Consider the following 110,223-nt stretch of genomic DNA (forward strand, 5'->3'; position numbering starts at 1 on the left):
TTTATACCCTGCCCATCTGGCTGGGCTTCCCCAGCCACTCTGGGCGGCTTCCAGCAAAATATCAAAATACCGTCATGCATCAAACATTAAAAGCTTCCCTAAACAGGGCTGCCTTCAGATGTCTTCTAAAAGTCTGGTAGTTGTTGTTCTCTTTGACATCTGATGGGAGGGCAGGTGGAGAGGTTCTTGGGTGATGCCATCCCACTCATTGCTCTCCCTTAAGGATGGGAGGGAATAGCAATGCACAAATGATATGAAATAGGCTCTAATTGCTTTAGTGTGATAGGCATTCTTTATTGAAATTCAGTGACGATACATATTCCACTACTGATGAGAAAAAGATTTGCAGACCCTTTCTGATTTTCATGAGGACCACCCAGCAATTTGATATGCTCTCCCATTTGAAAATTAAGCAGTATTTTTAAGACAAGGCAGCGTCAAAATAACTTTGGGGGCCGATCACCAGGGAATTCTTCTGCACTGTCCCCATTGAAGTGAGCAGGATCTGTGCATTGGTGAGCTGGTCTCTGCAGTGGCTGAGCCTGTTTGAAACGGCAAGCAAAGTACAGGATGGCAGGATTGTCTTCCTCTGACAGCTTTGATGTTAAGCACAAAGTTCCGTTTCATCATATAAAGGATTAATGTAATAGAGCTCGCTATTTTTGCTCGCCATCTCCTTCGGTGCCTCCTCCTCCTCCTCCACGGAGCACGCACCAGCTAAAGCCTAGAAGAGAGAGAGACCAGAGTGTTTAATGCGGCTGGTGCAAAATATAACTCTGGAGCTTAAATCCTTTGAAGAGAAAGTCGATCTTATGGGTTGAGATGAATCCATATTGTCAACGCAGCACTTACGTTTCACAAAGCAATGCTCAAGGCTGTTCGTTTGCTGTGCACATGATAACCCACTTCTGCACTTAGAAAAGCTGGATATCTGGGGATATATATATATATATATGCAAAGTTGCTTATACTGCACAAAACCTTTTCCCTATCTTTGCTTTATTCTAAGGACCAAACTGCATGCTGTGTTAAGCATGCTGTTCACAATTGCACTCTTTCTTGGCTTGGGAGGGTTCAATCCAGAAAGCAACTGTGGTGCATGTAAATGGTTAAATCAAAGCTACCTCCTGATCCTGATTGCTGCTTTTTAACAAATGGGGGTATGCTGATGATGTGCTCAATGTTACATGTGGTTTAGTCCTAAATCTACAGCTTGGTGGGTTTTGGAATATTCCATCCTGGACTGCTGGAACGAAGAATGTGGAGGGGTGATGAATTCCAAGATATTTAATATATCGTGGACAGATCTGAAAGCCTGTCTTCTCTCTTAATTCATCATGTAAATCAACTGGTACATTCAGATGCAACCATTCCGATTTTGTTTTATTATTTCCCAATCCAGTCAAATCTAACAAACGTTTTAATTTCCCCGATGGCCTCCATTAGCGACACTTCTGGATCAGAGACCACCAGAGCTATATCATCAGCAAGCAAATTGAGTGGATAGGATTGACCGTTACATATAACGTCGTTGATTTTATTATTATTTTGAACAGCGTTTGCAAGTGGTTCCATTGCAAACATGAAAGGTAGCATTGACAGAGGCAGCCTTGCTTTGTACCTCTCTGTACATCTACAGAGTGGAAGAGTCGTGTACATTAACCCTAACTACTGCCTTGCTATTAGTATATAAAGGTTGTGGTGCTAATATAAAACCATCATCAAAGTTCTTTTGAGAGACAAGTAGGTACAAATAATTCCCATGCATTTTATCAAAAGCTTTATGAGCATCTAATGAAGCGATTGCACATGGATTTCTATACAGTTTTCCGTAATATACTGCGTTCGGCATCTTACATACAGGAACTGCTATATGCCTATGCTTAATGAAACCTGCTTGACCAGCACAGATTATACTAGGTACCTGGCTGTGACGGGCTGCCCTTCTCCCTCCTCCGGGAAAAGCCTGCAAGCGCCGCACACATGCTCCACACGGCTCGTGAAAGGGAGCGCTGAGCAGAGCCTGGGATGCATACAGGCTCTGCTCAGCGCTCACTTTCACGAGCCGCATGGAGTGTGTGTGTGGCTCTTGGGGGCTTTTCCCGGAGGAGGGAGAGGGGACTGACGGGCTCCCCTTCTCCCTCCTTGGGGAAAAGCCCCCAAGAGCTCCATGCGGCTCTTTAAAGGGAGCGCTGAGCAGAGCCTCCCGCCTGCATTCGCTCCATAAGATGCACACACATTTCCCCATACTTTTTAGGAGGGAAAAAGTGCATCTTATGGAATGAAAAATACGGTAATATATTTGCCAATCTATTAGCTAAAATACCTTAAAATATTTTAGCATCTTGCCCAATGACTGAAATGGGTCTATAGGATTCTGGAGTCTCTGAATCAGGAGAAAGGGAGGAAGCCTCCAGGTGCACAGAAGGACCTTTGTTGAGCACTTGGAATATAAATCCTCCTTTCTTCTCCTGCCTTAACAATTTCATTATTTATTTCTACAGTGCCATGAAATGTGCACTGCACCAATCAAGGGGGCTGACCCCTGCCCTGGGGGGAGGGCTACTATCTAACCACCCCCCGCCCCGCTGCCATTTAAAAGAATCCCTTGGCTTTGCTGCAAGCTACCCTATGAACATAAGCTGCAATCGGACATTTGTGCAACTTCATAGCCGTTCATTTTGGGATCCATTGACTTGTGCAGCAGCCTTCTCTCTGTGCTAAAATGATGCAGAAGGAACTACCAATGATTTACATAAAGGTGGAATTATTACCGCTGGGTCACATGGTGTGTCGAAAATGGGATTATCAAACCCCTTGTCGGCTGTTTCTCCTGAAAGATCCTGGTCCCTTTTTCGGCTCCACAAGGAGGTAAAACGAACGGACGCAAGAGATCTGTAGAAGGAGAAATGACTGGAAATCAGCACAAACAACCGCCATGAAATTCTATGATTCTGTGTTGATCTATAAGAGGTTTCATTTGGAGGCCCTGAACTCAGGGAATGGTCAGAGATTTAAGCTATGCACCATCACTGAACACTGGCCGAAGGAGGGTGGACAGCCAGATACAAGAGAGGCTTCTTGAGGCCGGCGGTTTGAATCCCCACAACAGAGTGAGTTCCTGTTGCTCTGTTCCAGCTCCTGCCAACCTTGCAGTTCGAAAGCATGCCAGTGCAAGTAGATGAATAGGTACCACTGTGGCAGGAAAGTAAACGGCATTTCCGTGTGCTCTGGTTTCTGTCACGGTGTTCCGTTGTGCCAGAAGCGGTTTAGTCCTGCTGGCTACATGACCCAGAAAGCTGTCTGTGGACAAACTCCCTCAGCCTGAAAGTGAGATGAATGCCACAACCCCATAGTCACCTCTGACTGGACTTAACTGTCTAGGGGTCCTTTACCTTACCTCTTGATCACCAGTAGGCCAACAGAGGTCATGTGAGAAGTCTTGACCCTTCCACTTCCCCTACAAAATAACTTCTTCCCTGGCAAGCTTCTCCTGTCCTAACCCCTGCCTCTTGCATCTGCTTCACCTTTACTGCACCTGATCATGCTACCCTCATGTCAAGTTGCTTCTTGGCTATTGCTCCCCCCCCCTCCCCAAGGCTCTGTAGACCTGACGATTCACAGTGCTAGAGAAGAAACTAAAAAAAAATATTTTTTTTAGATTCTTCTCCCGTTAGATTCACAAAATGTTTAGGGGTATGCGTACCCTTGCGCAACCCCCTCCCCCCAAAAAGCACTGGGTGTATATATAGTGTGTATGTTTGAACAAGTGACCATGAAACTGAAACACCATTGATGACGACAGTCGCATAACTTACATGATTGCTTAACCTGGGATAAGGAGAAATGAGTCAAGAGACCTTTGTCTCCTCTCGAGTTGTTGACCATTTCAAACTCTATTCACTCTCTTACTCACCACCTGATTATAGTCACAAACCAACAGGCTGTAGTGACTTCAAAGAACATTTTCCCAGGACAACCGATAATGCAAATAGGCACAGAACAGGAAGGTTCCTTGCCTGGTTGCTCTGATCCTCTATTTACAAAAAGATTTCCTCCAACACCTCCTGCCTTTAAAAAAAAGGAGGGAGAGGGAGAGAGAGAGAGGACATTTTGTCTCAATAGAAAACCCAGTTTCCAAATCCACACCACAGGGAAATGCATGCTATATTCTCAGCAACGGAAGTTTGGAGTTTTATTTAGAAATTAAACAAAGCTCCTGTTTTATTGCTGGGAAATGCTAATCAGCTTGACACTAGCAAGGAAAACAAGCAAGGCCCAGGAGCTTTGCTGCCTGGTGTGTGTGTGTGTGGGGGGGGCGAACGGCTAGCACTAATGAACAGGAACAGCCCAAGCGCACAGAGCATGGCGCATTGGTTTGCCAGCTGGTGGAGCACACCGAGAACGGAGATTACCCCTGAGAGCGCATAGAAGGAGCATTTGGGACTTCAGCTGGAAGCTTGCCAGGGGCACGCACGCACCGTGACCAAGCACTACGCCCACTGGATATCTGCAGCATGTGTTTATATAGTCTACTGAAACGGCAGAATGGCGATGAGCAAGCAGGTCAGTCTAGAGCAGAGGAAAGGGCTGCCTGTCAAGCTCTCTCCACCCACCCGCCTCCTGCCTATAGCATAGGCATAGGAAGATCTGGGGTCTGTCAATGGTTAGCACGTCTACTCTACATGCAGGAGGTCCCAGGTTCAATCTAAGTTATCTCCAGGGAAGGGGGAGGTCCCTATCTGAGATCCTGGAGAGCCACTGCCCATGTAGACAATACTGAGTTGTGCAGAAGCTGTGAAAAGGGGTCCAATTCCATGCTAGAGAAGGTTAGGAAAGGGCTGAAAGCAAAACTGCCTGGAAAACGAACGAGGTCCCAAGCAAAGAAGAATGGCAACATAAACTGATGGAATACACAGAGCTTGCAGATTTAACATATAGAATAAGAGAACAAGAAAAATGTATGTTCAAAGAAGACTGGAAAATGTTTACTGAATGCATGGGTGAAAATTGTGTTCATTTAAAAACGCTGGCAGCATTAAGACAAATTCAACAGTGTAAATAAGTTTTCATGGATGTAACAATGGATTACTGAATGGTTTAATTAATGCAAAATATGCAGGGATGTATGGTATGCAATTAAGCCGGAATTAAGATTGCCGGAAGAAATATCAACAACCTCAGATATGCAGATGACACAACTTTGATGGCAGAAAGTGAGGAGGAATTAAAGAACCTCTTAATGAGGGTGAAAGAGGAGAACGCAAAATATTGCCTGAAGCTCAACATCAAAAAACTAAGATCATGGCCACTGGGCCCATCACCTCTTGGCAAATAGAAGGGGAAGAAGTGGAGGCAGTGAGAGATTTTACTTTCTTGGGTTTCATGATCACTGCAGATGGTGACAGCAGTCACAAAATTAAAAGATCCCTGCTTCTTGGGAGAAAAGCAATGACAAACCTAGACAGCATCTTAAAAAGCAGAGACATCACCTTGCCGACAAAGGTCTGTATAGTTAAAGCTATGGTTTTCCCGGAGTGATGTATGGAAGTAAGAGCTGGATCACAAAGAAGGCTGATCGCCAAAGAATTGATGGTTTTGAATTATGGTGCTGGAGGAGACTCTGGAGAGTCCCATGGACTGCAAGAAGATCAAACCTATCCATTCTGAAGGAAATCAGCCCTGAGTGCTCACTGGAAGGACAGATCCTGAAGCTGAGGCTCCAATACTTTGGCCACCTCATGAGAAGAGAAGACTCCCTGGAAAAGACCCTGATGTTGGGAAAGATGGAGGGCACAAGGAGAAGGGGACGACAGAGGATGACATGGTTGGACAGTGTTCTCGAAGCTACCAGCATGAGTTTGACCAAATTGTGGGAGGCAATGGAAGACAGGAGTGCCTGGCATGCTCTGGTCCACGGGGTCATGAAAAGTCGGACACAACTAAACGACTATATATGCATGCAAAACTGCCAATGCCAGAATACCATTATAGAGATCCATGTGTGATCACACTTGGAATACTGTGTACAGTTCTGGTCAACTCAACAAGGATATTGTAGCGCTGGAAGAGGTTCACAAAAGAGCAACAACAACAACACCACCACCAACAACAACGTTTATTATTTGTACCCTACCCATTTGACTGGGTTGCCCCAGCCACTCTGGGGTTGGAGTAACTTCCCTATGTGGAATGTTATACCATTTGGGAATTTTTAGTTTAGAAGGCTCCCCTCTCCCCTGGTCTCCCAGGACCAGGAGAAGTATGAAGAGGGAGAAGCAGAGACAGGCGCGCTGGTATAGTCTCAGATGACTTGGAAAGGACTCAGGGGAAGAAGAGACTTCGGCAGCTCAGGGAAGGCAGGGATCTTCAGCCTCCACAACTGCCTCATAGGGGCAAGACCTACGAAGAAGAGTTGCTGTGCTCATTAGGCCTGACACTCCTGAGCAGGCCTTGTTTCTTTTAATAGTGAGTTAACTTCACTTACTCCTTGTGATTTATTGCTGGCTCGCTCCTGACAGAAGGCCAGCTCCATGGGAGTTTTTGTTTTCATACTGAATGATGAACTTTCGTACCAAACGGGAGAGCAACAGATCTGATGATTGCTGGAGAATGCTGGACACTACTTTGCATTGTGTGTCTGGGTGGGTCTGAGAACCTATCAAAACCTAGCATGCCAAGGGGCAAAATTCCAACCTTGCCTTCTTCCTGACATGCTTGTTTTCTGCATGCAAGAATTTTTTTAAAAAATAAAAAATTGCAGGGGGGTATTTATATGTGCTCTCCCATGGTACATACGGTTCCTGAAATACCATACCACATACTGAATATGTAGCCCAGTCCTGTTACCTTAAAGTCCCTTTTCTGTAGAGTAGCAGAACAGCTCCCAAGAGCAGCAAGACAAGGAACAGAACAACGACTGTCCCAGCAATTGTAGCACCAGCCTCTTGAGTACTCCGGTTACTGCCAGTGGCTGCATGCAGGGTCCTCACTGCAATGCCAAACGACACTCCTGCAAAAGCCAAACAAAATGTTACGGCCCTGATGAGGTGTCCAATTAGTTTGCATGGAGTAAATGATCCATTTTCTGCTAGACAGCAAATGACTCTATTCTACCTGTTGCCTCCATCATTATTCTATTGCTGATTTGCTTATACCAGACAGAATTGGTGCTGCCACTGCAATGTTATTTCCAAGGGCACATTAGCACTGTACAGTGGTACCTTTGTTTTTGAAACACCTTAGTTCACGAACAACTTGGAACCTGAACGCTGCAAAACCAGAAGTAGGTGTTCTGGTTTTCAAACTTTCTTTCAAAAGCCGAACATGCTCCATTTTGAGTCCCCCTGTGTTTCCTGTTGCGCTGCTAATTTGCATCCCCCCATTGTAATTCTGAGGTGATATTTGGAGATTATATTTGGCGCTTTTGTTTTTGCTATTTATTTTGCGTTTTTTGTTTTGAGGCTTTTTCAGTTAATTTGTTTTTGTGACTGTGTGGATCCCAGTTCAGCTACTGATTGATTGATTGATTGATTGATGATTGTGTGACTGCAAAATGAATAAAAGCCCCCCATCCAAACAATGACTATCATCAGTGCAGGTAAGAAAGTTTTTTAATTCTAATTTTTATCATCTACAATACTGTTTTGTTTATTGTATAGTACAGTACATTGATTATTGCTTTCATTTTATGGATCAATGGTCTTGTAAGGTAGTAAAATTCATGTTAAATTGCTGTTTTAGGGGTTGTTTTTAAAAGTCTGGAATGGATTAATCCGTTTTGCATTACTTTCTATGGGAAAGCGCGCCTTGGTTTTGGAACGCTTTGGTTTTGGAATAGACTTCCAGAACGGATTAAGTTTGAGAACCAAGGTACCATTGTACACCCAAAGCACTATAATACCATTTTCTCAGTGATGGCCTCTCCTAAAGATTCTTGGGCATGGTAGAATAATAGAATTATAGAACAGGAAGGGACCACAGGGTCATCTAGTCCAAACTGCTGCTATGCAGGTATCTTCTGTCCAAAGTGGGACTTGAACACACAACCCTGAGATTAAGAATCTCATACTCTACTGACAGAGCTATAGTTAGTTAAGGGTGCTGAGAGTTGTTAAGAACCATAGAATTGTAGAGTTGGAAGAGACCTCAAGGTTCATTTAGTCCAACCCTGTGCAATGCAGGGATCTTTTTGCCCAATGCAGGACTTGAACCCATGGCCCTGAGTTTGAACCCATTGCCTCCCAGAGCTACAATTCCCACAGTTCCCTGGGAAGAGGGATTGTTAAACCCCTCTGGGAACTGAAGCTCTGTGAGAGGAATAAGGGTCTCCTAACAACTCTCCGCACCAGAATTGTGGTCCCAGAATTGGAAAGAATATTTTGTTCATCACACCTAGTATTGCTCAGATGAAGAGCACTGGGCTAGATTTGACCTGCTACATGGCAGCCACTCAGATCTTTGGCAAAAGGACTTTCCCATCACCTGTTACCTGATGCTTTAACCTGGAGACACCAGGGATTGATCCTGAGGCCTCCTGCTGTGGCCCCTCCACAGCTATGGGGGATAAACCCAATTTGGTTAGCATTTTACCTAATTCACACTTCCTGTAACAATATGTCTGAACTGAAACACAGCCATGCTTCAAGATTCACAAATCTCTGAATGTCATGATGCAGTTCCCTGATCAAATAATGTGTACAGTGGTACCTCAGGTCAAGTACTTAATTCATTCCGGAGGTCCGTTCTTAACCTGAAACTGTTCTTACCTGATGCACCACTTCAGCTAATGGGGCCTCCTGCTGCCGCCGCGCAATTTCTGTTCTCATCCTGAAGCAAAGTTCTTAACCTGAAGCACTATTTCTGGGTTAGCGGAGTCTGTAACCTGAAGCGTATGTAATCTGAGGTACCACTGTGCTAAAATGTGTATATTAGGGGACAGTGTGCCAACCCCCCCAAACCCCAAACATAGATTAGCTAAAAAAAATCACACACACAATGCATTATTTTAGGGGAAACTGCTTGCAAAAATGGTTATGCAACCAAAACGATATTCCAAAGGAGAAATTCACACCTGGTGGGTTTTCATGAGGAAACAAAGGTTCTTTTGTGAAGTGCAGCCTGTGTTTTAATAGAGAGACATGAAGGGACAGAAACATGATAATAGCATGGAACCATTTTCCTGCAGTGAGTTCTCTCTCCTGGCTTGTAACACTTGTAAAGGGTCACTGCTGTTTTGCTCATTTCATACCTCGGCCCAGTATACTTGAAGGAGCATCTCCACCCCCATCACTCAGCCTGGACACTGAGGTCTTCCTCTGAGGGTCTTCTGGTGGTTCCCTCATGGTGAAAAGTGAGGTTACAGGGAACGAGGCAGAGGGCCTTCTCGGCAGTGATGCCCTCCCTGTGAAATGCCCTCCCAGCAGAGGCCAAGGAGATAAAGAACTACACAACTTCTAGAAGACATCTGAAGGCAGTCCTGTATCAGGAATTTTTTAATGTTTTACATTTTACAGTGGTACCTCGGGTTACACACGCTTCAGGTTACAGACTCCGCTAACCTAGAAATAGTGCTTCAGGTTAAGAACTTTGCTTCAGGATAAGAACAGAAATCGGGCTCTGGCAGCGCGGCGGCAGCAGGAGGCCCCATTAGCTAAAGTGGTGCTTCAGGTTAAGAACAGTTTCAGGTTAAGTACGGACCTCCGGAACGAATTAAGTACTTAACCCGAGGTACCACTGTACTATGTTTTTATATGTACTGTAAGCCAGCCAGAGTGGCTGAGGAAACCCAGCCAGATTGGCGGGGTATAAATAAAAAAATTATTATTGTAAGTCATGCAGAAATGTAGAGAACTGAACTCGAGAGAAACTGAAAGCCACAAATCCGCACATCCCTGCCACACCATCAAGGCACACATTGCTGCCCAGGGCAAAATGCTTTACCCTAGCATTGGAGGCTTCACACGAGACCAACAGAACCAGGACCTGAAGCAGCAAGGGGCTGGCAAGCCTTACCATGCTCTGCTATATCCTTCACGATGTCCTGGGCCAGTTGCTCGGCTTGAGTCCCCGTCTCAGATCCGGTCCTGTTGTCGACCAGTACAATCTGGATGAACGAGGCTGAGCTACGCGGTATCGTTCCCAGGAAAGTCTGCCGCTCACGCACCTTTGACACAGCTGCCTGAATTCCTGCATTCTTGGCCTTTGCAAAACACAAACAACACACGGAACACAGTCACCATGTCTGCTGTGGTGTGCCCAGTAGAATCTCTATACAGTGAGACCTCAGTTTTCAAGCAGCTTGGTTCACAAACAACTTGGAACCTGAACACTGCAAAACCGGAAGTAGATGTTCCGGTTTTCGAACCCTTTCTTGGAAGTCAAATGTGCTCTGTTTTGAGTCCCCCTTTGTTGCGCTGCTAATTTGCCCCCCCCCCCGCATTGTAATTCAAGCCTTCTGTTTCCGATTGCAGTGTTCTGAGGTGATATTTGGAGATTATATTTGGTGCTTTTGTTTTTGCTATTTATTTTGCATTTTTTGTTTTGAGACTTTTTCAGTTATTTTGATTTTGTGACTGTGTGGATCCATGTTCAGCTACTGATTGATTGATTGATTGATTGATTGACTGATTGTGTGACTGTGGAAATGGATAAAAGCCCTCTATCCAAGCAATGACTATCATCAGTGCAGGTAAGAATTTTTTTTAATTTTAATTTGTATCATCTAAAATACTGTTTTATTTTATAGTATAGTACATTGATTATTGCTTTCATTTTATGGATCAATTATTCTCGATGTTTGCTAATTGCTTATCTTTAGCTATATTTTGAAGCTGTTATAGGATGACAATGTGACTTAGAATCATAGAATCATAGAATCATAGAGTTGGAAGAGACCACAAGGGCCATCGAGTCCAACCCCCTGCCAAGCAGGAAACACCATCAGAGCACTCCTGACATATGGTTGTCAAGCCTCTGCTTAAAGACCTCCAAAGAAGGAGACTCCACCACACTCCTTGGCAGCAAATTCCACTGTCGAACAGCTCTTACTGTCAGGAAGTTCTTCCTAATGTTTAGGTGGAATCTTCTTTCTTGTAGTTTGGATCCATTGCTCCGTGTCCGCTTCTCTGGAGCAGCAGAAAACAACCTTTCTCCCTCCTCTATGTGACATCCTTTTATATATTTGAACATGGCTATCATATCACCCCTTAACCTCCTCTTCTCCAGGCTAAACATGCCCAGCTCCCTTAGCCGTTCCTTATAAGGCATCGTTTCCAGGCCTTTGACCATTTTGGTTGCCCTCCTCTGGACACGTTCCAGTTTGTCAGTGTCCTTCTTGAACTGTGGTGCCCAGAACTGGACACAGTACTCCAGGTGAGGTCTGACCAGAGCAGAATACAGTGGAACTATTACTTCCCTTGATCTAGATGCTATGCTCCTATTGATGCAGCCCAGAATTGCATTGGCTTTTTTAGCTGCCGCGTCACACTGTTGGCTCATGTCAAGTTTACAACTTCCGTTGTATGTTTTGTCATTTCTGTGTCCTGAGGGTACTGTTGACGGGTAATATACAAAGTCAGTCAGAACCAACAATTGTGGGTCAGCTGGGGCAGTTAGCTGGACGCATATCAGTCAGGTGCATATGACTCTGGCCTCCAAACTGTCTCTTCCCATTCTCAAGTTGTTGTTCTGTAGTGTCAATACTGATTTCTCCCAGGTGGACTGAGGGCCTCCAGCCCCACTTAAACCATGTGCAGCTCTAAGAACAGGAGCAACATACCAAACTGAGAAATGTGTGGAGTATTCTGTTCTGATACACCTCGATCTCAAAACCAGCAGAATATTCCAAGGAAATGATGGCTCCTGCAGTTTTTTACATAAAAAAGAAAGAAGGCAAGAAAACATAACCATTGGTTTAGCAACTGCTATGAACCGCCTACCTATAGGTGGCCATTCATAGCTCTAGCAGCTGAGTTGGTTGCTACAGGGTGGTGTGTGTTTTTAGATGACCCTGTGAATCCCAGAGCAATCCTACAATCCTAATTGGCACTTCTAGATCGTTGGATACAGTAAGCCAGCAACTTACACAGGGGTTATGTTCCGGGGATTGCACCTAAAGCCCAAATTGTGTACAAAGTGGTACCTCCGGTTACGAACTCAATCTGTTTGTAACCCGAAACCGCTCGTAACATGAGGTGCGCTTTCGGTAATGGAGCCTCCCGCTGCTGCCACGCTGCTGGCACGCGACTTCCGCTCGCATCCTGGGGCGAAAGTCGCAACCGGGAGCATCTACTTCTGGGTTAGCAGAGCTCGTAACCCGTAGTGTTTGCAAGGGGGATGGTACATAACACAAGGTTCCACTGTAGTCAAGACACATTGGGTTCAGTGGCAGGTGGGATTGCCAAAGCCTTCCCTCCCCCCCAGATGTGTGCCCCTTTCAGCACCATTTTTAATTGTATTTCCCCCAAACGCATAAAACTGAATGTGCACAAGTTAAATATGTGTAAGCTGCAAGCTTAAGCCCAGCAGAGGGCAGGGTTGAGGCTAACAGACAGTCAGGGAAAATGCACATTCTGGCCAAATTCCCCCTCTCCCTACCCTCTCTCTTTCTCACGATGCAGCCATGATTAACCAACTCCCACCTTGTAGACTTAGAATCCAATTCCATCCTTGTAATGTTGAAGAAACTGCAAGAACCTTTTCTTCGTTACCAATTGGACTTCTGTGTGTTTGACGTGTGAATGTGGCAGAACAGGGGCTGGTGGGACTGGTAGCTCCACCTCTCTAGCTTTTAACTCTGCTATATACACCAATCTTATTTTTAAAACCCAAGGTAGACTTCCTGGGGCCTGGAGTACCCTTGGCCCTGTAGCAGGTAGCATATCTCGCTGAAGTTCTTAGCTCTTCTGCCATTCTCCTCTATAGTCTACCTGATCTCTTGCAGGTGACACATTAGAAGCTGTAGCTGTGAGGAGTGGCTGGATAAATCACCCTACATCATGCCAGTTGGTTGACTAGATACCCTTTTGCTTTCTCCAGAGCTCTCCACCTAATCATAATATAATAATAATAATTTATTATTTATACCCTGCCCATCTGGCTGGGTTTCCCCAGCCACTCTGGGCAGCTTCCAACAGAATATTAAAATACAATAGTCTATTAAACATGAAAAGCTTTCCTAAAGAGGGCTGCCTTCAGATGTCTTCTAAAAGTCTGGTAGTTGTTCTTCTCTTTGACATCTGGTGGGAGGGTGTTCCACAGGGCGGGTGCCACTACCAAGAAGGCCCTCTGCCTGGTTCCCTGTAACTTGACGAGGGAACCGCCAGAAGGCCCTCGGTGCTGGATCTCAGTGTCTGGGCAGAATGATGGGGGTGGAGACGCTCCTTCAGGTATACTGGACCGAGGCCATTTAGGGCTTTAAAGGTCAGCACCAACACTTTGAATTGTGCTCGGAAATGTACTGGCTCTGTGCACTTGAGATCCATGCACGCATACTCTTCAGTCTCACACGTACCCCACATTTGTAGGGGTGGCCCTTCTTATACTAGCTATTTCTGCAAAACCATCCAAACGAATTGCCTACAAGGCCACTGTCTTAGAAGCTATGCAGAAGCCGAGGACTCCGTAGCTCATATGTGATGAACATGCTTTGAAGGTCCCAGGTGCGCTTCCACTGCATCTGCAGGTAAATGGATCAGGTGGGAGGTATTGGCAAAGTCCTGTGCCCAGGACAGATGGTCACAGGATGGAAAAGAAGGAAGGGACAGCCCAAGCTTCAGGCAGCTTCATGTGAGATGAATTAATGTGCATGCACACCTGGCAGGCAAAAGATCAACCCCTGGCATCTCCTGCTGAAGTTGGGAGGGAGAGACCCCTGCTTGAAAACTGGAGAGCCCCAGTCAATCAGGGCAGACAATTCTGAGCTAGATGGACTCTGTATCGGCCATCTTCCTATTGTAATAAAATTTTAAGGTCTTATATATATAATAAATGTTCATAAATGTACCATGCAAACACGTACATAAATATATAAACCACATATATGTCTGAAGCAGCACAGGAAGACAGTCCTGAAACCATTTTGACTCCCAATCTGACCAAATGTTTCTCTGCCAGGAGGGAGGGGGTGAGGGAACCTTCCCATTGTCTCAGGAATTAAGTGATTACCATCTCAAAGGAATGGCCAGACTCCCAGAAAATGCAATCAGGTAAGGCAATCAGGTAACTTGCCAGACAGGAGATAAACAGCGCACTCAGATTTCTGTTGCAGACCGCCTTTTCTGTGATGTAGGTATGATGTTTGTGGGGTGGTGGTCTTGGGTTACACCCCTTCTGTGATGTATTTATGATGTATGGAGGGGTGGTCTTGAGCTCCAGGGCAGGGAATTTAAAATGTCTATATAAGGGCGGGCACACCTTTGTTCTGGGTCCTCCTCTGCTCCTCCGCTGTGTGTGAGGAGAGCACCCTGTTGCAACAGCTTTAATAAAGATCAGGCTTACTAGCTGCTTTGCTTCTCAATATTCTCTGGTTGGCCTCTGTTATTTTCTGCTACTGATGGAGAACCTACAAAGGACTCTAAGGGCTCTTGTGTACCCCATAAGGGAATAAGGGGAGATTTTGTTTACAACACTATGTCTCAATGTCTTCTGCTCCCACCCAATGCAAAGTGCGAGACAGCTATAATGTGCCACTTTCATGGAAAGAGTCGATGTGGCTGCATCCGTTCTACAGGGACTCTGATCCATTTAATTTGCTGCTCTATCAATGCTAATGGGACTTGGCTTCCTCTCTGCAAGGGGCACCGTTTTACAGACAGCTGGAGCAACTCACATCGGCTTATTCTTTCCCCTTCACCACTCCACACTACTACTTCTCAGATTAGACCTGTCTTCCTACCACATCGTTGCTCCCGCTCCCAAATGCTAAATTCTGCCCAGACTGAATCTCCACGCTTAGATCGCTTAAACCAAGGGTGCGGAAACTCAAACTCGGGGGGTGGGGGGGTCAAATGTGCCCCTCCAAGACCACTGGGGCTCCAAACCACAACCCTTCTCTCTAGGCTGTGGCTCTCACAAACCCGACTTTGCACCTTCAATGTTTTCCCCTGGGTGGAATATATCCTTGAACTCTGATAATGCCTCCTTCTTGCCTGCACAAAGAAGAGAGAAGGGTGTGTTGCAGAAACTAGCCTGCTGTACTATGTGCAGTGGTACCTTGGTACTGAAACGGTTTGGTTCCAGAACAAATCGGCTCCCGAATGCCACAAACCCGGAAGTGAGTGTTCCGGTTTCCCAACATTTTTCGGAAGCTGAATGACTGATGCAGCTTCCGATTGAGTGCAGGAAGCTCCTGCGGCCAATCGGAAGCTGCACCTTGGTTTTGGAACCGTCTCAGGAGTCGAACGGGCTCCTGGAACGGATTACGTTTGAGAACCAAGGTACCACTGTATATTCATTACTCCATTTTGCTTCTGGCCCCATCCATCACTTGAACGTGGCCACCAAACGTTACATATGGCTCTCTGGCGGAAAAAGATTCCCTGTCCATGGCTTAGAGTCAGTGCTTCTTCTTTTTCAGCTAGAGAACGCCAGGGTGTAGTTCTGGCGCCTCTCAAGTGGGTGCCATTGTGGGCCAATGCTCCCTCTGCCTGCGTCTTACTTTTAAGTACTTCCGAGAAGCCCAAAACAAACATTTCAAGTCAAAACAGAAGCTGGTCAGCATGTGCGAGTCTAGACTTGTTGTTTTTTGAGATCTGTGAGTCCACCTAGCTCCTAACTGCTCCTAGCCCTGATTGGTCAAGCTGCGAGGTGCAGTCAATTCATATTTCCTTTTCTTCAATCCATATCTCGTGTAGCAGCGGCTGGCTATAAGCTTTGCAGCAAGGCCTCTATCGTTGCACACACACAGGTTTCTGCAAGGGGCCTTCCGAGCTGCTCTAGCCATCCTCCTGAATCTCAGAGGTGGCAGAGGTGCATTTATTTGACCTGCACCAGAACCAGGGGTGCACCCCCCAAAACCAGCTAGAGAGACAGCATGCCGTGGTTTTTTTCTTGGAAAAAAAGCACTGCTTATAGTCATGCAAAATCACCTCTTTTTATGATTTTAGCCGCTCTGAGCCTGGCTTTGGCTGGGGTAAAAATAAAAATGTATTATTATAATTAAAAACATGGTGCAAACTTAGCACAAAAAAGCCTGCTTGCCAGCCACTTAGAGGTTTGAGTAAACCTGGATTTTCCTGACACAGAACTGGTGGTTGTGGGTGTTTCAAGAGGTGCAGCCAGCCCTGTCTTTACCCAGGAGGAACTACAGTGGCAGGCCACTGAACTTCATGTTCTCCATGGCTCTGTATTAGTTTATTGGTTTTTCCCTGGTGAAGAAAAAAGCGGCTTCTGAAAAAAAATGTTATTTTAATTCCTTTAAAAGACTCGCCTAAGCAGCATATGGTGGCCCCCTAAAGCATTCAGTTTTCATATGGTAATTAGGAACACTGTACAGAAAACCTCCACGTTTGCCTCCCAGGTAAACTAACAGACAAAAACCATGAGGAAGAAGAACGAGAAATGGAACTAACCTGTTGGATATATATGTCTCATTTTTAAATTGCATTTCAATTTAGGTCCAGCACAGTTGTCTTTAGTTGGCCTCATTTCCAGCTGTAGGCTGGAATGGGTTCCTAGCAATACATAGGGGATGAAATAATTTGGTAATTCGCGACCTTTTGCTTTTGTGTTCAGGGCTGATATAATTACGGTATAGACAATGAGATATAGACAACGCACCAGGCCCCTTGGGTGATCTTGTCTGATCTCCACGCTGTGATAAACTTCCACCTGCTGATTTCAGGCTTGTTGCTGATAGCGCTAAAGCAGCCCAAGTTCGGTTTCCCCCTGGCCACTTAGCAACTCTAGGTTTAAGATGAAGCACTGTCTGTCGTGACCCAGCCTACCAGACTTGGGACTCCGCTACATTAGCCAAGAAAAAACACTTTATATGCATTGTTTATACATTCTAACACTGTGGCACCAGGTGGCGCTGCAGAGTCCCGTTTTTGCTTACCCGATTTCTCATACAAAGTTTGCAACGCTTTTAACCGAAACACTTCTTTCATGTGTCTAGCTCCAGCCTTGGACTACCAGGAGCTGGGCACTGCCTCAGCAGGAGGGAGGACAGGCAGATCTATGATAAAATCCTCAACCTGGTTTTGGACTACAACTCCCATCAGCCCCGGCCAATGGTCAGGAGTGATGGGAGTTGTAGTCTAAAACCAAGTTGAGGATTTTATCATAGACATGGGGCAAAGTCACTGTTTCCTCGTTTCCTGGACTTGAAGGGTTTTTTTTGTCAGATTTCTCTACATTAAACTCACTTGAGAAGTACTGGAGAGAATTGAGTTTGAAACCTCACTCAGCTACAGAGCTGACTGACAGGGTGATTTGGGGTAAGTCATCATATCTCAACCGAATGTACCCCACAGACTTGTTGCTGAAAGGGAAAGAGGGAAAGAACCATGTGTGATGCCCAGAATTCTTTGGAGAAAGAGTAGGATATTGATAAATGTGGAGAAATAGCCTTTATCTCTCACCCTTGCCTAGATCACAAAATTATTCCTTAGGAAAAATGAGATAATCCTGTGGATGTCAGGCTGGGGCTTTTAAGAAGAAGGATAAGATAGGACTGCATCTGGCAAATAAACTGACTCCCCATGCAGTCTGAGCTCCCATTGGAGAAATTTAAAGAAGCTACCATATGATGGATGGTTGTCTAATGTGAAAAGAGCAGAGTGTTATGTAATGGATTGAGTATCAGAATGGGGAAAATCTAGGATCACATCTCCATTAAAAGCTGATAAATTCACGGTGTTAGGGGCTGCCAGGAGAATAAACTTGTGTGTGTTTAAAATATGCCATTCTGTCATGACATCTTGGGAGGGTGGCAAAGATGCAAAGCTACTTAACCATTTTTTATTGCAAGATGTTTGCTGGAATTTCAAATTCAGGATGCAATGCTATCCACACTTAGTTGGGTGTAAGCCCCCCTGCATACAGTGGGTCTTACTTCTGAGTAAACATGGATAGGATTGCATTATTAACTAATCCCTCCCCCAATATTTTCACTTATAAGTCCTCCTGAGTTAACTGTTGATGAGACCCCAGGTATGTACATAGATGGGGATGCAGGAAAGATGCTGAAAAGGAGGGAGGGTACCAACTGGGTAGCCATCTATGAAATGTGCCTGCCCATATTCTGAAGTGGGGGTGGAGAACCTGTAGCCTGCCAGATGTTGCTGGACTACAAAGCCAACTTTTTATTTTGTTTTTCTCATCAATGTCCTGTAATGTGTTTTTTACTGCTTTTGGTGCAGTACACATATTGCCATGAAGGGCTAATCCACACTTAGCTTCCCTCTGCTTTTCCCAGGCACAGTCTGAAGTTTAAAGCTCTGTGTCCAAACACCATCCCATCCCCCCGCCCTTTTTCTCCAAAGCTTTCCCTGCACAAATCCGCTCTTTAAACCTCAATTGGAGCAAACGTCAATCTGCAGAAAACCCCAACTAGCGTTTGTTCCGATTCAGCTTAGAAGAGCAGATTTGCATGGGGAAAGCTTGGGATGGGAAAACAAACAAACTCAGACACGGAGTGTTAAAGCACAGACCTCTGTCTAGAAAGAGTGGGGCAATAAGTAAATGTAGATAAGTCCTAAGATAGGAACAAGGGAATCTGCCTTATATCATAGAATCATAGAATTGGAAGGCACCCTGAATATCTAGTCCAGACATGCTCAACCGGTCGACAGCCATTGACAGGTAGATCCCCGGCGTGATCCTGGTCGATCGTGGGTGATCCTGGTCGATCACAGTATTAAATGAAGAGGGCTAGGAATGTTGCCACCCAACACCCCAAAAGAAGCTTAACAACTCTTGGTAATTTCCCCCCACTTCCAGTTAGCCGCCACCTTCCACCCACCCCACGCACGCTCCTCCTCCCTCCAATGGGTAGATCACAGTCAGTTTTTTAAAAACTGGGAGTACCGTATTTTTCGCTCGATAAGATGCACCAGACCATAAGGCGCACCTAGTTTTGGGAGGAGGAAAACAAGAAAAAATTATTCTGAATCCCAGAAGCCAGAACAGCAAGAGGGATCTGGCTTCTGAGATACTGTGTGGCTGTTCTGGCTTCTGGGATAACCGCGCCAAGCCTCTTCAGGGCAGCGAGATGAAGGCTCCCCCTGCCAGAGGCTGCGTACGGCTAAGGCAGAAGCCAGGACAGGCGCGTCGCTGAAGGGGTGCTGCGCAGTTCTCCCTCTCTGAGAGGGAGAACTGTGCAGCGCCCCTTCAGCGAAGCTGGAGAAGGAACAGAAGGGTCTCCGTTCCTCCTCCCGCTTTGCTGAAGGGGCGCTGCGCAGCTCTACCTCTCTAAGCAGCGCCATTCGCTCCATAAGACGCACTCACATTTCGCTGGACAGGCGCTGCGCAGAGAGGGAGAGTTGCGCAGCGCCCCTTCAGCGAAGCGGGAGGAGGACAGAAGGGTCTCCGTTCCTCCTCCCGCTTTGCTGAAGGGGCGCTGCGCAGCTCTACCTCTCTGCGCAGTGCCATTCGCTCCATAAGACGCACTCACATTTCCCCTTACTTTTTAGGAGGAAAAAAGTGTGTCTTATGGAGTAAAAAATACGGTAGATTGCAGTCTCTTGGGAGCTGGATATGCAAGAATATGCAGCTGTCCCATATGGGGTTCGAACCTGCAACCTTGGCATTATCACCACCGTGCTCTAACCAACTGAGCTATCCAGGCTGACCTCAATATTGAGTCAGACCACTGGCTTGTCTAACTTAGAGTTATTGACTGGCAGTGACTCTCTCGGAGTCTCAGGCAGGAGATGTCAAGGATTGAACCCAGGGCCTTTTACATTCAAAATACAATATATGCTGTATTTCCCAAATCCTTGCAATTGCACCTGTTGGCAGAGCGAATTGCAGGAGAACTGATTTGCTCCTCTGTCCTGTAAACTGCTATAACAAAGCTGGTCTTCACTTACCGCACATTTCACAGCAATGGCCAATGGGCTTTAGGGGGTCCTTGCACATCACCTGTGGACATTGATTCCCAGACTTCTGGAGCAAGGCAGCGCAGATTCTGTCGTGGTCCTTCAACAAGAGCAGGTAGATTACTCAGGGAAGAAAAAGGTTTCCTCCTGCACAAATGAACTGGTTTCCAGAGATCTCCAATGCAGATACCTAGGTGCTGCAGACAAAGACCACTATACCCAGTGATTTTCTTCCTGGGGGGACGCAGGGGTACGCACCCCCCCCCATAACATTTAATCTAAATTTGGTCTTATTGAGGGGCAGGATTTCAATAGAGGAAGGAAAATGAGAGTACCCCTAATCATTTTTTAAGAAAAAAAAAGCACTGACTATACCTATTGCCTGCCTGCTTGTAAGAAGAATGTAAGAAGAGTCTGCTGGATCCGGCCAAGGGCCCTTCTAGTCCAGCATCCTGTTCTCACAGTGGCCAACCAGATGCCTGTGTGAAGCCCACAAGCAAGATTTGAGTGAAGGGACAGGGAAGGTATTCCCTGTATTTTATATTTAAGTAAATTGTTCTGCTCTGATAAATTCTTTTCTAAATTGCTCTGTTAAAATTGCATATTATCCTGCTTTGCTGAATTGGGAAGAGGCCCACTTCCTCTTTCTGCCGGCTAGCAGACAGCGAGCAGCGGCTTTGCAAGCTGGGAGCTACTTCCTCTTTCTGCTGGCTAGCAGGGAAGCCCATTTCCTGTTTTTTCTCTCAGCTAAGTAGAAACTGCAGTACTCTCTGCACATGCTCTCTGATGCAGTAATGCAAGAGAAGAACACACGAACAAGGGAAGGAGGGGCGTTTAGATAGCCATATGCCATATAAGGAAGTAAGCTAAAACTTGCCAGCTGATTGGAGAAGGTTTTGGGGAAGCTTGGGGAGGGAAGGGTGTTTTCAAGGTATAAGAAAGTTTGCAAATGTGAAATTGGGCGTAGCCAGTCTTTGGAGAGGACTCCACTGGCTGCCTCTGCGCAGATCTCAATAAATCTCTTTTCTCTGACCAAGAAATCTCTGGAATTGTTTTTCCCCTCTGGCCACGGGGTTGGCGGACCGCTGGACCTCCGGGTGCTGCTAATCTAAGGCTTCATTTTGGGGGCTCGTCCGGGATGGGTCCCCACCCCACGAAAGGTGGACCGAGGGGCCAGACTCGACCGGGTGAGCAACCGGGACCAGCGCTCGCAATCTCCAGCGCGCACCCTGCCAGTTCGTAGGGGGAGATCGCCACGCTGTGCCTGAGCCGAGACACCCAGTCGGGAGAGAAAAGAGGACGGCCGAAGGAGGGGTCCGCAGCGGAACAGGTAAGCCCAAGGGAAAGGGCGTGGTAGGAAGCCTGATCAGCTTCCCCTGGCCGTGAGCAGTAGAGTGCCGCCAGGAAAGGGTCTGGCTGTGAGCAGTAGAGTGCCGCCAGTAAGGTTGGGGAAAGGGGAAACAGAGGGAAAATTATTTTGGTGTGTTTTGTGTGTTGCATGTTGGAATTATATTGGGGTGTGTTTTGTATGTTGCATGTCAGATACTCCAGTGGTTGAATTGTCAAGTGTGGGCCGGGGCTTAGCGTCCCCTTGGCCGAGCGATTGCAGGGCTGTGCATTTCTTGGCAACGAGAGTTCGCCAAGTCACAGTCTGTAGTAGTTGGTGTGTGAAAGGATCTTAAGCCCGGTTAGGAGCGGAGTATCTGAAAAAAAATGGGGTCTGGGGCAAGCTAACGTAGTCCTCTGAAATGTTTTTTAACCAACTGGAAAGCAGCTACGAAGCATGATGATTGGGTTCAAATTGAGAAGAGAGAGGATGTGAGGTTGATTGGCCCACCCAAGGAACTAATTGGCCCTTGGAGGGCAGATTTAATTTGCAATTAATCAACCCACTATATCAAAATATCTTGAAGGTCCACCCAGACCAGATCCCTTATATTTCTACCTGGAAAATCAATGTAGAAAAGAATCCACCGTGGCTGAAAGCCTGCCGAGGCGACGCCCCACAAAATACAATATGTGCAGTCCAACCGGCAGGGAAGTCAGAAAAGCCTCCGGTGATATCAGAGCCGGAAGGAGAGGAAGGAGAAGAGGGGGAAGTCATTAAACCGCCGCCACCCTATGCTCCACCAGCTGCCCCTCTAGCGAATCCCCCAGGCCCAGGGCCCCAGGACCAGGGAGGAGCCGGCCCTCAGCCTGAACCCTCCAAGGTTGATGAATTAGAGAGCAAAGAGGAAGAGGATGATGAGGAGTTTATGAAGGGACTAATTGAGTTAGCAAAGAAAGGAAAAAATGTGGACACAGTATCAGACAATTGAGATTGCAACAGTATGTACAACCCTATGTGAAAGAAGTGGATGTTAGTTCCCATTTGTTAGCAGCAACCAGGGTGTCCCTCTATAAGTCCCATAAGGCACAGAAAAAGGGTGGGACTGCAATGATGCCTCTATGCAGAGTGTATGACCCACCAGCCCCCCAGGACAGGGTGGGGAAGCACCACCATGCACTTATACAGTCCAACATGTGCCTTTTTCAAGTGCTGATGTGTGCAATTGGAGAAATTAGAACCCTACCTTTGAGGAGAACCCAGATGATATTGCCAACGCCCCATTATAAAGGCTGCCTTTGTAGCTCAGGCAGCGTCCAATATTCGCCAAAAGAAAAAATCCAGAAGCATGAGGGGTGCATCGGCCATGGGCTGGAATAGATGTTGAAGTTAGCTCAAACCACTTACAATCAGAGAGATGAGGAAGCCCAGAGGAAAAAAAAAAAAAAGGAGAAGTATCAAACAAGGAAGTTGACGGCATTACAGGCTACCACACCCACCCCTCAGGAAAGAGGAAGTGCCCGGGGAGGAGGGCGAAGCCGTCTCGGACGGAATCAGTGCGCCATCTGCCGACAGGAAGGGCACTGGAAGAGAGAATGCCCTATTCTATTATTAGGAAGAGATTTGTTGGTAAAGTTGCAAGCCCAAATTACTTTTAAAGCCATCGGGAGAAGCCACAATGTCCATTATGTCACTTGGGGAACTGGTTGTGGAGGCACCCCTGAGGGAGTACTGGCACCTCATGATGGTAAAAGAAGAGGAGGGACCCATCCCCGCCAGTATTCTGGAACAAGTGAACCCCCCAGGAATGGCAAAGAATATCCCACCAATAATCGTGAAGCCCAAGCCATTTGTCAATCCTGTTGCAGTAAATAAGTATCCCATCCCACGAAGGGCGACTGAAGGAGTGTAGGTGCATCTAGAGCGACTGCTCCAACATAGGATCTTGAGGCAATGCCAATCACAGTGGAACACCCTTTTGTTACCAGTGAAGAAAGGAAGCAGGCTATTATCCTGATACCAGAGGCAAAGAACTGCAGAGAACTCTGTGGCTTTCTGGGGTCTGCAGGATTTTGTAGGATATGGATATTTAATTACAGCATCATTGCCAAGCCTCTACATGAGTCAACCAGAGGAACTGAGAGAGACCCCTTTGTTTGAAGCACAGAACAACAGCAAGCCTTCGTGGATTTGAAGAGGGCACTACAGCAAGCCCCAGCGCTTGGCATCCCAAACCCTGAGAAACCCTTTACTCTATTCGTGGATGAGGACCAAGGGACAGCGAAAAGGGTTTTGTGCCAAAATTGGGAAGCTGGCAACAGCCAGTGGCATACCTAGAGCCCTGACCCTAGCAAAGGGACAGAAGATAAACATTTATACTCTAAGTATGCCTTTCTGACTTTACATGCCCATGGAGCCTTATGGAAGGAAAGAGGTTTGCTTACCTCCAGAGGAAACCAGGTGGCCCACCCACAAGCCTTATTGAACCTTCTGGATGTTGTATGGGAGCCCAAGGCAGTGGCAGTTATCCATTGTTATGGACACAAAACTGGACTAGGAGAAGTGGCCAGAGGAAACCGACTAGCAGACAGAGTGGCCAAGGAAGCAGCCAGGGAACCAGCTCCCGCGTCAGTTATTGGAGCACTGGTCCCTGGAAGGATCTTGAACACCGCTGATAAGCCAATATACACCAAAAGGAGAGGGACACTGCAGATGCCCAGGGGCTGACTATGTCCAAAGAAGGATGGTACCTTACTCATGATGACAGAATATGGATTCCAGAGTCCCTTTCTCGGCAGATTATTCAGAGATACCATGAGTCCACCCACATGGGACCAGATGCCACAACCAGACAGCTGAAGCAGTGCTTCTACATAGCCCACCTTTATCAACTGGCAGCCCAGATTTCCAGGAAGTGCCCGCTATGTCAAAAGAATAATCCCAGAACCGGACCCTTGGCTCCCCCGGGGATTCAGCATAGTGGAACTGCACCCATGGAAGACCTTGTTGTGGATTTCACTGAATTGCCCCGCTGTGGACTATACCGCTACCTGTTCGTGGCGATCTGCACGTATATAGAATGGGTTGAAGCCTGGCCCACCAGAACTGAAAAGGCATTTGAAGTAACCAGGTGCCTGCTTAGGGAGATCATTCCCCGCTATGGACTACCTAGGTCAATAGGATCTGACAATGGACCAGCTTTTGTCCACTCAGTTTTGCAATAACCCCCCATGCTAGTCAAAATGTGCAGTTTGATAATTATGTGCAGTAATTCTCCCGAGATTTTCTCTCTTTCTAACAGGTGGACCCAGGCCCACTGCTGTTACCTCACCCCTTGGGTCCACCACACTTAAGTGAAGAAGGCTATTTTAGATTGGACAGTTACACCAAATCCTGATGATCCTCTGAAGCTAACCATCTCCAGAAGAGCGCCAGACGGCTGGACAAGTGGATGGGAGGGACGCCCGCGGGCAGCGTCCCCAACGTAGAGACTTTTTTTCCCCAGCAAATTTTAAGGCACCGCCAGGACTTTTGATATTGGGGCCAGAACTCTTTGATATGGTCACTCCGTGTGTCAGGCCTCTGCAAGGGTGGATATATATATTCCTGTGGGTATATGTTAATATATGTAGAGGGAGAAGCCCCTTTCGGATACAGTATGTTGGGAGGAAATCATGAGAGTATTAAGCATCCACAAGGACAGGTGGGAAAATTGGTTAAGATAATAGGCTCCTCCTCAGAGAGGTGGGACACAACCTCCCAAAAAGCAAGGCAGCTGATAGAGCACGAGTATCAGTGGGCCCTTCAGCAATAAAATAGATATGTCCTAGATAATATTTCAGTCACCATTGATCACATGGAAACAATGATAGCCAGGAACCCGCTGAAAACTACAGGAGGTGATCTATGGGGTTGGTTATATTCCTGGCTGCCTCATGGCAGTTGGCTCAGGCATATTGTGGTATTATTAGCAGGGCCGCTGTTAATCCTTCTGCTTTTTTTTTTTTTGCTTCTGTATATCCTGCTTCGTGCAATGCTTACAAGGTGTGATGCAAAAAGAATCATGGCCCTTATTGCTCTTCCCCAGGATTATAAACCCGAGAGACCAGGACGAACCTAGGAGATAGGTTGTCCCAAAAGAAGAGGAGGGAATGAAGGGACAGGGAAGGTATTCCCTGTATTTTATATTTAAGTAAATTGTTCTGCTCTGATAAATTCTTTTCTAAATTGCTCTGTTAAAATTGCATATTATCCTGCTTTGCTGAATTGGGAAGAGGCCCACTTCCTCTTTCTGCCGGCTAGCAGACAGCGAGCAGCGGCTTTGCAAGCTGGGAGCTACTTCCTCTTTCTGCTGGCTAGCAGGGAAGCCCATTTCCTGTTTTTTCTCTCAGCTAAGTAGAAACTGCAGTACTCTCTGCACATGCTCTCTGATGCAGTAATGCAAGAGAAGAACACACGAACAAGGGAAGGAGGGGCGTTTAGATAGCCATATGCCATATAAGGAAGTAAGCTAAAACTTGCCAGCTGATTGGAGAAGGTTTTGGGGAAGCTTGGGGAGGGAAGGGTGTTTTCAAGGTATAAGAAAGTTTGCAAATGTGAAATTGGGCGTAGCCAGTCTTTGGAGAGGACTCCACTGGCTGCCTCTGCGCAGATCTCAATAAATCTCTTTTCTCTGACCAAGAAATCTCTGGAATTGTTTTTCCCCTCTGGCCACGGGGTTGGCGGACCGCTGGACCTCCGGGTACTGCTAATCTAAGGCTTCATTTGCGCAAGAGCATTCTTTCCTCCTGCGGTTTCCAGCAACTGGTATTCAGAACCATTGCTGCCCCAAACGGTGGAGGCAGAACATAGCCATTATCACTGCCACTCTCCTCTCCTCAGAAAAGAAGAAGAAGAGTTTGGATTTGATATCCCGCCTTTCACTCCCCTTCAGGAGTCTCAAAGCGGCTAACATTCTCCTTTCCCTTCCTCCCCCACAACAAACACTCTGTGAGGTGAGTGGGGCTGAGAGACTTCAAAGAGGTGTGACTAGCCCAAGGTCACCCAGCAGCTGCATGTGGAGGAGCAGAGACGCGAACCCGGTTCACCAGATTGCAAGTCCACTGCTCTTAACCACTACACTACACTGGCTCTCTCTCCTCAGCTGCAACTGTCCTGAAATCACCCCTACAGAGCAGTTAGGCCGGGGGAAGGGAGAGCCTTTCTTTCAATTTCTTTGTCTGATGTACTGTTATTGTATATTCTGTTGGAAGCCGCCCAGAGGGGCTGGGGCAACCCGTTCAAATGGGCAGGGCAAAAGCTGTTGCTGTTGTCTAATTCCAGCAAGGAACATCTCTGCAGGCACACCTGTCCCCACAGGTGCCATGTTGGTGATCCATGTGTTGGGCTAGCAGTCTTGCACCCTCATGCACATGTTTGTCCACCTAATGCCTCCCATTTCTGTCAGAAGTCTCCAATATCCCTACTCCTTTCTTTACTGAATTTATTGTTATTCACGTTTTATACTGTATTTTATGCTGTTTTTTGTTGCATCAATTAAGTGTTTTAAATTTCTTGTTAGCCACCCTGAGCCCAATTTTTTGAACTGGGAAGGGCGGGGTATAAATAAAATTTATTATTATTTATTATTACTGGTTATGCAGCAAAAGAGCCCCAGAAAGCTTCACTGGCTGCACTGATCCTTATATCTCTGCGAAGTATTCTCAGTGAATCAGCTTCAATTGTCTAGCAGTATATGTGCTCATGTGGGTTTTCAACTGGCCAGACTCCTTCAAATTCCTCTCTTGAAGTCTCTTGATAACAGAACCTAGTGCCTCAGAGAATGCCAGTGGCCAAGAACTTACCGCAGCATTTCCACATTCGCAGCCCGATTTGTCTGGGCACCTGGTGTTTGACAGCTGGAATGCCCCTTGTCCATGGAACTGTAGCTTTGCAGAGGAACTTTGCATATACTCTGCCAGGGTGTTGTCACTGGTGAACTTCTAATTCCCGTTCAGGAGAAAGTGGTGGCAATGGGGAGGCAGGGGGAAAACAAAACTCAGAAATCAACAGTTCCCTCAAGAAAAACCACCAACAAGATGATCAGATAAAAAGTACAGCTGTTTTTATGTCTCACCAACAACATGATCAGATAAAAAGTGCAGCTGTTTTTATGTCTAAGCAATGTAAACTGCTGTGATTCTGAAATAGCAACCAGCTGCTATTAGAACGGAAGACCCTGTGACCTTGGATAAGCATTGAAACAACAGTGAGGGATAAGGCTTGATTCATGCAAATCAGGCCACTTGAAATTGAGAGTGTGCATGAACAGAGAGAGGCTTTTCATGTGTGAAGGCTGCTTGACATGGTGATGTCGCTTTATCACAGTGCCAGAGAAAAGGATGTTTCAGACCACCAATGCGCTTAATACAGAGGTGGTTAACTCGCTGTTTGAGGTCTCGATCACAAGCAATTTTTTCCTGACCTTCCAAGACCGCACTGGAGGATGTGTATCTCTGTGTGCACATATATGTGTGTCTGCTTGCATGTGTGCATGCAAGAACAGAAGTGGATTTAGGGCATCACGAGGGGTGCGGGGGCACTGGGTACGCAGCTGAAGAATGTTCTTTTCAAATCTGTTAAGTGCTTGCCAGGCTTCAGCAAGGAGGCATGAGGACTCTGACAAGGTCTTAGAGTCTTCCTGCCTCCTCCCCCCAAACCTGGGAAAGAGAAGGGAGGGCTTTAGAAGAGTTTGGATTTGATATCCTGCTTTATCACTACCCAAAGGAGTCTCAAAGCAGCTAGCATTCTCCTTTCCCTTCCTCCCCCACAACAAACACTCTGTGAGGTGAGTGGGGCTAAGAGACTTCAGAGAAGTGTGACTAGCCCAAGGTCACCCAGCAGCCGCATGTGGAGGAGCGGGGAAGCGAACCTGGTTTACCAGATTACGAGTCTACCACTTTTAACCACTACACCACAATGGCTCTCTTCAATAGTGGACACTTCAATAGTGAAGACTGAACCATGCCCTCCCCCAGAGCATTCTAGCTTAGCTGGCATGGGGAGGTGGGCTGTTGCTTTAATCTAGCTAGCAGTAGGGCTATACCTGTTCCCCTCCCCAGGCTATTCACAGTGAATCTGGAAGAAGTTGCCCATCTCCACTTGCAATCTTTTATTTTATTTTTGGAATCGCAAAACAGAAAATGGTGAAGCAGCCACGGTTTCATCTCACAAATGCCCTGTTTTACCTGCCCCATGATTGAAATGCTCCTGAGCCGTATGGCCTGCTCAGACGACTCGATGTTCACACGGAAGGACGTTTCGGGGAGAAAGATAACGTCATCGTACTGGCACGGGACTCTTTCTTCATCCACAGAGAAGATGTGTTTGCCTTGATGGAGGTTGTCCAATGAGGTTGCAGCAAGCCACAGGGTGGGGTCATACCAATGGAAGTTGTCTGCACCGGCAAAGGTGACTTCTGAAGCTAATAGGAGGAGGGAGGGAGAAGCTTGTGGAGTCTGTTCTGCTTCACTGATATTTATTCTTTTTATTTGTTTATAATTAACGCTAAGATTTCTTTTTTAAAGTGTGGCAAGTGCACGAGGGAAACTCACCAATCTGCACTGCCAGCCGCTGCACATGGGTGACTTCCGATTTTCATAATTAAAAATAAATGAGAACAAGGACCCTAGGAATCACCCATGCCATATTGATATAGTAAATTGCAGAACAGAACCTCTAATACCAAAGTTCATAAATCCACTGAAATTCCATCATCTGAGCTTTCGTTAGAAATATAGCGCATTTCTAACTTATTTCAAATGTTCCAGTATTCTTTTTTGTTCTCCATTGAATTCCCCATATATATATATATATATATATATATATATATATATATATATCGCTGAAGAACTGATGCTTTTGAATTATGGTGCTGGAGGAGACTCTTGAGAGTCCCATGGTCCACAAGAAGATCAAACCTATCCATTCTGAAGGAAATCAGCCCTGAGTGCTCACTGGAAGGACAGATCCTGAAGCTGAGACTCCAATACTTTGGCCACCTCATGAGAAGAGAAGACTCCCTGGAAAAGACCCTGATGTTGGGAAAGATGGAGGGCACAAGGAGAAGGGGACGACAGAGGACGAGATGGTTGGACAGTGTTCTCAAAGCTACAAACATGAGCCTGACCAAACTGCGGGAGGCAGTGGAAGACAGGAGTGCCTGGCGTGCTCTGGGATCACGAAGAGTCGGACACGACTAAACGACTAAACAACAACAACATCACCTAGATGATCGACATCACCTGCAGTGATCATGGAGCCCAAGAAAGTAAAATCTCTCACTGCCTCCATTTCTTCCCCTTCTATTTGCCAGGAGGTGATGGGACCAGTGGCCATGATCTTAGTTGATGTTGATGTTGATGTTGAGCTTCTAGGTGATAGCCCACAGCTGATTACTGTGGCTTCATACATATCACCAATCTAAAGCACATGACTACTCCCCCAAAGAATTCTGGGAACTGTAGTTTGTTAAGGGCGCTGGGAATTATAACTCTCAGTGTGGGATAGACACTTCCCAGGGTTCTTTGGAGAAAGTGATGTGCATTGAATGCATGGTGCGCATGCAGCCCGGATTGGCTTGGTGTGATCCAGTAGTTTAGCTCTCAGTTGGCAGAGCATGAGACTCTCAGCCTCAGGGACGTGGTTTCGAGCCCCACCTTGGGCAAAAGATTCCTGCATTGCAGGGGGTTGGACTAGATGACCCTCAAGGTCCCTTCCAACTCTACAGTTCTATGATTCCACGCGGCTATCCTCTGGTTTATTATCCCAGACATATTACAAGAATGCTGCACAGATCTTATGGAAGTCTCTGGGGAGGATCTTCCACAAACATCAAGAGTGAGTAATCCTGGGGAAAGCCGTGGATGACGATAACCGGAACAACTTTATTAGCAATGTATCAGCCACTGGTTCCCCTGCCCCACCCCAGACCCGGCTCTCTGCAAGTGCAATTGTAAACATGCCATGCACGAACTATATCCCATAGTTCCTCTGCTGGGGAATTTAATATGAAAATAAACAATACACAGGGGCAGCTGTACACAGTCTATTTGCCGAGGTTCATATTTAATTCATTAACAACTTTCTTCCCGTTCAATATTAACGAAGCTGTCACAGAATTGCGCATAAGGCAGCACGCCCGTAAGAACGAAGGACGTCAAGGGCCTTGGTGTAGAATTTAGGTCTGACTTCTGGTCTCCTTAGATGGCATGGGGCCATAGACATCCTGCCCACTCATCTACAGATAAAGCCTCAGCCTCTGTCTCCATACAACAGAGCTCCATACATGCACATCTCCCTGTGTGGAGCTCTGCCTGCACCATGCAGTTCCATCTGGATATGACAAGGAGATGCTGGTGAAGGGGATTCCCAGTTCACTTAAGCAGAGGGCTGCTGTTCATGGGCCATCCCATTCCGTGCACCGTGAGCAAGGCCAGATTTAGGTTTGATGAGGCCCTAAGACAGCGGTTCTCAACCTGTGGGTCCCCAGATGTTGTTGGACTACAACTCCCATCATCCCTGAGCTCTGGCCTTGCTAGCTAGGGGTGATGGGAGTTGTAGTTCAACAACATCTGGGGACCCACAGGTTGAGAAAGGCTGCCCTAAGCTACTGAAGGTAATGGAGCCCTTTATACGTCCAGCTGTCCTTTGTCAACAACAAATTGTCACCATTTTTTGTGTTGGATATATGCTATATGGTAATTTATGGACCTAACAGGTATCTAAAACCATTTGCACATGTTGCCATGCAGCCAGTCCATGCAGAATGCAGGCACTATATATATAGAATGCGTATCCAGTAGACGTGCAGTCACACACAGGCGCATTGCACTGAACCTGGAAGTGCATTTAAAAACTGCAAAAGTGGGCTATGGTTATTGGGCATAATATTGGGAATTGCTGAGTGGGGGAAATTATGGAACTCAACAAGGAACTTCTCAGAATGTTACCAAATAGGAGAAAATATGCAGCAACAACAAAATGCAATATGGATTGGCCAAAAAAATTGGCCAAAATGTGCAAAAGAGGTTCAAAATTGTGCTGGAAATGTCTGGTTTGCTTATTCATTTATGATGGAAATGCAAACAGGCAAAGGAGTTCTAGGAGATGGTGTACAACGAGTTAAAGAAAAAATTAAAAATTTACTTTCCCCAAGAAACTGGAAGCATTTCTTCTCGGTGTAGTTGGGAACGAATTACCAAAGAAAGCCCACAACTTGTTTCTATATGGAACGACAGCAGCAAGGATAATATATGCAAGATGCTGGAAACAGAGAGAGATCCCAGGGAAAGAACAATGGCCATATAAATTAACAATATGCAGAACTAGCCAGTATGACATCTAAAATAAGAAATCAAGATGATAAACAGAAGAGGAGTGAGTGGAAATACTTGGGGGAATATTTACAAAAATTCGACCTAAAATATAAATTCCAGGTAGGGGGAACTTTGTGACCAACAGTTGACAATATTAAAGATACGAGAGTGTGGAAAATAAGGTGAATGAACTGGTGTATATGCAGCCAATCACGATCTGAAAAGAACTGTCATGGAATGCTGGGTGGGAAGTCAAACAGAACTACTGTATAAGAATGGAAAACTGGAAAACTTAAAAATAAAATAAAAAAATAAAAGTGGCCCTTGAAGAGACCGAAAAGGATGAAAAAGAGCACAAAAGCAGCACCTGGCGACCCCACAAGTCTTTGCAAGTGCAATGCCAGGAGCCCTTGCACTGACCATTGAAGCCTAGTTTGGCATCTGGTAAGTGCTGCTGGTTTTCCAAAGGATTTTCCAAAGGTTTCCAGATGTTTAGAGGGTATTTGGAGGTTTTTCCCATAGTGTTCCCAATATATGCAATTTCATGTAAACAACACGCAGTGCCTCGGAACTTAACCCCGGTGGAAATGGGGAGTCGCCTGTATCCACAAAAAAATGAAGCGCATCCATAATAGTGTTAGGTTGTGCTAGTCCTTTGGACAGTGCGGGAGATGATCAGAGGGAAGAGAGGCGGGGGGAGTCCCATTGCACAAGCGGAAGTTGTTTTGCTTGCTTGGTTATTTAGTTGGGTACCACCCATAGGTTCCAAGACTTGGCTCCAGATTAAGTTAAGCCCAATGCATCCTTTTTGTAATAGGCCTTGAATCCAGAGAACGTGGATTTCAGTCTCACTATGCTTGTACTAGACGCAATGGAAAGGCAAACAATGAGCGTGATCCCACTGGGAATATTCCCCCATGTAAGCTGCACCGAAATGAATGCAGCTCTCTGGCAAGAGCAAAACAACTCATTTCAATGGGAACCTCTACGGAGACAGTCCTGCAGGAACGCCTGCAACCAATGCTTATCATTTTCTCCACCTCCTCCTCCTCTCTCTCTCTCTCTCTCTCTCTCTCTCTCTTTCCCCCACCCCCAATTATGAAAAGGAAAGCTAGTTTTGAAACTTTGGGGGAGGGGGCTCCAGGGGAAAGTTAATTATGACTGGGAGAATGACTCGTGAGCAGCAGCGTAACGGAGGCATATTCTCTCTGCGCTTAATTTGCATGACTAATGAACGGTAGGTCGAGCACAATACCTGTCTCACATCCTGGATCAAAACTGCCGTCGAAGGCTGCAAACCCAGCACCAGGGGCCAGGATGAATTCTCCATCCAGTGGGATGTACTGAAAAAACAAACAAAAGGAAGAAAGGTTGCATCTTGGGGCTCTGTTCTGCCTGAGCCGGCCTCATAACTGAGCGACGTTAACAACATTCTTACACGGCTCCTCTCCGTAAATCCTTTCCACGCATGATGAGCTTTAATAATATAGGGCTGTACCCAGAATCCTCTGTCCGCTAGCCCAAGGGCTGTTGGGTTAGTGGACGGGTGAATTTGCTTATTGCAGAATGAAGGAATCCAACACAGCCGCTGCGCTAGACGAAAACTATTAGGCAACTGATTGCGCTCTCTAAGGCCGATCGCCGAAGAATTGATGCTTTTGAATTATGGTGCTGGAGGAGACTCTTGAGAGTCCCATGGAGTGCAAGAAGATCAAACCTATCTATTCTTAAGGAAATCAGCCCTGAGTGTTCACTGGAAGGACAGATCCTGAAGCTGAGGCTCCAATACTTTGGCTACCTCATGAGAAGAGAAGACTCCCTGGAAAAGACCCTGATGTTGGGAAAGATGGAGGGCACAAGGAGAAGGAGACGACAGAGGCCGAGATGGTTGGACAGTGTTCTCGAAGCTACCAACATGAGTTTGACCAAACTGTGGGAGGCAGTGGAAGACAGGAGTGCCTGGCATGCTCTGGTCCAGGGGGTCACAAAGAGTCAGACACACCTGAACGACTAAACAACAACAAATTGCACAGCAAAGTTAACCTGCTTGCATTTCTCTTGTGCAATAACGTTCCCTGGAGCAAAACATTTCATGTACTGCTAAGTGACTTCAACTTGGCACTACATTGGGTACAACCCATAGATTCATGGATTGATTCGTTCTCAAAGGCCAGCCCACATAGTCTGAAGTGCAGTAGAGTCCCACGCCAAGCCAGAGGACTCAAAGTTTGCACAAATATGATGTTGACTTTTGCTGTCTGGGTGTCAGAGTGCACATCCACTCTTCTGCTTGCCCCATGCTTAGAAAGCATGGGTCCAAGAGGTTTTCTGCTGGCTCTGTGCTTTCTAGACATGGGTCCAAGAGGATTTTTGTTTGCCCTGCTGCATTCCCCAGGAAAACATACTCTTTACTGCTAAACCAGAGCAACCATCAATTTGCAGAAAACCCGGTGGACGTTTCCTGCGATTCAGCAGTAAAGAACAGGTTTTCCCTGGAGAAAGCAGTAGGACAAGTGCTCCCTCCTCCCCTGTCTCATGCTCTCTCCTTTCCTGTTGGGCTGAGATTCTCTCCTTTCTATTAGGGAGCAAAGGGCAGGTTGTTATTGCTTTGCAAACCAGCTCAGGGATGAAGCACTCTCCGGTGCATGCAGAAGTTCAAGGCTTAGCATCTCCAGTTCAAAGAATAAGATAGCAGGTGGTAGAAAAACCATTTGCCTAAGACCCTGGAGGATCCCTGCCGGTCAGGTTAGACCATGGATAGGCAGCCTAAGGCCTGGGGGCCGGATCTGGCCCAATTGCCTTCTAAATCTGGCCCACAGACGGTCCAGGAATCAGTGTGTTTTTACATGAGTAGAATGTGTGCTTTTATTTAAAAGGCATCTCTGGGTTATTTGTGGGGCATAGGAATTGATTCATATATATTTTTCAAAATATAGTCCAGCCCCCCCCCCAAGGTCTGAGGGACAGTGGACCGGCCCCCTGCTGAAAAAGTTTGCTGGCCCCTGGGGTAGACAATCCCCAACTAGATAGAAAAGCTATCTGCTTTGGTGGAAGGCAGCTTTGGGTCACTGAGGCCCAGGATCATTCATGTGGCACCAAACTGTGATTTGGCACGATGTCTGAATCAAGGCAGTATTTCTCCAAAGGTCAGACTCAGTGCTACCACAACCACACTGTAAAATTTCAAAACCCATAATAGAGCAAGACCTTGATTAGGCCAGCCAAAAGTGTCACAAAACAGCACACCAACTTTTGTATTCTAGATGGCAAAAGCTTGTACACTGTTTGGGGACATTTTAGTTGACCTAATAACCTAATATGGATTTTCGAATTCTCCTCAGGGGCCGAGGTGGCTACTTTTACCATGAAGTTTGCAATAGTTTGTGTCAAATGTCATTGGATGAGGAGTTTGGATTTGATACCCCGCTTTATCATTACCTGAAGGAGTCTCAAAGCAGGTAACATTCTCCTTTCCCTTCCTCCCCCACAACAAACACTCTGTGAGGTGAGTGGGGCTGAGAGACTTCAGAGAAGTGTGACTGGCCCAAGGTCACCCAGCAGCTGCATGTGGAGGAGCGGAGACGCGAACCCGGTTCCCCAGATTACGAGTCTACCGCTCTTAACCACTACACCACACTGGCTCTCGTCTCTGGATGATGACTCCCATCATGGCTGCCTACTGACCATGGGAACTGGAGTCCCAAACATCTGAATGGTGAAAGTTGGCTTGTATATTGAGCACATTTGGCAGGGCAGCATAAATTGGGGAGCGGAGGGAGCCCACTTTGTCCTTGCATAATAACCCAATGTGGCAACAGGCTAATCAGAGAGAGAGAGAGAGGTTGACCCACAGGTCCTGGAGGGTTCAAGCCCAAGTCTTCCCAGTTTCAAAAGTATCCAGGACACCACACCAGAAAAAAGCTGATGGGAAAAGGGCAGGGAAGAATTAAGTTCTTAAAGCTGATACCTCCTGCTATGGAGTCGTTTTAATTTGGTTCCTCCGAGCCAAGAGCTCTCTCTGCTTCGCTCCGCCTGCAGTCGTGCCAGAGCTGTCCTGCTCTCCTGTCACAGACTGCATCATCAGAGCATGCTGTTCTGCAATGCTGGAAGCACTTGGGAGTGCTGCAAAGAGCTCATTTGCAATCAAGCCTCTGTGACGGCGCTGATTGGGCCCCGAGTTCCCTTCTCCCGCCATAAAGCGAGAGCAAGAGCCATTTAGCTAGCCTGGCGCTGATTAAGGTGCCTCTTGGGGGAATGTGGGACTCTTAATATAGAAGCTTCCAGCATGTCTCTTTGCCCTGGACCACATCTCTGGGATTAAAACTGGGGAAGGAAAAGAAGAAGAAATGTAGATTCCGCTGTTACCCAGTTAATTACTTTCGGTCTGTTTCCAGCTGCCTTCGCCTGTCCTCGCCAGCGCTCACCTGCAGGTGGCAGCAGTTGGTCAGAGCTATCTGTACTGTCTAGAATGAGGCGCAATTTCCCTTTCCAGCTGGGGGAGGAAAAAAGGTAATTTAAGGATAAAGAGGCTGGGCCTGTGTCTTCTGGCTACCAATTCAGAAAAACCGTACACCTTTTTCGTACATAGGGGAAATTGGGCATGATCAAAGGGAAGAAAGGAAAGGGGTGCTGAGGCCATAAGCTGCACTCGTGGGCTCTTGCACTAGCCGGCACGTGTGTTTTAATGTTGTGCAACAGAGAAATCCAACGCAACAATTGCGCTAGTGGAAACGGTGTGTTGCTAAGAACCGTCTAGAACAGCAGCATAGCGGACACAGCAGCCTGCAGCTGGGAAAGCAGCAAAGCAGTTGAGTTCCCTGTTGCATCTTCTTTCCTCTGGTTACATTTAATCCTTGCTGTGTGATGAATGTCGGAAATGGAGAACTTGTAGCCCAACAGAAATCGGTGGACCCCAACTCCCATCAGCCTGAGCCAGCATGGCCAATGGTCTGGGATGTGGGAGTTGTTGTTGTTGTTTAGTCGTTCAGTTGTGTCTGACTCTTTGTGACCCCCTGGACCAGAGCATGCCAGGCACTCCTGTCTTCCACTGCCTCCCACAGTTTGGTCAAACTCATGCTGGTAGCTTCGTGAACACTGTCTAAGCATCTCGTCCTCTGTCGTCCCCTTCTCCTTGTGCCCTCCATCTTTCCCAACATCAGGGTCTTTTCCAGGGAGTCTTCTCTTCTCATGAGGTGGCCAAAGTATTGGAGCCTCAGCTTCAGGATCTGTCCTTCCAGTGAGCACTCAGGGCTGATTTCCTTAAGAATGGATCGGTTTGATCTTCTTGCAGTCCATGGGACTCCCAAGAGTCTCCTCCAGCACCAGAATTCAAAAGCATCAATTGCCTCTTGCCCTTTTCTTACACAAGCTTGTGGACTTCCACAGGCAAGACATTGCTGGTAACATCCTCTTCAAGTCCAGAGGACTCCCTATGCGATTTTCATGCTCAATTTTACTTCCTTACCAAGTAGCATTGATTGCAAACAGCATCTCCAAATGGACCTAAATGTGGAAGTTGACGTCTGGAGTCATAATGACGTCAGGTTATTGGCAGGTGAGAGGCTCCTCCCACTTGCCAAAGATGGCCCATGGAGGGTGGAGGTAAGGATTTGACCTGCCAGCCAGCTCCAGCTTCCCATCTTTACTCCAAGACACTATGGGAAATACTTTATTTTATTTTATTTTATTATTTTTAAATTGAATAAAATTGTAACTCCCAGACCCAGCTGCTTGCCATAGGGCTTAGAACCTGGCTGAGCATGACAGAGCCCAAAATCAAGCGCTGGACCCAAGCCTTAACTTTATCCAATTTATCTAAGCCGTTTTTCACGCCATCCTGCTGACTGACTTGAATCACCGCAGCAATGCATTCTGCTCTGTCCTCCTGAGAAGTCTTAAGATACCCTGAGCTGTCAGAATCCTTCTGTTGGCTGTCCATAGCTGTGACCGTGGCAGCGCTCATAAATCTCTGCGCAGGACACCGTAACACTGACCCAGCATTTCAGGAAAAATCTGCCTTCCTGTGATTTATAGCAGGAGCTCCACGGATCAGAGGCAAGGAGAGACTTTGCTGGGTTCTTTACAGCTCCAGAAAGGGGGCTCACCCCACAAGCTGCAGGGAGCCTGTTCTTGCAGAGAACAGAACCGCCTGGAGAGAAATAAGGAGACAGCAGGTTCCGAAGCAAGCAAAACATAAAGTGACCCAGGGGCGCCATTTTGGATTTCTGCAGGGAGGTGGGAAACGATGGGAGTGGAGCAAGATAGGGAGAAAGGTTCAAAGGCTGTAGTGCCTTTGTTCATCAGGGGGGATCTGTGTACCCTGAGAACATTTCTTGCAGCTACTCTTCATACTGCAACATCTTAATTTATTTCATTTACGAATTGCTTCCTACGAAACACCTCACAGGAATTGAACAATAAGAACATCAACCATGAATACATATTTGTACAGCCGTTTCATATATAGTAGAGCATGTTGTTGTTTAGTCGTTCAGTCGTGTCCGACTCTCTGTGACCCCATGGACCAGAGCACGCCAGACACTCCTGTCTTCCACTGCCTCCCACAGTCTGGTCAAACTCATGCTGGTAGCTCTGAGAACACTGTCCAACCATCTTGTCCTCTGTTGTCCCCTTCTCCTTGTGCCCTCCATCTTTCCCAACCTCAGACTCCTTTCCTGGGAGTCTTCTCTGCTCATGAGGTGGCCAAAGTATTGGAGCCTCAGCTTTAGGATCTGTCCTTCCATTTAAAGACTATTTGCAGAAACACTGTAAAATTAATGAATGTTAAAATGATGTTGGTTTGAAAATAAGCGGCATTAGCAACAAAGTTAATATGAATATGCAAAAATGGATTGATAATGGATGAAAATATTGAGTTATAATATGTTAAGATATAGAGTTAAGATAAATGAAAGAGGGTAAGGATTTGTTGATTTAATTATGTAAATGGGAATACAAAAAGGGGAGGTGCGAGGAGGTCAAGGAAACAAGCTAATGAGTTTAAAGATTAAAAAAATGGATTTGTTTTTAATGTTTTCTTATTTATTCGGGTTTTTTTGCATTCTGTATTTTTATTCTTTTTTCTCTCTTTTCTATTTTATGTATTTTTGTATGTTTTTTTATTTCTTTCTTTTTATATGCTTTCTTTCTATTCTGTAAATCTTTGTTTTTTGTAAAATCTCAATAATTTTTTTATTAAAAAAAAAAGGATCTGTCCTTCCAATGAGCACTCAGGGCTGATTTCCTTCAGAATGGATAGGTTTGATCTTCTTGCACTCCATGGGACTCTCAAGAGTCTCCTCCAGCACCATAATTCAAAAGCATCAATTCTTCGGCGATCAGCCTTCTTTATGGTCCAGCTCTCACTTCCATACATCACTACTGGGAAAACCATAGCTTTAACTATACGGACTGTGCTGGTCCTGGTAGTTAATCATAGAATCCTAGAGTTGGAAGAGACCACAAGGGCCATCGAGTCCAACCCCCTGCCAAGCAGGAAACACCATCAGAGCACTCCTGACATATGGTTGTCAAGCCTCTGCTTAAAGACCTCCAAAGAAGGAGACTCCACCACACTCCTTGGCAGCAAATTCCACTGTCGAACAGCTCTTACTGTCAGGAAGTTCTTCCTAATGTTTAGGTGGAATCTTCTTTCTTGTAGTTTGAATCCATTGCTCCGTGTCCGCTTCTCTGGAGCAGCAGAAAACAACCTTTCTCCCTCCTCTATGTGACATCCTTTTATATATTTGAACATGGCTATCATATCACCCCTTAACCTCCTCTTCTCCAGGCTAAACATGCCCAGCTCCCTTAGCCATTCCTCATAAGGCATTGTTTCCAGACCTTTGACCATTTTGGTTGCCCTCCTCTGGACACGTTCCAGTTTGTCAGTGTCCTTCTTGAACTGTGGTGCCCAGAACTGGACACGGACCAGGAGGCAAGGACCAAGTCCAGTCCGTGGTCGATGAAGCAATATGAAGGCAGTCCATAAAAGTTGAAGCTGGGTGCTGGGCAGGGTTCAGGCAGGGGCTGACAACCACCGACGTTGCTCCAAGACTGGGGCTGGCTGGCTTTTATCTGCCCCGAGGCATAGGGTGGTCCCGATCCTCAGGTGACTTGCCTCTCCTGGCCTGGAGGCGAGCACTCCTCCTGTGGGAACTTAGTTCCCTCCGCCTCTCTGCCCTGAGCCTCTGCAGCTCAGGAGAGGCTGAAGGGTTACCGGACCCAGAGGCAACCCCAGCTTCCCCTGATGGGGCTGAGAGTGGAGCACTTGAAGGCAATGGGTCCTCCATCGCCTCAGGAGCCAGAGCAGACTCAGCTGGTGTCTGCACCTGAGGATCCAGCACAGGTGAGGACCCTTCAGGCTCATGCCCCAACCCCAGCTCAGCTGGTTCTGGAGGCAGGGGATCCTGTGCAGGCTGGGATTCCTCAGGTTCAGCATCTGAATCCGAATCCCAGGCCATCACACGGACCTTTGTTGGCAAGGTGATGTCTCTGCTTTTTAAGATGCTGTCTAGGTTTGTCTAGTAGAGCATGGGGCTCTTAATCTCAGGGTTGTGGGTTTGAGCCCCACATTGGGCAAAAGATCCCTGCACAGATGACTGTCATGGACTGGCTGGACGCAGAGGAGTGGTGGCAGGCACCAGCTGGGGAACCAGCAAGGGAAGAAGGCTCAGAGCCAGGGCACTGGTGGTGGGACAACGATGAGTGGTCAGAGGGAGAAGAGGGAGTGGACTGGGAGGAAGAGGTGATGGAAGCTGAAGAGGCAACAGGGTTTAGTGAGCAGGGAGAGGCTGGAGTAGAGTATTGGCAAAACCTATTGGTGTTTCGCAACTTTCTGAATAGTTGCAGGACCTTAGCCAGCCCTAGCAGAGTAAACGCAGAATCCACGGAAGCAACTGGCGACTTGGCTGCAGATAGGATAGATGAAGCAGGAACCAGGAACTTGTAGTTAGGTGTTTATTATATACAGTGGACTATTTACAGGAACAGAACAGAACACGGATCCTTGACTAGCTCTCTCTCACACAACTCTCAACTCCTGAACTCAACCTCATACTAACACATTCCAGTTAGTAGGCCATTAATCATTATTGCCGTGAGAGAGCTTGACCAATCATGGAGCTGTCTCCATGCGTCTGTATTACCAGGCAGACTTACTCCTTCACATTGCCTTGGCTGTCGGCCAAACCCTAATTGACTCTGTGTGCGTAGCTGCACGTATTCAGATTCCCAACATAGAGGACAGTCCAGACTTAGAGGCAGAAGAAGAGAGGGGCCAGGAGACAGAGATGAGGCAGGCTGCTGAAGAAGCCAGGGAGCTTCCCCCTTCTTGCTGTGACCAGTTCCTTTCCTCACTGGTCTCCCAAGAGTAGACCCATAAAATTCACAAGCATTCTGAATTTACACTGTGCAAGTAGAAGTGGATAGCCAAGGAAGACGCTCTATTCCACTGCAAGATTCTGCAGATGCATCTCTATTTTAAAATCATGAATTACAGCCTTGGAAGAACACTAATGAATATTATTAATTGGAGTTAATTGCAATGCAGCAGATATGAATAGTCATAATTGCGGCATATAAATATTCAGCGTGTTTACTTTAAACATATAGATAGTTTTATTGCACACTCTGAATGTTCTACCCAGGATGAATGTGCTATTTTTAGGGATCTCCATATTTTTTTTAAGAATGACAGAATTCTCTCAGTTCTCCCTTCGGCAGTAAATGCAAAGCCCTTCTTCCACTAGCGATGGTGGCTATGCTCTGCCTCCAAGGCTGGCCCAAGACATTTCAGCACCTGAGGCAAACCACAAAATGGTGCCTCCTTTGGCCAGGGAAGAAGGAGCGAGTGAAGGTCTACATCAGGAGGAAGAGGAGAATAAAGACATCGGAAAGGAGGAGGGAGTAAAAATCTACATTGGGAACACAGGGAGGATCAAATCAACCTCACTTGGGGGTTGGAGAGGGAATCAAAGGCTGTTGTGGGCGGCACTCTGAATCATGCCAAGTGGGTGCAGAGCCTAGGAGAAGCCAGAGGGCAGCCCCAGCCATTTCCTATGGTGTGGTGGTTAAGAGAGGTGGACTCGTAATCTGGTGAACCGGGTTCGCTTCCCCGCTCCTCCACATGCAGCTACTGGGTGACCTTGGGCTAGTCACACTTCTCTGAAGTCTCTCAGCTCCACTCACCTCACAGAGTGTTTGTTGTGAGGGAGGAAGGGAAGGGAGAATGTTAGCTGCTTTGAGACTCCTTCAGGTAGCGATAAAGTAGGATATCAAATCCAAACTCCTCCTCCTCCTCCTCCTCTTCTTCTTCTTCTCCTCCTCCTCCTCCTCCTCCTCCCTGGGAGGAGACCAGCAGCACCTCCTATTCACCAAGAGGCAGATCAAGTTTCCAAGGAGCCCAGCGCACCACAGCCATCACTGTTCAGACTTCAAGGCTGAAACAGAATCCCAGGACATCTGCCTCTCCCGTTGTGACAAGCTCCCTCTTTCCCAGGGTCTCCAAGAACACACAGGATAATGAGGAGAGCAGAACAGGGACCAGAAGTGCACAGACACAGTTTGAGACTGCTTGGGAAACATCCAGGATAGGAGGAGTCTTAGAAAGGGTGGAAGGCAACTGGCAAGTCCCCCATAAGGGCTACTGGGAAGGGTTGCTGGGTTGCACGTTCGTTTCCTCGAACAGTTAACTTCAGTGGCAACTGCCTCTGCTTCTTCACGCTGACCTGCATCTGCCTGGCTTGCTTTCCCTGCTCACAACATGTGAACCGCCCTGAGACCTCTGGGTATAGGGCGGTATATAAATTCAATCAACAACAACAACATTGAAGGAACAAAGCAAGAGCACCAGCAATGCGCTCATTCACAGTAAACCACAGTATGGCGGAAAGCCTGGCTTATTGTTGCAGGTCAATGCAGGCTGGAGGAGAAAGAGAGAATTCAGATATGTAAACAGGAGCTGTGATCTGTACACCTCTGCAAATGTGCTTGGGCAGGTTTTAATCTTCCACTAGCAGGAATGTGGCTGATGGCTCTAATGGCATTCCTGTTAGAATCCCACTAGCACAGCTATGTGCCACCAGCCAGCCAGCCCCCCCCCCCCAAACATGGATGAGGCTGGACGCACTGAAAGGCATTAATAAACAGATAAAAAATCCCAGTAATGATGAAGCTTAATGGCTTCTACTGAATGAGCAGAACAGGCGCAGCCTGCCAGATCCCATAAAAATGACCAGGCAATGTGTTGCAGACCGTGGTGGTGCAATAAATGACCGAAGAACCAGCAGGGCAGGCTGAGGAAATTCTGGTGTCACTTGAGATCTGGAAGCGATGAGATGGCCTTCTTCCTAGAAACACTCCTGCCCTCTCTGAGAGCTCAGAGTTCTTTGACGGGGTGTGTCAGTCATGGGATTCCACAGAAGCCACGTGCTCGGCATCAGGAGCGAAGTGCCTGGACCCGGAGGAGCAGGTGGCAATTTGCTGCCCTTTGAGCCACCAGGACTGACTGCCAGAAAAGACAACTGTGGTTAATTTATTGCCAGCTAAGAGCTGGCTGCTGAGAAGTGTCTGCTTCTAGCTACATACTTTATATTCCCTGCCATTAACAGAAATGAGGTGTTTGGATTCTGCAACTCTGTGTCTGTGCCTGAGTGCGAATGGTCACTTGAGAAACGGACCCTTCCAGGAAGAGATGTTGTAGAATTTCAGCGGAAACGGGAGTGGAAACTGCTGGTGTTCACTTACTCCTCCCACGTCCAGAACAGAAATCAATCCAGCAACTACGATCAATAATTGCTGTTGCTGTTTTCAGTCCACAAAGGACTGAATTGCTTACCCACTCCCCATCGCCTGCCCAATTTGCATTGTGTTTCCTTTGCCCTGAAATGGACGGTGTCGAATAGCGTAACGATAACTGCATGAATAATTATGTGGAATTCCACCAGAGTGGACTGCAAGGCAAATAATGTAGTTTTATCAGAAGCTGGACTGCAGCAGGAAAGAAACAGCACTGCTTATGAGGAACATAGGTCAGGATTGAAATCAGTATCATAGCTATGCATGTATATATCCATATATTTCATTCATTTATCCATGCTCTACAGCAGCCTTTGCCAACCAGACCCCCTCCTGGTGCTGTTTGACATTGCATTCAACATGCATCTGTACTCAATATGCCAGAGGATTTCAACCATTTTTGAGTCCACAGCTCCCTTGACCAACTACATTCTTTCTGCAGCACCCTGTGGGGCTCAGGAGTCCACTTATGTCACCCCTTGCCTGCACAGCTGGCAGCCTTGCAATCTTTTTCAACACCCTTGTGGAGTGTTCCCTCAGCCTCCTCTCCTCTCCCCTCTCCTTGGGAGTCCTCTGGGCCCCCTCCCCAAAGAAAGGTGCCTCCTCACACTGCCCCACAGGGGAATCACACATGAGGAGAATGCTTTTTCACTCAGCTCCTGTTTGCGGGCTTCTCACTGATGCATTTGGTTGGCCACTTTGAGAAGAGGATGTTGGGCTAGATCCATCTTACGCTCTTACATTTCATTAAATTTATCCAACAAAACCTGAAGGCCTTGTGTGTACCAGTTGTGCTTTGCTATGGGGACAGTTGGGGTCTTGTGGAGTGGGATTCTGGCTCCACTCTGAAAGGAAATTTCCCCCTCCTTTCTTTTGAAAATCTCTTCATTTGGCTTGGCCCGGCTTGGCCTCTCTTTGAAAGCCTCTGAATTTTTCTTCTTCTTTGCAGTGCCACACAAAAAAAGAGCACATCTGAAAATATAGACCATTAGGCAGCCCAAGCCAGTTTTTGGCTGTCATTTACTCTTACGCAACCTGATGGAGCAATCTTCTCGACACTGGGCCGCTGCCAATCGTGGAATTGATGTTCATTTTGCTGGGAGCACTGCTGCTAAATGATGTATTGATCAAACTCAGGAAGGAAGGGTTTGGAGCAGAAATACCCTATATTTATATGCCCAAATTTTCTGCTGCTCAGAAGCAAATGAAAAAAAGAGGAAAAAAACCCATATACCCTCCTCCTTTCATGCACACCAGCACACCACTGCCTTTGCTAAGCAGCTGGCAGTACGGTTTTTTAAATCGTCCTTTACAAAGCAACAAAAGCAGCACTGTTTATCTCTGATGTGATCTCTGGTGTTGCTGCACATGATGGGAGGGTGAGACAACATGGGCAGATGAACTGCTGGGGGAGGGATGTGTCCTACTTTACAGAGGACCATTCTCTAGTTGATGGGCTGTCTGGCCCAAGACCTCTTGAAAGGTCGAGAAGCTTTGAGAGCAGATGGGCCTTGAAGTGACTCACCAGCAATTAGCACCTGGGCAGGTGACGGACCACCTGGTCATGGCCTTTTCCACTGTGCCAAAATGTGCTGCATTTCTATTGTATGGGAGTAGAACTGATGGGAGTTGTGGCCAAAAACATCTGCAGACTTCGGATTCCTTGAATAATATCTCCTTCTTCCAAGAGGACCTTGTGAACTATAGCTGTTTAACAGGGCTTTTACATATCTCACTGCATTTGTAAAACACCGAGAGGGTCCTTCTAAGTGACTCAGTGGGGCACTAAATATCAGAAAATAAAGTTTGGGGTGTTAGGGGAGGTAGGACCTCCGTTAGGGGGACATATTGTGCCCCTTCTGGGGTAGCTTCTCCATCCTTGGTCCCCAGCACGCATTTAGCTCTCACCTGTGGCTCCTAGAAGCTGTCAGCATGTGACAGCGGCCATACCCTGGGACCGATTTGACTGGCCGGCTAAACCAGGTGAGGGTAGCTGATGGGTCTCAAACCCTCAGTGACTTCCCCTCCATGTGAAGACAGACTTCTGAGGATTGAGCAGACGAGACCAACAGCAGGCCCAACAGTTTGGAAGGCAGTTATACTGGCCTCGGCCCACTATACCTGAAGGAGCGTCTCCACCCCCATTGTTCTGCCCGGACACTGAGGTCCAGCGCCGAGGGCCTTCTGGCGGTTCCCTCGCTGCGAGAAGTCAAGTTACAGAGAACCAGGCAGAGGGCCTTCTTGGTGGTGGCACCCACCCTGTGGAATGCCCTCCCACCAGATGTCAAAGAGAAAAACAACTACCAGACTTTTAGAAGACATCTGAAGGCAGCCCTGTTTAGGGAAGCTTTTAATGTTTAATAGATCATTGTATTTTAATATTCTGTTGGAAGCTGCCCAGAGTGGCTGGGGAAACCCAGCCAGATAGATGGGGTATAAATAAATGATTATTATTATCATCATCATCATCATCATCATCATCATCATCACATTCTGCTCATGCTGTAGAGGGAAGTGAGGGGCAGATGGGGCTTGTCGACCTCAGAATTTAGCCCATCTAAGAGAAGGAAAACTCTGATCCCAAACCACTACCGCCTTGTGGGATATCTTTGGGAGAAGAAAGGTAGGTAAAAGGCAAAGGACCCCTGGACAGTTAAGTCCAGTCAAAGGCAACCATGGGATGCGGCGCTCATCTCCACTTTCAGGTCGAAGGAGCCGGCGTTTGTCCACAGACAGCTTTCTGGGTCATGTGGCCAGCATGACTAAACCGCTTCTGGTGCAACAGGACACCATGATGGAAGCCAGAGGGCACAGAAATGCTGTTTACTTTCCCACTGAAGGGTTACCTATTTATCTACTTGCACTGGCGTGCTTTCAAACTGCTAGGTTGGCAGGAGCTGGAACACAGCAATGGGAGCTCACTCCATTGCAGGGATTCGAACCGCTAACCTTTCGATTGGCAAGCCCAAGAGGCTCAGTGGTTTAGACCTCCTTCCGGCAACTACTGCAGCCAAGCTGTTGTATTGCTTTGCTTTCCTTTGTACCACATCAGCAAGCCCCAGAGAGGGGGGGGGTCTTGTCATCTGGGCAGCCCAGGACCTCCACACACACTGCCCAGGCTTGCACACTTCAGCTTGATTTCTCCCCCAGAGGCGCACTGTGTTGTCTCTCGAGACGGACGGATGCCAGCAACAACAACAACAACAAACTGGTTGCCCAGGTCCCTTGGACAGAAACTGCATCAGTTCAAGTCATATGAAACTAATGGAAGTTTGTAGTGTCGATTCACCCTTTGAGATAAGAGTGGGTCTGTACATGTCTCCAGAGGTAGAAACTAAGAGAGGGGATGTTTGACAGGGTATATTCACAACCTAGATTATTTCCTAGGACATGTCATGGGAAAAGTCAAGGCTGATTTCACCAGCTCTCTGGAGGAGTCACTGATGAAAGTTTCACTTCCAGGTAAGGATGGGTGACTGTCAGTTCAGGGCTCCACATTTCTGCATCAGTTTGTGAGGGATTTTTTTTAAAATAAAAAAATAGTCCTCACGAAAACCCAGCAGCATCTCAGTGCAGACTCCTCCCAGTACACACCTCTACATGCAGTGTTCCCTAAAACACATTTTTGAAAGCAATTTCTCCTTATACAAAGCATTTTTATGCTGTTTTCACTAATAATGTATATTTTGAATGTGCATTTTACCCTTGTATATGTATTTTTATACACCGTGAATAGGATTTATTGCAATCAATACAACTTGTTAATTGAAAGAAATAATTGTTTTGTACACGTTACTTGCCTCGAGAAAGGGGAATGCAAAAGTGTGAATTTTGAGGCATACCTGTGTTTCAATTCGCTTCAGGTTTCAGAAAATGAGAGACAATCAGGTTTGCTTTCAAAGGGAAACGGCATCAAATTCCTTCCCCAACCCTGACCCCCCCACCCCACCCCCCACTGGTAAATAGCCTCTGCCTGAGTTTGGATTCACCAGGTTGATGTGAATTGTCATAATCCCTTTCAGATCTCTGCTTCTTTTTAACCAGTATCCCCACTATTTTAGAGGAAAGTGGAAGGCTGAAAACATTTGAGGCCCTTAAGACTTCAGTGGAACATTTCAGCTGGGTAGGAGCTGCCTCTCTGGAGAGCAGTTGGCATTTCAAGATCAACCTTCCTGCTAGCTGAAGGATGCTGAAGAGAAGTTTGGTACATTCTTCCCATACCAATTAGGAGGCTAAGAATAAACTGCCGGGACCCCAAACTCTTGTTAGACGTTGTCACCTTCTGCCTCTTCCCCGGCAGCCATCTCTTCCCTTTGCTTTCCTCCTCCTTGCCTGCCTAAATAGCAAGGATGCAGTGTGCAATGGACCATTCCCTGAAGATGCTACTCAGAGGCCTTAGGTCTCTGGTTTGGGGTGGAATGGCTGAAAGAGTTGCTGGAGAGATACTCTATGTTTTTGGTCAACAGTTCAGGCCTCGTTATTTGCTCCTTTGTTTTCCTTCTTTGGCCATATCTTGATCCTGAGGGTTAGACGAAGAAATGCCAGACGAGCAGCTGTCAGCAACTCTTTCTTCAGAGGTATGAGCTGGAGCTACACGTACGCTTGCCCTTTATTTATAATGGAAGAGGGGGACGTGATTTGTCAATGCGGCGTTCGTGATCTACAAAAGCAAAGTCCCGAGAATTCGGAACAAGAGCAGGGAATTGTGTGTTGCTCGCCACGACCGCCTCTCACCTCCCCATCTGCCGCACAAAGGCGGAAGCAACTCCAGATATTGGCAGTCGCTGCCCAAGCTTATAAAAGGGGGGCCCCTCCTTGTCCTTACATCTGCAGAGCTTTCTCTTCCATAACGCCCCCATTCAGCAGCCATATGGTGCTTGTTCTATGGAATTGGCTTTTGCCCCTGCTTAAGCGACTTCTGCGCGAGAGTGAAACGAAGCCGTTGTGGGCACCCAAAGAGCCTCTTTGAATTCACAGCCTCAGGGCAGGGCTTAGATCCACGAAGGCTGCCAAGCCCTGGGGCACCAGGCTGCGACCTCTCGTTTGTCACAGGTCGGCTGAGGCAGCTTCACACATGCAGTCTAAGTCCACTGGGTTTCGTGTGCGGCTGATTCGCACGCCACCTTCCCTTGGTGTGCTGCACTTAAGGCTGTGCACCAGAAACTGTGAACGTAACGAACGTGTTGAGGAGTGTAAGACATCAGTAGGTTCATCAATGGGAATCTGAGGGCAGCATTCAGATGCCTTATGCTCTGCATCACTATTAGGAAGCCTCCTTACACTGAGTCAGACCACTGAGTGTTGTCAACCAGGGCCAGATTTAGGTTTGATGAGGCCCTAAGCTCCTGAAGGTCATGGGGCCCTTTATATGTCCAGCTGTCCTTTGTCAACAACAAATTGTCGCCATTTTTTGTGTTGAATATATGCTATATGGTAATTTATGGACCTAATAGGTATCGAAAGCCATTTGCACATGCAGAATGTTGTTGTTGTTGTTTAGTTGTGTCCAACTCTTCGTGACCCCATGGATCAGAGCACGCCAGGCACTCCTGTCTTCCACTGCCTCCCACAGTTTGGTCAAACTCATGCTGGTAGCTTCGAGAACACTGTCCAACCATCTCTCATGAGTTCTTTCATGTCTTTTGCATCTCACTCCAGCTAACAGATCACAAGGAGATGATTTAAAAAAAAACCCCAAAAGATCCCACCAGCCTGAAGTTTGCCTATTGTGGCTCTAAAGAAACAAAAGTCAGACTCTAGCTTTGCTTTGTAGTCTGCTAACAAATATATATGGTGAGCCTATCTTAGGGTGGTTGAATCTGCCAGTCATGGTTTCCCTCGGGTTCTCGTTTTTCCAGTCTTAAATTCAATTACCCACATTTCCACAGCAGGTTGTGATTTTTTTATTTTATTTTTAAAGAAATCCTCATGAAAATTCGTTTGCACAGTCGTTCCCAAACTCCCCTGCCCCCCTGCCCTTTGAAATAATTTGTTGAGGATCTTGGCAACCCATTTCATAATTTTGCTGCCTGTCATAGCAATTGTAATGTGCTGGATGCCGGACGATTTTTAAGCTTATTCTTACAGACATGCTGCAAACCACTTGGATGAAGCTCGCGGACCACAGTTTGGAACCCCTGCATTTGCATTTCTTTCTGGATTTCTGCTCATACGTATACACGTTTTTGTATGCAATTTGGCTTAATATACACCTTTTTCCTCTTTTTTTGCAAAGCAATTCTCTCTAATATAATGCAGTGTTTGTATGCTATTTTCAAGAATATATACCTTATATGCAGACCTTATCCTAGCACGTGCATTTTTGTATGCATTACTTGAGCTGGAGAACTTGCATTGCAAAATTCAGAGAAGGGTTTTCAAGAATGGCTTCTTTCGCTCTCCCCTGCTCCTGGCCTGCCCTATCCCTTTAACGCTTTAAAAAATAAATGGGTTGGGGGTGGCTAATGCTCTCATTGTCTCCTCTGTGCCTGTTTCAGAAATTAGGTTCGATTGGGGAGCTGCAGGTACTTGGAATCCTCGCAGGATTTAAGCTCTAAAAGGAAGCCCTGCAGGAGAGGAAGGAACTACCAGGGCCGTTTAAATGTTTAATGCCAGGCCTCCTCCTTGGAAATGTGAGGGGTGAACCAGTCAGCTGGGAAGCAAGTTCTGGCAGCCTGTTCCTCCATCACAGTTCCTATTAGATTTCCACTTGCAGCTGGTTTATGGGCCACTGTTAAAACGGGAGCGAGATTAATATAGGAAAGCGTGGCAGGCGTACGGAATTATGTGCGTTGCACGAACATGCCGAGATTTTTAAAAGGAGCCTCGGCACTGAGGAGACTTCAAAACAGAGCCCTGATTCTCTCCCCTCCTCCCAAAATCTGACTTTAACCTTGAAAGATTTCCAGTTTGGAGGATTCTAGTGCGATAAATGCAGGTCTCTGTTCCCTTCGTGTGATGGCCTGGGACTCGGGCTCGGACTTGGAACCAGAGGAGTCTCAGTCCGCACCGAATCCTTTGCCTCAGGCGGCATCTGAACCAAGTCTGGGGCCTGATTCTGAAGAGCCCCAGTCTGCACAGGTTCCCCTGCAACAAGCACCAGCTGGGCCGAGTCAGGGGCCTGAGCCTGCCCTGGCTCCAGAAGCGGGGATTACCTCGTTGCCTCCAGCTGAGCAATCACTTACAGCTGCCCCACTATCAGTTGGGTCAGGAGAGGCTGAGGGTCTAGTAACCCACTGACATCTCCCAAGCTGCAGAGACTCAGGTCTGAGAGAAGGAGAGACCTGAGTACTCGCAGGAGGAGTGCTCGCCTTCGGGCGAGACAGGGAGGTGAGTAACCAGGGGATCAGGACCAGCCGCTACCCCGACAGAGGTAAAAGGCTGTCGGACCCCACCCCAGGTTGTGGGAGCAACATTGCTGTTTGCTAGAACCTGCCTGAGACCCTGTGCCTGACCCTCACCCTGCCTTGTGTCCTGCCTTGGCCCTGTCAGACTGACTCCTCGCAGAACACTTGGATTTGGGACCGGACCTGGACCGCATTGCTCGGATTACCCCTGGGCCCAGCACACTTCACCTGACGGCAACTAAATAACCTGGTAGAAGTTGCCTTGGTCTCTTGTTATAGGGACTTGGCATAAGGCCAAGTACAAAACCCTGGAATTGCAAAGTTGGGAGGGTAATCTGGTCCACTGTTTCCCAACCCTGGGTCTCCAGCTGTTTTCGGACTACAATTCCCATCATCCCCAACCACCACTGGTCTTGCTAGCTAGGGATGATGGGAGTTGTAGTCCGAAAATAGCTGGAGACCCCAAGGGTGCTAAACAGCGATCTAGTCCCAACGCCCTGCAATGTTGGAATCTCAGCTAAAGCACCCATGACAGATGAGCAAATGAGAGGGGGAAAATAGCACGAGAAAAGTCACCCAACACACATTCTTGTGGGCTTCATCCAAGCCACCTTTTAACAAAATCATATGCATGGAGGCATTGGAATACAAATGTCCACATTTGATTTTTTTTTAAAAAAATGTATTTTTGACCCTTGGAGCCACTTCCAAGTCTACAATTCTATTCTATGAGTCTATGATATCAGGAGCTGCCCCTGACCACATTGGGTACCAGGATTTTTGAATCAGAGAAACAAAGACTTGTAGGGTTGGGAGGGGCCACAAGAGCCATCTAGTCCAACCCCCGCCATTGAGGAATAACAACTAAGGAACCCCTGACAGATGACCACCCAAATTCCGTTTAAAAACCTCCCTTCTGAGGGAGCTCATTCCACTGCTGAACAGCGCTTACCATAAGAAAGTTTCTCCTAATGTTTAGAATCTCTTTTCTTGCAATTTGAATCCATCAGTTCAGGTCCTACCCCTTTAGCAGCAGAAAACAAGCTTGCTCCATCTTAATGTGACAGCCCTTTGGACAGGGCCAGATTTAGAAGAGGAAGAAGAAGAAGAGTCTGGATTTGATATCCCGCTTTATCACTACCCAAAGGAGTCTCAAAGCGGCTAACAATCTCCTTTCCCTTCCTCCCCCACAACAAACACTCTGTGAGGTGAGTGAGGCTGAGAGACTTCAGAGAGAAGTGTGACTAGCCCAAGGTCACCCAGCAGCTGCATGTGGAGGAGCAAGGAAGCGAACCCGGTTCACCAGATTACAAGTCTACCGCTCTTAACCACTACACCACACTGGCTCTAGGTTTGATGAGGCCCTAAGCTACTGAAGGTAATGGAGCCCTTTATATGTCCAGCTGTCCTTTGTCAACAACCAATTGTCACTGTTTTATTGTGTTGAATATATGCTATATGGTAATTTATGGACCTAATAGGTATCTAAAGCCATTTGCACATAACAAATAGGAGCCTACACAACACAAAACACTGTTGCTGTATGTAGGTTTTATTTTATTTGTTTTTTATCTTATATTTTGGAAATGTACATCCAGTTTTTCTTTTCCTTTAAATTTTTTTGCGCCCCCCAAGAGAGCTTATACGGAAATCCGGCACTGTCTTTGGATATATCTTCTCTCAGTCTTTTCTTCTCCAGGCTAAACCTACTCCAGCTCCCTCAATCGCACCTCATAAGATTTGGTTTCCAGATCATCTTCTAGCTTATAATATCACTCTTAAATTGAATCAATGGTTAGTTTAAACCTAGTGCCCCATGGCAGCGACAGTGCATTGAGGTAGTTTTAGACTCTGGATTTAATCAGCTTTTGGGGGCAGGGTGAGGAGACTGTTTAGACGACCCGCATGGATTATTTTACAAGGTTTGTTAGCTAGCCCTGCTCAATTTGGGGGCACTCCTGTTTGTTCTGCAGAGTGGCCCTCGATTTTGGCAAAGGCCCTCAACTTTGCAGCTCAGAGTGGCCCTCGACTTTGCAGCTCAGTGGCAGAGTTTTCCATGCAGAAGCTCCCAAATTTAATGCAGAACTGGCCAGTTTCTGTTGGAGTGGGAAAGGGTGGAAGCAGTTGGAGCAGATCTGGCTAATTCTCGTTTCATCCCCAGTTTCTTCTCTGCTGAGTTAAACAAGGAGAACACCAAGGCTAAGGAAAAGGAAGCAGACAGGTGGTGCCGCCCTCTGGACTGCGTTCAGGTAAGAAGGTAGGCAGGTGGGGGCTACCTGAGAGTAAACAGAGGCTGATGGGAACAGCACCATACAGCACCCAAATTAACAATCTCAGAAAATTAGAATATTAAATGAAATCAGCAAAACAAGGATTGCAAATAGAGCAACATTGGACCTCTGAGAAGCAAAAGCATGCATATGTACTCAGGATGCTTCAATAGCAGCATGAAGTGCTCCAAATCAACACAGACTGTGGAAACTTCACACTGGACTTCAAGCATCTGGCATTGTGTGCCTCCCCATTCTTCCTCCAGACTCTGGGTCCTTGGTTTCCAAATGAGATACAAAAGCTGCTCTCATCAGAAAAGAGATTTCGGGAGCCATGTCATCAGCTGGTGTTGGTCCACTGTGCTTCATTAAGTCCAGGGTCAACACAGCTGTCTACTAGGAGATTTTGGAGACTTCATGCTTCCTTCTACAGACGAGCTTTATGGGGATGCTGACTTCATTTTCCAGCAGGACTTTGGCACCTGCCCACACTGCCAAAAATACTAAAACCTGGTTCAATGCCCATGGGATTACTGTGGTTGATTGGCCAGCAAACTCACCTGACCTGAACCCCATAGAGAATCTATGGGGCATTGCCAAGAGAAAGATGAGAGACATGAGACCAAGCAATGCAGAAGAGCTGAAGGCTACTATTGAAGCTTCCTGGTCTTCCATAACACCTCAGCAGTGCCACAGGCTGATAGCATCCATGCCACGCTGCATTGAGGCAGTAATTGATGCAAAAGGGGCCCAAACCAAGTACTGAGTACATATGCATGCTTCTACTTCTCAGAGGTCCAATATTGCTCTATTTGCAGTCCTTGTTTTGCTGATTTCATTTAATATTCTAATTTTCTGAGATTGTTAATTTGGGGTTTTCATCAGCTGTACCCCATGATCATCACAATTGTAACAAATAAAGGCTTGACATATCTCGCTTTACATGTCATGAGTCTATCTCATATATTAGTTTCACCTTTTAAGTTGAATTACTGAAATAGTTTTCTGAGTTTCACCTGTATTATGGATAGGCAATGGGTAGGCAAACTAAGGCCCGGGGGCCGGATGCAGCCCAATCGCCTTCTAAATCTGGCCCACGGATGGTCCGGGATAAGTGTGTTTTTACATGAGTAAAATGTGTGATTTTATTTAAAATGCATCTCTGGGTTATTTGTGGGGCATAGGAATTCGTTCATTTATTTGTTTTTCAAAATATAGTCCGGCCCCCCACAAGGTCTGAGGGACAGTGGACCGGCCCCCTGCTGAAAAGGTTTGCTGACCCCTGGTCACTAGCCTCTTCTTCTGGCATTTCCAGATAGGGCTCCTGTCTGACATCTGCCCCAGAGGTGTGCCCTGATGGCTGTGCTTCTCATGGCATCAAGCTTTATGATATCTGCTTTTGCAGCCAGTGTAAGCAGAGGTGAAGCTGAGACCAGTTAATGATCCCTAAATAGAGACTTCTATGCAAAAACACGAAACACTCCCATTATCATGGTCCATGTTTCCTTCTCCTAAGTCTGATAAAAGCACTCGGTTAAAGAAGTCTTTAATTGAATGAGCCTTAGCCAATTATTCTATCTATTATGTCTGCATCAATTTGCATGCGAGCATAAAAACAGTAGTTCGGAAGGAAAAAAAGGATTATTTGCTTTTAGACAAGGTTTGCATGAGCTGCAGCTAGGATCACCTTAGGAAAGGCAGTCTCTGCAGTGGGAAAGGGAAGGGGGGATATTTTCAGATGGCGCTTGCTCTCAGCATGGTTTAAAGATAAAATACAAATCACTTACAATTCAAAATAGTATTATTATTATTATTATTATTATTATTATTATTATTATTATTATTTTTAATGAGGCCTGATTAAGGCTGCAATCCAAGCCACACTTACCCAGACATGGGGGTGAATAAGCATTCTGCTGCTTGCTCCATAGTTGCAGAGTACTAGCAAGAATTCCAATCAAATGCTCACAAAAGCATGAATGTGCATCCGATTCAAATGCTCACAAAAAAGCTCAAAGGGCAAGCACCCTCTGCTGTCACCATAGTAAGGTAAAGGGACCCCTGACCGTTAGGTCCAGTCGTGACCAACTCTGGGGTTGCGGTGCTCATCTCGGGTCATGTGGCCTGCATGACTAAGCCGCTTCTGGCGAACCAGAGCAGCACAAGGAAATGCCGTTTACCTTCCCGCCGGAGCGGTACCCATTTATCTACTTGCACTTTGACGTGCTTTCGAACTGCTAGGTTGGCAGGAGCTGGGACAGAGCAATGGGAGCTCACCCCGTTGCGGGGATTCAAACCGCCGACCTTCTGATCGGCAAGCCCTAGGCTCTGTGGTTTAACCCACAGCGCCACCCGTGTCCTGTTGTCACCATACCAAGGCCTAAAAGCTTATCTTGGAGCAGGGTGCTGGCAGTGGGCACTGCCCACGTCCCACAAGATCATCTTTCCCTTCTGGAGATGGAACTATAAGTGCCAGAATCCCAGGTTGAGAACTGATACTGAAAATTTAGGTTTGTGCATTCTGGCACAACAAATCATCTTTTTTTCTTTTCTTTTTAAGGACTTTATAAGGTTATGGAAATCATGAGGAATTGCACTACAACATATGGGATGACCAGTTAAGAGGAAAATGCACAGCCACTGGGAAAGCAAATCAGGGTGCAGTCAGGGTGAATGCTCATTGTCATATAACCCTCCAGCAAGCAGATCAGAACAGATGTCCAATAAAGGCTGGAGGTTTTCTATTCTCTACGTAAGTGTTGCACAAGCAATTCAGTATGAACCTTGAATAATCAGGTTGTCTGAACGAGCTCACTGGTTCCATCAGGGAGAAAAAACCCTTTCGGAACCCTTGTGAGTATTTGAGTCAGTGCCGGATTTACATATAAGCTAAACAAGCTATAGTTTAGGGCCCCACTTTCTTGGGGGCGCCCAAAAGAATTAAAGGGGAAAAACTGGATGTACATTTCCAAAGTAAAAGATAAAAAACAAATAAAATAAAACCTACATACAGCAACAGGGTTTTGTGTTGTGTAGGCGCCTATGATGTAAGTCATGGGCCCCGCCTGCTAGCCTGCTCCCTAAAATATCACTGGTTTGCTCACTTCTATATATAGGGTGCCGACATTCTGCATGGACTGGTTGCAAATTACCATGTAGCATATATTCAACACAAAAAACAGCGACAATTTGTTGTTGACAAAGGACAGCTGGACATATAAAGCGTAGAACCTTACATTTGTCTCTACTGAATTGCATCTGTTTGGACCCGATTCTCCAAACTGTTAAGATTCACTGGAGGACATACAACACACCCTTACACTGAGTCAGACTATTGCTCCATCTCTCTCAATATTGCCTACACAGGCTGGCAGTGGCTCTCCAGGGCTTCAGGCTGGGTTATTTGGTTCCATGCCTAAAACCCTGAACAGCGGCTGCCAGTCAGTGTTGACAATACAGTGGTACCTCCGGTTATGAACAGGATCCGTTCCAGAGGCCTGGCCGTATCCCAAAGATTTCGTAACCGGAGGACCGCTTCTGTGCACATGCGCAGAGCCACAGAGCGCTTCTGCACATGCATGAGCGGCAAACCCACTTCCGGGTTTGCCGTGTTCACAACCCAAGGGTCCACTGTACTGAGCTAAACAGAGCAGTGGTCTGATTCTGCAAACGGCAGCTCTCTATATTCCCAACCCTTTGTGTCAGGAAATCAGATACTTTGCAGTTCTCTTTGAATGGGAAGTGCTTTGCCAGAAATAACCACAAACCATTAAGCCATAAACCTTCTGCGGGAATTGGAACTGTTCAGCTTTAACGTTATAATAAGGCCAACATTTCCAAACATTCCACCTGTCCATTTCCTGTCTGCTAACATTCCTCATGCTTTTTTTTTTTTAGAGCATACACAGGGAGATACAAAATTCCTCATGTGGGTGTTTATAGACCAGTTAAACACAGCATGCTGTCTTATTAAAACATCCAAGTAATTAGCAGTTTAAGCAGCTTGGATAAATTATGGCACATAAAATTATAGTGGCTATTTGAACAGAGGCACTTGCACACAAACCTTCTTACAACCCACCCACTCCAAACAGTGTAAGAGGCAAAACCACACACACACACACACCCCATAATGACTAAAAGCCAAGTGACCTTCTTCCCCCACACAATTTTCCTGTATTATTTCAGCTTAGTTCTGTCTGCTTCCTGTCAGTGGACATTAGGAAAGGGGAGAAAAACAAAGGGGAGCGTGCACTAATGGTTAGAGTATTTGATGGACTAGGGGGGAGCAGGATTCTCCCGTTAAGCACACTAGGTGAACTTGGGCCAGTCAGCCTAGCCTACAGGGTTCTTGTGAGGAAAAAGTGTGGATCATAGAGTTGGAAGGGATCCTGAGGATCATCTGATCCAAACTGCTGCAATTCAGGAATATGTAGCTATCCCTTATGGGGATCGAACCTGCAACCTTGATGTTACCAGCATCACCCCCTAACCAGCTGAGCTATCCAGCCAATGGCATGGAAGGGACTAAGATTAGTACACCGAACGCCTTGGAGAAACGGTATACAGTCATACCTCGGGTTGAATGTGCTTCAGGTTTAGCACTTTCGGGTTGCGCTCTGCGGCAACCTGGAAGTAACGGAGTGCATTACTCCCGGGTTTCGCTGCTCGCGCATGCGCAGACGCTCAAAATGACATCACACGATGAGCGGAAGCGGCAAAAATGTGACCCACAGACCCGCCATCGCGTCTTACGTTCCATTCAGGATGCGAACGGGGCTCCGGAATGGATCCCGTTTGCATCCCAAGGTACCACTGTATGCAAAAAATTAGGGAAGCGGTGATTTAGGTGTGACCCAGACTTCCAAGAAGGAGACTGAGCAGCCTGCCTCCCCAGAAAGAGAAATCATTTTCAACTTGCGCAAGGCTCTGCTGGAAGATGCAAAGAGGTATTTTGGAGCAGATTTGTGGCAGACACTAGGAAGGAGCTCATCATGTACCACACAATGGATCCTTAGAACTTCCAAACACATCGACAGCCAATCCTGCTGGGCCAGACCGATGGCCCATCCAGCCCAGTCTCCTGTTCTCACAGCGACCAGGCAGATGCCAGTGGGCAACCCACAAGCAAATATTCAGAAGCAAGGCTGCCTCCAGCTACAGAGGCCGGACATAGCCATCAAGAAGAAGAGTTTGGATTTGATATCCCGCTTTATCACTATTCTAAGGAGTCTCAAAGCGACTGACAATCTCCTTTCCCTTCCTCCCCCACAACAAACACTCTGTGAGGTGAGTGGGGCTGAGAGACTTCAGAGAAGTGTGACTGGCCCAAGGTCACCCAGCAGCCGCATGTGGAGGAGTGGGGACGCGAACCCGGTTCACCAGATTACGAGTCTATCGCTCTTAACCACTACACCACACTGGCTCCACAAGGCTTGTAGCCATCGATAGGCAAACAAGTGCAGGGGAGACTGGCTGAGGGCAGGGGGAAGGGACATTATTCACTCCCCACCGACTGACCCTCATTGGCCCTCCATTTTTTTGTCAGTCCCCCCCTCAGCAGAGCATTTCCAATCAGAATATGTTTGTCACTATCACCACACCAATTGGACATGGCACACATACCCTCCACTGTCCTGAGAAATCCTCTTAAGCCTGATTTTATTTTATTTTATTCTTTGGTAGACTTGCAATACTGTCAGACTTCAAGGGAATCCGTTCCCCCTCCCTCATGGCTGGATGCCAGAAATGGGGAAAACAAGACGTTCTTGCCAATGTATTTATTCAAGATTCACAGAGAGAGACGGAAAGGCATCCGATTGGATAATGGCGTTGGACCTACTGAACTCCTCCCGCCTCCCTTCCTAGCAACAACACTTTCCCCCCAGCCACCAGGGGCTATTTCTCTCTGAGTTCTTTGCTCATGCACTTTCAATGCACGCCGGGTTCTGGGAGAAGGGGGATTGAGAATGCTTTCCAGTGACAACGTGTCAGCTGGCTGCTCTCTGTCTCTGTCTCCCCCAACTCTTCTGTTCCCCTGTCTCTGGGCTGTGCCCTTCCTCTAACCACTGCTGTAAATCAAAATTGTCTTCCTCTTCTCTGGAAGGTTCAAGAGGAGGGGGGCCCGGTCTCCACCATCCCTCCTCAGTCCAGTCCCCCTCAGACCAGTCTCTGACAAAGCCACACACCAATAAATAAATTTGAGAAAGGGGCAAGATTAGACATGAATCCACAAAGCATTAATAATAATTATGGCCCCTTGTGCTCTGCTCCATTCCCCCTTTCTTCCTGCCCAGGGCAGCCCTTTGCCGGCACCTCATAGCTGGCACCTCACTCGAGGCTGGGTCTCAGCAGGTACAGCATCTCCTCCTCCTTGCCTACTCTCCAGTAGCCACTACGAGATGCCCAGAGGAGGAGGCTGGGAGCAGCAGTTGTGGAGAGCCAACACGATGCTCCCTTGCAGCTGCCACTAAGGACAAACATCCTCCCCCTGAGCTCAGCAGCGGTAGCACTGGCGGGGGAAACAGGATCAAATCAGAAGCTGGGATGGCTTTCTTAATTTCCAGGACTGTCCTTGGAAAAATCAGGACACTTGGAGGGTACCAGCGATAGACCAGCTTCCACCGCCAACTGGGTCTCCCAGGGTGGAAAGGACGACAGCCTAGTACAGCAGCTGACAAGACCCTGTCATGTGTCCCCAACCAAGTGCTCTTGTAATGGAGGCAGGACCTAGAGCTGGGCCGACGTCCAGGGTGGGTGGGAAGAATCCTGCATGGGCAAGACAGCCCTTTCATTTTGTCCTGTGCCACTGCAGAATACAAACTCTCCCGAATACAGCTGGATAATGGCTGGTAAGTCAGTGGCTGAGAAAAATCAAATCACCGTAGCAACCTCAGTTGCCATTTCCCAGAACAAGCGCTGTTGGAAGCAGAAGGGCGGGGAGAATTAAAAGGCGTATATTTTGACACAATCGTTGTTTACAGCAGCAACAAAGGGCTACTTGCTGCAAAGTAGTTTTGCTTCGTCTCTGTGTGCTCACTTGGCTATTTAAGTGCTTTGAGAACGGCCGAGCATGGGAGTAAAAAATGATATTCTTGGATGGGAAACGGCATCTCAGAGTATAGCTCCATCCTTGCGAGACGCTCTCTTGCTAGGGCACTGGATGAAGCAACAAAATACGGAAGAGAGGAGGGGAAAACCACTCAGTCATGTAGCAATTCACAAACGTGGAATTGTTCCCTCCAGAACATGCCCGAAAACAGGCTCTGCTCAGTCAGTGGCATCCAGGGTTGCCATATTTCAAACAGTGAAAATCTGGACAGAAAAGCTGGTGAGCTTTTTTGGCCAAAGTTGTTGAGCTTTTTGGGCAAAATAACAAAAAAAAATGCTGTTTTTGAGCTATTTTTTTATGGAAAAGCAGCAAAAAACAGCACTGCTGCCATGGGCTGCCATACACCTGTATTTTCCTGGACATTGTCCGAATTTCTGCTGCCGACTGCAGTATTCCGGATATGACAACCCTAGTTGCATCATTGCAATTGGATGCTTTGGGCTCCTGCAGAGATAGCATAGACTGAAAAGAAAGACAAGAGAGGGAAGCTATAATGTTATGGCTGCTGAGTGGCCTTTCTTGGCTGGACTGCTGGCTAGCAGTCTGGGAGGTTTGTTGTTGTTTATCAGTGGGAGCTCATGGTTAGGCAATGGTCTCTGGTAGCAGGGAGTCTCTCTTGTGTTTTGAATGAGAGGCCCATCAGAGCTTGGAAAGGGCCATGGCTTTCTCCGGCTAAGGTTTGAGTGTCTGAGAAAGAGCTGGCAGTTTAGGAGAAACAAAGGACTGTATCTCATTGAATGAACCTGCCTGGGCTTTGAGATCTTCTGGAGAGGCCTTTTTCTCAGTTCCACCACCTTCACCGGTGAGTTTGGTGAAGACACCAGAAGGGGCCTTCTTGGTGGCTGCTCCTAGATTTTGGAACTCCCTTCCACGAGAGGGTAGGCTCTCCCCCCCCCCCCCGCTTTCCTTTCACAGGCAGGCAAAATAGTTACTCTTATAGGCCTTTGGCTATGAACTGGCTGTTGTAGTAGCAGGGTCTTCTGAGGGTGTGTGTGTGTGTGTGTGCATGCTTTTAAATAGTGAGTGTTTCCAGTGCTGTTTCCAGCAGGGTTATTTATTTAATCATGAGGTTTTCTATATTGTGGTTTGTTGTTGTTGTTGTTGTATCTGTTTTATTTTATGCTGTGAGCTGCCTTGAGTTCTGCACTGGCAGAACAGCAGGATATAAATTTTAAGAATACAAATATTCTACCTGGAGATGTTGGGAATCAAACTAGGACCTTTCACATGCAAAGCAGAAGTTCTATCACTGAGCCACAGCCTTTCCCAACTCTCCACATTTCAGTTATTGTATATCTTTGTAGATGGCTCAACATTAAAGCACAGTGCAAACTGTGAGCCACAAAGCCCGGCATCGGAGACAAAGGGGTCCATTAGCAAACAAATTAATGTGAGTGTAGAAAGCTTTAAAGCCACTGCTTTAGTATTTAGCCTGCTTTCTTGTTACATTATAAAAACTGACATTCGTGCATGAATGCTATAAAAAAATCACTCCTGGGCCAGAATTAAATTTATTTGATGGCAGCTCCGTATAGTTAAAGCTATGGTTTTCCCAGTAGTGATGTATGGAAGTGAGAGCTGGACCATAAAGAAGGCTGATCGCCGAAGAATTGATGCTTTGGAATTATCGTGCTGGAGGAGACTCTTGAGAGTCCCATGGACTGCAAGAAGATCAAACCTATCCATTCTAAAGGAAATCAGTCCTGAGTGCTCACTGGAAGGACAGATCGTGAAGCTGAGGCTCCAATACTTTGGCCACCTCATGAGAAGAGAAGACTCCCTGGAATAGACCCTGATGTTGGGAAAGATGGAGGCCACAAGGAGAAGGGGACGGCAGAGGACGAGATGGCTGGACAGTGTTCTCGAAGCTACCAGCATGAGTTTGACCAAACTGCGGGAGGCAGTGGAAGACAGGAGTGCCTGGCATGCTCTGGTCCATGGGGTCACGAAGAGTCGGACACGACTAAACGACTAAACAACAACAACAAGGTGGTTTTTAAAGGGTGAATGCGAATGACTTTTTAAAAATACCTTTCTTATAAAACTAGACATCAATGTCATCCAACAAACGGCTGTAAAGTTGATTTTGTTGTTGTTTCAATACCCCCAACATGGCAAAACTTGCAGCTAATACAATAAAATAAGAATCTACAGAAAAATGGACCCCTAGTCCTACTCCAACATAGTCAACAAGCTAGTTCATCTAACTCAGTGGTTCTCAAACTTTTTCAGTTCACCGTCCCCTTGGTTCCATAAGCTCATCCCCAGGGCTCCCCACCCTATAAAAAACATTATTCAGGATAGCGGCTTGCACGACCCACCAAGGAAGATAATAGTGCAATAAAATTCAGCAAAGAATGTTGCATGAAAAATATGTTTATGCGTTCTTAGTAACAAAAACATGAGGCTGAAGGAAATTTATAGCATAAAGTATTTATGTAGAACTACTTACCACACATGCACAAAACTTCACCTCTCGCAGGTAACTAACTTATAAGAAAATTAGTAGCTATTGCCAATAATTGCTTCTCCTGTGACTGGTGATGACCCAGAACGGTAAATACATACAAGCAGCAAAACTTTAAATATGAAACGAGGAAGGTGTTTCACTCTGAGCTCTAGCCTGGTCAATTGTAAATAAGCTGTTGATGTGCTCCAAAGGCCCTGCCTCCAGCACCCTCCTGATACCCACTTCCCTCTTAGTGACCCCTACTGCCCCCTCAGCTCCTAATGCACCCCTCCCTCAGATAATCCCTGCATCCCACTCTTTACCCTGTTTCTTACTGTGTTTGAGATTTGTTTTCATCCATCTGGCTCAACAAACAATGGAGTGCGCTTCTGGGGGTGAAGTCAGAACCTCAGTGTTAGCAGCACTGAAGTGACCTACCTCCCTGGCAGTGTGCATGGAGGTCCTGGGCTGCCCAGTTGACAAAAGAGCCGTCTTGGCCTCTCTGACTGGGTCCAAAGGAAAGCAGAGCTTAGGGCCCTCGTATTTACAGGACCGCCTCTCCTGGTCTGCCTCGCAGAGGACCATCCAGGAATAATAATAGTTTAGAGGTGCTGGGCCCTAAGGAAGTCAGATTATCCTCCACCAGGGCCAGGGCCTTCTCAGTGATGGCTCCGACCTGGTGGAATGCTCTGTCCCATGAGACCAGGGCCCTGCAGGATTTAACTTCCTTCCGCAGGGCCTGTAAGACAGAGCTATTCTGCCTGGCTTTCAACTTGAACTTAGTCTGATCTTTTATTCCCCTTCCTTCCTTCTCTCCCCCTCCCCTTTTTATGAAGATTACCCGCTCTGGGATCCCACAGCTAATTCTCCCCTGGTCTCCTCACTGGCCCAAATAGGATTAATTTAGCCAGCTAGCCCTGGTGATCATCTAATGTATACTGGATGAATTTCCCCCCTAAATTGATCTTTGAATTCTGAATTTATTGTTATTCACGTTTTATATTGTATTTTATGTTGTTTTTTGTTGCATCAATTAAGTGTTTTAAATTTGTTGTTAGCTGCCTTGAGCCCGGTTTTTGAACTGGGAAGGGCGGGGTATAAATAAAAATTCATTAATTATTATTATTATTATTATTATTATTATTATTATTATTATTTACATTTGGCACCAGCTTGGCTGCAGCAGTTGCCAAAAGGAGGCATACAGTGAGCCACCGAAACATCTTAGGGACTTCACTCTGGATTTGTGTAGCGTTTACACCTTGGCCTTCTCTTCTCCCAAAGATGTCCTGCAAGGCAGCGGAGTTTTGGACCAGGGTTTTCCTTCTCCTAGATGGGCTCCTTTCCCAGGTAGACAAGTCCCACCTGCCCTGTGTTCGATTCTACATGCCACGATTTCAGGTGCACTTACTATGTCTGTCAAGGAGTGGGATGACTGGACATAGACTGACACGACCTGGAAGAAGAAGCAGGGACATGGTTTCACAAACTGCCAGAAAAACTCGCCACAGTAAATTTTATGTGTATGTGTATTTTTTAAAGAAACAAAACCAGGTACCTCGCTGCTTCGAAAAAGAACGACATCGTTGCCGCACGGGGTTCGGCCCTTATCCCAGTTGGAAGCATTTTCAAAATTGGTGTCTGGAATCCATTGTTTGTACACTGCGCTTGAAGTCCCTGAGAATGACCAAAAAACCACAGAAGGTAATTGTTAAGTTGTGGGTGAACATATCAGACGACACAGCGATTCTTCAAACAGCTCTTGTTTATTCACAGGCCAGAACAGAACTGAACTGAACTGAAGGGTTCAGCCAGCCTGCTTATATAGAGCTCCACTAGAACGCAACAGTAACCATTTTCTGTAACTATCCAATCACTGAACGTCACTTTCGATCCCTTATTTGCATATGTGGACCTGAACTATCTACAGTATCCCCCTGCTGGCCCAGGGTGAGAACTTCAGTACATAACACCAATAACAATAAGCTTTGACTGGGACTGCTGTGCCTGTGTGGACACAAGCGTTGCAGAAATGGCTTCTTGGTTAGGAAGACATGTTGTTGGCTGGCAGCAATTCTCCAGGTCTAATGAAACTTCAGCTAATCCCAGAGAGGGTCCAGAAGCAACTTTACTCCACGTTGCTTTTTTTTTAAAAAATGGATCTAAGAGACCCAATCTGAGTCATATTGATTTGAGTCAAATTGATTGATTTATTTTCTTGTATATATTTCAACAACCCCAAAGTTTGAGAGTCAGTAAAGAAGGCTGATCACTGAAGAATTGATGCTTTTGAATTATGGTCTGGAGGAGACTCTTGAGAATCCCATGGACTGCAAGAAGATCAAACCTATCCATTCTGAAGGAAATCAGCCCTAAGTGCTCACTGGAAGGACAGGTCCTGAAGCTGAGGCTCCAATACTTTGGCCACCTCATGAGAAGAGAAGACTCCCTGGAAAAGACCCTGATGTTGGGAAAGATGGAGGGCACAAGGAGAAGGGGACGGCAGAGGACGAGATGGTTGGATAGTGTTCTCGAAGCTACCAGCATGAGTCTGACCAAACTGCGGGAGGCAGTGGAAGACAGGAGTGCCTGGCGTGCTCTGGTCCATGGGGTCACGAAGAGTCGGAGACGACTAAATGACTAAACAACAACAACAAAGCACAGATGTTGTAAAGGTGTGTTGATTTGTTGTGGAACAAGCCCACTGGAGAAGCTAACAGTGGTAGTGGGATAGGAGAAATGAAAATAATACCAGTATATTTCACATCTGAAATGTGCCCCTTTGATTTCAGATAGCACATGGATAGACGAGTCTAAAAAGTCCAGGACACAAATTTTCATGGCCCTCTAGCTGCTATGGTGGCTCATTTACCAGAAAAAAACAAATTTAGTGTTAAGTCTCTACTCAATTCTGATTGAAATAAGCCTCATAGAGCAAACTATATACACCAGAAAGCTTAGGTGAATTCCTAGCCCTGAGTGAAAATGCAGGGAATTGGAACCAGGAGCTATACTGTACCACAGAACTACGGCTGTTTGCCAGAGAGAGATTGCCCTGCTGTTCCCACAATGTTCTACTGTTCAGCTCACAAAAGACTAGAGCCGAGTCTGCAGGCGATTTCTAGGCAGAGAATGGCTTCATATATTTTGGTAAACTCCAGCAAGCACTACAGCACGTAGATTGACAGGCAGTTCCTGCTTTCGCTGCAGCATCCAAAGCAGAAATGGCAGAGGGGTAACGGCAGCAAGCTGTTAACTGCAGAAACAGGGGGTGCATGGCAATTGCTCACCGCCCTCGCCCCCGCCCAGCCCTCTTTCACACCTGAAGCCAGTCCCAATCTACTGAGAAGAGGGCAGCCAAGAAAGTGCTTTGTGCTCATTATGGCGAAGGATTGCCGGCTGCCGTTATTTAGAAATGTTGAAGAAAATCTACAAAGCAAAATGTGGCCACAGAAGAGCCACGCTTGAGGAAGCATCCTGAGTCCTGTTGCTTAAATCCCAAACCAAAAAAAGGATGTTTACAGTGATCACTTGTCAGAAGGGCAGTTGGTGAAATCTTCGAGGGTGAGGGAGTTGCTGAACAGGTAAAATCCAGCATATTTGGGCAAGATGTCTGTCCCTGTTGGATTCACCTCCCCCTGAAGTAGTGTGTGTATGTGTGTGCACATGACAGATAGCAAATGCTGGCAGGACTTCTGCCCCTTCCAGATTTTAGGCATGTTCGCTGCGAGTCTAGGGTAGACAAACAAAGCCAAAAAAATCGCACCTGTAGCTTGAGCACAGCGACATACAGCCTTTGCTTTTGGACCGTGGTATTAACATGCATTTCGATCAGTTTCCCAGCAACAACACTGAGTGCTCCTGATTGGAGCACCACGAGCTTTACTCTAAACCTCCAAGGGTATTTTGCTTCTTCACAGAGAGCTTGCTATGTCTTATTAGGAGGCCTAAGTCATCTCCGTGGCCCGAGAATCTTCTTTGCCTTCCTACTTGCATTGGTGAGTGACGCTAAGGGCCAGTAGGGTGAATTTTGCAAGCGATGTGATCTTTCTTTTTTCGTCTGTGTGCCTGATGCTCAAATAATGTGCTGCTTGCTTTGAGGAGCATCTTAAAAAGCAGAGATATCACCTTGCCAACAAAGGTCTGTATAGTTAAAGCTATGGTTTTCCCAGTAGTGATGTATGGAAGTGAGAGCTGGACCATAAAGAAGGCTGATTGCCGAAGAATTGATGCTTTGGAATTATGGTGCTGGAGGAGACTCTTGAGAGTCCCATGGACTGCAAGAAGATCAAACCTCTCCATTCTGAAGGATATCAGCCCTGAGTGCTCACTGGAAGGACAGATCCTGAAGCTGAGGCTCCAATATTTTGCCCACCTCATGAGAAGAGAAGACTCCCTGGAAAAGACCCTGATGTTGGGAAAGATGGAGGGCACAAGGAGAAGGGGACGACAGAGGATGAGATGGTTGGACAGTGTTCTCAAAGCTACCAGCATGAGTTAGACCAAACTGTGGGAGGCAGTGGAAGACAGGAGTGCCTGGTGTGCTCTGGTCCATGGAGTCACAAAGAGTCGGACACAACTGAACGACTAAACAACAACAACAATTAAGCTCCTTGCTCTGGTGGAACTTCCTCCTGCCCCCTCCAGCCTGCAGATTCAAAAGCTCCCTTCTGATCCCTGTGTCTGCTTCTGCCCAACCTGTCCTCATTAGACACGGCGATAAACATGGCGAGCCAGAGACATCCAGTCCATGCCTTTCCCCACCAGCAACCCCTCGAAACAAACCCAATATATATATATTACTGCTTGCAGTGATGGCTGGCGCCCATGGTGAGTGGTTGAGCAGAAGGTAGGGAGCCTAGACAGTAGGGGGCGCGAGAGCCAATGGTACACGAGAGCCAATGATACACAGAGGCAGTGTGGTGTGATGGCTAGAGTGGTGGGCTATAGGCCAGTCTCCTTGGGCCAGTCGTTGTCTCTCAGCCTAACAACAGGGTTGTTGTGTGAATGAAATGAGGAGGAGAACCGTGTTACACCTTGACCTTCTTAGGAGAAAAGGTGGTATTTAAATGTAATAAATAACATGAGGATTGGCCTTTTCTGTGGTGTCGCCCCCACTGGTGGGACACTCTCCCCAGGGAGACTCACCTGGCACCTTCAGTACTTATATCTAGGCACCAGGCAGAAGCATTCCTCTTCTCCCAGGCCTTGGGATTTAACTTCCTTCCGCAGGGCCTGTAAGACAGAACTATTCCGCCTGGTTTTCAATTTGCACTTAGCCTGATCTTTTATTCCCCTTCCTTCCCTCCCCTTCCCCTTTTTATGAAGATTACCTGCTCTGGGATCCCACAGCTAATTCTCCCCTGGTCTCACTGGCCCAAATAGGACTAATTTAGCCAGCTAGCCCTGGTGATCATCTAATGTTTATTGGGTGAATTTCCCCCCTCAGCTGATTTTTGAATTCTGAATTTATTGTTATTCACGTTTTATACTGTATTTTATGCTGTGTTTTTTTGTTGTTGTTGCATCAATTAAGTGTTTTAAATTTGTTGTTAGCCGCCCTGAGCCTGGTTTTCTGAACCGGGAAGGGCGGGGTATAAAGAAAAATTTATTATTATATTATCATTGCGTTAATTAAACAATCTATGGCCTTTTAAGTTGGGTGGTGGTGGTATAGTTTTGCTTGTTATGTATTTTTCTGGCTTTATACTGTAAACCGTGCTGTGGAAATGTGGGGAACTGAATTTAAGATTGGGAAAATGAGCAACTGAGAGAAAATGAAACTGACCAATTCGCCCATCCCTAGTTAACAACCCAGTAATACTCATAGTAATACTTGTGATTAAACAAAAATGGGGCGAGCTCCTCTTAGAACTAAATTACTAGATATAATGTTAAAGGCGTTACACGTTTCAAGACATGTAAAGTTTTTCTTCTTCTAAATGGTCTCCTCCAAGGGGGTTTCCCCCCCTCCAACGGCTGTTATTTTAGAAGGGGAAACCTGGGCACATGAATGTCACGTCAAGTTTCACACTTACTTTTTAAATTTTCTTTTTGAGTCTATAAAAGTAAGTCTAAGTAGTGAATTTCTCTTAAGTCACAGGGGTGAGGGGGAACAAAACCACATGGTACAACCATGATCAGATCTCCTGATATGTTGCTTAAAAAACCCCCAAAACTGTAATGTGTTCTTTAAATTACAGCTGCCTCAAGAGTTTCACTTTCCATTTAAGTAGTGTCGTTGGAGGAGAGGCTGTTTAAGCCTTCTGCACACCAATCTCCTCATCTAAATCAACTGCCCACAAACAGGGACCTATATTTAGCCCAGACACGGATTCAAAGCCCACCTTTGAATTTTTCACCATATTTTTATATGGTGGTAGTCCTACTGCTGGAGACCACTATAGGTCACCATTGGGCCCTGATCCACTCATTTGAAGGCCATAAGCCCCATAAGCTTTGATTCGCCACAAAAGGGGGAGGGGAAAGATAGCCGACACAGTATTTATATTTTCCCAGGTGCAGAGCCATTAGGAGTGGTCATTTACACCAGGAAAACACCCTCCTCAACCTCTATGGCAGCTCCAGTCAAAATGGGAGTCCTCTTGACTACTGTGGCGCAATGAGTCAGCACAACTGGCTGTTAACCAGAAGGTGGGTGGTTCAAGCCCAACTAGCTGTGGGCAGGATTTCTGCATTGCAATGAATTGGATTAGATGAACCTCAAGGTCCCTTCCAGCTCTAAGATTCTACTTAGCATCACACTTATTAGCCATGCCAAAGTAACATTTAGTTGTTTTTTAAGAATTGCCTTTTAAAATGTTTTTAGCTGTTTCTATTTTAGTTGTTCCAGAAAGACATCTACTTCTGCTTCATTGACTATGCAAAAGCCTTTGACTGTGTCGACCACAGCAAACTATGGCAAGTTCTTAAAGAAATGAGAGTGCCTGATCACCTCATCTGTCTCCTGAGAAATCTCTATGTGGAACAAGAATCTACAGTTAGAACTGGATATGGAACAACTGATTGGTTCAAAATTGGGAAAGGAGTATGGCAAGGCTGTATATTGTCTTCCTGCTTATTTAACTTATATGCAGAATTCATCATGCGAAAGGCTGGGCTGGATGAATCCCAAGCCGGAATTAAGATCGCCGGAAGAAATATCAACAACCTCATATATGCAGATGACACAACCTTGATGGCAGAAAGTGAGGAGGAATTAAAGAACTTTTAATGACGGTGAAAGAGGAGAGCGCAAAATATGGTCTGAAGCTCAGCATCAAAAAAACGAAGATCATGGCCACTGGTCCCATCACCTCCTGGCAAATAGAAGGAGAAGAAATGGAGGCAGGGAGAGATTTTACTTTCTTGGGCTCCATGATCACTGCAGATGGTGACAGCAGTCACGAAATTAAAAGACGCCTGCTTCTTGGGAGAAAGGCGATGGCAAACCTAGACAGCATCTTAAAAAGCAGAGACATCACCTTGCCAACAAAGGTCCGTATTGTTAAAGCCATGGTTTTCCAAGTAGTGATGTATGGAAGTAAGAGCTGGACCATCAAGAAGGCTGATCACCGAAGAATTGATGCTTTTGAATTATGGTGCTGGAGGAGACACTTGAGAGTCCCATGGACTGCAAGAAGATCAAACCTATCCATTCTTAAGGAAATCAACCCTGAGTGCTCACTGGAAGGACAGATCCTGAAGCTGAGGCCCCAATACTTTGGCCACCTCATGAGAAGAGAAGACTCCCTGGAAAAGACCCTGATGTTGGGAAAGATGGAGGGCACAAGGAGAAGGGGACGACAGAGAACGAGATGGTTGGACAGTGTTCTCGAAGCTACAAACATGAGTCTGACCAAACTGCAGGAGGCAGTGGAAGACAGGAGTGCCTGGTGTGCTCTGGTCCATGGGGTCACGAAGAGTCGGACACGACTAAATGACTAAACAACAACATTTTAGTTGTAAGCCACCTTGAGTCCTACAAACAGCCTCGGTCCAGTATATCTGAAAGAGCATCTCCACCCCCACTGTTCTGCCTGGACACTGAGATCCAGTGCCGAGGGCCTTCTGGCGGTTCCCTCCCTGCGAGAAGCCAAGTTACAGGCAGAGGGCCTTCTCAGTGGCAGCACCCGCCCTGTGGAACACCCTCCCACCAGATATCAAAGAGAAAAACAACTACCAAACTTTTGGAAGACATCTGAAGGCAGCCCTGTTTAGGGAAGCTTTTCATGTTTAATAGGTTACAGTGGTACCTCAGGTTAAGTACTTAATTCGTTCCGGAGGTCCGTACTTAACCTGAAACTGTTCTTAACCTGAAGCACCACTTTAGCTAATGGGGCCTCCTGCTGCTGCCGCGCCACCGGAGCACAATTTCTGTTCTCATCCTGAAGCAAAGTTCTTAACCTGAAGCACTATTTCTGGGTTAGCGGAGTCTGTAACCTGAAGCGTATGTAACCCGAGGTACCACTGTATTGTATTTTAGTGTTTTGTTGGAAGCCGCCCAGAGTGGCTGGGGAAACCCAGGCAGATGGGTGGGGTATAAATCAATTATTATTATTATTATTATTATTATTATTATTATTATTAGGGGGGAAGGTGAGATATAGATATAAATAAAATGATAATGATAATAGTGCATCCATCATCAGTAATTTCTAGCACACCCATGCAGTCATATGTTTGCCCTAGGTATGAAAGGAGGAGGGGTGAAGCATGTTAAGACACCTTATCAGGTGTCCCATTCTCATGGAGGACCTGTACCCCGATAAACACTTAGGCCACCTTTCTCACATGCCGAATCATGTACAACTTCCAGGAGGCCTCTCCAGAGCCTGGGGGCATGGCCGGCAGTGGCAATATCCCACTAGGGCATGTTGAATTTTTCAGCTTTCAGCTTCTAAAATGAGGGGTGCTAAGAAGTTGTATCCTGACTTGGGAATTCCAATGATATTTCTGTTAAATTGGTGAGTAAAATGTGTGTAAAATGGCTCAGAAACCATGAAAAATGATTACAGAGTACTTGCAGTTATATTATGTATTGTTTATTTGTTTAGCGTCACCTGGCATTTTCAGAAGGTAACGTTAAAATTCTTTGGCTTTCTGAAAGCAGCTTATGTGCTTCTTACTCAACGAGATGTTGTGCAATCACAAAAATAAGAGCAGATTTGAATTCTTCACACCCAAAAACATATTTTTACGACCCTCCCCCCCGTTAAGAAAATAGCAAAAAATTAAGTATCACTCCCTAAAATGGCACGCCTTAATATCCCACTCACCAAGAGGGCATGTGTGCTTGTCTGAACTGCCCACCTCAGGAAGCCCTGTCACGGTTCTCCTGCATCCTGCTCCGCCTGTTCCCTCAACCATCCTAAGTTTGGGAAAGTCTGCTTTACCAGTTTCTCTGCCAAGGCCAGTTTCTCTCGCCGGCGTGTGTGTATCTATGGGGGGGTGCCTTTTTAGAGAGGGAGCAAGTGTTGCCTGCCCGTCTCCAGATATCCTTCTCAGTCCCTCGCAAGTTGTAGGCCATGCCTGGTGGTTGCTAAGCAACCATCAATTATTTTCCGTCCCCATCCTCCCTTCCTCAGAACTAGCAAAGAAGCCAGCTTGGGGGGCAGGAGCTAGGGGTGGCTGGGTAGGGGCAAATGGCCGTATGTGGGGAACAGACACGTGGCAAAGGATCGCACGAACAGAGAGTCTGTTCCTCGCATCCCCTATATACCTGCCTCTCTCCAGAAATTGCTTATTAGCAGCCAGGAAGCTCTAGCCAGAAACAAGCAAAACAAAACACGGGGGGGGGGGGGAGGAACCAATTCCTTTGAATAATCCTTCTCCCGCCCCAACCTTGCTCTGAGCCTAAAATGAGCAAATGACTTCCAAGCACTTCTTGAAGCTGGACAGAGAAGCCCCCCCCAGCCCCCCCAGCGCTTAAGTGCCTTTGGTCCATTGATTGTGAGTGAGTAAGTAGCAAGCGTTGTGAGTGGCCAAGTCACACCAAGCTGAAGGCTGCTGGCTGAATAAGGGGGCGGCAGCACGACTCACGATAATAAAGCCTTTTCCTGAAGAAATGGTGCCCTGTGGGCCAACGATGGTGGAAGTTTAATTAGTTGGATTCCAAGCTCCGAGGCTCTAGGAAGGTTACTGGGTTTGTCTTAGATGCGTCCAATATGAAAGATCTGACTCCGGAGCGAACATTCTATAAAAGCTTAGAACAATTTCTTATCCTGCTTCGTCTTTTTAATTCCTCGACTGTCCGAGGCAAGGAAGCAACAGAAATTGTGTGCTTTTTGGCTAATGAGGCAGCCGTGAGTAAGAAGGGATGTCTTTATGGTTCACAATCAGCTCGAGATTAAGAGAAAACAGAGTAGATTCCAAAGAATGGCCGTTCCATACTCTCAGGGCCTTTGATATTTATTTGATGAGCATATTTGTTGGAGGCAGGGAAGGACAAAATCTGTCACTTTTGGTTTCTCTCAGATTGCTACATTTCCACATCAGTTTGTGATTGTTTTGTTTTTTTAAGTCCTAATGATGCTTTTGAATTATGGTGCTGGAGGAGACTCTCGAGAGTCCCATGGTCCACAAGAAGATCAAACCTATCCATTCTGAAGGAAATCAGCCCTGAGTGCTCACAGGAAGGACAGATCCTGAAGCTGAGGCTTCAATACTTTGTCCACCTGATGAGAAGAGAAGACTCCCTGGAAAAGACCCTGATGTTGGGAAACATGGAGGGCACAAGGAGAAGGGGACGACAGAGGCCGAGATGGCTGGACAGTGTTCTCGAAGTTACCAGCATGAGTTTGACCAAACTGCGGGAGGCAGTGGAAGACAGGAGTGCCTGGCGTGCTCTGGTTCATGGGGTCACGAAGAGTCGGACACGACTATGTTCAAAAATATGTGAATTATATGAAATATGCACATTTGCCCCCTAGCAGACACATGTTTGCATTAGAGATCTGCAAAACAAAATTTGAGAACTCTGAATTTCAAATGATAGCCATGTTACAGTTTGTGTATTGTTTTGGAAAATAGCAGTCTGGGGAAGGGGAAGCAATTTTCACAAGGAAAATGATGCTCAAAGAAATATTCTAAAAACCTCTTCCCCTGGAGCTTGATTTTCATCAAGTTTTTCTGTTTATATTATTATTTGTACTAGTATTTACTACTGCTGCTGATTTTGCAAGGACTGCTGCTGTCCAGTTTTCATTCCAGTTTTCCATTTCTATAAATATTCTGTCTTCTGCTTTACTCGGTTCCCGCAGTAAGCAATTGTGGTCTTTGAATGCTAAATAGCCATGCATATTCAACAGAAGTCATTTTACAGTGCATCGCTTCAGGCCTCACATGGGGTGGGGGTGGGGTGTCGGGAATTCGGGGATAGAAGACAGAACAAAAAACTTAGAAAATACCCAACTTTCATAATTGCACCACTCTGGATATGTAGATTGCCACTCCAATGCTATCTCTTTGTCCATCTGGAAATGATTTTTTCCCTCTGCTTGAAATTTAAATAACTCACAAAACTACCAGATTCATAGTTCCATTGCTCATCACAAAAGTTGGGCATGTGGGTGGACTGGTTTCTCCCTCATCCTTCAGCTTTAGGTGCTTCTCTCGTCATCTATTACTTACCAAGGAGATGTAAGAAAATGTAGAAGAAAAGCAGACGCTTCATTCTGCAGCCTGTGGTTTGCACTTTATCTCCTCTTGGGCTCCCAGTGAACTTTGGAGTGTCACGTGACACCTGGGAACTTGAAGGGGACTTTGTGAGACTGAAGAGGTTCCTGTCTCAGGGAGCTGAGAGGAAGACACAGAGTTTTCTCTTTGCGTCAGAATAGGCTGTGTAGGAATAGTACGATCAGGATCACGGTTTCCTTGCACCAAAAGAGTGGCATCCAAAACACAATTCAGAAAATCACACCTGCATCTCAAGAAAAGGAACCTGAGTACGATTACAAGCATGTGAACCTCTAAATCGGGGGGCGGGAGAAGGTGGTGCTTTTTACCTTTAACCCTTGGAACTAAGGGTGAGCAAATATGGCAATCTCCGTTCCCTTGGTTACTCATTTTTCCACATTTCCACACCAGTTGGTGACTTATTTTTTTAAGTCTTCGTGAAAATTCACCAGGATGTTAGTGTGAATTTATCCTAATTTTCACACATTTATCCTCATATCCACACATTTTTGTATGTAATTTTATAATAATAATAATAATAATAATAATAATAATAATAATAATAATAATAATAATAATTTATTATTTATACCCCGCCCATCTGGCTGAGTTTCCCCAGCCACTCTGGGCAGCTCCCAATCAAATGTTAAAAACAGTACAGCATTAAATATTAAAAACTTCCCTGAACAGGGCTGCCTTCTACCTGCTAGACACATTTTTGCAAAGCAATCTCCCCCGCTGCAATGCATTTCTGGCGTGCTATTTTTCACCAATACATGCATTTTCATGAATACATGCAGCAGTGTGGCTGCTGTCGCATGCTGGCAGTTTTTGGAGCCACAAATGAGAGCTGAGTGCAGGCTGGGGGCAAACAAACCCAGAAGGAGCACCATGTGACCCCCACCAGAGGTACTGCCCCATACCACCCCCCCAAAGCACATCTAACGTGCATCAGATCTTCATGCGCTGCTTGTGTCTGTGATGAATGAATGATAAAGATTCAGTTAGCAAGACCTCCCCTTGAGTCTATAAAATGTCAGGGAAGACGTGACATTGCTAGCATAAACCCTTGGGTAAAAATATGAAAGGGGAGAAAACTTTAAAAGAGATGCAAGGAAATAAATAGCAGAAAATGCAACAGTTAGTACCCTTTTCAGCACATATTTGACTTCACAGCTGATCCCAGGATCTTGCTGTTAGACTGCAATCCAAAATTCACTTACTCCAAAGTAGCATTATTAACATTAATGGAACTGCTCCTCAGGAAATGGGGTTGTAGGTTAGGACGATGAGAGCCCAGTTCTGAAAATGATTTGGAAGATATCTTTGAGCCTTAATTAATTGGATTTTATTCCCTGCTTGCACAATGGTAACATTCTACATAAGCTTTATCCATTTCTGCTCATTCCTTCTCTGAAATGCTTGTTATCTCATAATTACTAATAATAGTGCCAAATGGCACTCTCCCTCTTTTCTAATTAATGCTCTTGAAAGAAAGCAACTAGCAGAAATGGCTTCACATTGTCCTTTGGACAGTGGGTGGTTTTTCATTCTTATCCGACGAATTCAGTTGTGGCTCCTTTTCTAACCCCACATATGAGACGTCAAGCCAGGGATGGGTCAAAAGAGGAGAGAATGGAGAAGGAAGAGAACCATGTCTTTTTTTGGAGTTTTTGCCCCCCTCTCTCCCTGGAGGCAAAATTAGGACAGAGTCTCAGAAGCAAAATTTGTAACACTTTCCCTGATCTCTCAACATGTGAGAAATAGCAACGCTTTACTGATACCACCAATTTTCTGCAAGAGTGCTTACCCTCTGCATCTCCTGGTTATATAAAATAGAGATTTCATAACAGAAATCTCTATTGCTTGGATAAGTTGAACGGAATCTGTTCCGGAAGTCCGTTTGACTTCCAAAATGTTCAGAAACCAAGGTGCGGCTTCCGATTGGCTGCAGGATGTCCCTGCAGCCAATTGTCAGCTGCGGAAGTCACGTTGGATGTTCAAGTTCCAAAGAACGTTCACAAACTGAAACACTCACTTCCGTGTTTATGGTGTTTGGGAGCCAAAAAGTTCAACTCACAAGGGGTTTGGGATCCAAAGTATGACATTATTATTATTATTATTATTATTATTATTATTATTATTATCATCATCATCATCATCATCATCATCATCATCATCATCATCACAGGGCAGTTCACAACATAAAAATACAAAACGAGAACACAAAATATATAATAAATCAAGAACAAACCAATAACTCCCCTCCCATAAACACATTAAAAAGACCAAAGAATGTTATTCGGCCAGGAGGTCAAATCGGTCATGATGAAATGGACAGAGGATATAGGACATAATCTACAATTTGAGGAAAAATTGTGGAAAGTAAATCTGAAACTTTATAGATTGTTCTCTTTTGAAAGAAAATTATATGAAAATGATGTACAGATGGTATATTACACCAGTACAAATAGCAAAAATGTACAAAACTGGGTCAAACACATGTTGGAAATGTAAAGAAAAAGAAGGGACCTTTTATCATATGTGGTGGGAATGTAGAGAAGTTTAAAAAAAATGGGAAATGATAAAAAATGAATTGAAAAAAATGTTTAAAATGACATTTGTAAAAAAAATGACATTTATATAAAAAAAAAACCAGAAGCATTTCTGCTAGGGATTGTAGGACAAGACCTGCCAAGAAAAATAAATAACTTATTTATGTATGCTACAACAGCAGCAAGAGTCTTGATAGCACAAGGATGGAAGAATGAGGAAATCCCAACGAAAGAACAGTGGCAAGAAAAATGGATGAGCTACGCAGAGCTGGCTAAATTGACATACACATTGCACGACAAAGACAACTGTGACTTTAAGGAAGAATGAGAGCTTTTTACAATATATCTAAAAAGACAACAAAATGAATTGCACTCCTTGGCAGGTTTTGAATAAACATACACTAATTTATTGGTTGATAACATTTTATAACATGCAGAGTATAATATGTGCTGAGAAATCGGAGAGAGGAGCTGAGGGAAGTGTCAGGGGGAGGGTTTGAAGGGGGAAAATAATGAATATGATATGTTTTGATAATTTGTTATGTTGAAATTGTTAATAAAAACTTTTTTTAAAAAAAGAATGTTATTCATCCAAAGGCCTGGTCATAGAGAAACGTTGTAAGATTTGTAATGAAGGCACCAGGTGAGTCTCCTTGGAGAGCGCATTCTGCAAACAGGGAGCCACCAGAGGGGGCGAAAGTCCCGAGCACAAGTGGTTGTCTTGACCAATCCAAGCACCTTGTCCACATCCTCAAGCCTTATGAACTGAAACTCGTCCAACACAACAGGACTAGACGGTGCTCTGGACACCTCTTGAGATTCACCTGCTGGAACAATGGAATCAAGATCCCGGAGGATGTAAGTTATTTTGTCCTCGAAATGCTTTGCAAACAAGTCGCAATGAGCTACGTACGGTCAGCTCTGCCACCTCCTCTGGGCCAGATTGCAAGAGGTCCTGTAGAACTCTGCCAGATGGCACAATGCAGATGCAATGGAGGCAGCAAAGTATGCCTTCTTTTCTGCCTTCGCTGCCGCTAGTTAGGTTCCATGATGTGACCTCGGCAGTGTTTGACTGCATTTGACTGGAGAGAGAGCCTGGAAAGAAAGAGAGAAAGAGAGAGAGAGAGAAGAAGAAGAAGAAGAAGAGTTTGGATTTGATATCCCGCCTTTCACTCCCTTTAAGGAGTCTCAAAGCAGCTAACATTCTCCTTTCCCTTCCTCCCCCACAACAAACACTCTGTGAGGTGAGTGGGGCTGAGAGACTTCAGAGAAGTGTGACTAGCCCAAGGTCACCCAGCAGCTGCATGTGGAGGAGCAGAGACTCAAACCCGGTTCACCAGATTACGAGTCTACCGCTCTAAACCACTACACCACACTGGCTCCCAGTGTGTGTGTGTGAGAGAGAGAGATCTATAGACCACAGCAACTCTTCCTTCCCAACCCTAAAGTCTGCCCTGATACTGCACCAAGTACTCAGGGGCACATCTGGGTGAGACCAACTCCACCCTGCTCACCCACCCAGGTCTCAGTGATACAGACCACCAGATCAGCCTACTCAGCCTCCAGATCAGCCTCCTCCTCATAGATGAGAGAGGTCTTACTCAGAGTCGACCTGGCATTCAGCAACAGCAGCCGCAGACCAGAGAGCTGGCTGATAGGTCAACTACAGTTCCCCAGGTTGGAGGATGGGCTGGCACAGGGCACAGCCATGTTCCTCTCAAGCCTGGAGGACAGTCAAAATGAAGAATAGTCATAAGATCACCCCAGTCCTTTCAGTCATGGCTTTGCTGGAATACTCTTTCCCAGAACAGCTTCCACCATCCCCACACCATAGGAGTCAGTGGTGGCAGAACAAGGCAATGGTCTTTTGCATTCCTCTGTCCAGGGTCCTGAAAGGTCTTGCCTTGCCTCCCCTCTGCGAAGAGGTACCACAAACATAACCTGTTCTCTGGATGCAAGTTTGAGCCCAGCTGGGGGAGACCAGGACAAGTGCATCTGCTTTCAGCTCCTATTTCTAAAAAGCTAGATTATACAGAGGGACCATTAAGAATAATAATCACCATTCCAGATCGCAGCAGTTTCTTATTGAGGTTACACCAGTTTGCCATCTAGCTAGGGGCTAAATTCATGAGGAATCAGGCTTCCACATATGTCTCCCTAGGAAACCACAGGCACAAATGTTGGCTTAATGAGCAGTGCTTCTCTCTGTTCCTTCTGCCAGCGCTGTGCACATGGAGACATCTTTTAAAAATAAGTAGCCACACGGACCAGTTCTTTGGAAGGGGTACAAGGGTACAGAAGAATAATTACTCCTCCCAGCATGACTACTGATTCCCAAAGAGGGTTTCACATTTGAAGCCACAGCTACAGAGTGTGTCTATAGCTGGAGAGCAGCCTGCATCTATTTCTGCAGTCGTGTTGATCCCTTTTTCTTGTTGACTGTGAAAAGGATGCATAAATACAGCCAAAGTGGTGTTCTGAGAATAGGGATGGGCAGATCTGCCAATTTCAGCTCTTATTTGTCCAGTCTTAAATGCGGTCCTCCACATTTCTGCAGCAATTTACATTTTCTTTAATTAAAACAAACAAACCCAAAACCCTCAAGAAAATTCTTCAGCCTGTTAATGTGAATTTCTCCTAACAAACAGTTTTGACTAATGTACACATTTTTTTGCAAGAAACTTCCTCTAATACTATGCACTTGTACGTTATTTTCACCAATATATTCATATATATATATATTGTGCCTATTCCCCTAACATATGCACTTTTGTGAATGGGCCTTTTCCGCAGTGGTCTCCTGTTTGTGGAATGCTCTCCCCAGAGAGGAGCCGTACTCCCCACAGAAGTGGAGTGGTGACCCACTTTGGATGGCTTTAAAAATGGATTAGACAAACCCAGGGAGGACAAGGCTATCCATGATTATTACTGTAGCTACAATGGCCATGTAGCTTCACTTTCAAAGGCAGTTTGCCTCCGAATATCAGTTGCTGGGAATTGCAAGTGAGCAGAGTGCTGTAGCACTAAGGTCCTATTTGTGATGTTCCCATGGGTTGACTTCTGTGAGAACAGGATGCCGCATTAGATGGGCCATTGGAGTGACCCAGCAGACTCCTCTTACGTTCTTGACATTTTGAATTGCACTCAACAGCCAGTGCAGAAGAAGAAGAGTTTGGATTTTATATCCCGCCTTATCACTACCCGAAGGAGTCTCCAAGCGGCTAACAATCTCCTTTTCCTTCCTCCCCCACAACAAACACTCTGTGAGGTGAGTGAGGCTGAGAGACTTCAGACAAGTGTGACTAGCCCAGGGTCACCCAGCAGCTGCATGTGGAGGAGCGGAGATGCGAACCCGGTTCACCAGATTACGAGTCTTCCGCTCTTAGCCACTACACCACACTGGCTCTCAGTGCAGCTGTTTAAGCAACAGGAAGATATGTTCTGTATGACCCAGCTTGCTCCAGCAGCTGCGCTGCAGTAATTTTGGACCAACTCAATTTTTCAAGACATTTCCAAACTGATCCCATGCATATGGGGAGGCCGGGATATAAATAAAATTTTATTATTATTATATCCAAATGCAATAGTCTAGCCTGAAAGGACAACAGCAGCAGATCTATCACTTTTTTAAAAAAAGTTTTTTCAAGTTTATACATTTCATTAATTTTACAATCAATTTGACATTTCAAAATTTGACTTCCTTCCTCCTCTTTCTGCAATTCCTTAATTATTATTTTTAATATCTTCTGCATATCCAAATTCATTTAATTTGCTCATTTAATTATCTACTTTAAATATATACTCTTATGAAACTGCAGGTTATTACAATAATCCTGCTGATGTTTTTATCTGTTTGCAATTTATCTGCAAATATTCAATAAACCATTTCCATTCTTTTATAAAAAGTTTGTTTATCTTGCTTTCTTATTCTTCCGGTAAGTTTCGCCATTTCTGCATATTCCATGTTTTTGTATCCATTCTTCCTTTGCTGGGACTTCTTTTTCTTTCCACTTTGGGGCAAGTAGCATTCTTGCTTCTGTAGTAGCATACATAAATAAATTTCTATACAATTTAGGTAGTTCTGTCCCTATAATTCCCAAAAGAAAAGCTTCTGGTTTTTTTTTTTTTAAAGAAAAGTTAATTTGAACACCCTTTTCAATTCATTGTATATCATTTCCCAGTATGCTTTAACCTTACTACAAGACCAACACATATGATAAAAAGAACCTCCTTTCTCTTAACATTTCCAACACTTGTTTTAGATTTATACATTTTTGCCAGCTTACTCGGTGTTAGATACCAACTATATATCATTTTCATATGATTTTCTCTTAAACCATAACATGCTGTAAATTTTATATCAATAAACAAGTCTATCACTGTTAATGAGAGGCCACAGCTGTTACACAATGCTGGGCAGTAAAAATTTGCTTAGTTCAGTGGTTTGAGATGGGAATCCAAGAAGGGTCAGTTTTAAGAGCCTCCACCTTCTCGCTCTGAGCTACAAACCTGATCTTTCCAGGGGAGTCCACATCACATTGAAGAATGCTCACCTGATTGACCAAACCACACCAATAGTATCTCCATCTTGTCTGGCTTGAGCTTCAGTCCACTGGCTGATAGCTAGCAGTAGTGCAGTGGGGAGGCTAGCCTGGACACAGTAGATAGTGAATAATTCCTTGAAGTTATTTCCCATGCATGGATTCAGGGTGGTGGATATAACAGGGGACAAGCTCCACTTTTCATGAACAGTGAAAAGGCAGGCTCTCTTGTGTGTGCAAGGCAGAGCTAGGTTGCAATAAAATTGTATGCCTTATCATAAGCCCATAGAAATTGGTGGGTTGCACTGGAAAGGAAGGCTAGCTCATAAAAGCTTCAGGAAAGAAGAATGGCTTAATTCAGAGGCAATCACAACAGCATAGCCTGGAGTGTGAGACAATGGCCGGTTTTACCATTCTGCAATGCATCTGGTGCGCAGCTAGGCATTCTCCAGAAAACCCTTAAATCTTAGCAAATATCCACATATAAAAGCAAACGCCAAGTCCCTGCATCCACTGGCGGGTTGCGAGTGCAAATGAAACACGAACCAAAAGGGAAGTTTCTGCTATGAAACTTGTGCTGTTAAAAACCACCTGAGAGGCCAATGGCAGTGTTTTCAAAAGCAACACCCTCCAGAGTCAAGCACAAGGCTTGCAGAAGCCAAATCTAGGAGCTTGCTCTTCTCAGTCTTCCTTGTCAAAAACACCGCTTGAACAAACTGCACTCACCAACAATCTAATAATAAATTAATAAATGACATACCCAGTGAAGAAATGAAATGATGAAATAGCTGACCATTTTCTCTTCTTTTACATTATGACCACAGTCAGTCACCTGGGCCAGGGTCCTCACTCTACCACACTCAGGTAATGCCCCCCCCCAATAAATAGGCATGAGAAATCATTGCCACCCATTAGGGATGGGGGGAGGAAGAAAGCAATCCAGTTCACTTTTAAAGTCAAATTTATCAAATTTGTACTTTCCAAATATGGGAATCCAAGCACTCTCATCCTTCGAAATCCCCACTTATCTGAATTTTGCAAGCGTTCAACCAGTGTTTACAAAAATGCATATATCAGGTAAAAGGGTGCATTGAAATGAATGAATTGGTGAAAATATGAAAAACGTATTATGGTGGGAGAAATAGCTTGCAAAAAATGTGTACATAGGTCAAAACTGCAAACACAAATGTGTTATATCAGGAGAAACTCATACCAAAATGCTGAATAAATTTTCATGAGGATTTAAAAAAGAAAAAAGAAAATTCACCACTTGCTGCAGAAATGTAGAGATTGGAATGTAAGATTGGAAAAATGAGAAATCGAGAGACCTGAAATTGACAGATCCACCCATCTCTTCTACCACTTATTTACTATTTCTCTGTTCTTACTAGTACGTGTATCAACCTAAGTGGCCCTTTAATACGAGAACTGAGAGACATAACTGATTTCTTTTCTGTTTTGCTTTGACGGCTTTCATCCTGTTAATGAACACACAGGCTGTTATTATTTCTACGCGACGCAAGCCAAACTGAACATTTGAGATGGAAGATTGCTGGGATATCTTGTCTAGGCTATTAGTACCCCGCTGTCTTTGGCCACAGATCTTCTCAAGGGATGCTGCAATCAAACCACTGGTGTCAAGTCGGCTGCTTTTAATGAAACCAGGATAAAGGAGCTTGATAAAAAAAAACACCAAGCTGCGTTTCCACTGTCTCACGGCCACTCCTCATGGAGCTCTTTGGCATTAAAGTTTCCAGTGCTGAAGGTTCAGTGTCCTAAAAGTCTCCAGGTGAGGAATAACCATTTGGAAAGGCAGAATCAAGGGAGCAGACTATTTTCTGCTTAACTCGAGAAGTGGAGCATTGGGGAGGCAATGGTTGGGGGGGGGGAATCCCTGTTGCACAAGAAGGCAGCCCTGTTTAGGGAAGCTTTTAATGTTTAATAGATTATTGTATTTTAATACAGTGGTACCTCGGGTTAAGTACTTAATTCGTTCCGGAGGTCCGTACTTAACCTGAAACTGTTCTTAACCTGAAGCACCACTTTAGCTAATGGGGCCTCCCGCTGCCGCCACGCTGCTGGAGCACGATTTCTGTTCTCATCCTGAAGCAAAGTTCTTAACCTGAGGTAATATTTCTGGGTTAGCGGAGTCTGTAACCTGAAGCGTATGTAACCTGAAGCGTATGTAACCCGAGGTACCACTGTATTCTGTTGGAAGTTGCCCAGAGTGGCTAGGGAAACCCAGCCAGATGGGTGGGGTATAAATAAATTATTATTATTATTATTATTATTATTATTATTATTATTATTATTATTCAGGTCTTTAACTGGCAGGACTCAATTCACATTCATGTGGCTGTGCTTCACCCTCACTCCACATATACTATATATAACACTGGCTGCTTCTAACAAGTAACAGCAAAACTTCAGGCTCCCACACAAGATGGAACACACAAATTCACACCCAAGGTGATGCCAGCTCATGTTTTTATCTGCCTTAAGAGAGGAAAGGGGTTGTCTCTCCCACCACTTGGGTGGCCTGACATTAAGGCAAGTGACTTTCTGAATCAAATGCAGAGGAAGGCAGAAACCAGGGTTTTCTCCAAACCATCTGTATGGATATTTAAAGAAATGCATTCATTTATGTGTCAGTGCTGGAGGAAACATTGGTATGGGTTGCCATAGGTCCAGAATTTTCCAGACATATCAGGAACATCACAGTTGGAAGCTCTGTGAATTTGCCAAAAAAAGCTCAACAACTTTTCTGTCTGGGTTTTCACTGTTTGAAATATGGCAACCCTAATAGACAGAGCAATTATATATGCTACATAATATTGCAGATTCAAGGAGGTCAGCCTGGATGATGTCGGTGAGTTCCTAACCTGCGATCTTGTATCTGAGAGGGTACAGTGTATAAGAGAACAAGAGAATGGGCCTTTTCCGTAGTGGCTCCCTGGTTGTGGAATGCTCTCCCCAGAGAGACTCTCCTGGCGTCGTCACTACATGTCATTAGGCGCCAAACAAAAACACTCCTCTTTACCCAGACCCATGGCTATTAAATACTCTACGGCCTGTGAAAGTGCTGAGGAGATTACTGTTATTATGATGACTATTTTATTATTAGGCTATCCATCAGTATGCTTTTTGTTATGCTTTTATCATTGATGTTCTGGAATGTGCATTTAATGGGATCTTCTGATAAGGGGTGGCATATAAACTGAAATTATTTATACATACATACATACATACATACATACATACATACATACCCTGCCCATCTGGCTGGATTTCGCCAGCCACTCTGGGCAGCTCCCAACAGAATATTAAAAACACAATAAAACATCGAACATTAAAAACTTCCCTGAACAGGGCTGCCTTCAGAGGTCTCCTAAAAGTCAGAGAGTTCTTTATTTCCTTGACATCTGATGGGAGGGCGTTCCACAGGGTGGGTGCCACTACCGAGAAGGCCCTCTTCCTGGTTCCCTGTAACCTCACTTCTTGCAGTGAGGGTACCACCAGAAGACCCTTGGTGCTGGACCTCAGTGTCCGGGCTCAACGATGAGGGTGGAGACACTCCTTCAGGTACACTGGGTCGAGGCCACTTAGGGTTTTAAAGGTCAGCAGCAACATTTTGAATTGTGCTTGGAAACGTACTGGAAGCCAATGCAGATCTCTCAGGACCAGTGTTATGTGGTCTCGGCAACTGCTCCTAATAATAATAGGAAACCAGCCAACCCAGTCCCTTTGTTTAGGGTAGTAATGATATTGGCTGACCAGTTATGTGCTGTCATTTACATACCCTAAGCACTTGCCGTAGAGGCAGATGGGAAAACTTTTCTCCACTGCCCTCACCTGGCTGGATGCCATGCCTTCCCAGGGTGGGGGACAATAAGCCAATGAGTTTTTATATGTGCATTAGAGTTTTGGCTGGAAGCTGGAGACACAGAAGCTTGTCTTGTCCAGCTCTGTGCTGGATCCAAAGCTGTGACCTAGGGCTTCCCTGGAAACTTAATGGGGAAGCAAGCTTTGCAGGAGTGTTAATGCTGTGAGCCTCTCCATCCTATGCTCAGATTGTGTACAGGGCCGTCTTTACCCGGGGGTGCAAGGGGTGCGGTTCACCCGGGTGCCGAATTCTGGGGGGCGCCAAATGTATACCTACTGTATACCGGTCCCTCTCAATCGGCGGCAGTGAAAAGCAATGGAGCGAAAGCCCCCGCCCCCCTCCACCACCACTCTGTTACTCCATAGCGTCAAATATTCCTGACGAGTCAGGAAACAAAAGCAGTTATTGTGACGTTAACATATGAGAGTGCTGGAGGTGAAATAGTTAAACAAGTTACCCAATCAGAACCCAGGGGGGTGGAGTCAGAGGGACTATAAAAACAGCTCTGGGAGGGGCGAAGGAGGAGTTGTTGGGAGTTGGGTGGTTGGTTGGAGTGGGAATAAGGATAGAGTCGGTGGGTAGGCTGAGTTAGTGTAGCAAAATAAGCTGAGTCAGGAACAGTTAGGGGCTAGGAAGACAAGTAAATATCTGAGAGGTGGTTTAGTGAGTGAGAACAGGTAGCGGAAGTTATAGGTCTGGATAGGCACCCCATGATTGTAATTGACTGATACCGTTTATGAAACCACAAAAATAAACAGAAGTTTATGTTCCAATTTAACCCTGACTGGACTCAGTATTGTACCAGGTGGTGGCGCAGGGATCAATAGACAGTGAAACGTCTGGGGATCCCTATGTGATCGCCAGTTATTTCCGCTGCGTCATTGTTACAGGTGAGCAATTTTCCTCCCCCAAAACAACTTTGGCTTCCCCCTCCCAAACAAAAGCTCAACAACTTTGAGTTCGCCTCCCCTAAAAAATCTGGGGGCGGCTATACAAAATTTGGGGGCGCTGGGTGGATCTTTGCACCTGGCGAATAGAAATAGAAATAATAGAAATAATAGAAATAGAAATACTTTATTGTCACTGTACCACTTGTTTACAGCAAGATTAAACAAGCCCCCCCTCTCCCCCACAGTCTCTCAGTCCTTGTTACACTCTGTGTGCTGTCCTACGACCACCAACCATGAACGTCAGCTGCAATCTTCCATTCAGCAGCCTCACGGCCCCCGGGGAGAAACTGTTCTTTAACCTGTTGGTGTGGCTTATCATGCTTCTATATCTCCTGCCTGAGGGCAGGAGATTAAAAAGGTGCTGGCCAGGGTGTGAGTCATCCCTGAGAATGTTCCTCGCTCTTCTGAGGCAACGGTCTCCTGCGATAACATCTAGCGGACTCAGGGGACAGCCCATGATATCGTGTGCTGTCTTCACCACCCTCTGTAGGGACTTTCTGTCCATGGCTGTCAAACCAGCGTACCACACCGTAATACAGTATGAGAGGACGCTTTCTATCATGGACCGATAGAAGGAAATCATCAGTTGCTGTCTAACATTGTTCTTTCGCAAGACCCTCAGGAAATGAAGTCTCTGTTGGGCCTTCCTAACCACCTGGGCTGTATTGACCTTCCAAGTAAGGTCTTCACTCCCAGGAATTTAAAGGAAGAGACTCCCTCCACACAGTCGTCCCTGATATACAACGGGGCTAGCTCCCCTCTCTTCCTCCGAAAGTCCAACACCATCTCCTTTGTCTTGCCAATGTTTAGGTGCAAATTGTTCTCTGAGCACCATGTGGATACCTTTTGAGCCTCCCCCCCCCCTACACAGATTCGTCTCCGCCTGTAATTAACCCATTATGGTGGTGTCATCAGCAAACTTAATACAGTGGTACCTCTGGTTATGTACTTAATTCGTTCCGGAGGTCCGTTCTTAACCTGAAACTGTTCTTAACCTGAAGCACCACTTTAGCTAATGGGGCCTCCCGCTGCTGCCATGCTGCCGGAGCATAATTTCTGTTCTCATCCTAAAGCAAAGTTCTTAACCTGAGGTACTATTTCTGGGTTAGTGGAGTCTGTAACCTGAAGCGTATGTAACCTGAAGCGTATGTAACCTGAGGTACCACTGTAATTGCAGTAGATGGATCAGATGAAATGCAATCATATGTATACAACGAATACAGGTATGGACGCATCCCTGGGGAGTGTCAGTGCTGAGCTTCAGGGAGGTAGATGTAACAGGCCCAGTCCTCGCTATTTGTGCATATGCTAAAGATGGCCCTGGTGGTGTATATGTGTAAACAGAACCATATACCCTGCAGGCACCATAGTTTCCATTGACCTTCCTTTCAAGGAAAACAAACTGCTCAGAGATTGCGATGCATGCAACAGTAATCTGTGTAGCTGCTCCCTGTGCCTGGATGTTTTCTGCAAACCCATAGCTGTCAACTTACAGATTTGAAAATAAGGGACCAGCAGCCTCGAAAATACGGGATCAGCAGCCAAAATAAGGGATTTTGCTTAGCTTATACAGAAATCCGGCACTGATGGAGCCATGCTGCTTTTGCTGCGACTGACTGTGTTTTGCAGGGGGTTGGACTAGATGATCCTAAGGGACTACAACTCCGACCAAAGAAGAGTGGGAGACAAAACTGATGAACGACATTGAGATGACAAAGCTTGCAGGCAGAATTAGAAACCAGGAAGAGGACCTCTTTAATAAAGAATGGGGAAAGTTTATAATTTAGTTGAAAAGCTATTGTAAAGAGTTACATACATTGGTAGGATTGACAGAAAACTTGTAGTAAAAATTTGAACTATGGATGGACAAATGGTTTATAAAAATAGAGCTATGAAAGGGATGCAGAGGGGGAAATCACTACATTAAGATGCTGCACTGGTTGGAGGGTATGCTAAGCAGCACGTCGGGGCTGCCATCGTCCTGGTGCGAGGAGTTCCATCGGCCCTTCCCCACCTGAGAGAAAGGGAGGGAAGGAGAGAAACTCTTGCCCACGCCGCCCGCGAGCCCGACATGAGGCGATTGCAGTACTGCCACGGCCGCTGAAGCGCCGCCCTTCTGCATCCCTCCCCATCCCCTCCTCTTCCTCCTCCCTCAGGCCGCCTCCTCAGCCGCTGCCGCCTCCAGCTTCCCCTGGCAGCACGGTGGAAGTCTCACAAGAGAGGGGCTGCCTGCGAGCCCACCGCCACCCGTCTCCTCGCAACGCGCCCCTGAGGGGGAAAAGAAGAGACAGAGACGTGGCAGGTCGTACGCGCTCTCTCTCGAGGCGGAGGACCCTGAGCCGCTGCTTCCCTCCCGAGCCGGGTGAGCATGAAACCCGGGAAATTTAAGGGACATCATCAATAAGGGACAGCAGTGGGACACGGCGCTGGGATAAGGGAGTTTCCCACCAAATAAGGGACGGTTGACAGCTATGCCCAGGTTGCATCCTGGCACACACACATCCTCCACCCCCAGTGCAGAATCAGCCCAGAGTGACCTCCCAGCAGAGACTCCAAGGCCCTGGCAACAGATGAAAGAGAGATGACTTGCTTGGAGAACACCAGGACCATTTCTTTGAGAGCTGCAAGCATCCGCAGCCACCGCAACTGTTTTTCTTTTTTTCTGAACGTGGAAATGTCGTTCCCTGACAGAGAGGTGTGAGGCAGCGACAGCTCAGCTCTGCTGTTCTTGACTCGAGGTGAATCACTTCACCTCACTTTATTTTACCTTTCCTGTCTATAAAAACAAAAGCCAGGCAAAAAAGATTTGAGATAATGATACAGCTTGGAGACACAAATGGACATGAATTGTTTAAAACTACTATTATTTCCCAGGATTGACAGCCACCCACCGAGAAGGACAGCGCAAACCAGCTGCCCGTTTTCTCCATGGAAAGAATGTCAGCCATTTCATGGCACACATTCAATATATGTATTTGTTTGCTTGTTGTTGTTTTTAATTCCCCCCCCGACATCTTTATTAAAAGTTAAAATGTACATAATTATATGTAAATAAAAGAGAGAGAAAGAAAAAGATAAACAGCGCCAGTGTAGAAGGGAAAGTAAAGGGGGGGAGGGGGGACACAAAACTGTATACTTTACAAAGTTGTTATTGTACTTCACCAGATAATATTAATATAATAATTATAATAATAATAATAATCTTAACCTATTACAGTATTTGTAAGAATGGATTCCAAATAGCATTGAATTTGTCCATGGCAAGTCTGCGCTTATATGCAAGTTGTTCATATGTTGTGAGTTTGTATAAGTCTTCAATCCAATCGTAGAAAGGAGCCTCGTTTTTATTTTTCCAATTCATCAGTATCAGTCTTTTTGCTGTAGTAATGGCACAGAGAGTCCACTCGTATTGTCCTTTTGTAAGGTTCCATGTGCTGAGTATATACAGTAATTCAAAAGGATATTTTGCTCTGTAAATGTAAGGCTGTTCCGTACAGTTCTGTTGATAGTTTCAGTTAACTTCTGTCAAAACTCTTTCAATATAGGACATATGTTTTAGAGACGCATTATCCCTATTGCATCTCCAACAGTTAGATACCTTAAATAGCCCTTTTTTAAGCAAACATAATGGGGTCCAGTATAGTCCAGATATTAATGTTTTGTATGATCCTCAATTTAAGGTCCAGAGACGCCCTTGTTATAGCACTTAAAACAGATTCCCACTGTGTGGTCAAAATTAATAATATATTATTATTATTATTATTATTATTATTATTATTATTATTATTATTGCCACTGACCTAGCCACTGTGATCCACGCAACGGTCACCTGCAGACTGGATTATTGTAACTCGCTCTACGTGGGGCTGCCCTTGAGACTGACCCAGAAACTCCAGCGGGTGCAGAACACTGCGGTGAGACTCCTTACAGTGTTCTTGCTGCGGGATCACATTCACCCGGTGCTATACCAGCTGCACTGGCTCCCGGTGGAGTACAGGATCAGGTTTAAGGTGCTGGTTTTAACCTTTAAAGCCCTATACGGCCTAGGACCCTCGTACCTACGGGACTGCCTCTTCTGGTATGTCCCATGAAGGACCTTACGGTCTTCAAACAAAAACATCTTGGAGGTCCCAGGTCACAGAGAAGTTAGGCTGGCCTCAACCAGAGCCAGGGCTTTTGTGGCCGTAACCCCGATCTGGAGGAACGCTCTTTCACAAGAGACTAGGGCCCTGCGGGACTTGACATCTTTCCGCAGGGCCTGCAAGAAAGAGTTGTTCCGCCAGGCCTTTGGCCAGGGCACAGCCTGACCCCCTCCTTTGGCAATCCTCACAGAACTCTAGCCCAATGGTTGCCATCAATATGATCTGAACTGATTTTATAATGAATTGATTTTAGAATGCTCTATTATTTTACTGACCTAATGGTCAGGGGTCCCTTTACCTTTATTATTTTACTGTTGTTAGCCGCTCCGAGCCCGGCTTTGGCTGGGGGGGGGGCGCGGGATATACAGTGGTACCTCAGGTGAAGTACTTAATTCGTTCCAGAGGTCCGTTCTTAACCTGAAACTGTTCTTAACCTGAAGCACCACTTTAGCTAATGAGGCCTCCTGCTGCCGCGCTGCCGGAGCATAATTTCTGTTCTCATCCTGAAGCAAAATTATTAACCTGAAGTAATATTTCTGGGTTAGCAGAGTCTGTAACCTGAAGCATATGTAACCTGAAGCGTATGTAACCCGAGGTACCACTGTAAATAAATTATTATTATTATTATTATTATTATTATTATTATTATTATTATTATTATTATTTACATTGGGAGGAAGGTGGGGGGAGAGCAGCAGCACCTCCTGTCCCCCAAGAGGCAGCATTGGGGGCACTGCCAAGGATGAGGCAGCTTTTGGTGCCACAGCAATGGCAGTAGTAGTGGGCAATGCGTTCCTCGGAGGCTGGATCTGCTGCCCCTGTAGATCCTGTCGCCTGAGGCAGCTGCCTCACTTTTGTTAGTGACTTGAATTGATCCTCAAACATTTGCTCATAGCAACAAGTATGACCCTGGCAACAGGTCCTCCCCAGCAACAGGGTTGCCCTTAGCAAAAAAGAAAAGAAAAAAGGCTTCTTTCTAAGGCAGGCTCTGGAGGAGAGAAGTGGTCTGTGGTGTGAAGGCTGTTAACTCTGGCCAAGATGGCTGAAGAGCAGTGAGACAGAACGATTCTCTGTATATAGTTCTATTTCGCTTTCCTCTAGACCAGTTATTATATAGGTTGTAGTGTTAATTCTGCAACAAATACTTTAAGAAGAACTGAAATGGGTGAGGTGGTTATTCCCACATGGGAGTTCACCAACCGATAAGCAGTATTGAGAAAGGAGATTCTGGAAGACTTTCTGGGTGACTCTGGTGACTGAAACGGGGAACCCCAAATGACTGGCAAGCTGCACTAACAACCGTGCCTCATGGGTGAGCCAGCCCTGGTGCCCTCTACCCAAAGGGCTGTCCAGTCCAAGACCAGTTTAAAGAACCACAAGGCAGGACTGAGCAGTTGCGCATCTGGAACATAGAAAGCTTATTCTGAGTCAGACCCTTGGTGGAATTTTCTGAGTATCACCTATTTTGACAGACAATGAGGCAGCCTTTCTCAACCTGTGGGTCCCCAGATGTTGTTGAACTACAACTCCCATCACCCCTAGCTAGCAAGGCCAGAGCTCAGGGATGATGGGAGTTGTAGTCCAACAACATCTGGAGACCCACAGGTTGAGAACCACTGCCTAGAGGATGGCAGTGGCCATTCTCAGCCCTACTTGGATTGAACTTTCTGCATGCAAAGCTGAAATCATAGGAGCCAACTCCTAGGGGCCGAGGGGTCTTTGCCCCCCCCCCCCCAAATAAAACATTTGCGAGGGCCGCCGCCCCCAAGTTGATGGGCATTCCAAATCTGCAACCTGTTGTGGAGTTCCTTTCCTTTTTAGTGTTCTGCTCGCCCTTGCATATTGATGAGAGAGGCTTCTGCTTCCTTTACCGCACCAGTCATTGCAGTACGTGCCTTCTTCACCCTTCTGCATGTAACACTTCCTGCTCTCTGTCTTGTCTTCTCTCAAAGGGAAACAACCCCTGTCATTTCAGCCTTTCATCACAGGCTGCTCCTGCTCCCTTAATCACTTTCCCAGAGCAACTTTTGCCAGCCATATGCCAATTGCTGCTCGGATGTTGTTGGGGAGGGAGGGCGAAAGGCATGCATGAGAATGTAACTGAGCTGAATTAAAAGCACTTTGCAAAAATGCACAGACCAGCCATTATAACCATGCAAGTCTTTGTAGTGATGCCTTTGCCAGATGAAAGGAGGCAGGGACATTACGCTGGTGACCTCACTAATGGATCCTGCTCAGTTAAGGCTGCATTTCAGGTCAGCTAGGTGAACCCATTCCAAGGTCTCCCCCCCCCCCCCGACATAATGTATGCTTCAGGAGCTAATGCAAAAGATTGTAGCTTCACGAACAGAGGGAAATGGCCCTGACATATGCCAGCCATCCCATTATACTTCAGGATAAATGAAGAGGGGAAATACGTCTTTCATTGGTTTAGCTTAGTGGTGGGGAATCATTTGGCCTAGGCACGCCAGATCTTTAAGCGAATTCCAACTACATTGGTACCTCGGGTTAAGAATTTCATTCGTTCTGGAGGTCCGTTCTTAACCTGAAACTGTTCTTAACCTGAGGTACCACTTTAGCTAATGAGGCCTCCTGCTGCCGCGCGATTTCTGTACTCATCCTGGGGCAAAGTTCTTAACCTGAGGTACTATTTCTGGGTTAGTGGGGTCTGTAACCTGAAGCGTCTGTAACCTGAGGTACCACTGTACTACATGCTCCCCCTGCAAGTGTCTCATGTCCACCCACCCTCAAAAAAATCTGATCCAGAGAACTGGGGGAATACCTAGAGCAGATTTGTGGCGTACGCAGGGAGAGGTGAGGGCAGGGATTTCCAAGGCACAAATGGAAATCTTTGCACTGACGGGATGCTTTAGTTCGATACCACCCTTGATCTCTCCCTCATCCGGCACTGTGGTCTAAACCACTGAGCCTCTTGGGCTTGCTGATTGGAAGGTTGGCAGTTCGAACCCCCGTGACAGGGTGAGCTCCCGTTGCTCTGCCCCAGCTCCTGCCAACCTAGCAGCTCAAAAGCATACCAGTGCAAGTAGATAAATAGGTACTGCTGCGACGGGAAGGTGAACGGTGTTTCTATATGCTCTGGTTTTTGTCATGGTGTTCCATTGCACCAGAAGTGATTTAGTCCTGCTGGCCACATGACCCAGAAAGCTGTCTGTGGACAAACGCCCGCTCCCTCGGCCTGAAAGCAAGATGAGCGCTGCACCCCATAGTCGCCTTTGACTGGGCTCAACCATCCAGGGGTCATTTACCTTTACCTTTACCATCTGGGCAGGACCACTCACAATCATCTTATGTAATACAGTGGTACCTCGGGTTACAGATGTTTCAGGTTACAGACGCTTCAGGTTACAGACTCCGCTAACCCAGAAATAATACCTCGGGTTAAGAACTTTGCTTCAGGATGAGAACAGAAATTGTGTAGTGGCAGCGCGGCAGCAGCGGGAGGCCCCATTAGCTAAAGTGGTGCTTCAGGTTAAGAACGGACCTCCGGAATGAATTAAGTTCTTAACCCGAGGTACCACTGTAATGAGATAGAAAGTCGGATTGTACTCCCCACATATCAGCTGATAGATTTAACTGATACTATGCCGGGATTGGGTGTGCAACAGAGGGTCCCTGACAGGCTGGAAGTTCAATCCTGCTTTTGGGGGGGGTTAATGCTGGGGGTGGGGGGGACATGGAGCTGTTCTTTTGGCAGAGCTGATGGAGTGAACCCTCCCCCTCTGCCATAGACAAATAGAGTGGCAACTGGTAGATGACAATGAGAAAAATAAAAACTACTGCTGATCTTATGCAGGATCTAGAAGACGTCCCAGCCTTTGATGCCTGGCAGCTGGACAGCAATTCAAAAGCTGGCATGTTCCTTTGCCAGCAGAAGTTGGTCCAATAAAAGACCAGCATTATTTTTGTTATTTTGCAGATTTGGCTTTCCGTCGCAGTTCGTCAATAGCGGACTCTGAAAGGTGTCCTCTCCAACTCCCTTTATCCTTGCAGGTAGAATTAATGACATGGTTTGTGTGACAGCGGCAGCTGAAGGAAGCAGAGATGACTTTATCACACCCCTGAGATGATTTCCAGCTGGAACCAGCTGTAATTTCAGTTACTCTCTCTCTCGCCCAGCCATCCACTTCCAGTACAGTTTGTGATGATCACGGCTGGTACCTCTCCTTGGCAAACCTATCGGGTTCCAATATGTAGCCTGTGAACAACAGAGACGTATATATTACACTCTCTGCTGTCAGATGCAATAACTTAAATTTAGGAACAGAAGAAGAGTCTTGCTGCTTTGTTGTTGTTGTTTAGTCGTTTAGTCGCGTCCGACTCTTCGTGACCCCATGGACCAGAGCACGCCAGGCACTCCTGTCTTCCACTGCCTTCCGCAGTTTGGTCAAACTCATGCTGGTAGCTTCGAGAACACTGTCCAACCATCTCGTCCTCTGTCGTCCCCTTCTCCTTGTGCCCTCCATCTTTCCCAGCATCAGGGTCTTTTCCAGGGAGTCTTCTCTTCTCATGAGGTGGCCAAAGTATTGGAGACTCAGCTTCACAATCTGTGAAGGGCTAATTTCCTTCAGAATGGAGAGGTTTGATCTTCTTGCAGTCCATGGGACTCTCAAGAGTCTCCTCCAGCACCAGAATTCAAAAGCATCCATTCTTCGGCTATCAGCCTTCTTTATGGTCCAGCTCTCACTTCCATACATCACTACTGGGAAAACCATAGCTTTAACTATACGGACCTTTGTTGGCAAGGTGATGTCTCTGCTTTTTAAGATGCTGGCCTTGCGGCTAGATCAGGGCAAAGGCCCATCTAGTTCAGCATCCTATTCCCACAGTGGCCAACTGAGAAGCTCAATAGCACTCTGTCCCTCAGAACTGACATACAGAGAGAAGCATTTTCCCTCTGACTCTAGAGGTAGAAGCTAGGTACTATAGCTAGCAGCTATATATTCTACAGTATGAATTTGTCTAGCCCTCTTTTAAAGCCATTCAAGTTGTCGGAGTGAATTTCATAGTTTGACTGTGTGCTTTGTGAAGAAGTTCTTTGTCCTGAACCTTTCAACATTCAGTTTCATTGGAAAGCACTGCGTTCTAATATTTTCAGTGCCTACTAAAAACATTTTTCTATCCAGTTGTGTATTAACAGGTGTTTTAATCTGGGGTTTTTTAGCTTATCGTCGATTGATTTATTTTCCCAAAAAAATGTTTCAAAAAGTTTTTTTAAACTACTTTTTTATTTTTTACTGATAATCTTAATCTTATTTTGTTCCTTTGGTAAGCTGCTTAGAGGTTTTAAGGTTGGGTTTTTTTATTTTGTTGATTTTAATAAATAAATGGCTATATAAAGTTGGGGGGGTGATAAATAAGCAATAAAAACTTCTATCCACTCCCAAACTGTGTGAATTTCACAAGATGTCTTGTGCTTCAGTTAGCATAGTGTTTTGGAAAGGGCAGATTTGGTAGGTTTGCCTTTAAAATGCAAACTGAATCTAGGCACTAGATCCCTGTAAACTAGGTTAGGCAGGGGGCCACACATTTTTTTGGCGCCACGGTTGCTTGAGATTTTAAAAAGGCAGGAGGTACACAGGAGGCACCTAAGGCCAGCAATTCTCCTTTCCGCAAATAACAAACATTCTGAATAAAACCCAAAGCTCTCCATGGCTCTGGTGAAAGGGCTCCAAATTGATAAACTGGCAAGAGTTCAGCGATGGCTGAGGTAAAAAAAGGAGAGAATTTGAGGGTCAAACTGTGCTTTATACGTAATGCATAGTGTGTATCTAAGGTCTCTTGTTTTTCTTAAGTTAATTACAGCCACGGGGAGGGAAATGTTTACACTGAATGCCAACCCTTCCACACAGCTATACGAGGCTGAACAAAAAGCAGAAATAGTTCCTGTTGGCAAATTAAGGTCAAATCTACACCATGCCTTTAAGACACGCGGCTCCCCCCCCAAAAAAAATTTGGAGCTGCAGTTTATATAATAAAATTTTATTTATAACCCGCCCTCCCCAGCTCAAGCCAGGCTCAGAGCGGCTAACAACAATAAAAGTAACACAGTTTACATAAAATCACAATCAAATTAATTGAAATACATTCTAAAATCAATTCATTCTAAAATCAATTCAGAGTCAAATTAATGGCAAGCATTGGGCTAGAGTTCTATGAGGATTACAGAAGGAGGGGGTCAGACTGTGCCTTGGCCAAAGACCTGGTGGAACAGCTCTGTCTTGCAGGCCCTGCGGAAAGATGTCAAGTCCCGCAGGGCCCCAGTCTCTTGTGACAGAGCGTTCCACCAGATTGGGGCCACGGCCAAAAAAGCCCTGGCTCTGGTTGAGGCCAGCCTAACCTCCCTGTGGTCCAGGATCTCGAAGATGTTTTTGTTTGAAGACCGTAAGGTACTCTGTGGGACATACCAGGAGAGGCGGTCCCGTAGGTACGAGGGTCCTAGGCCGTATAGGGCTTTAAAGGTTAAAACCAGCACCTTAAACCTGATCCTGTACTCCACCAGGAGCCAGTGCAGCTGGTATAGCATCGGGTGAATGTGATCCCACGGCAAGGACCCCGTAAGGAGTCTCGCAGAGGCATTCTGCACCTGCTGGAGTTTCTGGGTTTACCCTCCAAAGCACTACACTTCCCAGCACAAATCTACAGTTCCTAGGATTCTTGGGAGGCAGCCATGTGCTTTCGATGTCCTTTAAATGGTGCAGCTGTGACCTAAGTGCAGTGTGTGGTTTAACTCTGAACACTGTGTATCCCAATAGATACTCAGGTACATAGGAAACAACTTCTAGGAGCCAAGATGGTGCTGGGTGCTAAGCGCAGGGCTCAGCACAGCACCCAACCATCTTCCAACCATAGGGTGCTCCAGCGCAAGGCACAGGGGGCTTGGCACAGCGCCCGGCCTTCTCCCGACTGTGCAATGTCGTGTGAGCGACTTCACGTGCACGTCGTACACCATGCGTGTGACGGCACAAGCGCATGTTGCACCTGCAACGTCAGGCCCCCTCAATCATCGGCACAAAGCAGCATCGTGGCTGCCTGGCAGCATGTCTCTGTTAGGATCTGGTTTCGTTCCACCTTAAAAAGAACAGGCATGACTGTTGTGTGTCACATGCCTGTTTACTTCCAGCAAAGTTTGCTGGGAACTTCCGTTTGTATATTGCTTTTGCTATTGCTGTTTGCTGGACATGAAGGGAAGCAGACATGTTTTCCCTTTGTTCCTGAACTATGCAGAATAAAGGTAAAGGGACCCCTGACCATTAGGTCCAGTAGTGGCCGACTCTGGGGTTGCGGCGCTCATCTCGCTTTACTGACCAAGGAAGCCGGCATACAGCTTCCAGGTCATGTGGCTAGCATGACTAAGCCACTTATGGAAAACCAGAGCAGTGCACGGAAACACCGTTTACCTTCCCGCCGGAGTATTTATTTACTTGCACTTTGACGTGCTTTCAAACTGCTAGGTTGGCAGGAGCTGGGACCGAGCAACGGGAGCTCACCCCGTCACGGGGATTTGAACTGCCGACCTTCTGATCGGCAAGTCCTAGGCTCTGTGGTTTAACCCACAGCGCCACCCGCTGAATAAACGCCTGTAAATAATGCTTACACATGTCTCTGTCTGCCACTTCCATTGTGAGAAGTTATTCACTCTGCTGATTAGAGAGTGCTCAGCTTCTGAACGTATCTGAGGCTTGTGTCGCTGATTGATGCTGTTTCGGATTTCGCCCGGCTGCCGGCCGGTGGCTGGAAGAAGAGTTTGGATTTGATATCCCGCTTTATCATTACCCTATGGAGTCTCAAAGCGGCTAACATTCTCCTTTCCCTTCCTCCCCCACAACAAACACTCTGTGAGGTGAGTGGGGCTGAGAGACTTCAAGAAGTGTGAATAGCCCAAGGTCACCCAGCAGCCGCATGTGGAGGAGTGGGGATGCGAACCTGGTTCACCAGATTACGAGTCTATCGCTCTTAACCACTACAACACACTGGCTCTCATCACACTGGAGCCAGCTGGGGGCCTGCCAAATGCCCCCGTCTCCCCGGACACATCCCATCAGTCTCCAGGATTTCACACAGAGGTCTTTCCCAGTTCTATCTGGAGATACCGGCCAGGGATTGAACCTGGGAACTTCTGCACACAAAGCAGACGCTGCGCCACTGAGCTATGGCCCTTCCTTGATTTATCTCCTGTACCTTATTCCCTTTCCATTCTTCTTTCCCCATGTCACCAGGTAGTCTGTGACTGCTCTGTATGAAAGTATTTAAAATCGGATGTAGGCAAACATTTGGGAAGTAACTTTTGCCCTCCTCCTGCTCCCCATCATGTCATTAGACGATGGTGCTGCAATATTTGGACAGCACAGCAGGACTGTGAGTTGCCGCACATTTCTGCTCAATATGTTTTCTTAGATGTTATTTTGTTTATTCTCTAGCTACTTGTTAGCTTCAGCTGGTAATAGCCAGAGGCTAGTTAAAAAGAAAATCCTTCTGCTTTTTAGTTTCCAGTATGGAGACGCTTAGGGGCACGGAGGAGTTAGAAGGCCAAACAAAATAAAATGCTACTTCTCCAAATGCAATTTGCATGCATGCTTTTTGTTATGTAAATAATAGCCTTATGGAAACATGAACAGCCTCAGGACAGGGGGCACAGTCGAGAGGGGAAGCTTCTTTCTCTGCCTCCAAGGTCCTAACAAAATACTGTCTCTCAGAAGTTGCTCTTTGCTCTATCGGCACAAGAGGCTCGCTCGTCAACAGTGCTGATAATCAAGATGTTTCTCTTCCTTAATTTATAACTAGTATCTTGTAAACTTTGGCTCAACCTTGCGTTTGGCACTGCCTAGCAAAGTGCTCAGCCCAGCCCAGCTTCAAGCAGCCTCACAGTTTAGGGGAGTCAGAACAATAAAACAATGAGATAAAACGATAAATCAAAACAACAAAATGAAGCACTAAAAGGAGTTAAGAAGTAAAATGGAAGAGAGGATAAAAACAAGTGCTAAGGGTTGGTTATAGAGCCGAAACTTGCCTTAGAGTTGGCCTTAGAGATCAGAACCCTGGTTCAAGCATTCGGCAGCCATCTTCCTTTTCCAAGAGGGAGCTTTCCTTGAAATGCAAATAGCAGCTGGGGGGGGGAGGGAGAGAGAGAGATGTACCTTCCTCACCCACCACTCCCAGAGTCTTGAGGTTGTGCCCAGGTTTCCCTGTAGCTAGGGTATTGTTTTTGTAAACTGCTTCGAGGGCAGTGAATATAAATATAAATATAAATATAAATATAAATATAAATATAAATATAAATATAAATATAAAAACTGTTGTGCCTGTGTCCTGCTTGTGTTAGTTGATTTCCCTGTTACTCTAATCATGGTCCAAGCAGCTTCTACGGCAGACATACACAGATTGCATAGTGTCATCCATTTAGAGCCACCATGGCTGCTGTACTGTGCAAATGGAATATACCATAACTGCTGGTTGTGATGGCTATGTAGGCCTAGCAGGACCCAGATCAAGAGCTTATAGGATTCCCACAGGCATTTGGTGCAGCTGAACTGGATGGGACACCTGCCAAGGCAGGAGCCCGGAGTCAGTCAGCAAGAGCTCCCAATGTGTCAGTTTCAAAGAACAGCTCAAGCAACTCTTCCCAGTGGGCCTTGCCCCAATGAAGCAGTTGCAAGGACTTGTCTTTCCCACCACTCTCTAAGTCTCCTCCTCCTGGGGTCCTTCCCAAGCGACCTGAGACTTCTTCACCTGGTGTGCCTTTGCTCTGCCCTCTTCACACCTCTTCTGGGAGACCAAGGGAGAGGGAGCTGGTCCCAGTAAGAGGGGAAGACTCCCTGGCTGCTTCAGAAGCCTGCCTCATCTCTGCCTCTTAGCCTCCCCTCCTCTCCAGCCTCTGCTTCTGCCTCTGCTTCTGTCCAGCTATCTGCCACAGCCTCTTCCCACTCACTAAACCCTGTTACCTCTTCAGCTTCTGATGCCTCCTCATCTTGTGCCCACGGGCATCTGATGGCCACTGTAAGAACAGGATGCTGGAACGGATGGACCATTGGCTTGATCCAGCAGACCCCTCTGCACTTAGAATACTAGATTAGGTAGGACTTTGGTCTGATCCAGTAGAGCAGATGGTGGGAGAGGGGCGGCTCAAATGGATTGATTTATTAAAATAATCAAACCCAGTCACCCTCTTCCTCCATTTTGTCCTTCTCCATGTCTTTAATTTGTAAGCCATCCATAGCTCTCAGATTTGGACCTAGCAGAATGTCGAAGTCAATGGCATTTTTGTATTGTCAGGAAGTCTGTTTTCCTTCCCTTTACAGATAAAAGGGAAATAATATCCACCTATATAGGAAGTAAATGAAAGGAAATGGGCCGGTGACAGATTGTGGTAAATTGTGAGAATGGAAGAAATAAAAAGAAGACGACTCTGAGGCAAAATCGTGTTTGACAAAACTATCTGTCACTTCTAAACTAGAAGCAGCAAGAATAACAAAAAACATTCCAGTTCCTGCATGTGATAATGAAAAGTCCCATGTGTGAATGAACAAGTAAAAAAGCCTTCGTAGAGTCTACATCATTAAGTGCGCAGTAAATCCCTGAAGATTTTGTGTTTTTGTTTCAAGTTTAAAACACTGGGAGGCGGGGAGAGGAATGGCTCTTAACTTCCTTTTCAAGAAATTCAGGCTGCAGTTATCATTTCTTTCCATCTCCTGCTCATGCAGAGAGCTAGCATCACACACATGAGAAATCATCTTAATTATTTCAACTTCATCTGCAAAGGGCATTAGGATTAATCACGCAGAGGCTGAGATACAAAGCAGGCTTCAGGTTTGAGATGAAGTATCCTAATCATGATACTACAGTTGTGTGTCAGCTTCAAGAGTGCAGCCTTGAATTTGATTCAGGAGGTATCTGTAAGATTTGAAGATGATCCTTTGTGCGTGCCTTGCTATGCCGCAGGATTCTATTCAATGTGGTGAACTGGTATGTTAATATTGAGCAAACTCAGACCGTTAAACCACGGGAAGCTGTGTGTACAATGTCCAATTGAAGCATCTCCTCAGAATGTCTCCTCATTCTGGAGCACGGACAGTTGAATGAGAGAACAGGTCATTCCAGTGGTGGCCCTACATTTGTGGAAAACTCTCCTCTAAATAGGTCTGTCTGGTGCCTAACTTTAATATATTTTTTGTGCCGCAGGGCTTTCTACATTTCTTAACAATTTAATGTTATTTTAATGCATTTCATTGTTAGCCTCTGTTTAGTGGATGACGATTAGCTGGTTTTAGCTCGGATGCGGGTCTTTTAAATTTTTTAAACGTTAATATGAGCGTGCCAGCGTTGATTTCTATTTTTTTCCCATTTTGTTGGCTTTGTTATCGTGTTTGCATTTTGATGCTTTCATCGTACACTGCCTAGAGCCCTTCGCTGCATGAAATTGATAAATATACCAGACAAACAAAATTATGGAAAAGACTGAGAAAACAGCGTGAAGTCACAGAGCTGGAAGCTGTCCCTCTGATCCGGAAGCATGTATGGCTCCAACGCCTGATCCTCAAGAACTCCAGAGCATCTGTGCTGGATCAGAACAAAGGCCCAGTAACTTGTTTACCACAGTGACTAACAAAATGCCTCTGGGAAGCCTTAAAGAAGGATATGAGGGCAATAGCTTTTTGTTTTTGCTCAGCAACTTCCGAGAGTGGAAGGAGCATATCACCATGACGACTGATAGCCACAGCCTCTATGAATTTGTCCAACTCCCAAAGCATGTTCAGGGCAAAGGATGCCAGAACCTTATTTGGTGCGATCCCATTCTGCTTATAAACAATCTGCTCCCAAGAAACTGTGATGCCGAAACCTGAATACTGTACCCCAATCAAGTTCATAGCAGTACGTTACTTCCATACTCAAGTCTCCTGGGGAAAAGGGACATCGCAGCAACCTACAGCACAGAAAATACCACCATTTTATTTCTCAACAATGACATCATTGGGCCTTAAGGTCCGTAAATAGCAACACCCTAGTGGTCCCGGGCCCTAAGGAAGTCAGATTAGCCTTAACCAGAGCCAGGGCCTTTTCAACACTGGCTCCGGCCTGGTGGAACACTCTGTCCCATGAGACCAGGGCCCTGCAGGATCTGATTTCTTTCCGCAGGGCCTGTAAGACAGAGTTGTTCCGCCTGGCCTTTGCTTTGGAATCAACTTGATCCCCTTCTCCTCTTTCGTTTCTCCTTCTGTGATGGAACTCCTATTTGGGGACTTCCCTGGCTTTTTTCTGGCCTACGTAGGACCAGTCTGGATAGTTGGCCTTGGCAAAGTTTTGACGTTTTCATCCCCAAAAAGTTTTTGAGTTGAGTTTCTACTGAAATGAGGCTGCATTTTAATGTTGTGTTTTAATCTTGTTTTTAAGTTGTATTTTAATCAATTGTTTTTATGCCTGGTGTTAGCCGCCCTGAGCCCGGTCTTGGCTGGGGAGGGTGGGGTATAAATAAAAAAATATATTATTATCATAATCATCATCATCATCCAACTGAACTCCTGCACTTTGTTTTAACCTAGCCAAGGAAGAGTTTCACTATGTAAAAGAATCTGGTTTAAAATGTGTTAAATATTTTGGTTTTTCTAATACTTCTTTGCTGCTCCACATAAGAAAGTCCCAGCTCTTAGTATATCACAACTTTCATTGTTTCATTTCATCCTTTTCAGATTTTCATGCTTTGCCTGTTTTGTTGCTGAGTATATGAAAAAGCTGGGAAAACTGATTGGATTGAATTTCATATTGTTGTAAGACCAGCTCTACAAAATATTGAAATCTTCCCACTACTGTATTGCTGCCAATTAAGTAAGATGCTATCCATTTCTTTGTCCAAGGTATTAAACTAATGTAGTGAACTATACCTGATAGGAATTGATTGAGAAGCCAAACTTAATAGTTCTTGTTTACTGTCACTCTCCACTCAATAATACACCAAGACTGAAATTGTATGCCCACTTTCCTGGGAGTAAGCAATGCTGAACTCAATGAGCTTACTTTTGAATAGGCGTGCATAAGATTGCACTATAAATGAAATGTTGAAATCCACCATTTGTCAGACCTTGATGGTTCCTTCAAGTCATTAAAAGGATGTCTATGTTAAGCCAAGAGATAGCCTGCATGCAAAAATTGATCCAACATGTATCTCAGTGAAAGAAAATTCAAATCCTTTGTGGAAACAAATCTACACAGGATTGTATTTATCCCAGTGTTTCCCAAAATCAGATCTCCAGCTGTTTTTGAACTACAATTCCCATCATCCCTGACCACTGGTACTGCTGGCTAGGAATGATGGGAGTTGTAGTCTAAAAACAGCTGGAGACCCCAAGTTTGGGAAACACTGATCTATACACCATGAGTTAAGTTGTGGTTCTCCAGATGTTGGGGGACTGCAACTCTCGTAATTCCTAACCATCGGCTATAGAGATAATGGGATTTCAGAGTCCAGGAACATCTCAGGGACCACAGATGAATTTTTTTTTGGGGGGTTATTGGGTTGTTGTTGTTTTGATTATGTATTTTGTGATTTTGTATTTTTATTTTGTTCTGTGAACCGCAGTGAGACCTCTGGGTATAGGGTGGTATATAAATTCGAAGAAGAAGAAGATTCCCCATTTGTGAGAGAACATGTTTCTAGGAGCCATGAAAGTGAACTGGAAATGGCTCAACACCATACGACAAAATAAAAACACAATTCTGTTTATTTAAAAAATATCACTTCCTATTTAGGTTTATTTCCCCTCCCCCCCTTTAATACAGTTCAGCATTTCAAAGTTTTGCATTCTACACACTGTTCTCATTTATTAGCATCAAAACACAAGACATAGCAAGACCTTCAAACACAAATAAATACCAAATAACAATACAACAAACCGAAGGACAACATATAATAATGCTATTGGGAAATCAGGGCTTGTTGCTAATCATTATTAACAACCTGGGTATTGCTGAGCAATAAATTATACACTTTAAAAGTTATTTTCCTTTAAAAAATAAACATACAAAAACCATTGATTACCAGATTCACTTACTTGCACTGTATCCTTTATAGCTATCAATAATTAAGACAGGCAGAATATACACAGTCAAATGAGGTTGGCCTTCTTTGGTCTTTGTTTCTGGATCAGAAAACCGAACACAACCAATGTACCTTTTTACCAAATATGAAATAAAAAGAAGTCACACAAGTTTTATACAGACTGATTTTGTACACAGTTCATGATTACTGGTGTGTTTTCAATAGATATTTCTTCTTGGAAAAGGATGCCCATATTTTTTTTTCCAGCTCATTCAATAAATGGCATTTTATGGATGTTAAAAGGTTATCCTACTTGTCCTAAAGGAGAATGGATTCATTGCCCATCTCTTCAGCACGGGGGTGTCTCTCAACACCCCCTTTTTTATCCCTAAATCATGAGAGCTTTTGGATCACAGCTGGGCAGTGAAATTATATATTTTCTTATAGTCATACAAAATGCAGAAGATATATATATCCTAGATAGCTACATGGAAAACAATACTATGTGAATGATTTGGTGCCTCAGCACTAGCAAAAGCATTATTTCCACCCCCACCCCCAATTCTACAAGTACCAAAAACTCCGCGAGCAGAAGCAGTAATGGCTGGGAAATGATTTGCTCGCAAGCGCCAGCCCAGTTCATAGCTCTAGGAGTATTCTCTCTGCAGGGAACGAGATCCCTTAAAGTATGCCGATAAATGGTTTAATCTCTCTCTCTCTATATATAAACCAGTTTACCAAGCAATCTGCAGGCAGCACTGCCTTTTGTAAGAAGTTTAAAGTCGTTGCAGAACTAGCCACTGCAGTTAATAGTTTTGTTCTTAAGGACGACTTTTGAGTCCCTAACATGGCGGGTGGGATGGATGAAATCTAATCAGCAGAGTTAGGAAGGGAATCTCAATCTTAACTCCAAAAGCATTATGGGATTCCAGTTCAAAGCTGCATGCTTACAAATATTAAAAGTGTTAGCATGAATTCCCCATTAATAATAATGAAAATTATTGAATATTGACTCTCACTGCCTGATCCTAAGCTTCGATAAACCTTGCCGATCCTCGCTTGGAATATGGTCTCCTGACAGCTGGTCCCGCAAGTCACGCTCAGCGTAATGCCAGAAGTGCAAACAAATGTTTAGGATCAGGGCTTAAAACTGTGAAGTGGAAGACAAAAAAGCTACATAGTCTTGCCAATATGTCAGAAGGTAATTTAGGATGAAACAGATCCCTTTTGTGGTGTATCATTGCTTCGAAACAATGAAGGATGCCCCCTCATCAGCACCCACTAACGTACTTATTCCTACTGATCTAGGGATCAGTTCCAACGTAATATTTTGCATCTGAAGGATGGCTCCTGAATTAATCATTCTCATGGGTGCATACTTGGAAAACACTGTCAGAACGGGCCAGTAATTCTACAAGAGGAGAATGGAACATCGAACTCCTCAGTATGTACATGTAAGTTATGAGCAAGTTATATAACCAATAAGTGCATGGATAGCATATACACATTCCTTGGGAATACATTTCAGTAGCCATGCTGCAGATGCAAGAATGTTACGTTGGATTAAAAGGCAGGAAGTAATAGTAAAGCCCTCAGTATTTTATTTTTGTTTAAAGTACATAATTAAAGTATTCACAGTGGAAAAGGTGACAGAACCAGAATTAAGTCATGCACTTAAAAATATTTTGAGTTTTCCTTGTCCAATAAAGCCCTTAAAAACTGAATCCTCTAAAACAAAGAACATAAATTGCTGTATCAGAAGATTATTTTTTTTTATAAAACCAAGACACAGGTTATCGTTTATTACTGGGCACAAGTGGGAATATGTTATGCTAAGCTTCTTGTTAATCTCATGAGCTCTGAAGAGTAAAAAGGGACACTGGAACATGGACAGCTGAGTCATCACATCACAAATACATTCCCAAAGCATGACAGCCGATATGTCAGTTATAGACTTTGCAATCCGTAAAACAGGTTCCTTGTCCCCCATCCCCCCCCCCAAATACCCCTTCTTTATGGGTTAGAGATCAAAAAGGATGTTTCAGTGGCCTGAAAGCAGCACAAGGAAGTAAGAGCTGGTGTTTACCATATAGCACCAACACCAGCTTTTCCTCTGTGCAACATTCAATTTCTACATAAATAAGCAATTCTATATTTATTCATTTTTTGAGGCTTGACTGACATTTTGTAAAGCAGTGCACAGATGAAAGATGCACCAAGCACCAAGAGCTGTTATTTTAAACAGACTTGAAATCCCAGGTTCATTGGCTTGTAATTGTTTTTGGATTTATAACAGTGAAGAGTACTAAACACAGTTAACTGTGGAAGCTGGTAGACATTCTCACACTGCCAATTTACTTATTGTTTTGTCCCTCCTGTCCCCGTATTCCATTTCGGTCTGCTGAGTTCTATGGTCAGTTTCTAGCTTGACCCTATGGCCCCTCCAGAGGCTCTCAGATATGGATGTTTCCAAGAAGCAAGCAGGCTGCTACTTCACATCAGCCAAAGCTGATCTTCTATGTTCTGGGCTTTCGTTGCCCAAAACTATTACTTACATCCATGAGCCCCTGACAATCGCGGCAAAGGGAGGAGGTGGAAGGTAATTGAGCTACTAGGAAAGGACAAATTTCTGTGAGATTAAAGCTTCTGTCTTTTGCCTTGGAAAAAACCCAAACAGAACACATGATTTGTAGCAAACCAAGGCTATGATCTATTATATTAGGGTTTGTGCGGCACCAATTTTAAGGTTTCTTTCGTGGGCTTATTTCACAGAACCACAGTTCCCCCACCCCCAGTGGGAACTGGTTTTAAAACTTCTTGGATTTGGCACAAAAACATTTCAAGAGGACAGCCCTGGCTGTGCACAGGAGCTAATTCTCCCTATCACCCCCTTTTTTGTGTACAAGGGACAAAAGGAAAGAACTTCTTTATGACCAGGTCAGACTATTTTGTTTCTGTCCACCTGGCTATTGTGATTTGCATGAGCCCCCCAGGAGAGGCCTTTGAAATCATCAGATACCTGGTCCTTTGAGGTGGAGATGCCAGGGATTTTATCCAGGACCTTTTGCATGTCAAACATGTGCTCTACCTCCCAGCTACTGCTTCTCTCCCTATTAAGGGACTTTAGAGAACAGTTGGGAGCAGCTATTGGGAGTATGTGCTTAGAAGAATTCTGGCATGTTCTACATGCCTTTAGGTCCAGACCTGGAAAAAACATTACCAAGTTGTTGTTGTTGTTTTTCTTCTTAAAACCTGCCCACCTCTTTATACATTTGCATAGTTTGCATAAATGAAGGCATCAAGACTACAGGAGATTGGAACTTGTGTCATCGAGGTGCAGAAAACATCTCCTGTAGTGACTGCTCTATGCCAGCCTTTGCATGCACCAATCAGTATTTCTAAAGAGGCTGGTTTGTCAGTAAAAATGCCTGTTCAGCACGATGAAAGAGATATAAACAGGTGAGGTTTTAGAGAGAGAAAAAGTCCACTCAAAGTTTTATAAGCAGGAGAAATTGGTAGTACAGTCATACCTCATGTTACGTTTGCTTCAGGTTACGTCCTTTCAGGTTACGTCCCACGGTGACCCGGAAGTACCGGAAAGGGTTACTTCCGGGTTTTGCCGCTCGCGCATGCGCATAAGCGCAACATGACATCACGCGCATGCGCAGAAGCACCGAATCGCAACCTGCGTGTGCGCTGCTGCGAGTTGCGCTCTTTTCATGTTGCGAACGGGCCTCTGGAACGGGTCCCGTTCGCAACCAGAGGTACCACTGTACTTTGAGCAATACAATCCTAATCATTATACCAAATCTCTATTTGAATTTTGACAAAGATTAGTATGGCAAAACATAAACATTCCACATCTTTGAGTTTCCCTTCTCCCAAGGCGTAAGGAAATGCAGCTTTTATAAAGGAACTGAGAGTGCACCTCACTTTTAAAGTTTTAAGAGATCTATTACATTCCATCGCTTGTAGAGCCATATCTCCACTTCTTTTCTTCCTATTCTACATTCTTCTCAAGAACAATGAAAGTTAGAGTACAAGGCTGAAAGTCAATGCTGCATTTTAGCCGCTCGCATCTTACTCAATAATTGTGTTGTAGACAGCAGCTGAAACGAAATCAACAGAGAAGCAATGCAAATACAGTCATGCAGGAAGATCACACGTTGATCTTCAGGCACCGGAACAGTTTATTCCTGTTTGGATCTGAGACTTTAAAAAGAAGAAAATAGGAAACAGGGCGGATGCATGTGGTGCAAAAATTGTTTGATGCGGCAGTCTAAAGTGCTCTGTAGAAGGTAGGAAACAAAAGCTGCTTTGAAACATAGAATGGGGAGATAAAGAACAGCAGCAATGGGACTGTGCTTTCTTAAGCAGTCAGTGGCCAGAACTGTACTTTCAACACTGAGTTCTATATACCCTCGTGTTGCAACACAAAAAGCTAGTTATGCAACACCAGTGCAACTGTGGGGTAATGAATGATCTATACATCACCAAATTGGCCCTACAAGGCCATGAAGGGAGAAGTGTGATTTTGGGTTGTGCTCCCTCACGAAACTGTAGGATCCTGACATTTGAGCATCTTTTCGAGCCATTTTAAGACCTTTAAACTGGGGCTGGCTTTTGCAATCAGAGTGGGGTAATTGCTTGCTATATTGCTTTTATTTAACTTGTTTTTTTATGACGCTTTTTTTAAACCTACCTGAGCATTTGAGATAGGCTACAAATGTAAGTAAAATAATTCTGAAAACTTGAGGAAAGTTAAAAAAAAAATTAAAGAAAGGAAAAAGAAAGACATTAACCAATAGTGCAAACCCTAATCTTATTTGAAGGCTGCATCTTCAGAGAGTAAGGTTATCTTAATTTCAGGAAACTGCTTCCTCCCCAAACAATTGTCCTGTGTGGCAGGCCAGCCAAATTTACTGTAGTTGTTCATCAGAAAAAGTGAGCCAATCAAGGTATATTCTATGAGCCAGCAAGTACTTGGGCTTACATTTTTATTAAATATTGAGTACAGTGGTACCTTGGGTTTAAGAACAGCTTAGTTTATGAACAACTTGGATTAAGAACATTGCAAACCCAGAAGTAGGTGTTTTGGTTTGTGAACTTTGCCTTGGAAGCAGAAGAAGAAGTTTGGATTTGATATCCCGATTTATCACTACCCGAAGGAGTCTCAAAGCGGCTAACATTATCCTTTCCCTTCCTCCCCCGCAACAAACACTCTGTGAGGTGAGTGGGGCTGAGAGACTTCAGAGAAGTGTGACTGGCCCAAGGTCACCCAGCAGCTGCATGTGGAGGAGCGGAGATGCGAACCCGGTTCCCCAGATTACGAGACTACCGCTCTTAACCACTACACCACACATGTTCTGCTTCCTGTTGAGTGTGTTCCATTTGTAAACTGAGTCCCCCGCTGCTATGGGAAAGCACGCCTTGGTTTAAGAACGGACTTCCGGAACGGATTAAATTTGTAAACCAAGGTACCACTGTACTGTGATATATAACCTACTTACAACATGGCAGACTGCATACTTCACCTAAGATTAGTGGCCAGTATCTGGAGCTGAACATGATTTTGCTAAGATGCACAGCCCCCCAAAAAACACTTGGCTTGAAGTGAGTGACAAAGAAAGTTGTGATGTGGAAACGGGAGTCCCAAAAGTCATGTCTGTTGTAAACAGCACCATGTTTGAAAGTCAATATCCCACCCAACCCTTTTGGTAGTCCAAGCTACCT

At 45.6% G+C, this 110,223-nt stretch overlaps 1 protein-coding gene across 2 annotated transcripts; it reads right to left on the reverse strand.

The window, feature by feature from the left end:
• Positions 1–273: 273 nt before the first annotated feature.
• Positions 274–74,420, reverse strand: AMN (amnion associated transmembrane protein). Of its 2 annotated transcripts, none has more exons than XM_053368480.1 (12): positions 74,328–74,420; positions 64,255–64,373; positions 64,108–64,152; positions 32,980–33,067; positions 28,596–28,831; positions 27,213–27,350; positions 20,034–20,142; positions 11,780–11,862; positions 10,015–10,201; positions 6,850–7,012; positions 2,775–2,895; positions 274–724 (listed from the first exon to the last, which is right to left on the reverse strand). In XM_053368480.1, the coding sequence occupies exons 1-12, from the start codon at positions 74,368–74,370 to the stop codon at positions 605–607; spliced, it is 1,452 nt and encodes a 483-aa protein (XP_053224455.1). In that variant the 5' UTR covers positions 74,371–74,420; the 3' UTR covers positions 274–604. The 2 variants fall into 2 exon arrangements, with proteins under 2 accessions (XP_053224455.1, XP_053224369.1); XM_053368394.1 differs by lacking the exon at positions 74,328–74,420 and adding an exon at positions 71,975–72,468.
• Between the last annotated feature and the right edge of the window lie 35,803 nt (positions 74,421–110,223).

This window comes from Podarcis raffonei, chromosome 1 (assembly GCF_027172205.1).
Source record: "Podarcis raffonei isolate rPodRaf1 chromosome 1, rPodRaf1.pri, whole genome shotgun sequence".
Taxonomy (NCBI): Eukaryota; Metazoa; Chordata; class Lepidosauria; order Squamata; family Lacertidae; genus Podarcis; species Podarcis raffonei.

What these genes read in the sequence shown, in the direction of transcription:
- AMN (XM_053368394.1), bottom strand. Translation starts at nt 72,065, where the DNA reads ATGGTTGAGGGAACAGGCGGAGCAGGATGCAGGAGAACCGTGACAGGG. An exon ending in GCGAATGTGGAAATGCTGCG is followed by an intron (nt 20,143 to 27,212) that starts GTAAGTTCTTGG and finishes CTCTTGTTGAAG; the next exon opens with GACCACGACAGAATCTGCGC. An exon ending in TACAGAAAAGGGACTTTAAG is followed by an intron (nt 2,896 to 6,849) that starts GTAACAGGACTG and finishes CTCCTTCTACAG; the next exon opens with ATCTCTTGCGTCCGTTCGTT.